Source organism: Spea bombifrons, chromosome 2 (assembly GCF_027358695.1).
Source record: "Spea bombifrons isolate aSpeBom1 chromosome 2, aSpeBom1.2.pri, whole genome shotgun sequence".
NCBI lineage: Eukaryota > Metazoa > Chordata > Amphibia > Anura > Pelobatidae > Spea > Spea bombifrons.
The window spans coordinates 9,659,435-9,782,715 of record NC_071088.1 but is presented as its reverse complement, the minus strand read 5'-3'; the positions used below and the strand labels follow the sequence as shown (position 1 = coordinate 9,782,715).

General features: G+C 42.6%; 1 protein-coding gene across 3 annotated transcripts; it reads right to left on the bottom strand.

Moving 5' to 3' along the window:
• Nucleotides 1–43,433: 43,433 nt before the first annotated feature.
• On the bottom strand, nt 43,434–116,062 carry TIAM1 (TIAM Rac1 associated GEF 1). 3 transcript variants are annotated; one of them, XM_053456732.1, is made up of 27 exons: nt 116,024–116,062; nt 83,368–83,460; nt 80,903–81,873; nt 77,090–77,537; nt 75,868–76,040; nt 72,176–72,400; nt 71,088–71,273; nt 69,461–69,607; nt 69,001–69,075; nt 68,213–68,383; nt 68,002–68,106; nt 67,373–67,454; nt 65,821–65,907; nt 64,580–64,792; nt 61,315–61,418; nt 52,277–52,456; nt 51,834–51,902; nt 51,112–51,237; nt 50,544–50,652; nt 48,606–48,785; nt 47,841–47,959; nt 46,844–46,952; nt 46,002–46,060; nt 45,267–45,369; nt 45,063–45,150; nt 44,047–44,219; nt 43,434–43,953 (listed from the first exon to the last, which is right to left on the bottom strand). In XM_053456732.1, exons 3-27 carry the CDS (start codon nt 81,860–81,862, stop codon nt 43,451–43,453), a joined length of 4,794 nt encoding a protein of 1,597 aa, XP_053312707.1. In that variant the 5' UTR covers nt 81,863–81,873; nt 83,368–83,460; nt 116,024–116,062; the 3' UTR covers nt 43,434–43,450. The 3 variants fall into 3 exon arrangements, with proteins under 3 accessions (XP_053312707.1, XP_053312708.1, XP_053312709.1); XM_053456733.1 differs by lacking the exon at nt 116,024–116,062 and adding an exon at nt 103,400–103,522; XM_053456734.1 differs by lacking the exons at nt 61,315–61,418; nt 64,580–64,792; nt 65,821–65,907; ... (10 more) ...; nt 83,368–83,460; nt 116,024–116,062 and adding an exon at nt 52,638–52,742.
• Between the last annotated feature and the right edge of the window lie 7,219 nt (nt 116,063–123,281).

Below are 123,281 nucleotides of genomic sequence, written 5' to 3'. Positions count from 1 at the left end.
TATAACTGATCAGTCTAATTAATTTGTCTGAAATATATCACACCTGGCACCTGCTTACCTTTCTAAATCAGGAACACTTTGTGCAGAACAAATAACGAGTTTCTCAAGAAGGCTGCTTTAAGAAAACATTCCTTTATCACACTGAAAATATTTTTATTTATTAAATGCCTCCAGATAAAGACATGCACTGACATAGGACAAGGGGCAAGAGGGTATGAAAAGTTGAGGAGGTAGGAAAACCCTGGAGAAGATGAGATTAAAACAGGTTCTAAGCCTGGCTGTTCCTTAAGAAGTCTCCAGACTCTCCATCCCAGTCATGGTCTACAATGAAACTTAGAATCTGATGGAAGAAAAAACTATTTCATCTAGTTTTCCAATTTATTTCACCTGCTGTTGGATCATACCACTTACTTGGTCCAATCCGATTGTCATAATAGTCGGGAACCAAATGCCTTAACTCTTAAGAATACCCTCTGACAATGCATTTCCCGCCAGTGCTTATCTATGGCCCACCCGGACGACTACAAAATATCTGCTCGGCCCTTGAGAACAATGAAAGGAACCCCAAAAGAAATCCTAATAAGCACCCATTGTACGGAATTACAAGAAGGATCCTATCTACACATCAGAACACATCGTTATTGAAAGTCTTTTTGCAAAGTTTGTTTAAACTTTCAGTTAAACTTTAATCTAACGTCAATCGAGCCACAGTGAATTCTTTACTCTTAAGTGAATTTATGTAACTATGTAGGTAATGGCGTTCACCCAAATATCCTCAGGGAATTGCAAGCGATACTAAACAGAAACTTGCAACGCCCATGGAGTCATAGAAAGTCAGGCACATTATAATTAGTTTAAGAATATATAAGATGTGTATCCTACTATTTTTTTATTACTATTAATAACACAAACAAGTAACATTGTGTAACAATGACAGCTCGCTAAGTTTTTTTTACTAAAAACCTGGCGTGATTCTATTTGTTGAGGACTGAAGCCCAATGCCCCTTGTTTATACTTTCACCCTTGGCATGAGACTTTAACGAAAGATGTTTCGATTTGCAACAACTTGGAATCACGCCCCAGAAAGGAATCCAGAAACGTTCACTCGCAATTCACAAGTCATCTTATATACAAGTCAATCTTGCACTTTCATTTCAGACAACTCGTTGACCAAGTTTGAAGAGAAAATGCTCAAAATGTTCTTAATAGTATGTCCTGCAAAGATCTAGAATGTATTGTCTATGGAGGTATCAACCCAAACTAGTGTGTAGCAGGACTGGAGATGACATGGCAGTCCTGGCTCTTTATGCCCAGCGCATGGGCATATGTAGCCAGTGGCAGCACACTGTAGTACTCAGTCTTCTGCTGGGGGGGACCAATCTGGTGAGTATGGAGAGCTGTTGGCCAGCAGCCCATTGGGCATTTGCTCGATGTACCAGATGGCCAGTCTGGGCCTGCGTACACACCAGATGATCTAGGGGTTATTCTGACTGCCCATTGAGTTCCTTCTCCAAGACATAACACATGAGCTTAAAAGAGAGGGGAAGGTTTGATTCGCCTTCATCAGGATCAACACAATTAGGGATGCCTTGGCAAAGGTCATATGTGACATCATCAACTTCAAAAAACGTCAAAATAATAGAATAAATGCCATCAACTTTATTGTTGTCTTCACATCAGGAAAAAAGAAAATATAGTGAGAATATCTATTTTATTAACCCAAGCAATTTCAGATTCACAAAAGCCATAAAGTGGACATATTCTTCATAATAATATAATATACTATTGTATTGCTTAACGGTAGACTGACTAGAAGGCATTTCTCAGTAGAAATAAATCAAGATCTCTTTTTCTTGTAGGCAATATTCCTCCCAAGACAAAGTAAATCATATTCTTTAAAAATAACTTGCCTTTATGACTCTTCTTCCCACCTTTTTTAATGTAATATGTCTATTTTGGACCTTACTCCAACCAACTGAGAATATTAAATATTGAATTATAGCATGTTTTTCTATGAGCCATCATAATACATTAAAATCAATATGGCGGCAGAGAACATCCTTATAAAATATTCATATTTTTATTGCTCTGGGGCTTGCCAATGAACATGTTATTGTGAGTTCATTTGCTTGGGCTGAAGATATATCTTCAGACGCCAATATACATAATTTGACAGACACTGTTCCTTACTGTGTTGTGATGTAAAACCACTGATAACATCTATTTAATACAAAACACATTGTGTTTCCAGATTTCCTGCGCTGATTCTATCACATTGGACTAAGACAGTATTTAAACATCTACTGTCCATCAGGAACAAGCTTTGAATCATATGTTTAAAGGTCAGATCTAGGAGATGAACTTTTGGCAGCATCTGTTGATTTGTCTTCTACCCATAGTGTGCCTTAGGAATTAATGAAGACATATTTAAAGACAGATTGAATCTATTCGGGATCTTGCGTTTACAGAATAACCAGTATTATTAGGTACATATTCCGGCTCAGCTACAGAAGGTCCGTTCTGGTTAGCCTGCAGCGCTGACCTTCAAAGGGGTCACATCAAGTTTGAGATCCGGTTCCTATGAGGCACTAATCTGCGGCACTGAGCATAATCAATGGACGAGGATAGCAGGAGGCAACTGCCCCATAAAGTGTTCTAATGAAAACACATTTTTACTCTTTTACACATATAGCCAAGTCGGTGCCTACAGAAATAAGGTAATAAGAAATGTTAAGCCACATTTACTCCCTGGCTGGATCCTTTCTGTGTTCATTCAGTAGACACTATAGGCAACCATTTCCAGTGAATATGTGTTGAGAAGGACTGGATAGTGCACAGTCGGGGTGTTGTTAGTGAAATATGTTTTGGACCGCTTGGAATGCTGCAGGATCCCAATGAGTAAAGGACATCAGTAAAGTCACACCTTGTTATATAACGCAGCAAAAGAAGAACAGAGGTGAGCACGATGCCAAGTGACAGCTCAAAAGATAAGTGGCCTCATACCTTTTCAATTTTTTTTACAAATTAACCATTGAGGCTCTGCCACCATTTGTTCCACCTTTGGCATTTCTGGTTGTCCTTCTTTTATCTATCTGTTCCTACATAGCTATTTTACAGATTTTACTCTTACTATGTATTAGTCATAATTTATACAGACATGTATTGCACGGATGATAATTGCTAACCGATCACTTCATCTGCCCTTATTTTCTAAGCCTGTTTTTTTTTTTAAATGAAAGCTACACTTTGTGTTGGCCGACCTTTGGTATTTCACCTGTTGTGTAATTTGGTTCCAAAGGTCCATACTTATAAGACTTTTTTCTTCAAATAAAGAAATATACTGGGATTTATTTTACAGCTGGACACAACTATTTCACATATACTTCACATAATGAAAATGTTCAGGTAAATAAATGAAATGTGGAATTTTGCTGTAAATATTGTGTTCCAGGTTAATCAGTCACTTGAAGTCAGAACACTGAGTTTGCCAAGATGCCATCTTATTAGTTAATATGTATCTCTTTATTGCTTTAAACTGTGATTATGCAAAATGTAAACTTTTGAACATGTTTACAAGTTAACAGAGATGTCCATCTTTAATGGAATTCTCTTTAGGCTGCATCTGGTCTACTTAGCCCCACTACATTACAGAAAAGGTTTTTTAGCGATCATATAGCGCTGCTATTTCTGAGCCCGTTTTACTATTTATAATTATGTTATTTAATGTGCCAGATCTTCCAGATCTGACTCGTCTCATGTACATCCATTAAATTAGTGGATAGACCCAATTGACTATTATTCTTCTAACAAAACTGAAAAGAAAGCTGTAAAAACTATAATCTGTTAACCCAACAGAGAAAGTTTAATACACCGAAACATCTAAAGGTCAGTTTCATGCAAAGGGTCAGTACGGCACAATTCTTAGTACCGGCAAACGTATAAAGCTATCAGTGGTAGAAAAGAAAGACTATATATATATTCTAAAGCTAAGGGCCCATTAGTGACACCAACTTCCCTCTTCTGCCATCTACAATGGACTTGTGGTCATGCAGAAGAGATTATAAACATATTATACTCTTCCAGGTCCAGTTGATAAATGCGCTTTATTCCCCAAAATGACTAATGCTGTAAAAGAGTGTATTTGAAATCTTCTTAATGAAAGATTTTCACAGCATACACCAGGATATATACCGTATATAAAAATATACTGGCTACAATATTGCATTTGCTCAAGGCAGTCTATCAAGTACAACATCAAAAGATATGCTCAGGCTGTAATAAAAGTACACTGGAGCAGGAGCCATGAAATGTATAACTATTTCATTGTTGGCAGCGGTAAAATCCATCAGAGTTTATCATTGTTCCACATGTGTCTGATAGTTCAAGCATCTTTAAACAAGAAATCCCACCATATTATTTTATTACCAGCATCAGATTATTTTCACAATATTGTGCTGCTTTCTTACAGCCATTTGTAGGAGTCCTCGCTCTGTAATCTTAGCCCAATCTACTAGACAACTACTTTGACCCCTTTGCTGCCTGCGAGGAAACAAAAGAATGGCTCGGCCTTAATCACCCAGCCAGACACTCTGACCTAGTGCTCTGATCTACATGGTCTTTATCGTGGCATTTGCACTTGAGCTGGTGCCACTACCAGTTGTAAGTTCATCCAATAAAGTGTGTATTATTGTGTAATACAGATTCACGCTATGTGCTCTTTTTCTGTTCCCCTATGTCCACCGGAGTCTCCATTTCTTGAGACAACAGTTTGCTTGATTTATATTGTTATCCATATTAGCAACAATCTTTTGCTACCATATTGAAACAACATTAACTAGTTTGATATAAACAGATTTATAGAGGTCACTCGTGTTAATGCTATAAGTTATAGTAAATCCTTACTTACTTACTAGGAACAAAATGAAGAAGATAAAGAAGAGGAAAAGAAAGTCTATAACTGATAAAGATCAAATATGCCTATAATAAGCTTGGATAATTTATTCAATAATTCTCTTAATTATTTTTTGGTTTTGACCATGAACTTAACGACAGTGTATAATTCTGTGTGCCTCTAAACCTTATCTGTTCATTAGAATCATATGAAACCTCCACCTTAGTGATCCGATGTTGTGTCCTCAAAGTAGAAACCACTGACTTGTTTTTCAATACTTTTGTACGTTTTGTGTCCTGCACATTAAAGCAGACGCTATGGATGAAGAATAATCTCATACCCATAATATCACATAGGAAGACATCACATCGTGTAACGGACAACGAGGGAGTCCAGCCACTTTGACGATCAATCTTGTATGAAATGGGTAATATCGGAAGCCACCACTGGGTCACGAACTCCAATACGCGGAGTATACGCTCTCTTGTGGTTATTTCGGTGACACTTTACTGTCCCATGTGGCCTCATAAACAAAGAATGCATATAAAAGTATTTTGGCAACGTCTCCAGGAACTGTGGTTAGGGTTCCAATAAATCTAACAGGTGCTGCTTATTAAATATTAGCAAAAGCAACCTCCACTTGAAACAATCAGGACCCGGATGCAAGAGTTTACAGCAAACAGAAAAAAAAAAGGTTGTAGTTAACCATTGCAATGCCAGAAATACCTAAACTGAAAAAACCCTACCTTAGATCACTCAAAAATGACATTTTAATAATATCTTTAAAATCTCAACCAAAAAAAAACAACTTACAATAAGTGCAAAGGTGAGGAAAACAACAATCTCAAATTTGCGGATCTGAAGCTTCTTCTGCTGGGAGGCTGTTCCACATATCCACCAATGTAAATCTATCTTACATTAAGTAAAACTTTCTCATATGAAAGTAAACATCTCAGGAGTTCTGTGGACCTCGGGCTACTAGAATCAAATATTAGTCCGCACAAGATTCCCCAAATTAATAAACAGTGGCCTGAATAGAAAACTAATGTGGCTTCATTCAGCCCTAAAACATGATATAAAAACATGATAAAATCCTAACTTAACCACAGGTGTTAAACAACTAACAGGGATCCCAAGTGTAATGTGTATGAAATCCATTAAGCCCGAAGCATGACCGCCATCACAGCTTTCTTCCGTCCTTTAACTGTCATCGTTCATTTCATACTTTAACCTCTGTGGTCAAGCGAGGATTCTATTATATTTTAGGGCAGATGAGTGTGGCAATGTTAGTTTTATATTTACTTTCCATAATACTGTTTACTGGAACTAAACATACACTTTATGGGCAGGGGGACAAATGTTATCAAACTAATACATCTTACAACAACTATGTAACAGAGCAGAATTAATATACAAATGACAATTAACCATTTCAGTGCTTTAAGGAAAGCTGTTAAGACAAGCAAGGATTATATTCTAATTTAGGACAGCTTCTATTGAAGGCAGTATGTAGACTACACACCTCCTCCCCTCCCTCCTATCAGTTTCTGCAGCGTTACACTCTCTCATACACTGACTCCCCCTTTCTGCTCCTCTCCCTTCTCTCCTGTCAGTATCTTCAATGCAGATGCATAGAGAGATCAGAGGAGACCAGATAACAGTGGCACAGGCAGGCTGTTTGGGGGCAGAGGAGGCACAGACATGTTTCTTGTGAAGCTGAGGTTTCTAGTTACTCCTCAACCACACAACAAAATATATAGGGCTGTATTTCATTCCCAGTCTGGGCCCTTGCAGGGAGCACAGACATGACTAGGGGAGATTACAGGGGGCACTGAGAGAAATAGAGACTTCTTTTTGGACAACACATTTAGTTTTTGTTTTTTGTTTTTTTTAAAAAAGCCCTTCAGGATTTTATCCGAGCCAAAAGAGAAGGAAATAAAATTTGATGTCCTAAAATGAATGAGCCGAAACAAACTATTTGTCCAAATTTTTCTCATTGTGCACATGTCTAGAATAAGCCGCACGTTGCCGAATAAAGGTACAAAAATGCATAGACTGAGCTAAAGCATCACACTCTTAATAAAATAGGTTGGAAATAAAATCTTAAAAAACTCCAAGGACCTTATTTGCTCCACTAATGACATATTTCTCTGTTCTGTCCAATTTCATGCGGGGTTATCCATTATAAAAATTTATCATCATCAATCAAAGTTATTTTAACCTGACAATGTCCTTGCATTTTTGACATCTCTGGCATTTAAATTGATACCGATAATGTTACTTTAGCTATAAATGCTGTCTTTTGTGCCTGAAATCAAACATAATTTAAAATAGACTATTTCACAATGGCTGATCTTACAGCTCCCTATGACTCAGAATCACTTTGTTCAGCTGCAAGTGGAACAGCCATCAAAATGACTTTTAGCATCATTTAATTCATTTTAAGAACTACCTATGACTTGTTCTTTTTTAATCAGTGTAATTGTTTTGGAGACATTTGGTTTAAAAGTCAGGGATTATTACTATATCTCAAGGGAAGCTGAGATCTGTGCCAAACGGTGCCAGAACTAGCGTCATTCATTTACTATCCTGAGATTATTTCCCTTTTACAAAGACAGCGCGAATCAACTAAGCTCTGACAAACAGGGATAGTAATTTAACAAAAGATAGAAATAAGTTAATGGCAAAAGATAATACACTTTAGTGACATTGTGACACACATGATGAAAATCACTGTTCCGTCCTCATTCCAATGAAGCATCCTGGTCCTGTCTTATAATTGCTCGGAACTGGAAGAGTTTCTTTATGTCGAAAACTAGAGCAAAGCCATTATACGAAAAGTCAGGCTTTTCCGAATTCAAATGAGTTTTCTGTGTGTGAGAGGCTACAAGGATTTATGACACACAGATTTACCATCGTAAAATTAGCAATGCTATCATCCGGCTTTACTTTCTGCCGAAAAAAAAAGGATTCGCAAAATAGAGAAGTATCGGTTAAGGTATACGATGGAAAATAACCCGTAAAAAAACAGAAGGTTGGCAGATACTGCCTTAAAATTTAAATTCTGAAGATGGCGTTATCTTAAACAGAAGTGCCTTTACAGCAAGTCAACCAATAAACTCAATATTTCCCAGTAGAATGGAAATCACCAGGGAATGATCTGTCTTTGCATCTGATTGTGTAAACCATATGCATGTAACATGCCGCAAGGTTCAGGGATGTGCCTTTTTTAGAGGAGCTTAAAAGAAGACCACGGGTGATTTCATTATAGCCGTTCAACAGCTTTTCATGCGCCTTTACCTATCTATGCCCATGCTTCGTCGTCAAAAGCTAATATTCCGGTTTTCTTTGTCTGCCCGAGCATATGGAAGTGCGATGGCTTTTGTATTATACGTTCATGGTAAACAAGGCTACTACATTAAATGTTCTGTAATTCATAATCATTACTATTGCAACATCTTCTTGCACCTCACGACAATTACAGAATTTAATTTGTGAGGTTGTGTTCAGTCTTATCAGGGCACCTTATGGTAGAAGAGTTTGTGTCGCATCGCTTCCAATCAATAGTATAAGAGATTGATTTTCACTAGGTAGGAACATCTTGTGTATTGTAATATTTCTTAAAATTCTAATATGACTTCAAAATATGGTAAGGATAATAAATACATGGGCGAGACGTATTCACTCTTTGGGCCTCAGCCACCTCCTTCATCCTACAAAGGACCACTGGGATTATTGAGATATGATGTCATATCCTGGCCCTCCATTTCATAAAGGTGTGTGGGGCCTTTAAACATAGTCTATGGTGCCCTGTGCTGATGGGCTGGTTGGGGAGATCGGTTGTCTTCTCTGTAACTGGTCCATTGAGCAGAAGTACTCTGTCTCACAGCTTTGCGGCAGGGGGAATGCCACCCCAGGCCTATTCGGTCTAATTACCTTGCTGGCCTGAGGATTCCTAGTAAGGTCCCCAAGTTCAGGCGCATGGAAGATGTCAAGATACCCTCACACATAGTATGATTTTATTTTTAATGATCATATGGGGTCTGTGAGAAGGTGACTTGCTCCTACCACCCATGACCTGACTATAAACAGTGATGGAGCAGTTAGAGGACAGGGCTTGTAGAACATGCACAGTGACTCTTCTGGGAATATCCAGCCTACCTATCAATTTGCTATTCTGATCACATCTTATAATATATATTTTTTTTAACAGTTACTTTCTGGTTTTGTAGGAATGAACATTATTGGCACGGGTATCCAGCGCTAGAATCCATCCATCATGAACAAACTGTAGATGCCAATTAAAGTACATTATTATATAGAAGTTCTAACCATCTAATTGGACTTGCAGTACAATCTGTGCGTATTTTCTCGTGGCAACAACAAAGAAGTTCTAGAACTAAGAGGAGATTCCATTTGATTTAAGATATACATTAAACCTCCCAAAGCCAAAATAATTACTTAATTCCCCCACTTTTGGCCCTATTTAATTTCACCATTCTCACTAGTATTCAATGTTTTCCTCATTCACATTTACTTTCATTTCTTAAACTTCTATCAATTCCTCCCAATTTTCCCTTCTTGGTTCCCCACACCTTCTGGAACAATGGCCCTGTTGGCAAAATTCCAGGGAGACCTAAGGGCTCCCTTTCTTCCATTCTCACATTAAATACGTTGAATCTGACTTTGAAGGTAACATAAGGCTGCTTTGTTCTGTTCAGGTTTTGAGAAACCAAAGCTGGTTAGAACATTTTAGGTTGTTTTTTTTAAGCTGTACACAAAGTTGCCTTTGTAATAAGAAGAAAAAATACTGGAAAACAGCACTTAATGGAAGCCCTTCATTTGCAAAGCCAAAAAAATCAAAATTGAGAACTGTTGACATCTACAGGCTGACATTGAACTCCTCCAAAAAGACCAAAATATGACTGCAGCTGGATATATCTTTTACCATTACGGCACTTACTAGCGTAACTTGTAGATTTAATTTAATTTCTTAGCACAGGGGAAGGCTGGCAACTTCTGACCCAGGGGCAGGTAAGGCCAAGTGGACCCCAGCCTTTTTGCCCACTCTTAACTATTATATACACTAGAACACACACTCAACATAAGAGACACTCACTAAAACATCCTCACTCTATCATCACTCCCATCACAAAAAACACCTCACTCCCTCACACCTACTTTACTCTCATCACAACTCACTCAGATCTATCACATATCACATCGCTCTCATCACACATCGTATAGTGTATAAGGTGAGATTAAGCCACTTTTATTGGTTCCATTTATTTTTATAGGGGTCCTGGTGCAGGTTCCAATATTTCTTGATGCAGGCGGTGTATGTCGTTGGGGGCATTTCCTTTTTTTTTTTTGCTCATCCATGTTCTGTCATTGTTTAATATAAAAATTCAATTAAAAAGATATGAAAAATATTAAAATAGTAAAACTTTAGCAACAATAGTCATCAATGGAACGGTCCAATCAGCAGAATGATTTTATAGATTGCAAAGGTGAAAAAAAAAATTTTTAAACCTTGCACCAGAATCACGTTTTTTTCTATAAATAAACCAAAATAATTTAAAAAGAAAACAGGTTTATTGGTGAATCAATGTGTTTGGTTGATGGTGTGTAATAAAACAATATTGCCTACATCAGGTGGTTTAAAACATGTGGAGTGCGATATATTTGTGGGTGTAAAGTTAACATGACGTAACAATAAATTTAAAAACTTCATTTTGTGCTAAAATATCACATTTTGTATCACAAGCAATCGAATCGGCCAATATAACAGGAAAAAATGCCGAAAAACCAAGAGTAAATTGCAGGGAATCTCGGTGAAGGCGAGGGAAATAAAACTGTAGGTTCTCAGCAAATAAATGTCAGCAGATTTGATAAATGGTAGAAGTGATAAGAAAACAAAGGGAAAATTGAGCTTTTTGGGGAGAAATTGGACTGAAAGGATAAAAAGTAATAAGGAGATAAGATGATGAATAGAATTTTTCATTATGATACGTCTATCATACTAAAAATATCTCAATGCGCTTTGTTTGTGTTTGTTCTCTGTAATAATTCAGTTTTATTGAGCTGTAAATTGAGGGAAAAGCCAGCTTGCCTGCAAGTAGCATCTTAACAATAGGTAATCAAACGTAATAATATGCATTCAAGCTATAATGTTGCAATCATCCTTAAAGAGGAAGTCTCATTATCTGTGGTTTGATGACATCACAGCAGCTGCCACAATGGAAGTTTGACCCAATTGGAAATTGGCTGGAAATACATTGGGGTTTATTTATTTAAAAAGTGGTCCTGTTGTCATAGCAACCGATAGAATGGTGTTCCTCATTCATCCATTTCCATCCCCATACCGGACACTGGAGCTGAGTACCTGACCTCCAGGTTGTTTAATCTTATTTGACCACACCCACTTCTCACTAAGATCCCACCCACATCCCCACTCAGATCCCACCCACTTAAAGTCTGCTGGGGCTGGCCCTACCTCCTTCTTTCATATTTGAAATTCGTGCTTGAATACGGATGAGTTAGATCAGAATAGCTTCCCGCCCCGACAAGTCTCTGGGGCAGATCCTTAACAAAGTTCCCAGGTACACAGATAGTGTGGTAAGTAGTGGAAGAAGCTGTGTCTAGAGTAGTGGTTCTCAGGTGATTTGGTTCTGGCAATTATCGTGTTTTCTTTTTATTTCAGTTGCTTTGTGCTCTACACGTCTACAGATGCCTGGTGGCAGGACTGGCGCCACCTATAGGCAAGGTAGGGGCCGGCCTAGAGCGCAGATTTGCGTGGGGGCGCCTCCAGGGGCACATCAGGTCCTGCATTGAATGAGTATAAAAATGCAGCCGTGTGCCTGGTCCTCCACAGTCTGGCACTTGCATTGATATATTTATGGGGGTCACTGCCCTGGGCTTTTTTATTATAACAAATTTTGTTAAATACATTCATTTGTATGAATGTCAGAAAATGAGGAGGGAGCCCCAACTAAACAAATGAAAGCTTTGAATTTTTCTTTGAAATTTGTTGGGTTTCTTTCCTCACTCTTTGTTTTTTTTTTCTTCACTCTCTGCTTACCTTCTCTGACAACCGCTTCCCTATCTCCGCTTCTCCATCTGCGTCCCTCTGCGCAGCCTCCGTGTACGCTTCCATTCCTCCAATTGAGTCAAGGTGGGTTAGTCTAGAAAGACTGTGGTGAACCGTAACGCCGCCCCCCCCCCCGGATAAACTGGCACATAAATTAAAGAAAAACACAGGTGATGATAAAAATGAAACAATGCATATGCTTTCCAAGATGCGCGGATATAGAGCTTCCAGGAGTGCAATTACTATGCAGATGTTTGAGATGGTTCATTATATTGTTTATTCCTTTGCAATCTCCTTACTTTAGAGGGTAATGCTTTCAATGGCAGAAACAGAAACTTTTCATGACTCCTTTTTTTTTTTCTTTTTTTTAACAGATTTGATAATTTTGCCACAGGCAGTATAGGGTGACCTGATGTCCGCACTGTCGAGGGAAGTCCCATAGCTACACATTGGTCACAGGTTGCAATACATACTTGCAGAGATGAATTTACTTTGTTTGCAACAACCCTACTCAATGGCCTCTGTTCTTGCTGATGAACACTGGGATATGACATCATATAATGATGCTCTAACTCTTAAAGACATGCAGCGGCAGGTCCTGTATATTATGAATGCAGTGCACAGCGCTCCATAGCGTAAATGGGCCAGTTGGGAAGACCAGGGATCTCTGTACCAGAGATGTAACTGTCCCATGAGCAGCGACACAAAGGGGGCTTGGGCACCTAAAAGGGTTATCTGACACCCCCTGGACCTGTAGGCGTATGACGTAATACACTGATTCATACCTAAAGCGCCCCCTGTGATACATGTATGTGTGTGAATGGCTTTAGACGTTGTCATACAAGATTTGTTTCAGAAAGAAGTGTAAATGTAGCAACTACACTCTACCTCGGCCGACTATCCAGCATATTAAAAGTCAACTTCAACAGTCTAAGAGCTCAGACATAAAACCGATGTTGTTCTTGCGGTTTGTAGAGACTGGATTATGAATTAGAGGTGACAGCAGGATCAGAGAGATTTTTCTGCTGCTATCCCGCCTAAGCTGATATCTCTCAGCCTTGATGAGCATATGGCCTGTTAATAACGCAGCACTAGATTCTAATGCTATTTTCTCAAAGTAAATCCCACACCATAATACAGGATAAGACTTAATATAGTGAAAGCGCACCCACGAGGAAAAGAAATATAGCGAGATAGAACCACGATATGAAAAGGGAAACCAAAAGCTAATGGTTATGGATAACCAGAGAGTGCCTATAGAGAGCCGCAGTGTATTTGTCTGAATTTTATATGCGTTGCAAATTATTTAACGGTCTCTGTTCCTCTCTTTTGGGGATTCTTTTAGTTCCCTCACCTTTACCTCATTTAGAATAACTAAAATTATGTTTTGGAGGGAGGAATGAAGCTGATTTCTGTGGTGTTAGATACTTTCCAGCACTAAATGTTAGCAACCAGTGACGTACCAGGTGCGTCATAACAAATGCTCCGTCAGTAAGGCCTACAGCCGGTCTCCTCCACATTATTTATTTATTTTATTTAATCATATTTTACTCGTCATTTGATATTTAATTGTTTTTAGTTAGTGGGCCCATTTGTGACCTTCCTATTTCACTTAAAAATATATATAAAAGTGGCGTTCAGTAATACTCCTCCGTGCAAGAAAACAAGATAAGCATGTGAGACGGGGCATTTCACATCCAAGAAATGGTAATACGAAATATGCCTATACATGCGCGTTACAACTAAACTGAACGCCATCATTTCTTCCATCGCTTGCTTCAATCGTATTTCTTTTACATTTGATTTTCAATGATTAGTTATCTACATAAGATGATTTAAAAAGAGTTTATTCAGTTTGTCTCGCTAATGCAAGGGAAATTGTATATTGGTTCTTAATGAAGGTCTTTGCAGGAATATGAAGTGTTGGGATTCATACAAAAGAGTTTGGTAAATCACAGAACTCATTGCGTTTTACCCTGCATATTGTTTTTATATAAAAAAAAATGGTTGCTGTAACTATCCAACCAGAAACTGGAACAACTGAGACCGAACTAGAATTAGAAATTAAATAAACAGATAAACTAAAGTTTTATTTCATCTATTTTATGAAATGACAGGAGATTATTTTAGGAAAGCTGTTAATGAGGCAGGTGCGGCGAGGGTCTCTGTAGGTACGTACTGACGAGCCCTGCATGGATGGACATCACGTCTGCGTGTGCTCCATGCGTGGTCCTTAGGTTTTAGCATAGAGAAGAAATACATATTCAATTAAAAGAAGCTGTGAAATGAGCTATCGGTAAGAGATTTGTGGTCACCGGCATGGGGTACGTTCTGTTCCGCGCAGAAGAGACAGGAATTTAAAGGCTACTTTGGAAGTATCTAGACACCTGCCGTGTGATGTGCTAAAGTGTTCTGATCCACGTCTGCTTTATTATTCAGGGCAATAGCGATTCCCGCTTCCCAGATAATTTATTTATGCTGTACCTATATCAGTCGTACGAGTACTAAAATCACTTTTAATTACCGAATGTAAGTGAAATTTTTTTTACACTACAGGATGCGCAGAAATCGAGGCATTGCATATAATCTATGCGTCTAAACCGCTTTACCCTACTGCACCCTTATCTAGCTTTACTGCTAGCTTTGTAACTTTGATTTCCTAAAGAAATGTCTTAATTTCTTAAGCAGCCAATCAGTGGCAGAGTTTTAATACACTCAAAATCGCTGAATCGAATGGTTAAAAAGCAGAGCTTTTTCTGTCTGTACCAGTGTGTACTTTGGTCATTCTGTTACTATTTATTATATAGTTAACTATGGTATTATTGTTCTATTATTATGTATTCTACCGAATCTGCAGGTGCTCTATAGCTATAACGTAATAACGATATTCAGAATAATATTAGCATTTCCGTGGTTTCTAATTCACATTCCCTACTTTACAGGATAAAAAAAATGATCAGTATGGCGGGGCGATAAATAGCGCTGTATTTCATTGACAGCTACAGCGGTTAGTAAGAGCCGGCAGACCCTCTGTGGACGGTAACAAATGAATGGAAGCACTTAGCTAGAAGACTACTCTCCCAGAGCATATTCAGCAATCTGTCATTAGAGCGAATCCCATGCGTTCTTTTTCTTGTCTCACACGGATACTTTTTAAACCTAAATTTGTGAGTGTCAAAAAAAAAGAACTAAAAGTTTCTGAAAGCAGACACATCCATTCTTCCGACGGTTATAACGCTTATTATTGTAACTCACTTAATCCACTCGACATCTACAGGGGGAAGTGAGTCACGTCTTAGATCAATGAACAGGACTCCAGGAGACAGACTCGCTTTGAAGAGTGTTAAGTTGGACGCTCGAATTACGGAATATGTTCCTACTTTTAATGCAGTCTTTGCATTTGTATCGGTGATACGGAGACTCTGTTTACTGCTTGTAAAAGCCTTAAAAAAAATGAGAGAAACGCCGGATCTCCAACTTCTTACTTAATACCCGTCGAAAATCGTTTCACGACCTTATTTTTTTTCTGACTGCAATACATGACAGAGACATGCAGAAGGGAATCTCAAAGTGCTTTTTCTAGACGCTGGGTAAAAATGGGTGCATGAAGATTAATTTTAGTGCAATTTTGAAAATTGTTATGGCTTTTCACATAGCGGCTAATCGGCTGGGCCAAAATGATTTAGAGAGAATTCACAGAAAGGCCACTTAAATGGCAAATCAAATAGAAAGACCTTGACATGGACACCTTACAGACTTGATAGCAATGTTTAAAACTGCTAGAAGAGTTGGTCCAGTTGGAGAGATCACTGATCTCCTACCAAAACTTAAAGGAGCACAAGGTCTGTCCATGAGTTTCAGTGCTCCCTCACGCTGAGTGCCGCGTATGATGTCTACTCCCAGCACTCAGCGCTGAACCTGCGCAGCATATATGTCTAGCCATTACTGTTTCTGTTTTGGGCCTATTCATCCCAACATGTTTTAATCTAGGGGAGTTAAATAGCATGGTTTTAAATGAGAAACAAGTGTTAACCTCAGTTGCAATATAGAATTCCTTTTGCTTCTTGTGCTTTTCGTTTATAACGTTTTGATACATTAGAATTCATAAAGTTAACAATGGATTTTCAGCAATGAACTTTTAGAATAGGTAGGTTTGTTCATCAAAACAACCAATAGGTTATGATTTTAGTGTTTTTCGGTGTAAAAGAGTTAGGTTTTGGCTTCTTAAATTACTTTCTGTGAGCTGAATATGGTTTTGTCTGTAATTCTGTAACTTTTTCTTGGGTCTATGGAGAATAGAACTTCCATTCTATTATTTCAAAAGCTTTACATAGCATTTCTGAAAGAAAAAGAAAAAACAAACATTCTCCCTTATATGTCCATGTGGTGAGCGAAATGACTAAACCTGAACAAGAGTTTATGAATCAATCCGAATCAGTGGCTGATTACGTTTTCTTTATGGTATATCCGTAACATAGCTAACAAGTACCTGATCCACCAAATACCAGCGGAGGAAAGATATTTCAACTTGATATTATTTATATAGTATATTTAGCTGTAATTCCTACCATGCTATGCTATACCACTGTGTGTCTTGGGAAAACTAGTTAAAGGCTGTGTTCCACCTACTCCTGTAACCAAATGCAACATTTGAGACATCATTCTCCTACCTCTCAAGTGTCATGTTTGCAGCCCCAACAGAACATATTAGTAACAAAATCCAAGCACCCAGCAGGTTTGCACCACGGCATTGGAGAGCTAGCGTGTAGCTGTGTTAGTTACCATGTTATTAGCTACAGTCTGCTGCCAGAGGGAAGGCTGCCTGTTCCATGTGTTTCCCTGAGCTGTTGTATCTGTCAGTGAGGAGCCAGCTATGCCGGAGGGGAAACAGGGCTGGCAGAATATAGCCTTCTCCCATCTATACAATCGTGGTCTCTAATCAGCAGCCCGTTCGACATTTTAAAGGAATTATTTTTAATTAAAAGTGCCAAAACCAGAGAGGCATGACTAAAGTAGTGGGTAATGTGAGTCAATTCTATTTGACAGGATGGTTAGTAAATAGATACTAGGAAAAGACTTTCAGTAGAAGTTTTAGCGACAAAAACTCTAAAGGAATTTGGAAAAGTTCAAATGTGAATAAAGCTATCCTAAAATATTAATAAGTAAAAAGTCCTGCAAAAGGTGCAATTATTCTGTGTTTTGAGCTTGGCTATAGTTAATAGTCTTGCTTCCTTTTCTCCTCCTTGGATTAATGCTTTAGATTTTGCTGTTCCTTTTGGCTACACCAATAGTGCTTCCACCCTGACCCTTCTATTTGTATATAGTCAACTACTAAAACTAGTCTTCCACCTAGAAGCTCCTCACATCTAGACTACACTGTCCAGCAAAGTCCTGATAGCATCTGAGCCCATGGAGGCTCTACTGGAATAAAAAGGTCTGACTCGAGGACCTTACCTGTGATTGTGGACATACCTCCTTTAGGTGTCCATCTATTCCTTACAATTTGAATTTACAAGTACTATTTCATAGTTTAATTTAGTGTATTGAACTGTAGCATGTAAGGTTTAGTTAAAGTGTGAAGATACTTGTTTTAGTAAACACCTTCCACCTCTGTGATGTTCAACAGATTTATTTTCCTTCGCTTAGAAGATCTGAACATTCTATTCTCTCCCAGCCTAAATATATTTGTCATGATAGCCCATTCATTTGGTGATAGTATTATGACGCTACGCAGGGTAACAGCTTATTGCCAATCTACCTAGGAGAAGACACTTGTGTTAAATTATTTCCCTTATCTCTTGCCTTATTGCGTCATTGACTTCAATCCCAACAAGACGATGCTGTGCTATCAAAGACGTCCTACAGCTATGAATCCATGATGTGTCTGCAACTTGGCCTATTCAGTAGGTATTTTCCATTGTGTGACAACGTAGCAACGGCATCATCAATTTTATAAAATACTTTATACGCCACGCCAAATATATTTTAGTGAAATAATAAAACCATTTGTCGTCTGTATTAATTCTGCAAGTCTACTTAGAAGACGCTGAATACATCAGCTGGGTCTCAGTATTAATATTATTGACGTTGTTCAGATTTTTCATCTTCATGGAATATTCAGCTCTCAAAGACTGATTTATGTAAAAATATATTTAGGTCATTCGCGCTGGCATAACATTTTTAAAGCAAATGCAAAATTCCCTTTAAATGAGATGACTATAGCGATAGATGTATTATGTTTTGCAAAACGGTAATGGAATTGAAAGTTATATTTAAGGCCTTGTGAAATGAGTTTCCAGTCCGCGTTGACCTGGGTTTGGAATCGAAATAAAACAAATGCATGCAGCAACATGGGGAGACAGCAAATGTATTCGTTTCAGGAACTTATCTCTCTCTCGGATGCAAAATTGATCTTCTGTTCTCTCTGTATCTACTTTCTTCTGCAATAAGGAGACAAGAATGAAATTCTCTGTTAATACAATTATTTGTACTGTTTGAAGGGGTTTCTTACTTTGCTTTGAAATCATAAGAGTTGGGAAAATTAACAGCTTTTTGTATAGATTTTGAGGAATAAAATACATCTTTTTTTTCTTTTATTTGTCTAATTTTGACACATATAAAAAAGTGTGTATATATATATATATAGATATATAGATAGATAGATAGATAGATAGATAGATAGATAGATAGATCGATAGATAAAATGCAGGAGTTGTGGGTGACACAATGTTGGAGCTTATTAACAGGAGACCACCCGACCACCCTTTGTTTTTGAAAATAAAGAAAAAAAAAATATATATATATATATACCGTATATATAATATTTAAATAAGAGAGGAATATTACCCTCCATTACAGGGGTAAACTGTTTTCATGGGGCTTATGGCTTAGGGGTTAATGTGATTGGTTTGGGCCAAGGAGTTTTGTATATATACTTAATGGTTGTTTTTGCTATATGTTGGGTATACTTATCTGCAAACATTTGTTTAAGCAAAATAAAAGACCACGGCCTGTTTATATCCAAAGCTTGTGTCAAGCACCTTCTTTGAAATGTTAATGAGTGTTATGTTGCTTTATATGCCTTACAACCACATGTGAGAATCTGATGCCGTTAATATACGTAGAATGATTGAGTAAACACTATAATAAAGCTAAATCACGTCTTTGCATTTGTTTTTTCCCAGTTTCCTTCCAGTGGTTAGTATTTTCGTCCATTGTGTTTAATTTATATTTTTTTATGCAAACGCTGTTCCATATGGTTGGAGCTTTGTTTTTTCTTTAATTAGAGGGTCGGCGGTGAAAACGAACGCTTTCTGCATTATAATGCTTGACGTTAAGGGGTTTAGCTATATGTGATGTACATTGTAACTTTAAAAGTGTGTTCTTAATGAAAAGTAGCCGGGTATTTAAATATAATATCCATTTTTGTTTCTCCTTTAATAAATCTGTAAATGAGGATGTTTTTCCCCGCAATGCCTGATGACTTTGACAGATGGGCCCTTAGGTTTGGCAGTGCGGATTAGCCAGTCTTGTGTTCTGCCTTACTGCAATTTGGCATCTGTCGTGTTATTAGTCTCTATGCACCTGGCAACTTACAGAATATTTTAACATTTGCTTCAAGATACATTTGGGTCTAGAATAGAGTAACATTGGTGATTTTTAACAGACGTCACTTAAGCCAGTTTTCAGATCTATAGGTGGAAGATTCCTCGCCTTGCTCTCCCTTGTACCCGTTCTTCAGAAAGTATCGCCAGTCATACAACACCTGCATGATGCCACGTTTCCATCCCAAATTCTTTTCTGTGATGAAGCGAACCTTTATGTTTCTGGCAATGCCAACCCCCAAGCCAGTCGATACTGGCCCCTAACAAAGCCTCAATGGCTGGATCCTGCCAAGGAACCTGCCCGCGTCATGGTCTGGTGCGGCACATGGAGTAACGGAATTGTTGGTCCCTTCTTCTTTGATGTGACAGTAACAGGTAAAAAGTACCCGATGTTGCAAACAAAGGCATCTCGCAGCTTGTTGAACCTGGAGGGCGAATATCAAGTATGCCTGCGCAACGTTATGTTGATGAGCGATTTCCCCCAACATTGGATTGGATGCCCACAAACTGTCAACTGACCCCCCAGTAGCCTCGATCTTACTCCCTTTTTTATTTGTGTGGCCACCTAAAATTCAAAGCGTTCCCCATCTGTAACAACACATGGTGGTGGATGTGATCACACGTGTTCCGGCGGAGAGGAGGATGTGTGCTACGCAGCAGGGCACTTCCAAAAGATTTTGTATGTGTTTTTCTACTAAAGCTCCAGAGATAAAGGACACGGTACTGCGGGAACACATGTCCACAGGAATAACGTAGCGTTATTATTACTTTTGTATCAAAGAGACCTAACAGACTAGGACATATAAAAAAAGCCAAGGCCAGATTTGAGGCTATTTAATGCCGTTTACTATAGCAAAGCAAATTGTTGCAAGAGCATTAATGTGGCGAGATAAAGCGGCCAAGTTGCCCAATTAAAGACAGCAGCTGGCAGGTTGTTTGAAGTTATGGTCGCTTTTACTGGCTGTTTTGTTTGTTTAAACGGGTTAAATAAATGTTGTGGCCGTTTGCCCTACCCAAGAGAGTCGTGTCTGTGTAGTTAATAGGACGGGCATCACACATAGTGATTGAGGTACCTGCAGCCACGTTCAAAACATTAACATAGTTATAAAGCTCTTATCTGTATTACACCAAAGGGTACGGAATAAAAGAGTGATTTAATTTGTGTCTTAAACATGTTGACATCAACATAAGTATTTGGCACTTTTACAACCCAACCAGGAGACTGAAGCCACGTAAGGGGTGGCCATTGTTTTTTCTCTATAATTTCTTGTAGTCCATGTGAGCAGGAAGGGGGTCTGTGGGTCCTGCTCATCACCCCCAGGAGCATGAAATCGCCAAGTACACCGACACAGTGGGGAAAAGGAGTTTGAAGACCACTTTGGCTCCCATACTTTCTGCATCAGGGTCGGGGCAGAAGGACTTCCCGAAGAGGTAACAAAGGCCTTTGTGTTCCTTGGCGCTCCGGGATTCTAATGATTAAACGCAGACAGGTGAGTTACCAACCTGGGAATCAAGGAACAATGCAATAAATGGAAAATACCTGCGGATAATGGGCCATCCCGGACAGGACCAAAAACGTCTGCTTCTTTCTTCTTTGAGAAGGACACAGAGGGATACAAACCAAACAGAGCCGCGGCAGAGCACTGTATAGTAAATAAACCTGGATTATAAGTAAATCATGCATTACAGACACACAGCGTACCCTTTATATCTATTACAAAATAAAAGCAATCACTATGCTTACTCCACATTTTTATTTTGTTTTATGAACATCAGCTGATGACTTGAGTTCTAAATTAACCATTTGGTTCCATAACAAAACAAGAAAAACATTGTGACCGGTATACCCAGGAACCCATAGTCTGCGTCATTAAAAAAAACTAATGCCCCATTTACTGTTCTTTCATTTTCCCTTAATGTTTTCAGTCGTTTTAGATGTAATGTAGGGAATAGTTACTTTACCGAGAGGGTAGTAGATAAGTGGAACAAACTCCCAGCAGCAGTTGTAGAGGCTAATACAATTAGGGAATTTAAACACGCATGGGATAGACATATGGCTCCTGAATCTAAGACGAGACTAGGGAACTGATTAAGTTTGAGTCTTACGTCAGGAAAAATGGGCAGATAAGATTGGCCAAATGGGTCTGATCTGCCATCAGATTCTAGGTTTCTATGAACGGGCAGATTTTCAGGGGCACACGGTCCAGGACTGACTTCTCATACCCGGCACTGACCTAAACATATCTGAGCATCCCAGTCGGTTTTCACGAGGACTGTTAACCACTTGGGTAGAAGGTCACTGCACAAAATCTTTGTGGTTGGCTAGCAAAGGGTTAATAGTTGGAGACGAAGAAGAAAAAAAATCAACATCAGCCCATTTAGAAAGTTACCCGTCCTTTTATTTGTGAAACGTTAGCGGTTCTACGTTAAATGTTTAGTTTAACTAAACGCTTGCGAAAAGACAAACAAAAACTGGCATTAGAATGTCAACAATTAACGGAAATAATAGCATCGCCAGAATTACAGTAATTGGGTTTGTAATTGTCTTTCAAGTCAGGGAGGCGGTTTCAGCAGGTGAGGCTCTGAAGTGAATATTAAACGCTCCGGCGCAACGATCCCCGCCGCGAATTCATCGCTTTAAAAATGTAAAATCATATCGCAAGCCTTTAGAGGAGTGTAAAAAATACACATTATTAAAACCTCACAAATCAGATCGCAAACTCAAATCGCGGTTCATTTCTGTGCGTGCGCGGCGGTATCATGCCTTATAACTGCTACGTTTTCTTCCGGTGGGTGAGTTTAAAGAGTCTGTAATTCCATAAAGTAGACGTTTGCATTTAAATAGTAAAAGTTTGTAAAAACTCCACAGACTTTATGAGACTCCAGTGTCATTTCTATATTATTATTATATTATTTAAATCAGAGAAGGTGTCTTTGACACCCGGGAACTCTCCATGTTTCCCCCCCGAGACTCTGGGTGAGGCGCTGCTTCTCCGGGGTCACTGCAGGGAAACTCCGCCCACTTCCCCTCCAAAAATGCTGTGTTTCCTGCGAAATATGCCACTTAATTACAGGTAGGTAATTTGTGTTAAATCACACGTATGTATTTCATATGTTACTGATCCGCACAGGTAAAATGCATCCCTGCATACGTGAAGAGCATCAAATCACAAGAGTTAATCAATCACTCAGTTTTACACCCCAGATACTAAAAGGGGCAACAACACACGGCATGTATCTGTGTCCTAAAAAGTGCCAACGCAGTCACCCCGCTGCTCGCTCCCCGACTCAGTGTGCTGCCAGCCGCTACGATCGCAGTTATTAAAAAAGGAAAGAAAAAAGTTTCCTTTTCTTAAATTTATTGCAGACGCCATCAATGTGTTCTGACCATAAAGTCATTTACTAACTTCTCTCCCTGAACTCATATTAGGCTGGCACCAGCATGAGATGAGGACCGGAGAACGGCGACGGATACATACATTTCCAAGACTTATTACAGCAAACAAAATTCTGCTTGGGAGCGACAGAGCAGCACCTAGTGGGGATAACGCGCAAGGAACACGGATGTACCGAACGTGAAAATTACCTTTAAGCTTGAAATTCCCCCGAAAACATGCTCTGTTTAACTAGTAGCCAAAAAGACCAGTGTTTGGGACACACAGCTGTCCTATTTTTTTATGGAATGTTAGTGAAAGTCTGAAAATTGTACCTGCTGTATTAGACAGCTGGGAGGCTGTTCCACTTATCTACTACCCTGTCAGTATAGTAAAAGTGCCTTACATCACTGACTGCAAACATTGAGAGGGGCTGAAAGAACAGTAAACGGGACACATTGGGTGAAAGAAGCATTAGTTATTTTAATGACACAGATCACAGCTTTTGTACTTGCATTTAATCCCAATAATAAAAAGCAGCATGGGTGCTTTTGAGGTACAGGAGCAGCTCTATGGCAATGTCATCTCCTGAACAGCAGAAAAGTAGGGCAGTTCTATGCAACATGGTAGTAGGAGCTGGTATGATTTTGTTGTAAATGGGCAGTATTGCGCAGATGTTTGGGGGGGGTTGTTTTTTTTTTATTTTAGGACTTGTGAGACGAATTGTTAGAAATTGTGAGAAATGTTAGGACAAGAGGTCTACAACTGGGGGATCGGAGAAGAGGACATCAATGGAAGTGCCACCATTTTGGCAGAAGTTCACTTTGGGGCAAAATTGAGGTGGTTTCGGTGACGTTCTCTCCTCCGATTGGAGGATCAGGGGAGAGGATGTCACATTATGCGCCGCCATTTTGGCAGAAGTTTTTTGCCAGGTTATGTCTGGGAGATGCAGAAAAAGATAGGAGAGAGAAGATGCAGAACAAGAAAATGTGGTCGGTGGAGGTGGTCGGCAAAGAAGGCAGGGAAACACTTAGAGAGCGTGAGAAAGATAGAATAAGAGTGTGAGTGAAAGGGCCAAAATACTGCTTCTTTTTCATCCACTTCATGGGTAGTCAGGCCTTGTTTTTGTGGCTAAGTAAGATTCACCAAATTTGCCAAAATTCAGTAAATTTGGAATTCCTACAAATCAGAAACTACAAGTCTATTCAATCTCTGTTGCTGTTTGATAGAGTCTATGATGCTGTGTATCCAAACAAAATGTTCAGGTCCAACAGCCCCAAAACATTAAAGAGCCCCCACCATATTTAATGGCGGGAATGAGGAACTTTTGGTTTCATCTGCCCATAGTACCCGATCCCATTTGAAGTCCCAGTAGTTTCTGCCAATCTGAAGACGGTTGAGTTTGTTTTTGGATGAGAGTAGAGGCCTTTTTCTTGAGACCCTTCCAAAACACTCGTGGTGATGTAGGTGATGTCGGATTGTAGTTTTGGAGACTTTCAGACCCCAAGACTCCCGTCGTTCTTCAGCTGTGATCCTTGGAGATATTTTGGCCACTTTAACATCACAGCTTTACTCCTTGGTCTCACCCATTGTGAGGAATAAGGCAATATGGCCTGTGTGTTACCTAATATTTATTATTTATACCCCTGTGAAGCAGGAAGTCACATTTGATCAATTTCCTGTTCCTAGTCACCCAGGTGTATTAAAAAATGTAAAATATCACTGGGAATATACCTCAAATATATTTTTCTCCTATGAATTCATAGGGGTGCCAATAATTGTGCCACACATATAATCAACTTTATTTATTTTGGAAAAGTAAAGTATTTTTGTGTATTTTTTGAAGAGAAAAATGGTTAAACAATAAAGACTATTTTTCACAGCCTTTTTTATTTTCCAAGGGTGCCAATATTAGTGGAGGGCGTTGTATACTGCACTTTTTCCTGGTTTCATTACTTTTCGCCTAATATGTATTCAGGAAGAGATTGCAATTAAGTGGTGGGAAAACAGTTGGAGGCTATAAAGTCCTCTGTGGTGATAAATATGTTTCTCGTTCATCTACGGTTGACCTTTAGAATGTTGTGTGTCACATCTGGAATGGCCGAGGTTAAAGTAACCCATAATACGCAGACAAACACTTTGATACATATTGCACCAGCATGTAACTCAGGAACAAACAGTCACGGGCAGCAGTGATATAAAGCAAACATTATATGGAAATCCAGGCAAAGCCAAGGTTACATTTTAGAAAGGTTTATAGAACCAAATCCTGTAACCCAGCGCAGAGCCGATACGTTTCGCATCCAGCTGGATTTAGTCTGCAATGCAATATACATTTATCAAATCTAGTTTAATGCCGTCGAAGGGCAGGGGGTTCAGCAGTGGACCGCGCTTCGTCTTGCAAAAGAGATAAAATTAATACGGTTTTCCAGCTACTAGGTGATGCAGAAATAAAGGCTAAGCAGCAATCCACAAGAAAAGCCAGAAGCATAGAACCCGGGCCATCACCTGGTTTAATAACCCCTATGGGTTCAACTATCCTAAAGCTCCAGATATCACTAGCACAATGACAGCGTATTATACCCAAACAATGTTTCATTCAGTCAAAAGCATGGTTCTTCAGCTTGACAAGGGTCTCTGTAAAGTTGTCCCTCATTTCAGAGACCTTTTAATGTTCTCCACAGCTCCAGTAAAAAAGAATGTATATTATATTAAAAAGAAAAGCCTTTTCTGAGGTAGATACTGCAGCCCTCCAGCTGCCCTCTGTGGTCTGATGATTCTTGCCACTGAGTGGCTGAATGAAGAAGCCAATCATGCTCCATTGAAATGAAAAATTAACAGATCTCCTTCAGCAGTATTTGCCGGGCGAGTGCCGGAGCTCTCAGGAGGTAAGTATACCGCGTGCAGGGAGATTTATTTGCCTAAACGCATCTCCTGCACAGTAAATCATACGTATTTAAGTGCGTATGATGACTGGAGTGTCTCTTTAATTAATATCTAAGGAGAAAATTCTTGATCTATCACACTTCAGGTTAGTTACCAGTAAATCAAGGGTTAGTAGCCGCACACTGCATCACATTGGTCTGCATGGCTGTCGTCCCAGAAGGAAGCCTCTTCTAAATATGATGCACAAGAAAGCCTGCAAACAGTTTGCTGAAGAAAAGCAGACATGGATTACTGGAACCCTGTCCTGCGGTCCGATGAGACCAAGATAAACTTATTTGGTTCAGATGGTGTCAAGCGTGTGCGGCGGCAACCAGGTGAGGAGTACAAAGACAAGTGTGTCTTTCCTACAGTCAAGCATGGTGGTGGAAGTGTCATGGTCTGGGCCTGCAGGAGTGCTGCCGGCACTGGGGAGCTACAGTTCATTGACGGAACCATGAATGCCAACATGTACTGTGACATACTGAAGCAGAGTATGATCCCCTGGCTCCGGAGACTGGGCCACAGGGCAGTATTCTAACATAACAACCCCAAACACAACTCAAAGACGACCACTGCCTTGCTAAAGAAGCTGAGGGTAAAGGTGATGGACTGGCCAAGCACGTCTCCAGACCTAAACCCTACTGAGCATCTGTGGGACATCCTCAAATGGAAGGTGGGGGAGCTCAAGGAACATCCACCAGGTCCGTGATGGCGTCATGGAGAAGTGGAAGAGGACTTCAGTGGCAACCTGTGAAGCTCTGGTGAACTCCATGTCCAAGAGGGTTAAGCAAGTGCTGGAAAATAATGGTGGCCACACAAAATATTGAGACTTTGGGCCCAATTTGGACATTTCCACTTAGGGGTGTACTCACTTTTGTGTTGAGTTATATTTGAGGGGACAGTAAAGTTGCACTGTTATACAGACTGTACACTCGCTACTTTACATTGTATCAGGGTGTCATTTCTTCAGTGTTGTCACATAAAAAGATATACCGTATTTGCTCGATTATAAGACGAGGTTTTTTTCAGAGCAAATGCTCTGAAAAATACCCCTCGTCTTCTAATCGGGGTCGTCTTCTAATCAGACCTCAAATAGAGGTCTGATTAGGAGACTAAGATCCAGATCCCCCGCACCGCTGCAGGGGACCTGGATCCTCCTGTCTCACCCCCCCCCCATACACACACTTACCGGTGCTTCGTGCTGTATTGCCGGGGCAGCGATCCGCGCAGCCGGAAGGAGGTGGAGTTGGCAGCGGGGGTTTGTCTCCGTCCGTCACGTATACCTTCCCCCGGCTGTCAGAGATCAGAGTTCCCCGCACCGGTGCGGGGAACTCTGATCTCTGACAGCCGGGGAAGGTATTCGAGACGGACGCAGACAAACCCCCGCTGCCGACTCCACCTCCTTCCGGCTGCAGCAGAAGGAGACGTTAACCCGCTGCCCCGGCAAAAGAGCATGAAATTGGAAGCACCGGTAAGTAAGTAAGTAAGTAAGTAAGTGTGTGTGTGTGTGTGCGCGTTAGTGTGTTAAATGGGGGCATAGGGCATTTCTGGAATGCCTTATACCCCTATTTGCCACAATGGCACTTAGGGGGTTAAAAAGCATATTATGGGGCAGAGTGGCATATAGGGCATTTCACCTCCCTATTTCACTCTGCCCCATAATATGCCTTTTAACCCCCTAAATGCCAGAGTGGCATATAGGGGTATAAGGCATTTCTAAGGGGGGTAAAAATGCCTTTTAACTCCCTTAATGCCACTCTGCCTCCTGGAATGCCTTATACCTCCCTATATGCCACTCTGCCCCATAATATGCATTTTAACCCCCTAAATGCCAGAATGGGATATAGGGGTATAAGGCATTTCTGGAGGCAGAGTGGCACATAGGGGGTCAAAAGGCATACCATGGGGCACAGTGGCATATAGAGGGTTAAAAGGCATATCATGGGCCACAGTGCCATATTGGTGTGGCAAGCCTGGGGGCAGATGTGCGTTACTGGGGGACAGGTTGGAAAATACAAGGAAATAAAAATAAAAAAAATATTTTTCTCAATCATAGCTTTTATTAAAAAAAAAATAGTTTACATGAATTAACATTTACTGGTAAAACTTTTTTCCTTTAGGGTCGTCTTATATTCAGGCTTTTTCTTTTTTTCCTAAGTTAATATTCAGATTTTGGGGGGTCGTCTTATAATAGAGCAAATACGGTAATAAAATATTTACAAAAATGTGAGGGGTTTACTCGCTTTTGTGAGATACTGTAAATCTTGGGGATTCCATCACATAATTTGCCCATACATCTAATCCTAACTTTGGGACAGGGACTGCACTGCCTTGTAACTCAATGAGCCTTTGGACACCATTAGTGAATTGGTGGGTGAGAGAGATGCTAACCCAGACGTCTGCTCAGGACCTCAGAATATGCACAAAAGAAAACATTCATCTAGGGGTCTGACTGAAATGACCTAAAACCTGCATTTATACGCGTGTCAGGAGTGTGCTTCCCTTTTTGTATTTTTTGTGGGCACTTGGTCAACCAATAAGTGAATGCTGACACTTTGGTAATCTTCTTAACTAGATCTAAAGTAAACATATCTTTTACTTTGCTTAGTTTGTAAAGATGTTAATGAAACCAACACATTTAACCTTATTTTTACTTTTAAACCTAAAATTCTTTTCTACAAGCTGAATCCTATCATTTGATACAGTTAAGCCAAACACACCATTATCCATTGTATCCTTTTATCTCAAACTGGATAAAATCCTTATAAATGACTTTAGCAAACACTGGTACAGATACATTATTGTGGAATTCCACTCTCTTTACCCCAGTAGAATCTACAGTCTAGCTGTATTATCAGTGTCAGTTAATGAAATACTGGTTTAATCCACTGGCATTAACGTTTCCAGAATTTAATATCCCGCTAAACCTTTCTCTATATCACAAGCTCAAGGATCCAGTTGTCTAAATCTCCAACCTTAAAATATGTTCAGCTGCACTTTCCCTTAAGGCCATAAAAGCCATAAGCAGCGAAAGGACTCGGTCTCCCCGTATATGGTATATTTAATAAAGCGGGAGCAATTATAACACTTTAATATGTCTTGGAGCATTGGAAACGCACCTTACAAACCATGTGGATTTATGAAAGAGGGCTACATTGGACTGTATTCCTGCAAGCTTACAATTCAGTTCTTGTGAGGGTGCAGAACTCATAAGATTAACTATTGAGACACATTGTGCATATTGGTTTTATACTTTGGTTGATAATTTTGGTTTTGGGGTGTTGGGGAAGGGTGGGGGAATAAAAGTTAATGGAGATGGTTACACTCAGGTGCCGTGGAGCTGGTCTGAAGATAAGGCTCAGGATATCTGGGACAAATCAACAGTGGAAAAACCAACCAACTATTCAGACATTTTCAACGATTTTGAGTTTTACTATAGTCCGTAAAGACGACCCAGAAGACACCCTCTAATATTCGTGGACTTATTGCGCACGGACCCCACTGTGTCACCTATTTGTTGGACGATCAAGTGGTTTATGCATTGTTAATATAAATGTGAGAAGGCGTACCAATTGTGTTTTGATGATGTGGCCACTGTTGATCATGTTCAAAAACTAATAAAAATAATAATAAACTAATGTTGAAACAGTAAAAATAAACAACTTAATGGGCATTTTTTTTAATAGACATTTAGAAAACCGAAGCTTCTTGCATGACTCTAATGCGTTATTCAGCTGTAAGGCATGCATTTTTGCATATTATTTATTATATAAACCAATTTATTATTTATTATTATCACAGGTATAATTATATTGATACTGATTTTCAATATAAAAAGATAAAAGGTAAAATCATTATAATCAGATAGCGAGAGAGAACATCTGTAAGCCCATGGAAAGGTAATACATTGTTAGGTAGCTCCCATTTTTGAAGGTGACCTCAAGTTCGTGATTTATCTAGGTTTTCCCTGAAATTGTGGAATTCATAGAATTGAGTAATAGCACCAAGGTGTAATGGCAGCAGATGATAGGTTTATCACAATACGTCGACTTTATAGTTAATTAATAAAATAAATGACATCCTTTGAAATGCTGGTCTCCTCGAGGTCATGTGTAAGCGACATTTAATGTTCTATCGATGGGCTAGGTGACTTCTTGGCAGAGAAGAATATGCATATAGTCATAAGGACAGCATTAGTTATTGGTTGTTGTTCCAGTGAGAAATCAGTTTACCATTTGGAGTCAAGGAGGAATTTCCCCTTTTTTAAGACACAATTGGAAAAGACTTCAATGCGGGGCTTTGCCTTCTTCTGGATCAACAGCAGGGTTGAACTTGATGGATTTGCGTCTATATTCCCCCCAAACGATTACGTTTCTATGTTAAAGGAGGACCATGGAATTTCCTCGAGTTATGCCTTTGATAGCAGAAAAAATTGAATCATTGAACTGACAGTGTTGTAAAATGGACACTCCTTGATAAATCAGTCTAAAATGTCCTAATAGCAAAAGCCCTAACAATGGATATATGGTAACACTTGTATCAATAGTTAAGTATTAATGTATGCCAACATGCTGGGGAGGACATTAAATCCACCACTGTATATACAAGTCGTCTTCTACTAAATGTGGAAAAACAGGTCGAACCTGATGGACGTATCTTTTCGCAGTCTTATATACAAAAAGAAAAATACAGCACTAAAACTACTCAATGCCGCAATATATATAAAAATATGTTTATTCAATACAAAATACAATAAATAAATTAAGTTAAAAAAACACAATGTAGGTATATACCAGAAATAAATACAATATATCAATGCTATTAGGATATTGTTAGTGCATAAACACCAATATACATATATGAAAGTGCTTCATACATTGGAAAAATCACCACAATATTCAACACAATATAAAATATAGTATACAAAACTACAATGAATATCAGGACAAAATAATAAATAATAATAATATTAATAATAAAAATAATAATAAATAAAATAAAGATTAAAAAGTCAAAGAGGGTTGTCCACCTGGCCAAGATAAACAGACATGAATAAAGGATTATATGAAGTATAGCATTTAATGTCATGTATGTACATCACGCATTCTCGCTAGGCGATGCACTGCTCCTGTTTTGTGTATATTTAGCAGTTAGGGCCATCACCAGCACTTTAATGCATGATATATCTGTGTGCTGCTTTAAATGCATGCGACGATTCTGCAGAATGCCCTATATATGCGATTCCCTCTTTCTCCACAATGTCTTATTTGCCATTCAGGAGATATAGCCGGGTGACAAGCGATGTACAGTTACAATCAAAATGATTCAACCCCCACGGAAATCAGCTTTATTGTCAAAATTTACAGACTTTCAGCTGTTTTCAATGATCAAATCAAGCAAAAGCAATTGAAATAGCTCAACACAACGAATGTTTGAAGTGGTTTCCCCAAATTCAACTGAAAAAAGCACCCTATAATGACTTCTCCAGACTCAAAATTATAGAACCCAGCACAACTATGCAAAGCAGTTGTTGTCTCCAGCACACCTGATGCAGCTGATCAAGGGCTTCGTTAGGTGCACCGGGCGAGCTTGAGCTGGAACCCATGAAATACCTGAACGGCCTAGGGAGTTGTTGCATGTCAGGCAGGGGTCTAACAAGACCACCTTTGTACATGTGTGAAAAGCTCCTTCACTCAGTGGCACCAGAAGAGACATTCCACTGCAGCCCTGGAGCTGCAACTTATATATGGTAAGTGATGTGTCTTTTTTAGAAGGCTGCTTAGGACACCGGCATGTTCCTTTAAGAGCCTGTGTTAGCTTTAAGACTGATCAAACCATATTGATGCATACAGATACTTTCTGCCGAAGTATAATTATCTGAGGACTGAGCTGTCATTTCAAGCTTCGCAAGGATGTTGCTCCCCATCAGATAAAACTCCCTCATACAAGCAGCACGGGATCTTAGAATGTGTTTTTCTGTAGGCAAAAAAAAATCTGAGTTTCTACACGTCAGCTGCAGTTTCTTTGTAAACAGAGAGAGGACGTTTTCTAAATAAATATCATCTTTATGGCGGCTGGATGTTTTATGTCGGCTCGGAAGAAACCATGCAGAAAAAGATTGCGCAATTCTTCAATGGAATTCAGTCTCCTCTCTGATATTATGTAGCGAGACAGAAGCCCATCTCACGGCCACTGAATTGCTTATTTAAGAAATATTTTATACTTTATAATCAATTTCAGAATGAAATCAGCGGTTATCCCTTGATGTTTATTTCCCATAGGAAGCTCACTGTAATGGAATTGGAACATTTTCATTTAGATCTTACTTTTTCAGATCAGCTAATTTTGGATTTATCATTCTGTTCTGTGTATCAAAGTGATTAGGCGGAACATGCTTTATCTAATAGTGCCCTGATTTTAAAAAAAAAAAACTAGTTTGTGGGTACTTTACATTCATTACATATGAAAAATAACTTACTTAGGGAGAAGCTGCAGCTCATCTCTTCCTCCTGTGCATTTCTGTGCATGCGCAGGGGGGGGATTTGAGCTACAGCTGACAGACAGTAAATATATTACATGGTAGGGGATATGTTTGGCCAAATGCATCTCAAGTATCTAGGGGCACCAATTTAATTCAGAGGGGCCTCTCAGCTATCATATACATTACAGCGGTGGCTCTTAAGAGGGATCCATCAAGTTGAAAATGACTTTTTATCAATACATCTGGTTTTAATTCCACTACTAAAATGTATGGCGCTGTAAGCTTTACATTAATATAACGACTGTTTTTATGAGAGTGTCAAAAAATACTTAAACTTTTGGTAATTAAAAAGAATCCAAAAAAAAGGTATAAACAAAGTTATAAACAAGCAGGGAGACTGCATCAGTCATGATTTCCAGGACACGTATATGTTTAAGGTATCGCACAGCACTGACCAGCACCATCCTACTTTCAATATACAGTAGAATGACAATATCATGTTTTATGTTATTTATTGATACCAGAAAATTGTAGTAAAAATAACTTTTAGATCAGGGTAGATATCAGATTTCCTAAAATTAGACAAATTTGATGCTTCCTCAAATTTCATCCCATCTGCAGGGAGCCATACTGCCCATCAGATAGTCCTCCCTATATAGAAGGGGGATCACTGAGTTAGTATAGACTGGGGGTTGCCTGGTATAGCAGTGGCTCCCAATACGTCTTATCCTGCATGGAATAAAACTCTCATCACACACAGCAGCACACATTAAACATGCCTCTGAACCTCTGAGGTTTGACCAGCAGATGGCGCTCTCTTCTGGTGGGAGTGGCTTTGTGTGGAGCAGGGGTAGCCATGCATATAAGCAGGGCTAGAAGTGGGTGGGAAGTGGGTGCGGCCAAACATTGCTCTCACGCCCAGAGGAATAGGAATGTGACCCAGAGGCTTGGGGAAGCAGCAGCCGTTTTCCTGGAGACTCCGGGTCAAACCTGTAGAGTTCCTCGGTGAGATTTTAAGTCAAGAAACCAGATACAAGTCTAATACCCGGGCCCTTGGTGAGAAGACAGATTGTAAACCAGGACGCAAGAAAAAGTGTTTAACACGAGCGTACATTCATCCATTCTCTTTAGCCGTGACAATTAGCCAATACGAAATGAATTATTTGAGCCCCCAGGGTGGCTTCAGTTGGTCAACAGCTCCTTTTTCATGTAAAATAAAGAAGACACTTCCGGTAATGATACCTCTTTAGGTGATTAGCTGTCGGTGTGTCTTCTTTAGAATATATGACGTGAAGCAGTAAGTGTAGTAACCGGTACTAACCAGCTGCTTTCAGCCATAAGCCGTATTTGTGCATTTATGGGGACATCCTGCCCTCTCCTGGTACAAACCTGGTGGCGACACATTTATAAAACGGCACACCAAATGAAAAAAGAAGCAAAAATAGATAAAGTAGGGAGCTATGCTAAATAAGCACTAAACAAAAGCATATCAAATTATAAGCGCGCACACCAAACAAGAACACAAGATATATGCTGGGATTACATATATACTGTAACAATAAATCAGATACAAGATATACACATGCAAAAGGTACAAGAGGTACCAGCACAGGACAGGCTGCCCACCTAAGTGAGACTCGCAAGTGAGCGGTTGCCACAATCTTTCGTTTTCTGTCGCTAACGGCCCATTTGATTCTTCATGAAACCTCTATGCAGGTCCCAGGCATTCTTAGATTTATTGTGATAAAGATGGCGCACGGATAAGTCCAGCTAGATATTTTATTAATTATTATTATTATTATTATTAATATTATTATTTAAATATATTTCCCATGTGTACGCTTACCAGTATACTATAACAAACACTATTTTAAAAGTCTATATTTACTTAAAACAAAAAAAACTGTTCCCAGGCAGGGCCGGACTGGCCCACCGGGATACCGGGAAATTTCCCGGTGGGCCGGAAGGTCCGGGGGCTGGGCGGCCATGAAGACAGCCGCTGAGCTGCCCCCCAGGCTGCCCGAAATCTAATCAAAGCGGCCGCTGGGTGCTGATGCGGCCGGCCGGCATCAGCACCCAGCAGCCGTGTGCAATGGCCGCCTAGTGATGGGAGCAGTGTGAGGGGTGAAAGCTCCGCCCCCTCGCACTGACCTTTCACCCCTCACGCTGCTCCCATCACTATGCGGCCATCAGATTGCTGGGAATGTAATCTGAACGGCCGGTGCGTGCTGATGCCGCCGGCCGCCTCTGCTTTAATACTTTTTTTTTACTTTATATGGCAAGCCGATCCAGCTTACCATATAAATAAAAAAAAAGTGTTAAAGTAGCTCCGGCCGGCGGCATCAGCACGCACCGGCCGTTTAGATTACATTCCCAGCAGCCTGATGGCTGCATAGTGATGGGAGCAGCGTGAGGTGGAAGCTCCGCCCCCTCGCGCTCAGACTGCTGCAGCACCGGATGTCAGGTCAGTGGCATCCTGGCTGTCAGCATAGAGGAGAACAGTGTGCAGCTACCAGGAAGTCAAGAGAAGTAGAAGGTGAGTAAAATAATGTATTTTTTGTACTGTATGTTTTTTGTATTTAAGAACAAAAATCGGCATGTGTGTGTATGTAAGTGTGTCCCCCTATATGCCACTCTGCCTCAGAAATGCCTTATACCCCCCTATATGCCACTCTGTCCCATGATATGCCTTTTAACCCCCTATATGCCAGAGTTGCATATAGGGGTATAAGGCATTTCTGGATGCAGAGTGACATATAGGAGGTCAAAAGGCATATCTGGAGGCAGAGTGGCATAAAGGGGGTTAAAAGGTATATCATGGGGCAGAGGAGCATATAGGAGGGTATAAAGCATATCAGGGAGGCAGAGTGGCATATAGGGGGGCATAAGGCTTTTCTGTAGGCAGAGTGCCCCATGATATGCCTTTTAACCCCCTTCATGCCACTCTGCCTCCAGAAATGCCTTATACCCCCTATATGCCACTCTGTCCCATGATATGCCTTTTAACCCCCTATATGGCAGAGTGGCATATAGGGGGTTAGAAGGCATATCATGGGACAGAGTGGCATATATTATTTTTTATTTAATATGGCAAGCTGGATCGGCTTGCCATATAAAGTAAACAAAAATGTCCCATGATATGCCTTTTAACCTCCTATATGGCAGAGTGGCATATAGGGGGTTAGAAGGCATATCATGGGACAGAGTGGCATATAGGAGGGTTGAGGCATATCAGGGAGGCAGAGTGGCATATAGGGGGGGGTATAAGGCTTTTCTGGAGGCAGAGTGCCCCATGATATGCCTTTTCACCCCCTTTATGCCACTCTGCCTCCAGAAATGCCTTATACCCCCCTATATGCCACTCTGTCCCATGATATGCCTTTTAACCCCCTATATGCCAGAGTTGCATATAGGGGTATAAGGCATTTCTGGATGCAGAGTGACATATAGGAGGTCAAAAGGCATATCTGGAGGCAGAGTGGCATAAAGGGGGTTAAAAGGTATATCATGGGGCAGAGGAGCATATAGGAGGGTATAAAGCATATCAGGGAGGCAGAGTGGCATATAGGGGGGCATAAGGCTTTTCTGTAGGCAGAGTGCCCCATGATATGCCTTTTAACCCCCTTCATGCCACTCTGCCTCCAGAAATGCCTTATACCCCCTATATGCCACTCTGTCCCATGATATGCCTTTTAACCCCCTATATGGCAGAGTGGCATATAGGGGGTTAGAAGGCATATCATGGGACAGAGTGGCATATATTATTTTTTATTTAATATGGCAAGCTGGATCGGCTTGCCATATAAAGTAAACAAAAATGTCCCATGATATGCCTTTTAACCTCCTATATGGCAGAGTGGCATATAGGGGGTTAGAAGGCATATCATGGGACAGAGTGGCATATAGGAGGGTTGAGGCATATCAGGGAGGCAGAGTGGCATATAGGGGGGTATAAGGCTTTTCTGGAGGCAGAGTGCCCCATGATATGCCTTTTCACCCCCTTTATGCCACTCTGCCTCCAGAAATGCCTTATACCCCCCTATATGCCACTCTGTCCCATGATATGCCTTTTAACCCCCTATATGCCAGAGTGGCATATAGGGGTATAAGGCATTTCTGGATGCAGAGTGACATATAGGGGGTCAACGGCATATCTGGAGGCAGAGTGGCATAAAGGGAGTTAAAAGGGATGTCATGGGGCAGAGGGGCATATAGGAGGGTATAAAGCATATTGGGGAGGCAGAGTGGCATATAGGGGGCATAAGGCTTTTCTGTAGGCAGAGTGCCCCATGATATGCCTTTTAACCCCCTTTATGCCACTCTGCCTCCAGAAATGCCTTATACCCCCCTATATGCCACTCTGTCCCATGATATGCCTTTTAAACCCCTATATGGCAGAGTGGCATATAGGGGGTTAGAAGGCATATCATGGGACAGAGTGGCATATAGGGTATAAGGCATTTCTGGATGCAGAGTGACATATAGGGGGTCAAAAGGCATATCTGGAGGTGGAGTGGCAAAAAGAGGGTTAAAAGGCATATCACGGGGCAGAGGGGCATATAGGAGGGTTGAGGCATATCAGGGAGGCAGAGTGGCATATGGGGGGTATAAGGCATTTCTGGAGGCAGAGTGACATAGGGAGTAAAAGGCATTTCTGGAGGCAGAGTGGCATATAGGGGATTAAAAGGCATATTATGGGGCAGAGTGGCATATAGGAGGGTATAAAGCATATCAGGGAGGCAGAGTGGCATATAGGGGGCATAAGGCTTTTCTGGAGGCAGAGTGCCCCATGATATGCCTTTTAACCCCCTTCATGCCACTCTGCCTCCATGAATGCCTTATACCCACTATATGCCACTCTGTCCCATGATATGCCTTTTAACCCCCTACATGTCTCAATCATAGCTTTTATTAAATATGGAAAAAAATAGTCTACATGAATTAATAAAGAAATAAAAGTTTCTTACCAGAATATGGTGAAGAATAATGTGATCAGTGTTTTGTTCCACTGAATAAAATGGAACTCTTTCATCTAAAAATGTTCGCAGTAGTAAATGTTTTGATCCCATTCTGTGTAATGTATTTCATTTATTAGGGCCTTTTAACACTTTTGCTTTCTGGCATTTTAATACAAATAATGAGATAAAAAGAATGGCACATAGTGTGACTCGGGTATGTATAAGGGGTGCGTGTGGGTATAAGAGCTTCACCGTGAGATAAACTATATGGGGCTGGTCTCCAAATTTTTCCAGGGCTGCTTTTCAGTCCCAGTCCGGCCCTGTTCCCAGGTAAAAAAGAAACAATACAGACATAAGTGTTTCACTATTTTAGAATATCATAAATAAAAACTATTTATAAAGATAGAATACATACCATAAGCTAACAATACAGGTATAGTATAATAAATCATCTTACTTTTTTAGTATGGGTTTATACAGATTTACTCTATATTTTAATAAAATATGCTGAAATGTGGCATTATTATGAGAAGACTATACTCTAGCACCACCAGCTGGATAAACAAAGACAGGGATGCATCCAACGGTGATTATTACTTTATATACCGTATAAAATGGAAATCAAGTTAAATGATATATTTTTACTGAATGAAATGTAGGACAAGAAGTATTATTGTGATTAAGAAAAAGAGAAAAAGGCTTGCATGTCATCTATTAAAAACATAATATGATGTCATCTTAAAAAACGTGAGAGCATGTTCTGAATTTTATATGGCTGAGACCCAGGGGCCGTGGCATGCACTATCCAGAGGGGACAAGCGGCCCATCTCTGATCATATATATCTAGATATATATAGTTATAGTCGCCATAGCAACCAACAAAGTTTCCCAGCTGATTGGGACATTCCATTGGTTGCTATGGTGATATAAGACTTTGTACCAGAATCACCATTATATAAAATCTCTGTTTTTGTATTTTTGATCTTAAGATTATATGGCAACAGCAAAATCAAAAAGATTTAATTTACCAAATAATACATTATTTAGTTAGATTACCATACGTATCGGGGCTTTTAAATAGAATAACAGCAGATAAGAACCATTTGGCTAATCTAGTAGACTTGTGTATTTGGATTCATAAAAATGTACATTTTGTAATGACATTTGCCAATTTTAATTAATTCATGGGAATATGTGAAAACAAAGAGGGACCCCCAACAAAACAAATAAAAATGAAGCAGTGAACTCCAAACTTTTGTTTGCATTTCTTCTTGTTCAACATTTTTTCTCTCTTGGTCCGCTTCTTCCCCCTATCCACTCACTAACCTGGACTCCTGAAGAACTTCCACAACAGGGCAGAGCCACAGCGGGCACCACTCCCCCATTCCTCCAATAGAGGGAGAGGGTGTGCACAGAAGCCCCACCCCCGCGGAAGCACTTCAGGAGTCCTGGATAGCGTAGCAGATGATGGGGAGAACTGGACCAAGACAGAAGAAAGAACCCAGAAAAAGCAAAGAACAAGAAGAGGGAAGACAAGAAGGGCAGCTTTGGAAAGCCACACAGAAGCAGTTGGCAGAGAAGGTAGGGAGACATCGAGAGAGAGAGAGTCTGAAAAAAGTCTAAATCATCTGAGCCGAGAAATGAATGGACCAAAACATCTAGTCTGCCCTTTTTCCTGATTTAAGACTAAGACCTTAATCAGTCGTTGATCTTGTAATAAGATTTTTAAAGTATTATGTTCTAAACAGGAAACCCGTCCAGCTCTTCCATATTTCAGGGCACCACGTCCGTATTATCGAGAGGGTAAATGTAATTAATTCAGCAGGATACACAGACGAGGCGAATGCGCAGAATGGTTTATGTAATAGATCTCATTTCACAGTCCTTTGTATACGTTGAGCTCATTACCCTCACAGAGAAGCTGGCTTTATTGTTTCAGTGATAGGTAAATTATACGGCACATCACATAAACTATAGGTGCTAGGCTGAACTCCCCGAGAGATATCCATTAAAAGTGAAAAGAGCTGCATTTAAACAGCTCCATGGTGTCTAGTCACTTCAGCTCACTTCAGCTCCCACAATTATATGTGTGAGAAGAGAAGCAACAATAAAAGAGGAGGAAAAAGAGGGGGAGAATCACACGTGCAACCTTTGCAAGTCACAGAAAGGGCCGTGTTCGCTAATTGACGTGGGTGACGCTCAGGGCAGATAGACTTCTCCAAACACACGGTTTATTGGGTATTCAGGTGAATCCGCAGCGATGAGGTCCAGCATGCAGATGCCAAGTGTGGCAGCCAACAAGAACCTTGGAACTCTTTAGTAAATAACCAAGCCGGTTGCTGAAAACGAGGTTCAATCAATTACACCCCTAGAGGAAACCTATAAAGGTACAGAACGTTTGTTCCAATACAATGTATCAATGAAGTATGCGACTGACAGGTCTTCACATAGATATTATAAATGCATTCTACGAGACCCCTATTTTCCATGGAAAAGATGATTCTGCTGCGATTGGCATTTATACAAACGGTTATCAAAACCACCATCAGGGGGGTTCCAAGCGCTCCCTCATTCCCACACTATGCCCCCTCCATCTCAAGGATCATTCCCACTATAGGGATGCTATTATTGTCTGTTTCTTTCAAAAGACCTTTTCATTCTGGGTTTTTATTTCATGCCCCCATATACCGGTCCATAAAGTAATAAAAAAACAGGACAGGGCACTTTTCAGGTTCTTTAAAAAAAACTTTTTTTTTTACTTTTATGAAAAAACTTTCTATGAAAACATTATTTCTTATTCACCTTTAATTTTTTAAAGTACCGAGGCTCTAATCCAAAAAGATTCACCCCTACGTTGCTTGTATGTGATGCTCCATAACACATTTATAGTGACACAGTCCAGAGGTTTGTTCCAAAAGGCCAAGATCATTAAGCGCTTGGGATGTGCGTTTCATCCCCAGGGGTATCCAACGTGAGAGAACGAAACACGTTCTGAACCGTTTTAATGAAACGTACCCCAGAATTGCTGCTTTGATGCGATTCATGATGTCTTATGATGAGAGTAGGTAGGAGGGTTGTGGTTTTAACTCTCACTCGACTACACATTATGAAATTACATACATTATTCCTGCAGCAGCAGCTCACTGGGATTGGCTCTTTATAATGTATAGCAAAGTCAAGGAGCTGAAAGACAACTGTCCCAAACTCTGCCAGTGAAGAAACCACTTTGTGGTCCCTTACATGGTAGGCAAGGCAGTCGTTAAGCTCCATGGTGCCGCGGTACGACAACCTACCCCAGCCCTCAGCGGAAAGGACGGCAGCTGCCGCGGTCAGATCCCCTCTTGCGAGGAGGTGAGGTTGCCCCTGGGAAGCCATGATTAATAGCATGTGGTTTTCCCATCTAATTTGTAACTTCAAAATCACCTGTGAATAAACTTATGGGTCTCAACACCATCCGGCGCGATGCTGTATGTGGATTCCATCCATGTATTTAGCTTAGATATTAGTATCTAGGCTTTTATTTAGATACTACTTCTAAATTCCACCTCTTGTTGCAGATGTTTAATAAATAATCACTCGCCTGCCCTGAGCGCTTCTGGCTTCTTCTGACGCTGGAATGACGCAATCTTCTAACAGATTTAAAATGAATCATAGCACGCCTATCAAACGATCCATTTGGTGAATACTAAAACAGACAACAAGCCAAGTACACAGCTTCCCCCACAATATCGGTGCAGTCAGTTGTACTCTGAAGGTCCTTGTGGGTTTTATTTTGGCAATCCCCCTTCATTTATTATGTATAAAACAAGTTACTTCATCGTGATGTGCTCTCTCTAAAAATAAACAGGCCTTGACAGTAAGAAAGAATTGTAATTGTACTTGGAGGAATTTATACTGTACCGTATACAGCCCTCTGTCTGTAGGTCATCTTGTTGTTATATACTAATTGTTATTTGCTGTCTACCCTTTGTACAGCGCTGCGGTATCTGATGGTGCTATATAAAACAATAGTAATAATACTATATAGAGCTATACTTGGTGATCTTCAGTATTCTACACAGGGCAATACAGGGGATGGGTGGGCTGATAGACAGGTCAAGCAAGCAAAAACTGTATACAGTAATGTAGGTCAGTATTGACAAAAACCTGGTTTTATCTCCCGTTATCTGCAGATCTGGAGGCATCCATCATTGTCAGCCATGTGATATTTATGGTGTACCATATACATATACATATATTTTTAGGGTTATTCCTGCAGCCTTCCTTCGCCCTTTAAGGCCCAGTTAGACGCACAAGTCCGGTAGTAATCACGTGCTTAACAAACGATTATTTTATTTCAGATTTTTATTGTTTGTTTGACAGGCATTTACAACTTTTCATTCATTGACCTAAAAACATAAAAATAGACCTTCTTTCAGCTTATAAAAGAAATATATAAGAACATTTGACATAGACATGTCATAACAATATGTACAGAGGATGGTGCCTTTAATTAACTCTTTGAGAGCCAGAGGGGGTGCACAAGACGTCGCAACAAGCGATGCGCGCCACCTCCGCCTCTCAAGCAGTTAAAAAGCACCAGCCGTTCCAGTTTTTCCACGATTGACCATACTCTGATTGATACAGTACACAAACTGACCATTAAGCCCGGGACGATTAATCCGGCCAAACACAAGTGAACTGCAGATGGCATAAAATAACAATAGAGTTACGAAGGAGAGGATCTGTTCGAAAAGCATTGCATATGGACCGCAAAAAACTCACCGTCACATCAACCAAAATAAGATGCAGCGTTATTAAAAGCTACCATGAAGAGCAAGGTTAACACTTGAGGTCTTCACTCTCACACATCACAATGGAACCATAGCTTATCAAATAAATGGCCTTTAAACCCGTCTGTTCCAGAGGGTCGGGCAAATTCACGACTTCACCGCCATATAAGAAGAGGTTTCCTTGGGGAAGAAAAGATTGAACAGCAATTTCCAGCTAGTGATCACAACAAGAAGATGTCAAGGCAAACATTTTGCACAATACTTTAAAATATAAATCCATGTACGATCTTAACCGATTCATTGTAGAAGAACAAGAAAAAAAACGCTCAATGTCATTTCATTGCTCTGGAGTTTCAAAGAAAAAAAAAAATGGTCAAATGGGGGAAAAAAATGGAAGATGGTAACGTAACCTGCGCTTGTATGTATCGAGTGCGAGGGACAACGAGCTGCGGCCGTCTGCAACGCGTTGGGAATCACAACCATGAGAAAGGAATGGCTTAAAAAAACAGGATATGTTACCTCTATACCTGCGTATATCCTCGTCGGAGACTCTCTTTATTAAATATATATATTTACATATAAAACTACTGTGGTCCTGTATCCTATGAAAGACAAGATATATCTGTATTTTGTAGGATAAATGTAAAATGCCCCATTTCCCCCCTCGGTGTCCCTGAATTTTAAAACGTATAAATACAAAAAAGATATATATTTCGTTTCAAGTGTTACGCGTGGGTCTATGGTAAGAGTTTGGCATCATTAGAATTCTCATGTAAAAACTAAATGATTTGCAAAACAAAACAAAAAAATATAAAATAACCGGCAAATAGAGTAAAAAGGGTAAAGAAGAAAAAAAATAGCTTTACAACATAACCCCGAAACCATCCCTCAAACACGCCTAAAAATACAAAAGTCACTGTAACATTGAGGAGAAGAAAGGGTTTCGCAACACGGCAATTTTATAACCGATAAAAAAAAGCAGCAAGAACTATAGTCTGACGACTCACGACAGAAATCCCTTTCGCTCCTTGTGCTATCGCATTCCACCCGTTCCGGATCCCACAAACTCACTCTCCAGCCGCGCGTTAACCCTTTCTTTCCAACCCTGATTGTTTCAGAATAAATAAAAGAATGTAGGAGCCTTTCCTCGTTACAGATAGAAGGGCTCTTGGCCTTGTGTACCAGGATTTGCATTTATTATATTGTAACCCGGATTTGGCCCGGGGGGGGCCAACGTAGCTGCCAACGTTTCGTGTGTGCAAGTGTGCAGTCTAAAGGATCACTTTCCACAGTGCATGATGTGGGGGGGGGGCTGTCACTCATTTTGACCTTTCAATATTTTCTAAGTGATCTCTTCAGATTTCTGTATTTAATTTTCTGGTGGGTACAAAGTCTTCACGTTTCACCCATATGACTTCCTCGGCGTTGCTTTCAATGCTACCGTTCATCCCAGAAAAGGCCGTTTGTTTCTTCAGCTGAGTCATTCGGGACGCGTGCGAACTCATCGCGTTGTGAGCTTTGCTTCCAGCCGGGTGGCCGGAGATAGAAGTGGCCTCAAGTTCCTCGCTCAGATCCTTCTCCATGGAGCCACCCTTAATCGACTCGCAATATTCGTCATCGCTGCTGAGGATGTCGGTTTCTTTAACGTCCTCCTGTTCTTCGTACTGCGCAAGATCGAACTGTTCCTCCACCCAGCGATCCGTGTCGCCGCTGCTCCCCGTCTGCTGCGGAGGTTTGGGTTCGGTCTCTGGCTCGAAGTCCTTGTCGGGACTGGTTGTGAAGACACTGTCTGCATCTATGGTGAACCTGTTTCTGACCAAGCGGCGTCTTCTTGCGAGAGATCGGCTGGGAGCAGAAACTGCAGAGAGAGAGACAAAGTTAGAACAGAGAAAGGGACTCATTCTGTAACGTCGGGACAAACAGCCCCTTGATGTCGCTCGCGTTGCGTTACCTGCTCTGTTCATCGCCGGCCGGGCTCCCTTCAACGCACACAGCCGCTTCCCTCCAAAAGGAACGTACTGCTGGGAGCTGGGTAAACTTTCCGTCTTAAGCAATTGTCTTCTGTGCTTGTCGCGTAGAACCGAGTGCACCGCCCGAAGGAACTCCTTCTTTCCCACCGGGGAACTAGCATATAACAGAAGACACGGCTTCATAAATAACGCAATAAACCATCTTCACACGGGCTTCACCCACCTAGCAACAGTACAACGCAACGGCATATATGTAATACTTCCCGGGTTCACGCTTAAAAATGAAGGGGGGAAGCCCTACGGACAAATATTTTTTGTGTCCAATAAATACTATTATTATTACTTTTATATATAGCACCATCATATTCTGTAGCGCTGTATTTGATTATAAATTATTAATTATTAAATGTGTGATTAATAAGGTGTCTGGGGGCCATCATTGTTGACAGTCATGTGATATTTAAACATCTACATACAATAAATACAGTGTTAGCCGCTTTATGGCAGAGATAATCTTTGTTAAGAGAATTGAGGGCATCACAATAATTTGCCTTTTTATTGTATTAAGACTATCATTTTTGGGGTTTTAGATAGTATTACTATTATGGAGATATGTGGTATAAAAGCAAGGGACTGTTCTACCAACAGAACATGAATCAGTGGCATTAGTGGCAAAATTAACATAACATTTCACCTTCAATTTCCTCACTAACCCTTACAAAGGTCCAGAACCTTAGAGGAGGAAGAACTTATCAAAAGGACAGAAATAACTAGAAAGCGAACCGGAAGACATGATGACTGCTCTAATGGGATTTAGAGGGATTTAGACTCTTTTGAATTTTGGATAGTTAGGTGTATTCCAAAAAAACATTTTTTTCCAGTAATTAATGTAGTTACGGACAAAGACCCCGCCGCCCTGCAGGGCCGCCATCATTTCATTTTCTATGCGTCCCCAAGCATTGTGGTCCAGGGTACTTGTTACAGAAAATACACTTACCTGCAGCACAAATGAAACACTCTCTCCGGTCTGCCCTCCGATTCAGATTTCACATGAACAATTTCACAGACCGAGTTGGTTTCAGCATCTAGCAGGGTAAAAGAGACAGTGGTAAGCTGACCAGTATAGCTGGTAATCTGGAAAAATAAATACAAATAAAAATAATACAAATAAAAAATAAAAGGGCAAAAGGGGCATTTTTACCCGATGTCGTCATGGCTCGAATCTGCAGAGCTTCAGTCGGAATCATGTGCCGGAAGCGAAAAGGGTCGCGATCCTCAAACATCGATGCTCGGTGAGATCCACCCTACAATAACGTTCACTACAGATCAGCGTCACATGGATACAAAGGGGGGCATTTACTAAAGTGAATATTTGCAGGAGAGATGGGGTTTCACTCGTTTGTGCATCATGGCAGTACACCACGGATGAGCCTTATCTCATCGGCTCCGCTGGACAGCACAATGTATAGTTTAATGGGTGGGGAATTCCTTTTCTTTGTCCTATTCCTATAAGAAATGATGCCACAAACCCTTTCTAACAGCGACAGCTCACGGGGGCCGGACCCTCCTGATGCATAGCCGAGTCGGTAAAGTTGAAATTTCAATTCGATTGATGCCTAAACGTAACAAGCTTTTAGCATCACCTGTACCTTTATTGTGACATTTACGGCTCGTGACACACAGCGCACACGTGCTTAGAATCAGATGTGAGATACTAACAGTCCAGTTAGGGTTCTTTCTGATTCAGATCCTCTGGGACCATAAACAGAATGAGAAGGATTTGTGTGTTTCTACAAACCACCGAGCGGAGCCCGTCTATATTATCCTCACCAATAATGTAACTTCATATTTACAAAAAGGAAGTGTAATGTAATAATAAAAAACAATTACTGTTACATTATATATATAAATAGGAGGAATAAAACCATGGGCTTACCAGCTTCTTCTTCTGCTTGGAGCTGTCCTTGTAAACCAAGACTACAGCCGTCTTAAAAACTGCAAAAATCAGACAGAAATGAATTTAGATATTTTGGTAGCTACCGGTTAAATCAATTTTAACATAAATGTAAATGTGGACCTCCATCTTTATAATTGATTCCAAAGAACAGCAGAATGCATACGTTTGGATCGGGATACGCATCGCATGCCGAGACCGGCAGGTGGAAGGAACAGGTACAATAAGCAATCCAGTCATCTGCCGGTAACGCTAAAAGGCCAAATCTCACGCCGTTGGCATTATCGTATCACCGGCACTCGCGCTATCCTGTTATTTTGTACTTAACAGCATGATCAAAAGACAAAAATTATAAGGCAGCGAGTAAGAACACCGCTAAACACGTCACGTAGCCCTACATATCACGCCTGAAACCACCAGAACATCACTATGGTTACCTATAGAGGGCCGCGCAGTCTCTCAACATTTAAAATCCACATATTTTAACTGCAAGAAGATCTTTGTGCCAGACGTTAAAGCCAAAATGTTGCAAAAATACAAAATGTACATTTCAGCAAAAGAAGAAAATAAATGCTATTTAACAACGTAAAGTCCATTGATAAAAGACAAGTCCATCAAGGCCAATGATTTACTATATAATAGCGATATCTATACACATATATTTGTTTAAATCTATTCAATGATACATCAGCAGGAGGTATCTGCGGCACAGAAACACATATATATATATATATATATATAGATATATATACACATATATATATATATACATATATATACACATACATATATATCTTAATTTTTATAGAGAATGAGTAAGTTACCAAACGTTGCCAGTTCAGGATCCTTCTTCCATTTCCCCAGTGATGCTGGAGGGTTAAGCCAGACCACTGTGTTGTGCAAAAGTAAATCTCCCATAGACAAGTCGGCCACCTGACGGAACACGAGAAAGTCAATAATTGCAATTTTTGGAATAATCAAATTAAAGTCAATGCCAATAGCAATGCAGTAAAACAGGTCCGCGGGATTGCAAAGATATTTTGGTTAACCCTTCGAGTAATGAAACAGCAAACTGGTCTAGACAAACCCTTGGTGACCGGCAGCCATGGGCGCTAAGATTACATTTTTATATATCTTATAATGACCTTTAAAGGATGGAAAGCTAGAACATTTAGTACTTCTCCCAAACTGTAAATTTGTCCACGATAAGATTGCCAGATAAAGATATATCAGCTAGCAGCATTTAAAAAAATATATATAAATAAAGTAGGGCATTGTCCAAGGGGTCAACTTTACACTGCAAGGCAGCTCTCTGGTCATCTTAAGGGTTAAACCCCACACAGACAGCCTAAGGGTTAATGTACGTGCTTGGATGCCTATGACAATAAGCACGCTGCCCTTATGTGAAAACGCACATGCTAAAAAATCCAATTTACTGCTCCAATTTTACCAGATCACAGAAAAAAAAAAACTGTTAAAAGCGAGAACGGGCCCCGGGGAATAGGGCGCAAAAAAAGCAATTTGCTTTTTAGTGGATCGTGTGGACTGTGCTGAAATAAAAATGGTCTTTTCTATAAAACACCTTAGGAAACAGCTGCGTTGTGTGTGTGTATATATATATATATATATATATATATATATATATATATATATATATATATATATATATATATGATATTGGAGCGTAACGGTAAAATGTTTGGGAGCCGATCTCTCGGCTTTGAGGTTTATTTTAATGATAAGCCCGACGCAGGTCACATTGTCATGCTTTATAACTCAGCGGATCAGCGAGTGAAAAAAGCTCAATATTTGGATTTATACCTCTTTTATCTCTCCGGTCTGCTCGGCTATAAGCTGATCAAACACGGCTCCATACTCCTCGTGAATCTTCTGCATCTCATTAATGTGACTCGCTACTTTGTTCATTGTCTTAATAGCCACTAGGGAAAAATAACAAATACTTTTATTACCATTCTTCTTTACTCCACCATACTTATCGCCGTCATCTACCGAGTTAACCCTTTCTGGAAGGGGTGCAGCTGAATGCATTTCTATGCGATGTGCTGCTCCTTGATGGTTAACGAGCGACACACTTAAATCTTTTTAATACCCGCTTGAATCTGGGAAAGATTCCCTCCAACTCACCGCCAGGCATAATAATCCGTGTCTGGCGGGTATGAAGATATTAAGTAGTCATTAATAAAACATGAACATTCTGAAGGCTGAATGATGGGCTGGCGGCATCTGTATCTTATTGCAAATGAAAAGCTAAGAGAGTACAAGAAACCATGACCTTGGCATGAGTCAATAAATAATTAAAAATAAATAAGGCGCCGTGTAAATACTGGATTGCTGAGCGCAAAGAGCAGACACAAGGCTATTTATATATTCTATATGTAAACCCTATAGATGGAGAGCTGCGAGGTTCGTGAAACGGGTACTGGAGGAGCACGCAGGCAGCTCGGGCGGATCGATGAGTTCTGTCTCCCATGCGCCAGAAGATTAGCAATGATCGGGGATCGCCAAGGAATCATGAAGACTGAAAAATGCTAGTCCGTAAGTTTTCAGCGGCCGCCGGGATCTTACCATCAAGGTGGTAGTGCTCCTCGCTCTCCGCGTCGGTCAGAGAGTAGAGCTCCTTCAGGAGCAGAGGGTATTTCAGGATGCGCTGGATGGGTTTAATCAGGTACGATTCCAGAGTCGCCGAATGTTGCTGCCTGGGGTTCTGAGCATCAAGGAACGCTTTGAAACTGAGATCTGTCTTGGCTGCAAGAGAAACATTTGAATCAGCCCTTGGGAGTCCTTCGCTGACAGAAGTAGGTCCCCCGCTGCAGACGTTACACCTCACAAGCTATTAGGCTTATTAGAATTGTGGGAAAACGGTTTCAGAAAATGACATTTAAAGTATTCCTTTGATCCGGGAATAAAAACGTCTCGCTAGTTGGTTCACATTTGGCACCACCTGCCCCAGGCTGCTCCAGCCGGGGAGAACAAAGATGTCAGACCTAAACTTGGCCTTAAAGAGGAACGGATGTTTCTCCATTCATTACTTTTTTTCCCATCATTCCAGTAACTTGTGGGTTTTGTTTTCAATCGCTTATTGCCTTAGAGATATTTAACTTAAAAGAGGCAATTTAACATGAAAGATTATTAAGATCCATGGCACATCAGTGTTGAGTCCCTTACCCTCCCTGAACCAATCAACAACAATCAGCGCCTTAACAATAAGGGATAATCCATAGGAGCCGATAGGAAATGTAAGATTTGGGAAGAGTGACAGAAGTGCTATAAACCTACATTTAGCAACAATTGTGTCTGTTTAGGGAACTAGAGATGACGTCTAAAATAATTTTATAAAAAAAGTTACGCTTTATTAAAAAAACCAAAACCATTGAATTTACATTTTAAAGTGTTTTTAAATTCTGTTTCTGTTAATCACAAATATGTACGCGTTGTTGGGGCTATAAAGGCATTTTGGTGAAATATTAGTAAACCCTGTTTTATGGGTATCCAAGTTTCCCAAAATATATGTATTTTCCACAGCTTATTTTTGCTCTGGATGAGCTGGCGTTTGGGTAGATTCTGCCAAACACAAGTTTTATTCCTAACATCAGTTGTGCCCCCAGTGATTTACCATTATCGTCTCTCGTATTGTAATTGGTGGCAAAAAAAAATAAAATAATAATAATAATAAAGTTAAGGGAAGGCAGATGCGCGTGTAACAAAATATCAAGAATTAGGGAATCCCATATAGCCCGTATAGCTAATTCTTAGTTTTTGTCTTATTCATCTAAAATACTGTTTTCTTAGTTTGTTTCTTATTTGGGCTGGGGGAGGGGGGGAGTAAATCCACTTTAAACTATAACATGAACAGCTTTCTTATACAGTATATAAGTATGAGCAAAAAAGCTTATTTTTGCTACTTCCAAAAGCCTGAATAAAGCGCAGATAATGAAGAAATGTTTTATTAATGTGCAAAGTTGTACCGAAGCACACCATGTCTCCATCTGAAAGGTAATTATGCAGGAATTGTTACTAATCGTTCTACTGGCATTTACAGCACAATAAAAAAGGAGCCTAAAATAAGAACGGCTTTAAAAATGTAATGCGACCGACTGCAGTCAATTCTCACGTTCCTGCCAACGGAGTAAAAATGACGGATAAACGGCATGTGAAATCTCCTACACCGAGGACACAATGCCCACAGCGAACGGGAGGTGTAAATGAAATGGCGGGAAATTGGTCAGTAAAACATTAATATCTCTACCCCATGGATAGCAGCCCAGTACAAACCGGTACAAAAAAGGAGCTGTACAGAATACAAGCCGTAAAACACTTATTATGTATTATAAATAAAACGCTGGGGGAGAGAGCGCGACGAGAGAGAGAGAGAGAGAGAGAGAGCGACGGGAGAGAGAGAGCGAGAGCGACGGGAGAGAGAGAGAGACGGGAGAGAGAGAGAGAGAGAGACAGAGAGAGAGAGAGAGAGAGAGAGAGACAGAGAGAGAGACGGCGCTACCGTACCTTTAACCAGCACTTTTGGGACTTTCGTGTGGCTGGCACAAAAAGCGCTGTAGAGTTTGAATCGGTCGGCGTAATACAGGAACGATCCTCCCAACGAAAACAAAACTTTCTGCAAGTCAATAAAAATGAGGCTATTAAATATTGCTTCTTAAAAACTACCGGTAATATTCACAAGCAGCTGGCTTACAGGTTACAGGAAATAGGAAAAAACCTTTCCCCCCCCATGATAAATGCACATAAACTTTTTCTTTCTTGAATGGACGTCGATAGGAACTTCATTGTTCTCTCCCAACTGGTTTAGGCACGGGCGCAGGGGAAGCGTACATCGGTGCACACTTCCTGCGAGTCTGGGAGCCGAGGGGCGGGGAAAGAGCGGAACGCATACGGGGGATTCCACAGACTTCCTGCATTCGTTTCCGAGGAGGACTAAGTGACCATTTAAAGGGGACACTCAGCCATTAAAGTGCATATGGCGGCTGGAGTGTCCGTTGAAGTGCGCATTGCTATATCTCCTATATCTAAAAACCTATAAGACCTCTAAAAACCTCCCATCATTTTTCCTCATTACCTTGAATTGCTCTACTTTTTCCAGTTTTTCCAGGTCCGGCACCAGCCTCACTCCATCTTCGAGGGTTTTCAGGAACTCCACCTGGAATTCCACCATCTCTGTTAAATTCCCAAACAGGACATCAAGCTGAAGAGAGAAGAACAAACAAGCTGGTTTCATCCTTAGCCTTGGACGTTAAATCCACAGAAATGCTAGATAAGCGGATAAAAGTGGTTGCTTTTTGTTTTTATGTTATTTCTGAGCACAGTAAGGGGTGAGAAATGCACCGGAGACCCCGCTTGGCACCTGAAGGGTTAACACTAAGATTACCAGGCCTGGAGAAACATCAATCGGGTTTACAAGCCACGTAACAAAAATATAATAGTCCAAATGTTGGATAAAGGGAACAATTTGCAATTTTTATTACATCTGCCGGATTTTCTTCCTCGCCTCACACCTCGGGCGCCCGGTGGAAACGACCAGCGCCGTCCCGTGCTTTACACGAGCTTTTATTTCTCTTATAAAATCAGATGTTAAGCCAAAGATTGTTTCATTAAACTAAACACAACCCTCCTTATTTGCTCTCAGTAACGTAAAAAAAAAAAAAAAGTGTTTTTCGCGTGTGCGAAAATAACAAAATCTCACACGACCTTTTATAGAAAGCGCTGTGCGAAATTCTCCTAAAATAGACATTTAACTAAAAACCAACGTGTTAAGAAAATGAAAATCACACAATACTATACCTCGTCCTCCGTGAGAAACGTCTCCTTCTGTAATGGTTTCAGGTACCGCTCCATGAGACAGTTGAGATCCTAATCAGATGCAAAGATTAGATACGATGTCAAAGAGACAGGACTAATTGGCTCCAATTTTAATGACTATTTAATATTAACCCTTCTGCACCACAGTAAAGCGTTATAGAATCAAATGAATCATTTCTACATTTTTAATCCTAAAAACAATAAATCCTTTTGTAAAAAGACGACAAAAATCCAGACGGTGATAGAAACATACAATCTGATAAAAAAAAAACATTCGCCCATCTAGTCTGCCTGCTGTAAAGACACAGACCATAATCCGTCCTCAGTATAAATTCCCTCGCTGCATTAGCCTTTACCAAAGCTGCTGGGAGGCTGTCACACTTATCTACCACCTTCTCAGTAAAATAATTTAAGACAAGCGTTACCTTGACATAGGTGCGTTCCGTCTCGAGCAGCTCGCAGATGACCTTGCGCAGTTTGTCGGCGTCGGTGAGCTGCCTCATGGTCGCCGGCTGGGGTCCCGAGGATTCCGGAGGAGTCGGGCAGGGATCGGACGGATTCATCTCATGCAGGCTGCGACAGAACGCGGCTACCTGCTCCGTGCTCTGCAACGAGAGGGGAGTTACACAACCGCCGGCTCCGACGTGCCCGTCGCTCATCAACATGCCAGCAGCAGACGGCTAAAGAAATCCCAAACACAGAAATCCGGGACGAGGCTCGCACGTTTCCCAAAGAGACCGGTAAACGTGCGGAGACGCGAGCCGGAGGACGGGGTTTTCACGTTACCTCGCCGCAACGTCTCAACTAGGAAAAGGATCGATGCAAGAAGGGAACGAGGGCTCGTAAGGAGCTCTCAACTTTGTCAGATGCGTGCCATTCCATCCTGCTGTCTTCGGAGGAAACGAAGCCTGTGTGTAGGCACCCGGTAACCTAGCAACCGCATCCAAGAACTCCTCTCCAGAACCTCGCAACAACACATCAACAGATTTCATCCAAAAAGAGCCACTCCACAGAAAAATAGGCTTTTAATAAATATATATATATTATAATTTATTTATTTTTTTTAGAACGAACAAAGAACCTTCCTTCACAAAAGGCTCTCCAATCTTCCCCTTTTCTTTCTCGATTCTGATATTATACAAACAGTAATCACGAGAGTAACAATTCGAGGTGCGTTGGCGAGTGTTGGCTTTTAAAGACTGAAAACATTGGATGTTAATGGCGTTCTCGGGAACAGAGCAGCCGGGGGATATAGATATGTATTCGGGAAAAAAACACCGGAGACGCTAATGAAGGAACGCGCTTTGAAGCCGTCAGTCATTTTGTAGATTGCAACCCACGTGAACGTAAATAACGGTCGGGGGGATTCCTAGAGAAAAGAAAGATTTCTTCCGGTGCTCACAGCTTAATGAATCGGTGGGAGAATCTTAAAATATGTACATCGCTCACAGCTTTAACAATCCCGAAGCTGAAGTGCCACGGTTTCTCCTATAATGTATATGTTGGTTATTTTCATCTGTAAATATCGTTAAGTGGGATTATTTAGTTTAAGGAACTGAAAAAAACTAAGGTTTGTGGAAAGTAAAAGGTCCACGTTAAGGAAATTAAGTGTTTATGGCAGCTACACCTTTACGTTGGTCTTTCAGCACTTTTCTAACTTCAATCAAATAGAGTTAAATTAGAATGCCTCAGTCTTGATCTACCATAGGGACCATCTGAATAATTATAGTCTATGGCGAGGGACTAACAAGGTCTGCCGTAAAGCGGCAGACATATTGCATCACGCAAGTTTGGGGCTGGACCAAGATATTAGACGATCCCCATTACAGTAAGTCTCGGGTCTGTGAATAAGGACGAGCGGGGAGGACCAAGCAGGACTCTGCTGTGAAAACCCCAGGACTCTCCCGCCTCGCAGTTAAACTCTGATGAACCTTGGACTCCGATCACCCACGTTTAAACCTAGATGTTACGAGTCCAGAAGAAGAAGTGCCCAGGTGTGAACCCCCGATCAGAAGCCCTTCCCAAGGACTGGCGTGCGTTCTTCATTGGGTGAAGGATTTACTTCCCTTCCCCCGAAGCGCATACCCATAGACTGGAGGCTACGGTTACCGGGAGGTTATTTTTATTCTCTCTCCATGTTTCAGATTTAAGAGAGAACAAGAAATGGTCCATGGAAATAATCTAGTAATCCAGAACTACTTGCAATCCTCTTTTCTCGTCACGGTGGTCAAAATCATTTAACAAAAAAACTTGACCTTTATGCCAATTTAACCCAGTGAACATAGGAGGGAAATTTTGGGGATTCAATTGGTTCCGAGGGCTACAGACATATTTTATCTGTCTGTCCTGTTTGTCGATAAATCCACTCTATTATTAAATGCACACATTTTATGAAAAATAACGTAACAAATAAAAAAATATATATATTTTTCTACAATAAAATTACACACACCGAGAAATTCCTGCCTAAATACATACATACTCTAACCTAAAGCGGTAAAAAAAATAAATCAGTCATCGTACAGATCAGCACCAACTGCATATTTACCAACGTCTGGGGGAAAAACTTCCAGGGACAGCTGTCAATTACTTATTTACCACACCCACTGTCCCAAAGCGCCACCCACATTAGCATAATCTAGCTCCGCCTAGTTATTACAAGGCAGATTATATCACCAAATTCACAGGAGGACTTGCCACTGGACCCAAAGGACCTGCCATTGCCATGAACCCTGTAGGCACCAGGCTCGGGGCATCACCAGAGCATTAAATCCCAGCATATCACTAGTTAAAATATTACATTCAATATTAACATAAGATCTCTACAAAAGAAGTTCAAAATAAGCAATTTAAGTAAAATAAGACAGTTATGCAGCAGCAAACTCCACAGGACACGCCAAGCTTACCCCATCTCAGTCTATTCCTCAACGTAGCCCCCCGACATCTGTGGGGTCACTCAATGTCACGCGACCCCGGTCAACCCCAAACACTCCTGCCTGGCAATATTATCTTACATTCTTTTACATAAATGGCAAGATTTTTAAAGCCCAGCAGGATGGAGCTGTGAAGAAGCTGTGGGGCGCAGAGCAATTATTTCTTATGCAGGGGCAGCTCAGCCCCGCATACAAAATAATTGCCCTGCCCTTCTGTGTACAGCTTCTTCACGGCTCTGCTCCCTGCATGCCACTCCGCGCACCTCCTCGAACATAGCACACCAACACACCACACTGCGCACCAACACACCACACTGCGCACCAACACACCACACTGCGCACTAACACACCAACACACCACACTGTGCACCAACACACCACACTGCGCACTACACACTAACACACACTCCCTCCATAGACTAACACGCCCGTGGACACTCCACTCAGTCTAACACTGTATATTGACAAAGCATCAGAGTCTTCCTGCGGAGAAAACGATTTGTCGGAATGATGGATACTTTATTTCCAGCATCAGACATTTTCAGCAGCAATACAAAATAAGAAATATTGCTGCAATTTGGAAAATAAAGACGTCGTGGGGGGAAAAAAACACAACAGTCACGCTCACCAGGACGACATTTTCATTCAAAGGTTACAAGGTCGCTCGAGTCAAACGTTTTAAATAGCAGCTCAGCAGGCGGCCCCTTAATGGATCCGGGTGATAAACCTATCGTACGATCCCCCCCCTTACATGACAACCGCCTTCTCTTTAAGGATGCTGGCTTAGAGTTATAGGAATTGTGTTTCCCAGAACGGAAGTGCTAACTTTTGATCAGCCCTGAAGGATTTTCCAAGCTTTTATCGTTAATAAACGTTGTGTGTCGAACTTATGAACAAGGAGCATGTTCAGGAATCATGCGTGTTGTTAACACAATGCATACACTACGGTGCAATATCCTGGAGCTCTGTACACCCCCCGGGGGCATCTCCACAAAGCATTAATAAAAAAGGTTCTAATCATTTTAATCACCACAACCCCAGCTGGATCGGCTTCTCGGGGTTAATGGGAGTAAAACCTGAATACATGAAATAATAAAACCTATCCTGACTGTCACCATGAAACTACCTTTACCAAAAACTACTTAAAGTGTCCCAAAAGGGTGGTCCTGGCTCTGCTCCTCTATGACTAGTGTATCATCACGTGTAAGGCGCCGGTATGGACCCCCGGATCATTATTTTCTCCCCAGGCATCATCGCGTCTAGCTGGGGGTGTCGGGACTTTGGTAACAGCTGCTGTGTATGCGTTGCATTTTGTGTGCGTGGGGTGCGCTTTCTTCAAAGTAAACAAGCTAGGCCTCCAAAAATATAGTAATCCTGCCATATTTATACATATATTACCCGCATCAAAATGAAAAAAATATATGTTTCCAGCATTTTACAGCAAAAGCAGAGGTCAGAGGGGCGGATTCTCAGGGTCACACAGCTGACCCCTTCCTTTGTTCCAATCTTATAGGACTCCTAATTGGTACTTTTGCTAGCAATATGTTACGGCTGATATCCCTGCTTGAATACAGGTGACTCACTTCAGTGTCTCTTAAAATAATGAAAGGTCAGTTTGGCGAGTCACTACATAGACGCTTCACAATCGGCTATTAAAGGGTTAATACAGTGTCGGGGGCCGCTCATTTAGAAAGTTCTCTCATTCATCCAGTAATGCATTTCAGGATTTCACTTGCGCTCGCACAGCGATTCCCCAGGCAAATATTTATTCTGCTTGCGAAGAGACATTTTCAGGCCGGTCGGGACACGCAGAACCTACGGCTCAGAGATAAAGCTGGATTGGGAACAGAAAGCCGAGGGGGCTATTAATACTGGACCCTACCCCATCCGACAGGGCAATTACTCCGCCATTAGGAGATTTTTATTACATACTTTAACATTATTTCAACTAGTTCCAAAAAATAATCCGTAAAACCAACCAGTGGAAAGTCCCAGGAACCACAAATACAAGAGAAACCCAATAATGCATGCTTTAGTTACACCTTAAAAATATAAATTTCACCTAAATATATCAAGTCTCTCCCCAGAATAGACCCAAGAAGCTGATCCTTACAAAACAACCGTTTCCGTCTCCCCTGGCACTCAAAGGGTAAATCCATGGAAGCGGATCTGCAAATAAAGGAACAAAAACAGCAAAAACCCTTCCAGCGTTCTGTATCTGCTAAACATCAGCCGTCGGGTTATTGATACGCACATCTTAAAAATCCACGTACTAAAGCAACGAAACCTAAACGACCCCAAGAAAGTAAAGCCGGCCGACCCAAGCTTCAGAGCGGTGTCTTCACGGAGATACATTTCACAAGACGGGAAAGAGAACGCGTTTAACAGCCGTCCGGGGTCTCTGCAGCCCGACGAATGCTTTACATTTCTAAAAGCACAGCATAGAGACCCCGACACACGCACATTCTAAATTAAATGTGTGTCACCAAGAGTTCTGCTATATATATATATATATATATATATATATATATATATATATAGAGATACATACATACATATATACACTGATCTATACAGCAATGCAAACAGTTATGAGAGTCCTACAAGACAGCATATGAGAACCCCGTCCCAACCCCGAGATCCATCCACAAGCTCTCTGATCCAGGAAAAGCTCTTTCTCCGTCAGACTGTTACTCCCGTCTCTCGCGTTCTACCTCTCCAAGAATGTATTCCTGGCGTCCTCACTCGTTTCAGATTTAATGCTACTCCGGTTTTGCGAGGAAGGAGAAGGTTATCCCCCCGGCGGAGATCTCCCCAGGAAGGTGCGGCGGGCGAGAACAGACCTGAACGTGCCTGCAGCAGCCATCCGCAGATTGGGGGTTAGATACGCAGGAACATTGTTTCCACTCCCCGGCTTTTAACAATTCCCAGCATCGGTGTTTTTTTCTTCTAAGATCGAGACCTGATAGAGCTTCCCTTGTTCTCTCTTGAAAGAAACATGAAAAAAAAAAGCCCAAATTTCTTGAATTCTAAACTCCGGCAGCGGGGAGATGCTTGTCAGCGATCATTATAGAAGGAGCGGCCCCCCTCGGAGACGGCGCACACGCCATTACATTTACTGCTGCGCTGGGACGGGCTAAAAACGCACAGAAGACTAAAAAGGCAACGTGTGATTAACTTAATTAAGCCAAGCACTGAATGCACAGAGCGGAGAGGATGAACAAACGCGAACCGAACATATTAAACGCCGAGCTTAATCATGTTCTGTATGTAAATACGCACGCTTTAGCCGTGTACTTAGTACATCATAAGTCCCGCTACTGCATCTGCCACGCTTGGCAAATTGGTAAGCGTTTTGGCCAGTAGAAAACAATGAAACGAGTCAGGGGTGCCAGTTGACAAATTGCAATCTGCGTTGGGGAGAACACTGGCGAGAAACCCAGCCGAAGGTTCTGCAGCCAAAGGCGCAGTAACCCTTAGAGCGCCAGCGGGGAGTACAACGAAATGCGGGGGAAACCTTTCTGGCGGTTCAGGGTACATCAGCGTGGGTGCAAGTGATGGTGGTCAGGTGCAGCTCTACACTTACACATTCATGAACACACCATACACACTAACACCGTCCACTTACACATACGTACACATATACACCAACACTATAGACACACTAATATACACTAACACCATACACACAAACACACTAACACCATACACAAACACACCCTAACCCCACTTACACACACACACACCCTAACACCATACACTTACACATACATACACACACTAGCACACTAACACCACACACACACACACACACAAACACAAACACACGCACACACTACCTCTGCCCTGCTTTTCAGAATTGTGCACTCTACCTCCCAAGCTCCGCCCCCAGTGTCCTGATTCGCTGAGGGTAGAAGTTGGGAGGTACGTTAATGGGTTATTATTGTCATTATTGTTCAAAAGAAAGTTTTGCAGACTTTTTTTAAGGTTTTTTTTTTAAGGAGCGCTAAAAGTTTGATTATTTTGTTTTCAGTAATTTACTTAGATTTGAAAACGGTTCATTTTATAAGATGTTTTTTCGCATGATACCACCGGCCGCAGTGATTTTAGGAACTGTCTTTTCATATGTATCTTATTTAAGAGGCACATAAAAATAAACGCGATTTTACCTAAAAATCTAAAAAAAAAAACAACGCCAAAATATTACAATTCACATTACACCGAATGCTCTCTATGTGATCACATACATAAAACCCACACATACATGCAGATGAAATGAACACGCAGCACCGCCATATGGCACCGCTAATTAAACACAATTTCCCCTGAATGTGGACGAACCGGAGACCTTCTTAAGTAGTCGTTCAGCACAACACCGCGGCAGCCAAGAAACCCCCATCGCCAGCCAACAGAGCGGCATTTAATGAGGGTAATCAGAGCGCGGCACAGAGGCTATACATTCAATGCATGCGCAAAGAGCCCTTCTATCAATCACCAGCTGCCCAATCCATCCGGAAAGAAACCCTACATACCTACTATACGAAGAAAGTCACGCTCTATAGAGTCTCTCCATAACGTATAGCTGAGCCGCCGCAGTAACAAGAAGATAAAGCCGCTCCCGTCTCCTCTACTGCTCCGAAACACCAGGAAACCAACGTAAGCCTTTCCTTCCTCCGGCCCTCGATAGCCTTCTATAGAGACGTCTCTCCTCCAGACTCACCGACTTATCTTATGGACGCGCATCACATACATAGGAAATCTGCCCCTATTGTTCTTTACCCCTTCAGACTCGTTTCCTGGCTTCGGTTCCACTAATATATCATGACACTGGATTCGTTCCCCTTTCCTCTCTCTGTTCTCTCTCTTAAATAAAGAAGGTTAGTTCCGCTGGATGCATAGAAAGCGCAGAATGAACCCCCACCCCCCCGTTCCATCGCATTTAATACGGTGTCATATTTTCACATCGCATTAGTAATTAAACCTGCTAAACGGCGCTCATCCCCAAGCCGGTAAGTATAAATCACGAGTAATTAGCCGCGCACGCGGTGCCCTCCGTATGATCGCAGGAGGTTACAGCGTCGCCGAACCGAGAGGAACTTAATTGGGGCGAACAGTCAGAGTTAATTAAACAGCGCTTTTATCCAGCGGTTACTCGCACATCGCACTCACTTTCACGGCTGTAAGCCGCACATGACGGGATCCAACACGTACCGCCTGCTTTTCATGTGCATTTGCTATAAAATCATCATACATACACAAAAAGTCGGTTTCGTTAACCCCTTACGACAATAAACTTCCAGTTAGAACTAAAGATGGGCCGCTAAACCCTGATCCAAAAGGGAAAAGCGCTGCATTCTGAACAGCACCCAAAGCGCTAAATAACGCGTGCAATCAGCCGCTTACACGGCCGTATTTAACTATATAACGTAATCGAACCTTGCGTGAAAATATCAGCGCCTGGGAACAAACTGGAGATGATATTTTATCTGGCCCGCTTCCAGCGAGGAGGAGACTTAAAGGGTGTCGTTTCACACCGTGCATCGTGTGAAGGTGTTAAAACCATCAAAGCAAAAAAAAAAGAAACGAAGCAGGAAACAAATATGCAAGCTTTAGATTTTACAAACGTTTATTTCTGATGGCAGACGAGCTTTTTAGCATTTTCTTCTAATTTTAGACAGTTTTGGTAGACGGTCTGCCGAGTGCTGGGCTCACGCACATTCTCAGACAGCCCTCGCTCCCTCAATCTGCGCCGTTCTTTACACGGAAACGAGAAGGCGTCTACCCAGCCGGTGGGAGAAAAACGCGCCCCATAAGCGTTACCCCGATATCCTTCTGCTTGCGCGTCAACATCTGATCTGCTCCCCAACCCCCAGGGCACTACAGACACAGCCGGATCCCGGACATTTTAAAGGCATCGCTAAACAATTAGCGGAAACGCATCTGAAAAAAACTTGGCCCGGAACCGGCTCTCACATGCACCGCGTCAATCTATCTTCAAACCCCGTCTACGTGCGTTGCCTCTAATTTAATGAGATCGTAACTCGTCCAATCCTTTCCTTCCATATTTTCGTTTCGCTTCCTTTATATCCGTATTAATCTATTCCACCTGCTGTTTATTAACAGGCAGACATGTAATGCGGGGACTCATCCTGGAGATCTGAGAGCAGCATGTGATGATGTCACAAGTGACGCAGCGTGTGTCATAACCACAACATCGCAAATGACATCAAACGTCTTATGCCTGCCACATGTCACGAAAATAGCGAAACGCGTCTGAGAACATTCTGGCTTTACGTACTCCAGCTCAGGCTACTCTGGGGCAGGGGGGCAGAAAGCAAAGGACAACTGTGCTAAAATTTACGTTTACCTGCTTTACTTACTTAGTGCACATCACTAGGTGCATTGCTAACAATATGGCACCCGCAGGGGAGGAAAACAAAGGGTTGAGCCCCGCCAACACTCTGACATGGACCATTGAAAGAGTTGTATGAAATGACTATATACAGATAAATAATTAACTATACACCTACTTTGTTTATTGCGTCGCTCTCGTCAGACGTTTCCAACTGAACTTCTATCTCCTCCGGAGCCGTCTCGTTGCAGCTGCTCGTCTCGCTGCAAACTGCGGCAAATCCTAAAATAAAACAAAGAAAAGAATAACACCTGCGCCAAAGCAACAAATTAACCCTATATCCTACAATAACGGTCTCGTATGTAATATATCATCATGCAAAGGGCTAAAGGGAGATGGGGGTCTTCCCGGTAAATGCTCCAGAATGGATACACAGTATGGATGCTGCATTGTCCATCACGGTAATCCACCAACATACAGATAAACGATGTACCCTGCGTGGCAATCATGATCACAAACGTAAACGCAAGTCATCAACTTCATAGGCATTGCTCATTTGTGGAAACGTTCGTAGACTGGAGGTTAAACTGGGTGACTGGGGGTTAAACTCTGACTGTATGGACCATAAGAGGTGCTGAGTAAACTGTTGGCGCCATATAAATAAAATGTGCTAATAATAATAAAGTTAGAGATGATTAATAATAATAATCCATAGAGTTGTTGATGGTAAGGGTGACATTGTCCAAAACTCTATTATTTACAGCCGCTTGAACTAAACGATTAGAGATTCTGAAAGCAGAGGCGTTACCATGACTAACAGATAATCTGACTTTCGATACGCATGTACCATTTATGTTAATTTTTACTCCTTATGGGTTTATTTGGGGTACTGAATAATGAATGTAATAAATAACAAAATTCCACCTTTCATCGCATGAAGCCGCCCTTTTACCTTTAACCCTTGAAAGCCATTATGCCCAGTATGCTACAAAACGGGGGGGGGGGGAGATAAGGCACTGGTGCAAGAAAAAAAAAATACAGAAATAATTTCTTTCATCTGGCCCATTACGGTTATCATTTCATTTTGGTTACATTCATGGTCCAATATTCTACTTTCTTTACACTCATTAACCTTTTGCGTGTTTCCAGTGTACTTTTACGGACAAATCTTCATCGGAAACATATTTTCTAGGAAAACATTCATTCTGGAGCTGTGTTTTAAAATGTTCCTGACGCCACCTACAGTCCGGTCCTGGTACTGCATCCTTTCCCAGGCATTTATATGGGGCAATTATTTACTTTCCCAAATACCGGTAGATGTAACCCTACGGAATGTTTATCCCTGAACCTGCCAAAATAGTTTTAAACATAAGGTGAAAATGGTGCTTATTTCGATAGCAGAAGGAGAACCCCTACTCCATCTTTTAAAAAACTACATTTCCCATGATTCTCAGCCAGTATTCTTTAACTACATATAGAAAATGAAATATAGCTGTATTAGCCTAAGGAGAAATGGAGCCACATTACTATGCACAGCACTGGGTTTTATGCTCAAGGAGAAAAATATTTGTTTTCCATGGAACTTCCCCGAAAATCTTTAATGCTCGAAAAGTCAATTATTCTGGCAGTTTACTCGACAAAAATAGAGAAATTCTGTCTTTTCTGTACGCCGATCGCCAACCTTCCTCGCAATTTCCGATTTTCCCCAGTACATTAAGTAGTTCAGTGCCACCTGGGTGCGCAACGGGATAATTTACAGGCCAAAGAACACGCCAACGGTGAATTTAACTGGCAAACAGGACGGGAACTGGGACTATATCCCGGAGGCTTGTTTATCCCGATATCAGTTATGATATGAATGTAACATTGTAATGACATCCAAGTACATATTTCTGTTCTATATGACCTTGTACGAGTCAGAATGATTCTGTTCAACAGATCCTGTAAAAAATTATCAGCGAATCATATGATTTAAATAAAATACTATAGGATAATGTGACATTCATATCGACAAGATGCACAGAAATGAACCGGACGCATGCTAGATGCTACGCATTAAACGCGATTCCGGTGCAGCCAATGGAACGGTGCGATCAGCAGGACCACTGAACCCCATAATAACTTTATACACATCCCCATGTCTCACCCCCCATGTTACAGTAACATGGCCAATAGCCTCCTCCTGGGACAACTTGCTTTAATCTGGAGTCCTAAAAGGTTGTCATCATAAATTAGGCATGCTAATGGAGTCCTACGTAAGTCTTTTCTTAGACATTTCGTAGACATTCCTTAGTCAGAGTAATTAAGACTGAGTCATTCGATTGTTTACTCTAGGCAGCATAAGGAGTCAGAGTTTTTGAACAAAGCACAATATTTCCAGAAACTCATTTTTCATCTGATATCAGTAATACGAATACAGTAATTCAAAGCTTTAACATGTTTGAAGGATGTGTAGATTGTGGTAGTAAGCAGACATACAGGCTTTGGGGGGGGGGGTGCACGTTTCTAAAGGAAAAACTGCCATAGTATAATCAACTAATTGAACATGCCTCCCAACTGTCCCGCATTGTGCGAGACAGTCCCGATTTTGCCACTCTATCCAGCTTTTAGGTCCAGCAGGATTCTGTGACCCTGCAGAATGCATACTGCACATGTGCAGAATTGTGAGCATGCACAGTAGCGCTGCCAGTTTGATTGACACTACCTCCTAAGCTCCGCCCCTGGCGTCCTGATTCACCGGAGGGTAGACGTTGGGAGGTATGCAAAAGCCATTACATGCAGTTTGAGCTGTAAGATTTACAGGGACAGGATCACAGAAACAACACCAAACGTGAATTCAGCGACCAGTAGCTCTGGATTAAACGCAGATATTGTCCTGGAATCACCAAAGACCTCCGCTAGCATCCAGCTTCAATAACGCAGACCCTTCTGTGCCATCTCTATGAGGATACGATGGACTGGGCACAAATGACTGGATAGGGGCCGAGCGTAACGGGGTTGGCTTGGCTCGGTGGAACGTACCGTATATCTTTTACCTTCAGTCACTACTCGTTCAGTTGCTTGATGAAATAGTATGGTCCAGGAGAATGTCATAAAAAGGACAACGAGGGCCCAATGTCCATCCACCAAAACCATTTTAACTTCGCTACATTCCAGCTGACATTAACCTAACAGCTACACTTTAGTGCCCACCATAAAAGATATGGGTAAAAAACAGCTTTGTACTTTCAAATTTTCTTTCAAATGCATAGATCGACACAACGTTGTACGTTACATAACGTATATAACACTAACGAGCCGTTTTAGTTACACAAATCTAACGTGAAGGAACCGAGCCATATTTGCTCAGCTCACAGTTAAGCCATTTGAACAGCGAAGGATCTTTAAATAAGTCCCGTATTTATCCTCCGTTACCGTCAGCGGCGACGCTATAGTCTTCTTACCTCGACCAGGGTTGAGAAGAAGGAGGTCATTGTAATCCGCATCCGAGCGTCGTGGCAGAGCCTCTAAAAGGCCATCGTCTTCTTGCCCCTCCGGGCTGGTGCGGAGCGTAAGGCACAGAAACGGCTTGGAGAGGACGTGTTTCAGCATCGCAGAGTTGATGTCCCGGGCAGTGGCTTTGTTAATCTCCATGATCTCGTCTCCCACCTTGAGACCTGAAGATGAACAGTTTGCTTCGTTAGTACAGAACACGTCACGGAGATAACAGTTTTCTCTAATGTCATTTTCATGAAAATAAGATCTCTGGACCTCACCGTGTTTATAGATATACAGCTTAGTATCTCAGAAATCTGCCCCAGACAATTGCCCCGTTTACATTAAACAGCGGGCATTATTCAGCCACTTCTGCCAACACTTAGACTAGCGATCAACCGCTCAGCCACGCAAACCCATTCATCGGCCCCCAACAGCCAGGCCTTCTGTCTCTCCTATAAGCAGCGAGTCCCAATCCTAACCAAAGGACAGCTTATTTTTACTAAAAATAGGAAATTATAGAATGTTAAAACAATGGTCTCATCTAAAACTAGAGGGTCCGGGAACATATGTCATTTAATGAGGGCTTTACTTCACTGAGAGGGTGGTATATAAGGGGAACAGCCTCCAAGCAGAAGTGGCAGATGTTCAGATAGTCTACGGATAGGTATAAGGGTATCGTATATAAGCCTGAAGACTGAGTAAGTATTCCAGCCCATTGTCTAAAAGTATTGCAAAAGCCACGCGAACCAGGATAAAAACCACAAGGGGTCCTCGTTTCTAAAGTATCCGATAAAGACCCCAAAACACTGACGCACAATATCAGCACAGCCAGAGGGTCTCATAATATAAACTACCCACAATGTGCTGTTTTGCTTGCTGTGTAATTGTTTTGGAGAAGATCCGTGGCACACGGTGGCAGAACGAGAATACTAATAGTTCTCTATCCTGAAAATCTCTCCAGCCTCATAAATAAACGGCCTGAACAGATCATCTGCCGCCAAAGAGGGACAGAGCAGTAACACAGATACGTAGAACAGCAAGTTAAGACGGCTGTTCTCATGATATAAATATAAATAATGTCAACGTATCTATTCCTTTACTTTATGTGCATAAACGTAACGTTGACGTGTCGGGACCACTGAAAGCAAAGCCATGGATTAATGAATGGGTCGGCCATAAACCACGAGGGGAGAAAAATCACACCTACCCTTCCTAAATGCCAAGCCGGATTTCTTCACGCTGCTCACATAAAGGTGAAGTCTACCTTCTTCTTCAACCAAAGAGACCGAGAAGCCTGAAACAGAAAAAAAGCAGTCAAACCAAGCTGATAAAACATGGGCAAGGAGCACAGCGTAGAACAAAACAGCAATAACCGCTTTACCGAATAACACACTGAACCTCAATAGTCCAGCGGTCAGAAGAACAATCCACTCATGGACCAAAGAAATAAAAGATGAGAGAATTCGGGATGATGGGACGTGTAGCCAGACTGCGGGATGGTCACCGACCCTCCCTACAGCCCCACTCTTGCTGGCGGTGGTGGCCTTTGGCCAAGCTACTCATGGACTCCACGCCGACAGAGGCAGCCGGGCACCGAATGGCAAGCGGTGTGAAGATCGTCGTGCCCTAAAGCGTGGGGTCGCACGCTGAATAATATGAAGCTTCCAGGTTGTGGGAACCTTATGGGTGTTCTCTCTGCCTTTCTGTGTTGGTGATTTGTAAACAATACTAAGACCCACCAAGCTTATAAACGCACCCAGAAAATAAGACCCAACAAGACTAAACTTGCCTGCTGTAATGAAAAGAAAACACGACGCCCCAGACTTACGTTTTACATCACACAAGAAAAGGCGTTATTACAGCCTGATCTAATCCAGAAAAAGCCTTTGTACAAACACAGAAGACACCTGAAGCAAAGTAACCGTCTGCCACACGCTAACCAGGTATCACACGGACCTTCATCTCGTGGCCACTAGGCCACAGCTTTGCTTCAGAGTCCATTCTATGGCCAGGAAATGTTCCCAGAGTGTTAACCCTTCAGACTACAGCAAGGATCTGCCCTAGCCGAGTCTCGGTATATTTTATCTACCCCGCTCCTGAACTCAGGAGGAAAGTAGAGTGAACGGAGAACCTGAGAAAGAAACCTCTAGATTGTAAGCTTGTACGAGCAGGGCCCTCCCCACCTGTTGTCTCTGTAAGTCTAATTGTTATGTTATATACTATTTATTATGTCCTTTCTACCCATTGTACAGCGCTACGGAGTTTGATGGCGCTATATAAAACCAATAATAATTGTGGTGATCACTGCAATGAATGCACTTTCCATGAGATGGCGCCGGAGTCACTCCATTTAATTGGGGAAATCGCACGCCGTGTTTGAAGCGGACGGATCGGATTCTCTGTATGGATTTCTCAATATTGATTTTTGTCATCGTGCCAATACCTGGCTGTCAGTTCTCTGTTGAGATTATATTGTCAGTGTTGGGGCCGGTAATACTTCTATTCATCGTATGAAAATGTTTGTATTTGTACTTAACTGAGCGGGTGGTAAATAGGCGTAACGGATGTGGTTGAGGTTAATGGAATAAAGGAACGTAAATGCATGGGATCGGCAAATGGCTCCGGAAGACGAGACCAACGACTGATTAATGACTAAAAGGGCCGAGTGGTTCTAATCTAACGTCAAATTTGATATCTCTATAACAGCCACACAGCATGGCGACGATCGCTTACAATACAATAACGTCGATTAACCTTACCAAAGTTTTCTAAGCAATGGTCGCTCTTCTCCAGTTTCATTTTCTTAATGTTTTTTGGACATATTTCAATTTCTTTATAAAGCTGAAAAGAAGCATACAAATAAACTGCTCAGAATGTTAAATAAAACAATACGCAAAAGGGTTACATAAAACGTAGGTGAAAAAAATAGAATATATAAATATATATACACACAAGGGTGTGTATATGGTATGCAGGCTGCCTGGATGAAGGGGCTGGGAAGATTTGAATTATCCATGTGTTTTGTAAGGTTGGATAGAATATTTATTGGGGTTTTGATGTTTTAAAGGGACTGGTTTTTCACTGCCTGGGTAGGTCTGGGGGTGGCTGGGCCTAGGGCCGTGACCTCCACAATACATCAATGAAGGGCACCATGTAGAGAACAGAGCGACGAAATTAAAAAACAAGCCCCCTTGAACTATATGTTTGCCTGCAATCTTGTGATCACAAAGTATAGTCAGAATTCCCTTCTAGATTGTCAGCACATGGCATATAAACGCTATAGAGGTTCCGTTGACCTTCTTGCCCTTGTGCGTGTCCATAAAACAGATTATAGGAACACAAGAAGAGGGCACATTATTTCACAATAAATAAAGCTCAGGGCAGGTACCAGCTCGTAGATCTCCTCTTCCGGTTTGGGAACGTAGTGTTGGATCTGGCTGTCAGTCAGGAATTTCAGTCGGAGATAATGGGCCGAATAATCCAGCTGATGAGTCTACAACGGGAAGAGATATCGTGCATCGGTATTAAACCCGCTGAATCGCGGCAATCGCTTAACAACGTAACCGACGCGGCGCTCAGCGAGAAGCGGATTGCTTTACCTTGCAAATAATTTCTAAGGCATCCTTTGCGGTGTCCTCGGGATGAATTACGATGAGAACGGGCTGGTCGTTTGGCAAGCAGACCCAGGAAGGAGTCAGGTAATCGTGCACCCACATGTCCGCGTCGGGGTTGTGCGGGTGGACGCTGGTCAGTACGACCTCTTTCTCCTTCTGTCCAGACAGAACAAAAATAAAAGATTATTATAATATATATACAAAGTGTTTCTATGCTTTGATAACAGCACCGACGGCGGGGGGGGGATGGGGGGGAATCCGACACCGACCCATCCATAGGGGCGCAGAGCTTTCCACCCGCATATTCCAATATATATATAGTGTATTAATCGCATCTTCCATATTTATTTATTAAGTCACTAGATTGCGGTGGAAACTTTTTAGTTAGCTTTCTGATTTATTATCACCCATGATTCTTTTTATTTGCTTTTGGTGGTCAGCCCCTTCATTCTGAGTTTTTTTTATTAAAACTATATATATTTACTTTCTTGATGGTATTGAGAATGCATACTACCTCAGCTATATGGGGTGCATTATGGAATTTATTAGTAAGAGTTATTTTTTTAGATTTGGTGAGCGCATCATCTCCGTGTGGTTTGATCATTTCCCTGGGTTGCCCCCATTGATGATTTTTCACCCGATTTGCCTTTCAGGGCTACCTTTTGGTGTTTGAATTTCAGTACTTTGTCCTGTTTTAGATTACTCTAACCACACACACCGATAATAGGTTAATCAGGTTATCAAAGCACAGGAAGGTTAAACGAGGTCTTTACCTTGTCTTCTGACATGGACTCATCAAATATCCCTTCCAGAGACTTTTTGACTGACTCAGGACCATCATTAAAGACCTACAAAGAAGAACATCGTGCGTGTTATTACTGTTAAACACATGAGTTAGTTTAACAAAATAAAAGCTTTAAATCGAGTGCGGATCAATTTAAACGTAATTTAGATTCCTAGAATGCCAAGGGAAAAATGTTATGAGCCTCCGCTTCCCTGGCGCTATAAACTGAACGTGTCAATAAGTCACAATAAATACGAGCAGCTTATAAAGAATTCTAGAAGAATGTACTGGATGTAAAGGGTTTTCTGCATTGACATTAGATATATATATATATAAATATTTAATATTTAATCGAGTACATGTAGACAGCAGGCATCTCCCAGTGTTGGCTCGTTGCACCTTCTCCAAGGACTCATAGAGAAAGGTCTCGGCCCCTCACATGCGAATACCTGGTTAATGCTGGGCCGCCCTTGTTTTTTCTTTGACGACGTGTCCAGGCCCCAGAGGGAAGAGAACCTGCTCCTCCTCTTGCTGGCGGATCTGGACATTGCCTGCGTTCGCCTCCTCACGCCAGACTCGCCGGTGCGGGCCGCCACCTAATCGGACAAGCAGGAGAATGGTTTGTTTGGGTGCGCACCGTCTCAGCCCCTACATCACAAACCCGAGAGGGCCGGTAACCGGACGAGCAAACACAGGACCCAGGTCTACTGCCCCCCCCACCCCCGTCCGACTCGGACCGTGTAGCCATCACCCTGTAACAATGTGAAATGGATATTTTTAATGTTTTCAGGGATACTTTTAATGAAATCATTCGAACTGATCAGAAACACATTAAACCCCATTCAGGACAGATTACATATTTGCCAGCAGCGAGTTACCCCACTTTCCTTTTTAGCTGCTTGAAAGGTCTGCGTGATATGGGGAGGAAAAAGTTAGACGCGGCCACTGTGAAGGCTTCTATGATAATGACTTTCATGTGTGTGTAACGGATGGCAGATTGCCTGTGGGAGTTAATCTGGCAATTTCACTGCCGTGAACCGAGACACCTGCCTCTCCTGGCAAACGCTGTGACTACTAGAAGAAATTAGACAATCTGACAAAATCCAGGCCACAAGAACACCGAACTTAACCCCTCGTTACCCACCTGGCTCTAACAGAGGGCCACATCCTGCTCAGACTATAGCGTGTGCTGTACTAACAGGGACCGGGTGCAACGAGGGCAAAATCCACAATTTACTAGGGGGTAAAAGTGCCTTAAACGTCCCAATGTGATGCCCTGAATGCTTAAATAAATACTAATATATTCGCTTAGCTGCAGAGCTAGACCGGTTTGTGTCAATTGATTTTGCTTGGTTCTCGCTTTTACACAACTTTCTAAGAGTGATCCGGAGTAACAACCCAGAACTAGCAAGATTCCCCAAAACTAAAGGGAAGACCATCGAGCTTCCGGCACGTCTTATACCTGCATCTCCAACGCAGCACAAAACATAACTAGTTATCTTACCCGTTAATTAAAACACCAATCTTAGAGTTCGTTCACTAGAGAGATCTATAAGTAATAAAAGGGTTTTATACTCATGTTGTATGTACTCATACATGTATGTACTCGTATGAACATGGGGCTGGCATTTGAAGCACATTGGGCCATGTCTCACAGACACACATTGTGGACACTTGTTTCCAGTAGGGGGCAGCGTGCTACAGTATTACATTACATGATGGCGGGAGGGAGACGTTATCGGGCTCTGGACCATTGGGCATTAACCCAGTCTGACCAGCAGCCAGCCGGGACCGGACTTGGACAGGAGCCTGTAGTATGAAAAACCAAACACATTTATGATCGGAAAGGTCCTAAAGCTGAATATACCAAGAACCGGGGCCCAATACATCAGCCCTAAAACCTATTCTATTGTGGGATGGAGACGCTTAGTCTCAATACGCTCGCATAATTAAGTTAGAAATAAGTCATTTACATTACTGATTGTTAAAGTGATGCTTTCAGTGTTCGTGTGGAGAAACAACCCTTCTTAGCATTACTAGATGTAAAGACAGACGCGGCAGAGCAGAAATCATTACCAGAGCATGAAAAGAAGAGACCGAGAAGATGCCCAAGCGGCCCATGGCAACTTTAGTTGGTCGACTTGCAAAGGCGAGAAGTCGTTTGGGGTTGGGTAGCTCCCCGCCTTGGAGACTGGCCAGGTAACAGCGATACCTGAACAGGTCCATCTGAAACTGCTCGAGGTTCTGCTCCCAGACAAAGATCTGCAAGGACACAAAAACGGGGTTAAATACAAGGTAAAAGAACGAGAGCTGAAGGAAGCAATAACACAGATAACGTAGTGATGGCTCCTGCTCGGTGTCTGCAGACAAACATCCATGTGAGTATTACTTCCGAATGATTAAAGAACCAACGCCATGTGAGTAAAGCCATAGACATTTCAAACATGCGCAGGATCTAAGACCGTGGCTACATTTACATTCCCCTATCCGAGCTTCGAAAGCATAGCAGGCCAAATATTGCATTAATTAACCTTTATTCCACGGGGACCACCTTCATGGACCCGGCTTGATAGGTAATTGCGTTTGCCGTCCTATTACACACGCTAACCATTTACATGCAGAGCAGTAAATACACAGCCAGACCGAACCCGGAAGACGCAACTTCTAAAGCAAATTCAGCACATTCTTAGGAGGCCATTCTGTTCATTTTAAGGGTGTAGTCACTCATGGCAGAAGAGCCAACCATTACACATTTAAGGGAGTTTGATCTTGATGATGGGTCATTTTGGTGAAAAACAAATTTAGCGTTTTAGCTTCTCCCTTATGAGTGATGACATCGTTTATAACTGGTTTGTGATGATGTGACATTTATTGTGTTATCTCTGACAGAGAAGAACATGAGTCGGTCTTGAAGTTAAATTAAACCGTCCTCGCCCAGTTCGAGAGAGGCTTCGCAGCACTCCTGTCTGGGAGGAGAGGGCTTCTTACATACAAAAAGACATTTAGTATTAACCTACCGCACGCTTCAAAGCCGTGACGGGGAGTACAAATTAAGCATCAGACACAACATCAAATTGTTTTGTAGGTTTTTACAGAACAGAGATACTTCTCTACCGTTCCAGGGGTTCCAGCTGCCACCCTCTACCCCAAGGATCCGCCATTACCTGATCCAAAATAGTTTTCTTTTTCTTCGCGTCGGTGACAGACGAAAGCTGCATTTCACCCATTTTCTTCATTTTCTCGTCCATATCGATCTTCTGTTCCAGTTTCTTGATCTCAGACTTTAAGAGTTTCACCGTGTCCTCTTTATGGTGCTGTCTCGCCACCGTGGTGGCGCAGGCGGAGTGAATGGCGGTGATCCAGTTCTCCAGCTCAGTCTGGCTGTTCGTCTGCATGTATAAGAACAATGGTGTAATTAGCTCATTTATGGCGTGAGGTACAAGGGTTAAATAATAACTCAAAACGAGGCCACCTCATGATTAACACGCATATACAACGTGCCCGACCTAATCAATCGTTGAGTTGTTGGAAGGTTTGGGAATTCATGTAATGCTGTCGGAGCGGCTCATACGCAGCATTCCAAGACTAAAGAGCCCTTAAACGTCAATTACTGGAACTCAAGTGTCATGCGCAAACACCGGCGATGGGATTGTGTTCCTTGGTGTAAGTCTCCAAGGAGTGTTTTTACAAACTGAATAAATATAAGGTGGGGTCGCCCATCATCCACGATGATGGTTCTCTGTTTCCAATCTTGACTCGATATGGTGCAACTCCAACACGCGCTTTTCATGCTATATTCGTGAAATAATGGAACTGTTCCTGCATAACTCAACATCTTCAAACCACTATGATTATCAGCTTGGAAAATAAGGCTTCTAAGACCTTCCAGGCTTTCATTGTTTTGAACGTTCACGCGATATTTATTTTTCCCTCATCTAGTCCTCGTTTTAGTACCATCAGTAACGTTCTGTATACAGCCGCAGAGTTTAGAGCAGCTCTCCTGAGCCAATTTATCCTAAACAATCTAGAGGATCTGTAATGCCCTGAAGGTGTCCGCAGGATTATCTGGATTACGTAACATGCTCCTGATATTGTTTGATTCTGCCCAGAGGCCTTAATCTCATCTGTAAACTAATTCCTCCTGTGTATAACAGGGTGATAGGGATGGTGTGTATTTAAAGTGGACTCAACAATCATGGCGCTGATCTGAAAAGATCATAAGAAGTCTATCTTGCGGAGCGTCCTTGCATACCAATGGGAACCGAGTGTTACTGAATGCTTAAATACTTCCCGATATTTCAAAACGGCCAATGAAAGGCAATCTGGGTTAGGGGGTGTGGTTAGGGGTGTGCCTGGGGCAGGGCTTTAATACAACTGATGTATGTAACGATATAGAATGTTAGAAGAATATTAGAATTCTATCCACCTATTTTAAGGTATAAATGTATTTTGCTGTAAAGCAGAACTACCCACTAATGAGCTCCTAGAAAAGAGGGGCAACAGGGGCAGAAGGAGGGGCATCTGAGGCTGTAAAGGGATAGAGAAGGCATGCCTTTAACACAGACAGGATGCATGTGTACAGTTCACAGTAATAAACATACGCCTGCGCATGTGTAACTGCAAGCTGGGTATTTACCAATCCCCTAAACCACGGCAGAAGAAGCGCACGTCGGGTCTATGACGCTCTATCCCACTTACACGCGATTTGCACGCGACTATATAACCCCTCATTACGAAACAGCAAATCATCACGCAAACAGTACGTTCATATATTCTGCAAAGCTCAGAAAGATTATTTGCCTGCGGAAGCTTGTCACGCAACAACTGTTTCGGTAAAGAGATTGGCTTTGACAGTTGCCATGGCAACACTAAATTGTTTTCTTACATCTGACTTTCAGAGCAATCTATTTATTCCCAGTTCAGCTCCAGCCATTCTTTCAAAACACACATTTTACCGGTCCGATTATTCAAAGCACGATCCCAAATCAGATACTCCGATACCCCGAGCTACGAGTACTTTACGTCTGCCGGCTGATACGTAGGACTCGTAGGGAACGTGCGCATGACTCAAGAACAAAGCATTTCTATTTATTTTAACATAAACCAACATTCTAACTGTTCACTGCAAAGTTCCACTTTATTGGAAAAAACAGCTCGGCAACATAAACTGACCCATAAGTGCCATAACTCAGCCGCCCCCCGCTTTATTATAATATAACGGGCCTTTCCTCTGGGATTACCGGTTCACTTATATTTGATGCACACATCTGTTTTCCAGGAGAAAGGGTTCCATCTGTCCTATTAAATGCCCTTCGAGAAGTTTAAATTAAACGCTCTGAAACGTTCTCTTCCTCCGCAGCACTCGCTTTTCCAGCAAAGTGCTACCCCGTCCGGGGCAAGAAGGATTATTGTGGGTCGGCCCCCCGACATCTGGATTTGCGAACTAGGAATTCTATTTAATATCTCGGTAATTTGGTACAACAATGTATTTTCAAGCATAAATGTGAAACAAAATCTATACTTTTGCACATAATCTGTGTTTCTAGATTTAAGCTGCTCTAATAGAAAGAGATTGATGATAATTAAGATAATTAAGAGTTAAAGTCCTGGTACCCCCGAAAACATTTTTCCTTCCAGAATTACAAAAGGATCTATGCACTGCGAAGGAAGGACAGGGGCATTTCTTTCCCCAACGTAATCACTGAGTTGAAAGATTAAAATATCGTTACGGTCACTTTAAAGGGAAACTTGAAGAAAAGCAAGTATTCCATCTGCAAGATATAAGTGAAAAAGTAAGAAAGGTTTTTATATCACTCCGGGGAGCAGATCAGACGCGCTCAAACCCAACAAGCATTTCGGCCCCAACGAAAAGCCAGTAGGCAGAGTCTTTCTTTATGTGGTCAGTTCGGGTTTAGATTGGTTTTGGACGGGTTGGGAACGGGGCCTTTGGGAGCTGAAATTGGAGCAAAGCGTCACATGGAAGTAACACAATGCTAATAGCTGTACAATATCTGCACACTGGGAACGGACGGGAGTTTTTGCTTCGGTTCCTGAGCCAGGAATGCTGCTCGGGGGACCTTTTGTTGACTTGGATCAGTGATTCTGCGAAGAGGGGAAACACCGGACTCATTCACCGGGTCCCACAAATTTAAAGGGAAACTGAGCTCCTTTTATCATTGATTTCATTATTCTTTCTTGCTAACTTTGTGTAGCTCAAGAAAAAAAAAGAAAGATTATACTCACCTTACTCCTCTGAGGATCCTTCATGCACACACACACACATACACACACCTTACTCCTCTGAGGATCCTTCATGCACACACACACACATACACACCTTACTCCTCTGAGGATCCTTCATGCACACACACACACATACACACACCTTACTCCTCTGAGGATCCTTCATGCACACACACACACATACACACCTTACTCCTCTGAGGATCCTTCATGCACACACACACATACATACACACACCTTACTCCTCTGAGGATCCTCCATACATATACACACACACACACACCTTACTCCTCTGAGTATCCTCCATACACACACACACACCTTACTCCTCTGAGTATCCTCCATATACACACACACACACACCTTACTCCTCTGAGTATCCTCCATACACACACACACACACACACACCTTACTCCTCTGAGGATCCTCTATATATACATACATACATACACACACACACACACACACACTCCCTGCTTGCACCAGTCTGGATCTGGAGCCTGTAGAGTTTTTGTGCTTTAATGTCTATATGTGTAGGGCTTTGTAGCTACATGTATCATTATATGTTATTATTAACACCCACTGTACATTTACACGCAGAGAGGACGAACCTGGAACAGGAAGGCGTCTCCGAGGGAATTGCTGAGGCAGAAGACAAAGTCTTTCTTGGGGTGTTCGGGCACGGCCTGGACGATGCTGTTTTCCACCCACACGGCGTGTTTTGGGATACTGTTGTTGTCGATTCCAGATCGGCTGTCGCTCTCGTAGAAGAACAGCGTGCAACCTGTAAACGGCAGAAGGACGGGCGTCACACGGAGAAGCGAGCGTCTGCCCCCTGGGCGCAGGCGATTAGGACCGCGTGCCTTTGGCCATAAGGATAAAATAAATTAGCCAAAGGGTCCCTCTAGCTGGTGGGGACCATAATGGCCACAGTGCTGGCCGGACTACATTAAATACTTTGATCTGTGCATCTAACAATCTACAGATCAAATCTGAACGGGGAGGAATAAGAATTGGCACGTTGTGTTACGGCCACAAAACACGCGCAAGGAGGATTTATACAGAAGTCTAAAAAGGGAAGTGTCGGTTAATGAGGCGCAGGAGCTGGTTACAAATCCCCCCCCCCCGGCCATCACCGGGGAATAACAGAGGAAATTTAAACCAACGCGTAATATTTTTAAACCCCAACGCTTCTTAGGAATATCTATGGTAGAAAGCGACAAAATCTCTAAAAAACCCACAATTTAACACCTTCTCTACCAACCTCATACAGCTACGCCTAATCCTATTTTAATTTAGGGTTCATGTAAATACATGGGATACCCATTCTTTGTTAATTTTACACAAAACAGGAGGTGTGGTCGGTTCTCTCTCTCTCTCAATCCCGAGCACCTGTCCTCTAGGGCCATAATCCTGCCAGGTTAGAAGAATTACGCGGGTACGACCTGTATTACCATAGCGGCACGCGGATAACGTCCAGCTAGCCTGTTCCCTTTGATTCCTTGTTCCTTTTTTATGGATTTGTTATTCAGGACAGCTTTACACACATTCCAGGCATCCTTGAATTTCCAATTTAGCCTTCTGCTGGAAGGCAACTTCATGTGTCTACTACCCTTTACTTACATGTGCACTGTATGTTAATGCATTAGCTGTTCCTTAGAAATCTGCGTATTGCACTTTTACCCAGTATTGTACAGGTCTGACTAGAACATTGTACAAATAATTATCTTATAGAATCCATAACATGGAGAGAATGTTATTTAACGATATGTTCCTGGAAAGGCTCGTCACCCGGCAGGCGGGCGCCGTTCTGTAATGTCGGGCACAACGCACCTTTTAAAGACACCCAGTAATGCTTCCACTTTCTGCGGGTGGCGGACTCCACTTTCTTGTTCTTCTTATGGACGAGGAAGTTTTTGACGGCCAGCGCCCCGGCTTTGCGCACGGTCCCCTGGGCGGCGGTGAGGAGGATGTCGGACTGCCCCGGGGAGCTTAAGGTGCCGCTGCTTTGCTCGTCGCTCAGGGCTGAATTGGCCTCCTCCAAGTGGTCTCGGCTGGCGCTGCTCATCTCCAGCTCCCGGCGGAAGTTCTCGTAGACCCCCTGGCGGAGGACATCCCCGGAGCTGCTGCCGCTGTCGCTCCCGATAAAGGCCCGGCTCGCGGCGGGAGAGTAGCTGGACGTCGTGGCGTTTGATCTCCTGGACATAATGTCCGTGTCCGTGGCCGTCGCCTCAATGCCGCTATCTGTAAACTCACTTCCTTCCCCACCAGTGTTGACATCCTAATAAAACAAAACAAAAAAGAACGAAGACTTTAAGCAACGCGCTTCTTCACGTTTTTAATCATCAGCAGGTTATAACCATAGCTGTGGTTACACATGAAGCGGTTTTTCTATTATATAAGTTATAAAGTTATTAGTTTCCATGGTGACGGCTCCACAATGTATCAGGGTGTAATACAGTTATTTATTGTTTTATATAGCGCCAAAACTAAAGTTTGTTATCCGGTAGTTAAAAATAAAATGCGGCAGAGAATCTCCAGTTTAAGACCCCCCCCCCCAAAAAAAGGATCTGTCATGCAAGCTCAAATTTCCACGAGCGATAATGACTTGGTTGGGCGCCAACATTCCCGTCCAGGTGCAGGGCCGCGGCCGTAAGCCCCTAGAAACCTCCATTAATGACTAGTCCCACGAGCCATGGCTAACTGCTCATTACATTAAAATGTTGCATTTTTTGTTACCAGAGTGCTCAAAATAAAATAAAAAATATATATATATATATATAAGTATTTATAATGAGATGTTGAAAGTACTCAAGGCACTGTAAAGTATGATGTCATATTCTGAGTTTATGATCGTATTCTGTAATCAAAAATGCAACAAGGTTGAAGAAAATGGAAGTATACTACAAGAACTTGGATGGAAAGAGTTAATAAAAGTTGTTTTGGGGTATTTTCTGCAAGCTTTAGAAACAAAGCTACATCTAAAAATCGCTACTTGGCCACAGGTGGACTGATTACTTGAAGGCAGGTCGGTGAGCCACTTTTACGACTTTGCACCACGACTGGTTAACCCCGATGAAGGTGTGAAGCATGCTGCGCGGGAGGCCCGGGTTCGCTTTTTAATGTCGGGACCCCCGTTATGGCGGCACATTCAGGCTTTTTTGGAAGCCCATCATGCTCAGTCAGCCGCAAGCCGCCGATCCCAGGACTAACAACAACGAGGCGTTCAGCTACTCTGGATTAATGCAAAAAACAAGGCCTATGCTAAAAAACACTACTTACTACAAAGAATATTCGGTAACCGCGTGCCGGTTCTACTCCGCTCCCCCGGGACAGACACGGCTCTCACCTACAAACCGTATCCCGGAGGAAGGATCTCGTACAGCGGCCGCCGGACGCACCTGGAGCGGCCTAATAGTCACTACGAGCAGCCTGCGAGGAACGGGACCGGCCTTACCGAGATTCGCAGAGCTGAAGGGGTTAATCAGAGGCGCCACAGATTCCACCCAAAAATGAACACTATCACTGGCTAATCTGTGACATCGGAGCCACCGGCGCAATACCTTAATCTAACCGGCCACTGGCATTCCACATGATGGCTGAGGATGATGAGAGTTGTAGTTCTACAATATGAGAACTACCTGGCTGCCTGAGTTCCAGAATGAGTTATTTCTGAGACATATATATATAGATAGATAGATATATATAGAGAGAGAGAGAGAGAGAGTGTGTAAGTAAAAGTGATAAGCCCACATTTGTAACTCTTTAGCGATGCGTCTCCGCAGCTTGACCGAATGCCGGGATTAAAGGCCGTGGTTTTACGCCATGCATGCCACATACCCCACCGCGTCATTAAAATGCCATAAACGCCCGGAGCGGGAAATGACTCCCGGCGTACATGCAGACACGCTGCTCCGAGTAACCACTAATCCAGAGAACCGCAGAGCATCGCGTCGGCGCCCGGGAAGGCTCTGCGCTGGCAGTCTGCCCCGCGATTTAATGTCATAATCTGCCTGATAAGAACTGTGGGAAAGCGATGGAAGCGCTAATGTGTCAGTCTACTCGGCGCTCTTCCTTCCTCCGTGAGACATCAGAGCTGTACCAAGGATTTCAAACATCACAAATGCCACCCGAACAAACAGCTATATTTAATCCACAACTCCCATCATGCTCAGATTCCTGTCTGGTACACAAAAAACTACAGAATTTGGATCAACCTCGAAGGGTTAACGGTGCAAGGCTCTATTTTACTTCATTAACCCATTCAGCTCCAGAGTCACTGGCAGTCCAAACGCCTCCCCCTCCCTGCAGTCAGGCAAACAGAAGAGGGTCATATATCTTACGGTCAGTAAATATTTACTCCTTCACACCTCCCAGCTGTTGTGGTGTCTGCAGGATGCCGGCCCGACAGATGTGCTGCGGGGGGGGGACAACTAACGGGTGACAACTAACGCAGAACAGCTTCCGTCTTCTGTTACAATCATCAGGGACCCAGGAACCAGGGGAACAAGTATAAAAACGAAGTATAACCAATTACAGTTTATCGCGCATGCCCTCACATTCTATGCTCCAGAGCTCAGGAGAACCATATATTGTTCTATTTATCTAGCCGGGGTGGGGGGGTAGGGGGGGTATGTCTGGGGAGAATCCACGTTACTATCAAGCAAGCGGCAACAAAAACATGAAACAGTAACAGCAAAAAGAAGCATTTATACAACACATCTCACAAACACAAAAGGCGCTTTGCGGGTTGCATTATATAAACTATAGAGTGTGGTGGGCTCCGGTGTGGGGTCCAGCGATGCCCTTTTTTCTTCTTGTACATTGTAACTGTGCCCAGGTTTATTAACGTTACACCAATATGTTTATGTGCGGCGGAAATTGTTGGCGCTATATAAATAAAATAAAAATAATGATAATAAATAATATTGAGATAAGACTATCCACCTGATATATCAGGATATGTTTCTATGTAAATTATTGCTGTGATTGGCTGCGTGTTATTTCCAGTAAAAACAAAGTAAAAAAATAAAGGGGGAAAAGAGGAGGAAAGGAGAAAAAAAAGGAGAAAGAAAAAATAAAAGGAGAGGAAAGGAGAAAAAAATAAAACTTTAATCAATTCGTTGAAGAAAAACTTCTATCCCAACCTGGCAGATGCAGCATTAGTGAAAATCTTGGAATAAAGCCAGGTTTCTCTTTAATACGGAGATCCCAACTACAGCCCATCCAATCTTATTATTTATACATTTCTCATGGAGACGAAGGCCAGGATCATAAACTCTTTAAATCATTGCATTCAACACAAAAATAAACTAAGGCAGACGTTTTATTACAGAACCCTTTTAACACTATGAGAGGAAACAGACCACCTGCGGGATGATTTTTTTTAAAAATATTCTATACTTTCTGTTAATAACTAAATAAAAAGCTAAGCCTGCCGTGAAATGACTATTGCATCTAAACCATCCCTTCTTCTTGTCTTGCATACCAGTCCTAATATAAGCTACAAAGATAAAAAAGATATAAAAGGTCGCTAAATGATTAACCAATCAGGAACGAGCTGAGAATTCAGCTCCAACCTTCACCGCAGACAGAGTTTGGCTCCTGGGGCAAATAACATAATATAATATAACGAGCAGGGCTTACCTGAGTCGTCTTTGCCCGTCTGCCATGCATGCTATTGCTGTGGCTCAGCTTTAGGTTTGTGGCCCCTTCGGAGAGGCAGTGGGACTTTCTGCACGGAAGGGTGTTATAACTGTTGTATGAGGGGCCTTCCTCGGTAGACGCGGGCACCATTTTGTATTTTGCAGATTCCGGGGAGTGAGACACTAGATTCCGACAATAGATCATGAACTTATTCCTGGGATTGCCATTGACGGACGCGTGCTGGCTCTTCGGGGGGTACAAGTCTGTTAAAGAATTGGCACGTTGGCTGGAGTCCAGTTTCTTGGGGCAATCGCCTGCCTCGGTCCTCCTGGTTTCCTCACAATCCTTCTCCTCGGTGGAGCATAAGATTTCTTCCGTGCTAGTCAAGTGTTCTTGGCTCAGGTCAGAGAGCGAGAACTCCAAGCTATCCTCTCGCCATATGTCGGCGGATTTAGATCTCTTTTTCTTGAAACTCACGGTGTCCAAGAGGTGTGGCCCGTTTAATGGATACAGCTGGGACCGGCCATTGCCCTCCGTGTAATAAGCAACGTCCTCTCCGTAGAGTCTACTCTCCTCTGAGTCCTGAATGCTCTGCACGGAGGCTGCCGTTAGGACGGTGCTGCTATTTAAACTGGGGGTTACTGAAGAATCTGTGTGATACGACACGGGCCTCAGGCCCATATCCATCCAACCGTGGCCATCCATGTCATCCAGGTTGGCATCTTGGGAGTAAGGCTCCATGCCATTTTCAGCTAAAGACTGCGGGATGCTCGGCGTGCTGCTCGATCTGTTGCTGACCTCGGAATTCCTGTGCACCGGCTTTCCAGAAGAGGCATGGCGGGTCCGGCGGGAAGCCTTATTCGAGATGCGGAGCGAGCGCGACGTGTGCTTGCGGCCCAAGCTGGGGTGGTCTTTGCCGTACAAAGCTTGCTCTACATTTTGACTTTCTGCGTTTCCCATGGTTCCACGTTCTAGAAGGTTAAAAACAATTATAGCAGAAGAAGTTAAATTCTATATCAGAAACTCTGTAAACTTTGTACGACATCTAAACGCGTTTCAGTTTTTATGTTTATGGACTCTGCATCTGCATCCTTAGAACGGGGGCATTAGGATAAAAAGCATATTTAGCTGCAAACTCGCTCTCTTCTATTTGGGGTAAGAAGTGGTTTCCCCAGCCCATAAAATCGGATCAACACATCAATATAAAAAGAGAACTATCTCCACCGCCTTGTTCCGCCCCATCATGTTCCAGCCTGCACCTAAAGGAACAATTATACAGAACTTGGCAAAGACGTTGAGGTGGAGGACAGGTGGATTCCCCCTCCGTCTGACTATCGCTTTCTAACTGCAGGGGTCAGGAAAATGATTCTCACTCCTGCAGACCCCCTTTATAACACAGAGGCATCCGCCGGTATTTACCACAACGTGGTCTTATTCACCCTACAGACTGGAAGATCCCTTTGGTTGCTATGGCGATAAAACCACTTTTCACACCGTGTAACAATCTCTTTTTACATTTAACTCCCGTTTTAAAGCAAATACCTTATGAAAGAATCAAAGCTAAAGGCAGAATAAATAAATGCGGGCCATCTCGCTATAAATGATTTATACAGATTAACGAGACTTCTGGGATCAAACATATCGGTCGGCTGGATACAAAGAGACGGGCAGCTGCTAAAGAACGCGTCCTACTGGATTGTGACCTCAATGAAAAAGTATACAATATATATCGATACGGGGTATATAATTATATGCCTATATATGTAATCAATTCATAAACACAAAAGAAAGCTACGCTACCGCTCAAAAGTTTGGGTTCACTGAGCCGTTTGAGGAAAACAAGGCTATTTCCAGCTGTAACAATTACAAAAGGGTTTCTAACAATCAATTATCCTTTTAAACTGAAACATGGATTGACGAACACAACGTGCCATTGGAACACAGGAGTGATGGGAGTGATAAAGGAGTAATGGGAGTGATAAAGGAGTAATGGGGGTGATAAAGGGTCTCTGTACGCCTATAAAGAGATTCCATTAAAAATAAAAAATGTTTCCAGCTACAAGTCATTTACAACATTAACCCCGTCTGCGCTGAATTTCTGATCCATTTCATGCTATTCTAATGGACAAAAACTGCTTTTCCTTCAAAAACTAGTAATTTCTAAGTGACCCCAAACCTTTGAAGGGTATCACACGTTTGAAAAGAACAGATCCGTTTACTTAAATATCCGACACAAACACAAAACGGTATAATCAAACTTAAAGAACTAGAAATGTATTTTCCATGTTTTTCCTCCTCGTCAATGATTTTGATAACTAAAAATACTACATTAATAATTATTACTCGTTCGCTTCTGTCTGACATTGACAGGCAGGTAAGGGATCTGGCTTAACCCTTCGCGTTCCAGAGATCGGGTAACATTAATACATAGAGGATTTGCTACAAACCGAAGCTTAAATTCTTACCTGTGGCAAAAGGAGAATGCGGTTGGCATCAGTCAGCATAAAACAGCTGTGTTCCCTGGTACTTCATCTCTCGGTTCCTCTGAGCGGGGTACACTGTAAACGAAACAAAAAAAAAACGCGTGAGTAACGACATATACAGATTACACGTCAATGAACACAATACAGCGAACGCAAAAGATTCAGTAACAACAATCATCTAGTGATAACGAGAGCAAATGAATGCCTGCCAACGCATGCACGTTATCAAATACCGAACCATAATACTGAAAGACTGAGCCGCACAGATTGGTGTTAACCCCCGAGAGAGCCTGAGCAATGCCTCCCTCACAAGCTGAAAGGGTTAATCGATATTAATTCAAAGCAGCGTACGGGGTTATTACTGCTCAGCAGTCGTCTCGGACATGAATTCACCCGGCAGTCTCATTGAGCAGCCCGCCACTCGCGCGTATCTCTCTCTAGAGCTTAAAATAGTTATCTGAAGGGCGTTATAAGATCCCACTCGACACACAGAGAAACCCCGGTACACGCTTACACTATACACAAGGTGAATTAACACATAAAGGCACGGGCTACATCCACAAGTCACCGCATGGAAGTCTCTTTTTTTTTTCTTTTAGATTTGACGGACAAAGGGCTCCCTACCTACTCAGGTTTCATGCAGCTGTGCATACACACACACATACAAACACGCAGACATACAAACACACAGACATACAAACACACAGACATACAAACACACACACACTGACCTGCAGGATGAGCTCTACAAAGGCGAGCATAACCACAAAGCGGGGGCAGCAAGCAGAGCAACTGTATGAGTTCAGCTCTCGCAGGGGATTTTTGTGGCCAAATTAAGAATTACAATAAAATAAACTATATTAGAGGCTGCCTCTGGATTTAGTAGATACACACACAAAAAAATCATTTCTCCACCATAACTTCGCACTTTCGTACAACGCAGACTTCATTCAGTTCATTTTACAAAAGCTTTTTGCAAGCCAGAAATTCTTATACCAAACATAACGCAGAACACAACTTATGTCTACAGAGAAAGGTATAACCTCCAGGTCTCTGCTGCTATGTACGGTAATTAAGGTTTAAAAGCCAACTGATACAGAATAAAGCAAAAAAAAATAAAAAAAAAAAATAAAAAAAAAAGCATTCTGATTATAATCATCGTTTTAGATATGTTTTACTGAAAGGGTCATAGATAAGTGGAACGGTCTCCCAGCAGAAAGGGTAGAAGATTGCTCTTGAATTTAAGACGAGACCAATGACTGATTAAGGTCTGAATCCTCACATCAGGATAAATGGGCAGACTAGATGGCTGAAAGGCTTCTGATCTGCCGTCAGCTTATTTGTTACTGAACTGGAGGATTTAGAAAGGGGACATCCATTCAGAGAGCGATTTATGGTCGCTACAAATTAACTACCATATAACATTGATAAGGCTGCATTATCGTTATAGGAGCTCCAGTAACTGCCCCAGCCCAGCACTGACAGGGTTACGGTGTCAGAGTAAAGCCAGGTCCTTAATGTCCCATCCAAGTAGGTGACTGCGGCCCCCTGACAGACCACAGTCTACGCGCATGTCTGAATGCCGCTCTGCGTCGCAACAGCAGATTGCGCGAGTAAAAATAGCCTGGTGGTGGGAAGACTGTTCTGACAGCTCTCCTATACCCCGCGAGCAGAGCGTCGCCGCAGCGAGAGGAGGAGAGGGGCAGACACGTCCTGCTATCAACCCAACTCTAACGCACCTCAGCAGAAACGCGGGTTGGGGGGGTGATGGGGTCTTTCAATATCATTACTTTAGGTTTTTCCAACGATCAATGGAAATCCCAAAGGAGAAGTCTACATTGAGGTAAATAGACGATGAGTTTAAAAGGGTGCGTGGGGAGATATAGCTGCTGACCTTGAAGAGATCGTATTGTGACCCTGGCCCTTTAATCACAGAATGCCAGAATTGAGCAATACTTCACCTTTGCCGTTACTCGTTGGGTCATGGCTGGTTGTGGACATAAATGGTTACAACGCAACATGATGGGTCCAACAGAACATGGCCGCATGGCGATTTCCCGCTAGAGCATTATACAGATGTATCTCAGCTTCATCCGAACCGGTGCCATTAAACTGGCCTTTGTCTTTGATGAGGTGCTCTGTTTTCCGTACGTCGGCGGCCAGCCTGACACCATTGGCTCCTCTGCATGACATCAATTTATTGAACGGTTTCCGATCCCCCCGTCTATAGCTTACGTTGCCGCTCATCGCTTGGCATATATAATGTTGGAAAACATGGAGTTAGACCACTCGCACTCAGCAAAGCCCAATAATCCTCTAAACCGGCCATTGTTAGACCGACTCGTTCCGCTGGCAGCAGAATCACTAAAGAAACTATTCAACCGTAACTACCAGGAGCCAGGTCTGATTGAAATGCTAAATATGGCTGCTCCCCCACGGCTTTCTTTTGGAGTTAATAGCTGACTTTGGCGGATTAATACAACTACACTTTAACGCACAAATCTGATGTATTGTATGCTTGATCAATGACGGCACACATACTGTCATACACCGAAATATTGTGTACACTGCAGACAACAAACCAGCACGCAGCCAGTTCCTCCATATAATCTGCGGGATTTACTCCAAGTACGCAGGAGCTATTCCAGCCCCCGAGGGCCCGACGCGCAATCTGTTTATTAACAATCGGAAATGCTTTAGCAAACCACAGAAAACTCTCGGACGTTTCAGTCTTTCCAGAGTAATGGATGAAGAAACAGCACCTGGGGGATCCTTTCAACAAAAAAGTGGGGGAAACGACGTAGATTAAATACGGCAGATTACATCACAATAGATAAATGTATCTATTTCAAGAGGAAATTAGGATAGCGGAGATTTACAAAAATAAAATCGATATAATTGGTCACTTCTATAATAAAAACGTCACCTCTAGATTGTAAGCCTGCGAGCCGGACCCTCTATACCTAACGTAAATAGTAACGATGTAAAGAAAATCTATTTGGATAAATTACCTTTTTGTGCCAAAATATACCAGACATCCCCAAAACCCTTTCCTGGAATATTATATTTTTTTTGCTTGGCGCATTATCCTTTTTTCTTTATGCTTAAAATTTAAAAACATGAATATTGTTTTTATGGCTCTGAATAAAAAGTGTGAAGATGATGTGAATTGAAATCAGGGAAAACACACTTGTCATCTCTCGAATCTGGTGGTATAAACTTGAATATTTTCTCCCGTTTGCCCCTTTTGGCGAAGCTGTGCGTTTTAAATGATTTGCTGTGATAATAAGCTTTGCTTTGTGTCCACAGTGACCCGGGTTGTGGTCGTGGAACTCCTGATGAAGTAGTTTAGGAGACAAAGAATGTGGTCTTCAGCAAGGAGATGCCAAGGAACAAACATGAATCACAGCTGGAAGAAAATGAGAAAAAGAAGAGACGAGAGACATGAGAGGCGAGCACCTCGGAACAAAGAGCTAATGCCGAGAGACAAAGACAGACAGGCAGACAGAGCAAACAGCGGCAGGAGATGAATGCTGGTATCCATGGCAGAAGAGACATCAGCTGTGGAGCCACCCCGACAGAGACATTTACCATGGCGCTTCTCCTCTATCTTGGTGTATGAGAGATCATTATTTCTCAATCCCAAGCCTGTCTTTTCTGCGAGAAAAAGAAACGTTGGTAAAAAAAAACAAAAACGTGGAAAAAACGCAAGCTTGCATCCAGTTTTAGATGCTCCATACAGATTCCAAGCTCCTCGGACAAGAATAAACTATGGACCCCAGACAAGTTTTCATAAGAGAAGAACTTGCTTAAGGTGACGGCTTGTCTTCTGACAAATGACGACGATTTGCAAAGCGACCTTAATTTAAAACCCAGCCAACGAAAATCAGATTGGATCATCTGGGCAAGTGAAGTCGGGGACATTTTGCACAACCCAAAGCCGTAAAATTAACATAACTTGTAATTTATGTACTGAGCGCCGGTGTGTTTACCTTTGGTGCTGTCCTAAGCCTGACCCAGGCCAACGCACCCTGCAGCTGACTCCACAGCCGCCATCCACACCACAGGGCGCCGGGATTGGACATCATACCCCAGCGCGCCACGACTTAAAAACTTTAGTGCAGTCTAGCGAGGATGTGCCGAGCCATACTATAAATTGGCAGCTTGCGGAGATCATGGACGAGCGGCCCACTGGGGGAGCCCTGATCACCCAAGATGGCAAACACCTGGACCTGCCAGCTTAGGCCTAGGTCTAGTCAGCCTGGGCTGAGATACGCCGTGGTAGACATTGTTTTAGAATTTCTTATTCTAAGAATCAAAGAGTAAGCCTTCAGCTCATAAACGTCCAAAGACCAAGAAGTAAACCACTGGCCGGCGCAGCGCAGGAGCGCGTTCATTAAAGGACCGCCACACCCGGCATAACGACGGCGTTCCCACATACCCAGATTAAGGGACAGCACACTGCCTCTCATTCTCACTTTCAAGTTGGTTTAATATGAGACCGGATCAGAGAGGGGATGCCGAGGAGCCGTGGTCAGTAGATCTCTACCCAAAACAGACTATTATTTTTGAACTCCTTCCTGTCCTAGCAAGGAGCACCGACAAGGGCCAACTCACTCGGCACGCTTTTTAAAACATGCGCAAACCTGGCAGATCGCAGCAAGACTTTCTAGAAATATTGGGAGATATTTGCTTATGGTTTTAGGAGATCATTTGTGGGGCCAAAGGCGGGATATGAACAGAAAATTGAGTTCAGTATCCAGGCAAATGGCTAAAAACGTTAACTTTGCTTTCTTTCTATAACTGTTTCAATGCCCAACCTAGATCTAGAAATATCGCTTTAATCAATCGGTTACATTTTGCCCAATCTCGTATTTTCTCAGGGACTCTGCAGTCGGGTGCCACGGGGCAGACGAGGCTTCTTAATTTGGTTTGATGGTTTAAAACCGCTGACTGATAAAAATTAAATATCCGCTTGGTATTTATTTGCTTGGTCAATACTCGTTGGCGGAATACAGAAAGTACAGTTATGCTAAACACGCTGATGGATGGGGAGACAATAAAAGAACAGCCTTGAGGGATGAAGGAGTTAAATTCCTCTTCTTTGCTGGAATACGGTAATTAGGTGAGCAATCAAATAACACGGGGTTAGCTTTTAATTCCCGACCAGCAGGACACCATTCAGCAACAAATCTTTGATCCCACAAAAGCTCCGCATATTGGCAAAAGCGCGAGACCCGGCGTGAATTAGTTACAGTTTTTGTTAACTTAAGACTGTTAAAGGAATTAAACCTCGGGAGTTTAGTTCAAAAGGTTCGCTTGGAAGGAAGGAGCTGCAACAATATCACATTAGAAGAATGGCTGTAATGAGGGGTCTTGGGGGGGGTATACAGTATGGTTCACTGAAAAGAAACAAATGAAACTAAATAAACTGGATGTTTTTAGAAAAATAGATATAATCTTAATCGTAAAATATTTATATCATATAAAAACCCCTTGTACAGCGAGGCAGAATATGACATCGCTTTATAAAATAATAAATAATAATAATAAGATCGCACCTTTAATTATTCCAGAAATTCATCAGCAGCCGCCAACAATAAGTTTGGGAACAGCCATAAAACTGGCCGAGATTCATGGGAGTTGCATGAAAACCGCCTGTTTGTTGGCTTCTTCTGACATTTAACTTTTCTGCCAATGCCCCCGGGTAAAGGCTTAGGCTCCGGAGAACAGCAGAGCCCCTGAAAGGTCTGTCCGCTCCCCGCCATCAACTTCACAAAGCTCTTGGGTGCTCGTATAGAAGTGGTTTCATTAAATTATATGTATGTTGTGTGTTGTATGCGAAGGGTTAATAAAACATGACACGCTGCACCATTTACCACACTGGTTCCCCATGCGATAGATAGATTACTTCTGGAACACGGAACCAGCACCAAATACACAATCCCGATCCAGAGAGCGCTTCCAACTCTGCGCCCACCGCCAGAAGAGGACGGGACAATACCACGGGGAGGAAAAAGGAAATACGCATATGCTGAATGACAATAGAGGGGGTTCCTTTTTACAGCTTCCAGGACTGTCTTGCGCATAACTCATCCCGTGTTTACATTGTGGGCTGTCAGGGTCCATATGCAAAACTCTGCAACTGCCGCAGCTCGGTCTGCCAACGGAGAGCCACAGATATGACGGAAGAGGGATGCGGAAAATCAAATCTGATCCCAGCTAAATGACCGATACAAACGCGTATCGATTAATGAAGACCCCACATCACATTGGCACCGGTACCTGATCCGTTAAGTGAACCAGCGTTACTCAGAAGCCAAAGCGCACTGGTATACTCTGATTATATACATTTAGGGAATTCCAACCATAGTAACTACATGAGAATAAAGTGAATAGCGGGCTCTAAAGTAAGTCTTTACATGGTAAGTACTAGGCGTGTTTTATTTTATCAAGACTTGGCATCCAGATATTACTCAAACTCTACGCTTTTGCCCTCCAGGGTGATCTGTATCAGAATCTGCTTCAGATCCCTCGTTTTTGATACAACAAATCATTACAGTTTACTAATTATTTCTCACCTTGAATAAAGAAGAAGATCAGCGGGTCCCAAATCAGTCCGCCGCCCCTCCACATCCAGTCCGCACGTCATGCGGCTTCCAAATTACTTTCCCACCCGGACGCCGTTTCCACTGAAATGTCCTCAATCTTGCTCCTAACAAACTTCTCGCCAGTAACTTTCATAGTAAATCATCTCTTGTAACCAAACTGCCCCTTAAACGATCACTGCCTCTCTAATTACCACCTCTAACACTCGCACACGGGGACTCGCACTCGCCTAATGGAATTCCCAGCCTCTGCCTTCGCCTCCAGCCTCCTGACCTGCCGGCATATCCCAAATACATGTCTCGGGGGAGGCGTATCTGATGACTTTACAACCCCCTCTCCTCCCTGTCACAAACTGCTCCTCCACCATTCCCAATAGCCCTTTGCCTATCTTCCTTACAATGCTTCACACCTCGGCTACCCCTCTTACCGACGGAACTTCCACCGTCCCAAGTAAAAAACTAAATAAAACCACTTTTTATGTACTTATTATTCGGACAGAATCCTAGCTGCCCCACTCTCCTCGGCCAAAAGAGAATTCCTATGGAAGAGAAGATGACCATCGACACTCCTTCATTATGAAGTCCTACGAGTGTTCCTCATCTTTCATCTCTTATAATGTGGTTTTTTACCCCAATATGCGAAGACTGTCAGCTTTTCTAATTTTCCACTGATCTGGATGATGGTATTTGCCAAACCAATCCGATGGCACCGAGCCTTTAAAGCCAGATTCCAAAACCCTACGAGGTCGTGAAGACTTTGGATGCACAACAATCACTGCGTGTGAGATCACCGATATCTACTCATGATTGGCAGATCAGGTGAAACGCGTTGGGTAACACGGAGGGAGAAAGGGTTAAACGATCAAAGCCAGGAACAGGTTTGGGCACACAGTGTAAGCAGTGCCCCAAAAAACAAGCATGAGCCTGAAAGGCGTGACGTGTTCACTAATGAATCATTTCACTTTTATTCTCGTTACAGTGAAGAGGTTAACGCGGGGTTTACGTAACTGTTGGGAAAAAAATCCTCCCAAAAAGCGAGGATTATGGCACAAAAAAAGCAACGTTAAACGCTGTAATTTATTATAATTACCAATGATAATGAGACGAGGGAACAGAAGCATCGCACCTGCTGTTTATCCTGTTAGAAAGTTCAGCGCCTCCTTCCTCTGTCCAGTAGCCCGGGGCTAGCTAATTTTTCTGTCAAACGAATCTTAATAACTGAAATCTTGCCCACCGCGTACACGACGGAAATAGAGGACCGAGATCCACGGAGCGTGCAGCTGGCGATCACAAGGACACGAGTGGGAGGCTGGCGGAGAACACACAATCTCTGCCGCGTGCAACGGGGAGGAATTACATTCAACGCAAAGGCCGATAGCAGTGATTAAGTCACGGGTTTGGGGGGGAATCGAGCGCGCGTTCCCATTAGCATGACAGGTGTGTGGGTGATGACAATGACAACAGGATCCTATTACACAACGAGGGGGTCCAACACAACAGCAACCGAGAGATTTTTATAGCTCTGTGTAATTCTGCATGACTTCGGGAAGTTACGCAACCAAAAGCAATCATTTTTCAAAGTGTGTATGAGACTGAGGAACACTCCGGCATCCTACCAGAGAACCACCGCTTCCCCATCCCCTCCATCACCTTCCCGCCATCATACCGGAGAACCACCGCTTCCCCATCCCCTCCATCACCTTCCCGCCATCATACCGGAGAACCACCGCTTCCCCATCCCCTCCATCACCTTCCCGCCATCATACCGGAGAACCACCGCTTCCCCATCCCCTCCATCACCTTCCCGCCATCATACCGGAGAACCACCGCTTCCCCATCCCCTCCATCACCTTCCCGCCATCATACCGGAGAACCACCGCTTCCCCATCCCCTCCATCACCTTCCCGCCATCATACCGGAGAACCACCGCTTCCCCATCCCCTCCATCACCTTCCCGCCATCATACCGGAGAACCACCGCTTCCCCATCCCCTCCATCACCTTCCCGCCATCATACCGGAGAACCACCGCTTCCCCATCCGCTCCATCACCTTCCCGCCATCATACCGGAGAACCACCGCTTCCCCATCCCCTCCATCACCTTCCCGCCATCATACCGGAGAACCACCGCTTCCCCATCCCCTCCATCACCTTCCCGCCATCATACCGGAGAACCACCGCTTCCCCATCCCCTCCATCACCTTCCCGCCATCATACCGGAGAACCACCGCTTCCCCATCCCCTCCATCACCTTCCCGCCATCATACCGGAGAACCACTGCTTCCCTATATCCCCTCCATCACCTTCCCGCCATCATACCGGAGAACCACCGCTTCCCCATCCCCTCCATCACCTTCCCGCCATCATACCGGAGAACCACCGCTTCCCTATATCCCCTCCATCACCTTCCCGCCATCATACCGGAGAACCACCGCTTCCCCATCCCCTCCATCACCTTCCCGCCATCATACCGGAGAACCACTGCTTCCCCATCCCCTCCATCACCTTCCCGCCATCATACCGGAGAACCACCGCTTCCCCATCCCCTCCATCACCTTCCCGCCATCATACCGGAGAACCACCGCTTCCCCATCCCCTTTCCATGCGTGTGAGATGAGAACTCATAAACCAGAACTAACTGAACCCCAGGCGTGGGATAGTTCTCCGCAGGTCATACATACATATTCATACATACATACGCAAGAATAGACCGATGGGAGGATCCTAATAGATAGTTTTGCCCGAGGGCCGTTGCATTGAAAGTGCCCTCATGTAGAGCAGAAGGAAACTTTACGGGCAGATCTTTCAATCCATAACACGCAACATGATAAGGGTCACACGTATGTGACAGCTGCACATATACAATGAGCGGGGTGTTTACTACAAAGCTGACCTAACAAGGCTTAAAAGCTTTCTCATTCCCCTCCTTCTCGTTCTCACGTCCTATCAGCACAAGGATTGCAGATACATTAACCAATCAGCTTGAAAACAAACTCACCTGAATTCAAGGAGAGACATCTTCAAGCAGTAGCAGCATGGGGTCACCGTGTACCGAGAGAGAGATAAAGAAGCCGCACGCGTCTCTAGATTATAAAACTGTATATACGAATGGAAATCGTAACCGGCTCCTTTTATTAGTGAGTAATGGAGGATTACGCTAGCAATCATTTGGCAATGGAGGGGGACGTTATAATTAAGCAATGATTCACCTTAAAATAAGGAAGCAGAAATACATACATTATATATTTCCCAATAACTAGTAACCCTTTGAGTGCTGTGGAGGAGTGCTGCAAATTGTCTTGCTAAACACTAGTCACCTCTCTGGCTTGTAATGAGTTAAACAAGTCACCGGGACATCCATATCATTTGGAGGTAATTTATATAGCGCTACGTGAATCACGCTGACGACAGATCCACCGTTTCACGTCAAACCTGAAGCAGGGATCAAAGCGTTCATTGGGATACACATACATGCCCAGCGTCCCAGCTCCAAAGAAGTCTCTGAGATGCCGTCTAGGATCGTTCTTTGGAAGAACATAGAATATACTTGAAAACGTAAACATCACCTCTTGTACGGGCAGAGAGGAGCGCGCATGCTTTGAGTCGTAATGTCTCAGGAAAAAGTTTAAGTTCTCTAAGAGAGAAGAGGACATGGACCTTAACAGGCATCTCGCTGGAGAGAGAAGAGATGGAGTCTCCTGCAAGTTACTGGAGGTTCTGTGAGCTCGTAGCCCGCGGCCGCCATGCCTTACTTGATTTTTACTGGGGAGGTCACCGGGAAAGATTACTTTTTTGGTAACATTTGATATCTGGATCAAGTATATCTTAAAATATTGTAGACAAACCCCTACAAAGACAGGGAAAGGGCCGACATTCTGCCCACGGACAGGGACAACGTTCTGGACAAAGTATCCGCTAACGTGAAAAATAACGGTTTTCCTTTCTTTTCGCACAAGAGTCTAATGTGGAAAATGGGTTTATTTTGTGCGAAGCGACAGGCCTGGCCTCGATCCAAGATCAACAGGTGCTTCAGTTCTGGAACTCCTACGTTTCAGGGAATTAATTTGCGTGCAACGCTCAAAATAGACATCCAATCGAACAAATTCTGTGCGCGTTCAACACCCTTGCTTTTAAAGACAGATACAGACCAGTACACTCAAAGTACACGGCGTCGCGCATGCTTATGGCCGGCTGATCCGGCAATGCTCTATGCAAGGCCAACCCGACCATGCATCACATGCACGTAGGGCTCAGCTCATCACTGCCTAGATCCCCATTACAGATCCTCCCTGCCGCTTCTCCCATTATATCCCAGTAAGGTCCGCATGCGCTGTCCCAGCACCTCTGAATAAACGCTGGCATAGAGGAAGACACGGGAGGACGCCGGTTACTTTATCCCGCCACACACCCCGATCTAGCTTAACGTGTGATCTGCCTGCCATTGTGATCCGTCTTATTGCGCAAACTTAGCTTTCATGTTTAACAACGAGGGCCGGTCGGTGCGTTGTACCTGTGTTGCCGAACACCCATGGAAAGGCTTGCAGGGACAAGCAGCCCCGCAACCTGTTACGCCAGTCTTCAGACTAAGACTGCAAGGGCTGCTCCAAATCTGCTGATGAAGACACAGCGGGCCGCGGATCTCCTTGATCATAGGAGGGCAGGAATAACGCCTCCCCGGGGGTGCCGAGCAACCGCTGCAGAGGGGGCTTCATCCGGGTGCAACGGAGCCGCGGGCACCGACCCGCAACATTACCGAGTCCTGCTCAATGCCACGCTTTAGCATATGATGTGCTATCAATAGATGTATGGACCTAGACCTGACCCAAGTGCCCCCCCCCCGCGACCACCTTCCTTCCATACAGAGCGCCGGGGGGGGGGGTGTTAACATATTGGCTGAGAATACGGGTTTGGGTTAACCAGTTAGCTGCTTCTCCTACCCATACACTTTGTTCTCCGAGATGTACAGAAATGTACCTGAACCCGCGTTATAATATATATTATATAAGCTTTATGTCGTATATTAAAATACTGCTTGCTTAATAGAGACCCCCCCCCTTATTAAACATGCTGAAGAAGCTTTATAAATGGGGAGGTTAAGGTGGTCTGCCCGCGGGAACAGAGCGGGACGGGAGAGGCGGATTTCAATCTATAAAGTCAAGTTCTATAAAGTCCTTACATTAAATGTTTGAATGCTGGGCCGTCACATGGTAACTCAGACCACGTGTGAGAAGACGTGTTCTACACACCCGCCGCCTGTCACTTCCCTGCGTTTTACATTCCCTGACCCTTTTTGTCTGTTGAAACATACGGGCCGTTTCCTCGGGACATGTCGGTCACTGAGTTCCAGAAAAGGCGACATGGCAGGGGCAGATTTGGTAAAACCTCAATCCTGAGCGTGACGCTGGAGTTAATCAGCGCGGTCCTTCTCTCCGGGGTGTTGGTGTTCTGTAAGGACTCTGTGATTGACACCCTGTGTGTTGCAATAAGGAGACGAGCGAAGTGACGGGTCATTGTTCTGTACAAAGCAAGGATCGGCGTCGCCCAATGTGCATTTAAAGGGCGACTGCTGGCTTCCTGCGCGTTTCTTAAAGGGGAAATAACACTTTTTTAAACTACTTTTCTAAATTATGTTGTTGCTGCCTATATTGCAGATTCTGCATTAAAACGCCTTTTACATCATATAGTCTGCGGTGCTCATCGTTTATTCCTGCATTAAAGCTGGATCACATTCCTAAAGATAAAACCTTATCTCGTATATCCTGCACTGCTGTAAACAGACGCGATGAGGTCCAACCGACTAATGAAGGAATATAATAGATTTACTAAAGTAAATACTACAGCAGGGACATTTCATTTATAATGGGAGGGAGAGGGAGGTAATGCAAGGAAGTTTACTTAACTGAAAGGGTGGTAGATAAATGGAACAGCCTTCCATCAGAAGTGGTAGAGGTTAATACAGTGAGAGGATTTAAACACGCATGGGATAGACATAAAGCTACCCAGAATCTAAGACGAGATCAACGAGCGATTAAGGTTTGGGTCTCTAAATCAGGAACAATTGGCAGACTAGATGGCGGAATGGGTCTGATCTGCCATCAAATTCTATGTTTCGATGCCTCCAGGGAAAGGACTTATTAACCACTAAAAGTGCTAAAAATCACAAACTGCATGAGCCCAAGAATGTCCCTGATTCCCACATCCATATCTACGTCACTGATCCCCGGCCCCAAGCGTGACACGTCGGACAGAGCTGCCTTACCGTGATCTGTTTATAAGAACAAGTATCGCATCCCTACCCGATGGAAGATATTAACAGAAGTATTTTAATCACAGAAGACAGGCAACGGTGTAATCGCATCGGAATTCTCCGAACCGTTCTTTATTCTGCGTGTTTCATGATTGTGAAATTCAGATAATCGGATCCCAGAGTTACAATAACTAAAATACTCATTTTTAGACAAGCTAGACAATGATCTTCAGAATTACGCAACGGTAACACACGAAAAGAACAAAAATACCAAAAGAATTAATATTTTTTCCTTTAAGCTTGGAATTTATCTATTATCGAAGGGTTATTTATAAAACCAAGCTACTTGTGCTTACAGAATCGCAAGCGCCATTATCTGTCAACCAGAAGAAATGTTCAAAAGCTAGGGGTCAATGAGCTGTTTTCATGGGGGGGGGGTTGGAATGCTTTTTTGGCTGTAATATAATTTGCAAAAGGGCTTCTTAACTTTCCATTAGCCCTTCAAACTTAAACCTGGATCAGTGAACACAACGTGCCATTGGGACACAGGAGTGATGGGAGTGATAAAGGGCCTCTGTACGCCTATGAAGAGATTCCCTTAAAAATCAGCAGTTTACAACATTAACCCCGTCTGCGCTGGATTTCATGGTATTTTAATCCACAAAATGTGTTTCTTTCAAAAACAAGGACAATTCTAAGTGACCCCAAACTTTTGAACATTAGTTTACATTAAACAAATAGCGTTAACATAACAGAAAAGGGTTTGAGGTAAGAAGTAAACTTTCCTCGTCTGTCACTCCTGGTTCTCGGGCATCCTACTCCTTTACATTCTGTTTCCTGTCTGAAAATTCACATCTCTTCTCCAACTATTCGGAGGACTTCACAGGGATCCATCCACCCGCCGACAGACAATTAGCGGCTTTACGGGGTCGTAAATAACTGCTGAGCGCGTTTCAATGGGCAACCGGTCTCCTCCTAGAGACACAATCATACCTTCCCCGTAAAAGCATGGAAATGTACTCTAACTATAAATAATAAAAACACTTTGATCATTAATGCCTCATAAGTATGCTAACCCAAATCCTTTATTCCTCCCCTGATGCCCCTCTTTTCTAGGATTTCAAAGAATGTTTGCCGGGTATGAGGGCATCACGGGGTTCCACAGCCCAAAAAGTCACAATAATGTATATGGAGAAAACGGGAATTGGGACCTTTTCTTCTCTTTTTGAAAACTATTTTATATGTATATTTGGCATATTAAATAGTTTTCAAGGTCCACGTGACACACGACCTGCATCCCTTACAGCCAAAATATGACCCCGATTTGCAGCGTGGCACTAACATCGTGGTGTGAATGGCGACCCCAGACATGACGATTGCACAAGCAACATATTTTTTTTTTTCTCTCTTTTTTTTTTACGTCAGAAGATGGGCGATTAAGCGATTGAGTTTAATAGCTGCTCTAATTAGCCGCCGTGGCTGCCGAGCAGCTGTCTGTCGCTGAGCTAAGTGATAACGCTGCTACAATGATTCTTTTTCACACTAACCCAAACTCCGTTCACGTACGACTCCCCATATAGTCCTGGTGTTGGGTATTAACCCGTCTGATAGGTACCCACACCGCTCGGTTCTCTCTTCATAAAGCTGAAGATAAACGTGTCTGCTCCAGGAAAAATACGACATATGGCATGATGTCATTACGTGGAAACTGTCTATTTTGAGAGTGGTAGATGATGCTCATAACATAAAGAACAAAATGCATGCAGGTTCCTATAAGCCCTATTTATGGGAGAGATCACATGGACCAAAGCCACCATGAATGAAGACCTATGAGGCTGATTCACCAGTCCCCTGCTGGAGGAGGACGCCCGTCTCGGGATTAGTTTCCACGATGTAAGAAAGGAAGGAAACAAACCGGAACAAATAAAATCATAAAAATACTAGATACGTATGGATTAAAAACATAAAATCCCCCAAAGTAGCATGAAATGAATGCAGCTACTTCTGCCCCAGACACAAGTTTTACACATTATAAAAGTTTTTTCTCAGGCCCCGAGACATCACGGCGTTTAATTCCGCAAACTAGGCGACGGATTCCAGAATCCCAAAATCCAGATTTCCCTTCAACTAAAATAGCGGTAACTGTGCCGATAACAAACCTACCGAGGAATATTAAGCAGAGCCCCGCGCATGAGAAGCCAACCCTCCAGCTCTTACCTTATCCACGCGGGACGCACAGAGGTGTTTAAAAAAACCTAATACAATAAAACGGAGGTTCTAGGAAACGTTTACCGGCGTTCTGCGAGGGAGAAGAGGCGGTTTTGCGTTTCGTTTCCGTCTCATAATAGCAACATTTCTTTCCACCCACGCCATGTCACCGACTGTATTAGCGCAGATAGGAGGTGGGCAGCTTCCACACACAAAACACAACACCGGCAATAGCTAAGAAATGTTCGGTGCTTCACTTACCTGTTCACGGAACCTTTAATGCATATGACAGCTGAGTGGCCCCCTTACATTTTCAGGGGGTCCCGCTTGCACATGGTGAGTGGCCCTTCTCCCCACCCAACAGCTATTTGGCTTGCATGAGATGTGTTCGGCCCGCCGATTGTATCTCCTGCCACTGACTGGCTTCTTTAAGGAGACCTTGGTGGAAGTGTTCTACTGCAGCTTCTCCTAAAGGTATTTCTCCCTGGTGAATGGATATGAAAGTACTTACACTTACGCTTCAACACGCATTCTTTATTCAGGACGCTGCCTGGGATACCGGAGTCTCAGGCCTAAGGCATAAACCATTATATGGTTAAACTGGAAGAATGAGGCATCTTAATGGGATGTATTCAAGGTCCCCTAACAATTTGGTTGCCAGAGGCCCGACACTCACATTTCTCAGCAAGGTGCGGCCCTTCCTCTGACTCTGAAAAGATTTAAGGCCATTAGGAAGATCTGGGTCGCCTAAAGGGTTGCGGTAACCACTTTGGGGAAAATAAATTCTGCAAACCCACAGAAGATAAACATAGAAGCCCAGAAAGGGATTACTTTACCTGAGGAAATCGGTAACGACATGTCTTAAACTATCGGGAAACGGGACGGGGTATATTCTCCTTTAATCACCGCGGTTACGTATAAATCCGTTGTGTATGGGAACCAGTTACAGGGAAAGTAACCCTCCAACGCCTTAAGAACATTAGAAGTCTAAACAATTCAACAACAATTGAAAGCCAATACTGTATACAATATTCTTCCAGCTGCTAATCCAGGAAAAAAATGGTTTAAGAACCTAAACGGGAGACTTTTGTTTATAACTAAGTGTATTATTTTCTTTTTCCTCGCCGCGCCGACGTATCCGGCTCAGTATTATGTCGGATAACCAAAGGGCTTTTGTATTTCTGAATGCAGAGCGGGAGTGTCGATCAATGGCTTTCGTGAGCACCGAGGGCTCAGACACCGGAGGTCACGCACCATGCGTGTGCCGGCATGTACGAGGCTGCCGATACCGCCTGCCTGCCTGCTCACAGGGTTTGTTAAGATGCTATAAGGCAGGGCTGTCTATACCTGCCCAAGAACCGGCACCAGGGCTTCCCTTCACCTGTCTTCAGTCAATCAAGAGGGAGAAATATGCTATAGGTTTGGTGCCCCGAAGCGGGATATTAACTTGGTAAAGATGATTAGTAAACGGGGTCTGATAAAGCAGAGGGTCACGAGCGTTTAGCTTAAATATTCCGCTGTCGTTTGGGAACATTTTCAGGTGAGATCTCACGTGAGTCACATCTAGTTTTTCCAGAATACCCAGAATCACTAAAGACTCTCTGACGTGTTGTGTTGGGGTTTCTACGGCTCCCGACGATTGACAAACACAAAAATGTGTCTCATTTGTTGTGGGGAGCTTCGGGGATAAGGAACATGTATTCAGAAAGCTCACATGGACATAGATGTGACTAATTAGCCCAGCAGGGGATGGCCCGGCCACAAATGGATTCATTGTAAGTGGGATCCAGAACTTTAAAGTAATATACAGAGACTACAGGATTCTGAAGAACAATCCGTCTTCGGCTTTAAGAAACGTTGGTTCCTTAAAGTAAAGTTCTCTCATCAGCAAACAATCTCCCTTATATTACATTAATTCACATCACCGATACCGGACTTAATAATTAACCCCTTGTGATCCCGCACTTGGACCATAGAATCCATCAAGAACACGTAGTCTGAAGGTCATACAATTATTTCCACTGCTTAACGAGGAAATAAACATGATCATTGTGTTCAATGTACCATTACTGCTCGCTAACGATAAAAGAAAGTCATGTACGGCCTCGTAATCTCGCATCGAGTAGCTATGTTTCCCACCAAGACTTCTCTGAAGAGCTCCTCGGGCACAGACACCGCTTGAAGGAACAAAGTGATCCTCTCAGGTGTTCTCTCATACGTGGGCCGGAAGCATATCCATAAATTCCATCGCTTACTCCACGCTGACACAGGTCAGAACCACTGATAACACCGACACAAGTGGAGACTAGAAAGCGATACTCCGAGAGACAGCTGGCTGCTCGGCTCATGGCCCCCGGAATGACTTCTCGCTTCCCGGCACTCAGATTTAACGCCACCTCGTTAAATGCACAGTTTGGGGGGTTTCTGCAAGTATCTAATTTCTTTCCAAGCGATTGCGGGCAGAAAACATATACACACTTTAAAACTCGTAAAAAAAAGTAGGAACTGTCTCCATGTCAGAATTAACGTCCTATTAATGCACCTAGTTAGCTACTCCTTGGCCTCCAGGTAAAAGGAGGTTATATCTGCATGTTAAATACATACAAACAACGCACAACAAAGCTTTCCGGGTACGTTCACATGCATGAAGAAGACCGAACTATTCAGCGACCACCCCCCCGCCTAAAAAAAAAAAAAAAAAAAAAAAAAGGTAAATCCTGTTTCATGACAGCAACAAAATCTTTATATTTTACGTGAACTTGTGAGCTCCTTAAACGCCAGCTGAGTGTTTCCTGCAACAATGACATCTAATGCCTACATATGTGACGTATTAGTCATGTTTGCTGCTCGCTTACAAGAATATTCTTGAAAACCTCACGGTCTGGTCTGTTTTTTTTTAACCCCTCGCTGGCCGATACAGTTGCACAATTCCTCTGGCAGCCAAAATAATTTTTGTAAAAAATTTTCAAAAACAATTTTTGGTACAGAACAGACATGCAGGAGTTAAACTTTCCACTGAACACTCCTTCTTGCCATAATATAAGGGGGTTTTTTTTTAACTCTTTGATTGCCAGAGGACAAAGGCATCCTGCTGCACATTCCACAGCACGGATTACGTTTCATATGTTGGGGCTTAACACGGCATCCGTCATACGTCCGTCTCTCGGAACGTTAACATGGTTGGCAGCCCAAAGCATTTAATAATGAAACGCTATCTGAAATGACTCTCCCCCGAGATATGACCGAGCAAATCGTTTCTCCTATGATCAAACGGCGTTGCCTGGCATTGTCCAAACATGTCATTCTCCCATAACCTCAGCCCGATCCCCTATCTGAGGCTCTTCACACATCCTTGAAGGTCAGGACATCATCAGAGGAGACAGCCGAGCGATCGTGAAGCGTGTATTGTTCGTCTGGTTTCCAGAGCAGCGGAAAGCAGCCTCGTTATGCGGAATGTCCCGTCCGGGGGGGAGAATCCTATTCTTTGCGTTTAAAGATAGCATTGATCCTGGTTGATACAGTCTGAGTATCGCCTTTTGATTGAGAGGCTTTGGTGATAAATTGCTGTGTTATCTCACAAGGGCAGACATGGCACGGCGAACAGTTGCTTTAACTCGTCTCACCTTTCCATGTTCACATTGGCATGACACGTTGTTTGCATGCACACGAAGCAGTTAAAGTCTGTGTGTACGCCTTCCATCACAGCCATTCAAACAGAGGAACCCCAACCAAAAGCATCCCCTACAGACTAAGGGGAGCACCGGCCCTGTCTGGAGACCCTAGGTCTGCTCATCAACAAATTCAGCCCTTTAAGTGCCGGGGTTAGGGTGAGACCCCGCATTCCCGTAAGGCACGTGATCGGTGCAATCGGCTCAGAGAAAAAAAAAATTGGACTATACAGAAAATACGGGTTACTCGGACCTGCGCAGCATGTTGCATCTTTTTCATATTAATGGAGTTACTAAACTTCAACACCAGGTTACGCCGTCAAACAGAAGGCCAACACACTTCCTCCAGCATCCAAACCAGATTTTTGGATGTCAGGAGGAAAACAGATGATGCTCGCCATGGACGGAGCGAAGGGTGGGGGAGGAAACACCAAAAGAACACTACAAGGGACACCGAATACCCTAAAGCAGCAGCAGCAGCGAGCGCATGGAGGTCCTCCCCGGAGATCTGCGTTCACCAATATCTCTAAAACGTGCCGAATGATTTCTACAGAGCAGGCGGACTCTAGAAGTCCCCTCGTCTTTTAGAGCGTTACAAAAAAACAGACAATACAAAGCAATTTATTCACAGATACCCAACGCTGCGTCCAATTTATTCACATAAAACGACGTGCTAACAGGTATCCTGCCCACGTCTAGCCTTTCATTAGGAAACTAGTTATATCCCCACAAAGTATTCTAAAACCTCAATAGAACTTTAGTGGTTTAAACAATAACCATCGCAAAGCCATTCAACAATTCGGCAGCACACACAGGGTTAATACATCACCACCTAAAGAATAACTGGCGGATCATGAAGACCTCCAATAACTGAAATAATAGAAGCTGGATCTGATTTACAGGGATATTTAACCCAACAGTAATAATTCAAACGTCTTTTAACACTTTAAGCGTCTGATCGGCACTAAGAAACTTTGTATCGATTCATCCCTTTAAACCCCAGCTATAAAGATATATGTGAATACAACGTACATTATATCACGCGAGGCAAAAATAAAAAGGGAGAAACAATATTTAAAATATTGAATCGGCTGAAAATAACGAGCGGAATGAAACTTTTTTTCTGTAGTTTATGGGGAAAAGGAAACAACAAATAAACAGCCTAACCGCAGACAGGTAACTAACTACAAAAAAACAAAAGGATCTGCCCCTACCGAGGAAAATAATGCCTTCTTACAAACCAGCACTTAAAAAAAGAAACCGTGACAACACAGGGAAGCTCACCCATTGTTTGGACCTGCGCGGCACGCTCTCCCGATCCTCACTTCCACGCACTCTTCACACAAATGAAGAACCTTTCACAACTCACAAGGCTTCTTGGCTGGCGGGGCTGTGGGTGGATCAGTAAGTTTCGTGTGAAGATGAGACCGAGCGACGCGCTTCCCCCAGTCCCCCCCCCTCTCTTTTTTTCCCTTTATCTGTTTAACTCTCCTTTTGGTTTTTAGCCCCGCACAGGACAGCCAGGCTTGCGTGAACCGGGGGCTTCCTATTTTCATAGCGTTGACCTCCCACCGACTTGATCTAATTGCCTGTGGATGCCTCAGCTACTTGTCACTAATTTGTATTTTAAAAAGCAGCCCAGGTACTAAAAAATAAACAAATAAAACAAAATACTACACATAATAATACTAATGCTAATACTACTAATACTAATATGTGGGTATAAAATATTTTGTTACTGTGGCTTTTAAATGATATTATATAGCATATTATATGCAGGTTTCAGAGTCGCAACAACAACAAAAATTAATGGGGTTAGGAATCTCCGTCCTTGGCTCTGGATCGGTCGCTGTTGTCTGTCTGGGGTCTGTTTGCCACTTTCAGTTTCTCGCATTAGCCTAAGAGTCCGCTCTTTAACGTGACTGCCCATGGAATGTGGCGGCGATCCGCTGAACGGGACGGCTACTCCATTATACATACAATCAAATAAACACTCGGAAAAGTGAAGTAATCACCTACAGGGGTTTTTATCATCGCCGCTGAGCTGCGTCTCATGGATTATCAGGGCTCAAGCCAGGACCTCAGCTCTCTTACATCCACAAGCACGGGATAATTGTGACAATAAGGGGTTTATGGAGACGCCGTTAACCTTAACATTGTAAAAAAACAAGTTCTGAAGTTTATGCTGTTTTACGAGATGAACCCAAGATAGATCAGTCACTCCCCCCACCCCAATTCTACAATAGCTTCTTACATGAAATAAGCCGTAGAGCCGGGCGAAAAGATCCACCCAAAAATTATATATGTACAGTGTGGGGTCACTTAGGAATTTGTGTGTGAAACAAAAGCAAATTGTGTGCATTAAAATAGCATGAAATGGATCAGAAATCCAGCGCAGACAGGGATGATTTTTTTATGGAATCTCTTCATAGCTGTACAGAGGCCCTTTATCACTCCCATCACTCCTGTGTTCCAACGGCCCTTTATCACTCCCATCACTCCTGTGTTCCAACGGCCCTTTATCACTCCCATCACTCCTGTGTTCCAACGGCCCTTTATCACTCCCATCACTCCTGTGTTCCATTGGCCCTTTATCACTCCCATCACTCCTGTGTTCCAATGGCTCTTTATCACTCCCATCACTCCTGTGTTCCATTGGCCCTTTATCACTCCCATCACTCCTGTGTTCCAACGGCCCTTTATCACTCCCATCACTCCTGTGTTCCATTGGCCCTTTATCACTCCCATCACTCCTGTGTTCCAATGGCGCTTTATCACTCCCATCACTCCTGTGTTCCAATGGCCCTTTATCACTCCCATCACTCCTGTGTTCCAATGGCCCTTTATCACTCCCATCACTCCTGTGTTCCAATGGCACGTCGTGGTCGCTGATCCAAGTTTAAGCTTAAAAGGATAATTGATGGTTAGAAAACCCTTTTGCAAATTATATCACAGCCAGAAATGTCCTGGTTTTCCATGAAAACAGTGAAGTGACCCCAAACGTTTGAACGGTATTGTATATACTGTGAGCATTATGACATGTACATCACATGAACAGCTGGGAAATAATGTTAATGAGGTGTTTGCAGAATTGTCGGCAGTTTAAATATACATTTATTAGAAACCCAATAAGGTTAGAAAGTAATTAATTGCTATGATGGAGGGAATAAGTAATGTTTCCAGTGATTGGAACATCGCTTTTAAACTACTCTGCACTGTTACTTTCCCTCCCCAGCCGGACTGGTTATGAAGGGGGGGGATATTAGAACAGGAAATTCATTGACAAGGGAGGGCTGTGGCTGGGGGGATGGGGCAATTGTGCTGCTCGGATTTAGAGATTTGGGGCTTTATTTGTGTGTTAATTGAAGTGTTGCATAATACCGTTAGGCTGATTACATTTAGCAGGATTGGCGCATACATCATAAGAGATCCTTTCTGTGCTCCTTGCTTGTGCTTTCTATGCATTCCCTTTTTAGTGAAAGTGTGTATGCCAGGCCTGGGACATTATATAACCCGGGTTAACCCGTAGCGCTGTTACAGCCTGTGGAATCATTTTAAATCACAACAACAACAAACTGGCGCAAAACAAGAAGAGGGCCCTGCCCTTGTGAGCTTACAATCTAATCTGTGGTTGAGGGAGGGGGAAGTGAAACCGTAGTAGAGAACAGCTTGGATGGGATGAGCTGATCGGGTCCGCATGATCAGTTGAGGTTGTTGGTCGTTCAGTTGGCTTGAAGTGGATGATGGCTGAGAGTGTTAGGAGGAAGGGTTGTACACTTTTGAAAGTCGTGTACGAGGTAGAAAGTCTGACGGGACGGGGAAGGGATTTCCACAGAAGGGGTGCAGCGCGGGGCAAAACCTGAATACGGGGTTACGGCAAAACCAACAATGAACCGAGAAAGGTAACTGCCCCTCCGCATTTCTAAACTCAGCGGGCAAATAAAGGCTTCCTGGATTCTTAACGATTTCCTCCGCACGGCGCGTTCTGTCAGGCGCTTTACAGGGGCCACGTTCTGAAGCAGGTAATTGCCCTGAGATAAGGACAACGCAGATTTATTTACCAAGTGTCTTATCTGCCATTTGCCAGTTTACTTTCCCCGAGATGTACGCTACAGCCATGTCCTGGGTCATTAACTGCAAGCAAACACGCAGCTGCCGGTGAACCGCGGGGTACAATCGCCTCATGTGGCTGCTACGCTCAATAACGTCTCACCAGATGGGATAACGGCGAACACGGCTCACCCCATTTCTGAGATAAATAAACCAGGACTGGCCTTTGGCATGTGAGACCTCAATGGCTGTTCCAACAACCATCCAGCAGGGGGCGCTTAATTCCACTACCACCTCCCAGCAGCACTAATATATTTATGACATCACTTCGGTGGTATGTAACCGGACTCTTGGTGGGAGCTTTATCTGCTGGGTGATGTATGAAACACCCAAGGATGGGGCTTCTAAAGGGTTAAAGTCACATCAAGAACTTCAGAGCCAATATAGGGATCTATCTACTAAACCATGGGTTGCAGTGAGTTGAAGCATTAAATTAACTGCATAAGCCGTACAAGGACCAACCCCAGACCTCCTCTCCTGTAAGAATGGTCCTAGTAAGCACTGCATGAGGCCATGAGACTAATGCTACAATTTAACCCCACATTACGCAGGCCCTTCTTGCAGAAGTCATCCCAGTGGGTTGCACCTTCATCATAGCAGCAAGTTTACTGTGCTGGGAGGGTGGTAGCTAAGTGGAACAGCCTTCCTGCTGAAGTGGTAGAGGCTAATACAGTGAGGGAATGTAAACATGCATGGGATTGGCATATGGCTCCTGAATTTACTGATAAACATCCACAGGGATGATAAAAGTAAAATTAATGCAGCCGACGATCATGAATTTTGGATCATTGCAAAAAATGTACAAAAGCAACGACCTTGAACCCTCCAGCCGAGTCCACATGGGGAAAAAAAACCACATTACACAATTAAAGTTCCCGTCAGGTGAATAATTTCCACCCATCACCGCGGCGATCGATACGCTAATAAGCTCACTTTCTGTAGCGTTCCTCTTTGAGGTGTGACATTTCCACGCGGCCAGTAAGCGGGATCATGTCCTGCTCCGTATAACAGCGTGCAGAACACGTGTGCCTCCTGGGGGGTCCGTTTGTTCCAATTCTCACCTCCCCGGCCTTCCTCAATCCAGTTCTATGCTGTGTTATTAAAATGTTATTAAAACTAAAACTCCGAAGGCATTCGCTGGAAATTCTCATTTTGGAGCAATAACCACAATGAATCTCGGAAGAATAATATATTATAGATTATATACAAAACAAAACTAAAAAAACTTTTTAAAAAATCACTCCGATTGTAAGCTTGCAAGCCGGGCCCCCACTTTACCTTTCAAATAAAGTCAGAGGATCCGCGTAAATCGTTGGTGCTCTATAAATAAAATCATATATTTAACCCCTTAATGACAAAGCCCGTACATGTACGGGCTCAAAATGCATTGTTTTCAATGGGTTTAGGGACCGCCCATTGTCCTTAAGGGGTTAATAATAAAAAGCACCATCAGAGTCTATTCTACTTCTATCACTTTGTTGCTCCTGATTTTTTGATCCGTGTATCTAAGAGAAACGATCTTTGCACCCAACGGGGTTCAGTGTTCCTGCAGACGCCGTGTCTCACAATCCCCAGCAGAGGGCGCAGTTTCACCCCCCCCAATTGAAATCAATACTAAGATGCCCTGATGAGTGGCTCTTCGAATTGGCTCGTTAGCCCCAGAACTCCTCCACGACATCAGCGACAGACACAGCAGAGACAGCAAGCAGCAAACGCCGCGGCTCCGGGAATTAACCGGGCGAGCAGGGCGAGAATTAATCACGGAGCGCATTCCACGAGCGTCATTGTCTTTCTCAGAAAGGAAGAAGTACAGGGACAGGCGTGGACATGCTGCGTGTCACATCCCTGCCAGCGTGTACATCAACACGCCACTGTCTCTGCAGCAACTCATAACCAGACCTAACACGGTCATGATAACCCCCCCCCAAAAAAAAAAAATATATATATATATATATTACACACTGAATATTGCGGGGATCGCATTGTGTGGCAGATCAGACCCATTCGGTCCATCTAGTCGCCCGTTTTCCCTGATGTGAGACCAGGCCCTGTTCATTGGTCTCGTCTTAGATTCAGGAGCCATACGCCGATCCCGTGCAGATCCACATGAGAATCTAAAAGGACCACTTAGCTATCATATGCTTTAAGGTCCATATAAAGTCCAGAGTCCCTTTAAGGTTTAACCACAAACACAAAACCTTTCCATGTATCTCTGAAAAAGAGGCCGATGTGGCCACCCTATGCATTAATCTGATTTAATTATATATTAGTTCATAATTTAAGGCTTTTATAATCTATTAAAAGTAATGAATCTCGTACACAGCATGATGGTTTCAAACCCCTTTTAGAGTCAGAGTCTTCTTGTAATAGCACATGCCACCGATTTGCTTTCACACTGTATGGAAAATATATTTGATTTATATAATAACGCATTAAATTGGTTCACGTCGCTATGACACATGGCGGACCCCCGGAGTCCGCTGCAGCAATTGTGACCTTTCACAAAAGAACATACAATGTAACCTTCTGGCTAAAAATATGTTCTGGAACACGGTCCGGTCACATGCCACAGCCCGTGTCAGAAAAGAACAAAAACCACACAGCAGAAGCCGCTTTCTCCAAAATATTGCAGTTTCTCTAGGTTTACACTAAACAGATCTCGATATTCACAACACAAAAAACAGCCGCACAATGCGAATGACAATCATCGCAGGTTTCATCTTATTGTTTGATTACACAGACTATTAGACTAAAACACTACCTACTGACTTTAAAATCACAGAGGAACAAAAAAGTGCATTACTAGAATCATTTATATAGCAGATTGCCACCTAAACAGAGAGGCGACCCAGACCTCAACCCATCCCCCCCCCCCATCACCGTCCACTTTACCTGGGATGGGATTGCTATTAAATCAGTTAGTACAGTAAAGTATATAGAAGCAATAATAAGACCGCTGGTTTTTTGCTCTACTTAAAAGGCAACTCTATAAAAGTTGTCATAGCCTCTCGTGTGCTTTTACTTCCAAATAGCTGTACCCCGTGGGTTGGGATAAGTACCCCATCGGATATATACTGCACGGGTCCTCTGGGGAGGGACATTAGTTGGGAATCAGTCGAGCGCACGGGGTACCTAATAGCTTCCCGCTGGTGCCAGAAGTAGAAGCAATGAAGAGCGTTTACCTGCCAAACTACAGCAGCCAGGACCAGAAGATATACGCACGTGAACAAGGAAATGATACCCTCTAAGGGGCAAATAACGGATGTGTATAAGAAACCACCAGGTGCCGTTTCTGCGTTTCTAATGTATTAATTGCACCAATAAAGGAGAAATAACGTACTAACGCACGCTTTTGACGCCTGTTGATATACTGGGTGGCGATATCCCACCAGCTTCGCTACCTCTGAAACTGGATCATCTAATCCCGCCGGTTACCTAGCAACCACAAGATTGTTCTTGTTTTTGTGTAAAATAGCAGAACAAAGTGTGCTCTTTTTTGTATCGGAGCAGTGTGGCTATTTCGGGATATCACCACTTAGATTTTCCACTTCTCTAACAGTTTAACCTATTACGTACTTCAGGTTGTAGCGTCGCGCCATCCGATCCGCGACACGCGGCTTGAGCCAAAAGCCAACTTTGTCATTAGGTAGAGGGCAGCCTTGATCACGCGTGCGGCCCGAACGTTCACTCCTCGCTCAGCATTTGAGCTTTCTATCTATTCACCATTAGCCTATCCGACTCGTACCGTATAATTACATTACCTTTATTTACACCAACGATCAAAAAGTTAGAAATGTCCTTGTTTTTGGAGGAAAAGCAAATTATATCCATTAAAATGGCATGAAATGGATCAGAAACATGGATTCAAATACTTTAAATCTCCTCATAGGCGTACAGAGCCCCTATAATCACTGCCATCACTCCTTTGTTCCAATGGCCCTTTATCACTCCCATCACTCCTTTGTTCCAATGGCCCTTTATCACTCCCATCACTCCTGTGTTCCAATGGCCTTTGTCACTCCCATCACTCCTGTGTTCCAGTGGCAACTGGTTACTATAGCTGCTTAGCTCATCACTTTTCAGACTTTTAGGACTACCTACACCCTGTACCTCATTAAAAATGGACTCTTACCTTGAATCCGAGACGTTTGGCCAAAGGTGGCAAAATTAGCTTCAGGTAACTTCCCAATATTACCTCTAATGCCCCTTACAAAGGCAGGAAGAACCGACCCCTATCACAAGCCAGCAGCAACTTAATCGGAGAAAGTAACGGGGAAGAATCATCATCCAAGTATGGAGAACAAGAAAGTAAGATGGTTGCGTCCACGGAACAAATATATAGGTTGGGTTTGTATTACATATATATTGCTTCTCTTCACCCCCACCCATTCCAAAGGCTGCCTGAACCAATTAACAACGATCAGGAACTTAACGAGACAGGAGGGATACTGTAACAGGTATTTATAATCACGCAGATCCTGAGAAGCTGCTGCCCGTGGTATAAACATTTGGTGGGTTTTAAATACTTATATATTTTATATTTACTGTAAATCTGTAAACATCGACATTGTTTATTATTGCCTAGAACCGTATATTTAAAAAAAAAAAATCTCCATAGAATTTAAATACGTACTAAACATCTTTATAAATAAATCACCACACTATAAGATATATGGATATTGGAAAGTGTCGGCGGCCCTCTTTAGAAAAATATATATTTAGCAAAATATATTAAAGAAAAAAAAATATGAAATGCACATACATTCCAAACAATAAAACGCAAGTTCCAGTATTTCAGATAAACAAAAAAAAAGTTTCCCGAAATCTACACAAGTGAACGGGGTATTACTATTTGCTAACAGGGATAACAGAGCTTTGTGATGAAATATCCCAGGACTGAATCAGACTTACTCATCCGTCTGCAACGGCATTGTGCTTTTGGACAATAATTAAGTTAAATTCGAAGGCACATTTTCTCACACCCAACCCACAGCATTTTTTTCCACATCGGCTTTAATCAAATTCACATAGTTTGTTTTTGTGCACAACTTGCAGACAAATAAGATTAAGATTCTGGGTGTTGTTCTTGTGGCTCTATCAGGATGGTGATGATGCAACCCGTCTCCGCTTCCTACAGCCTTTTCGACTACATGCTCCCTGACCATACCTGGGAACTCTACGGGTTTGACCCAGATATTTGTGGGTGAAGCATCCCTTCTCCGGTTCAAGACAGGAATGCTCCGGGTTACAGAAGGGGGACTAGACACGCCCCGCTCCCCGCCCATTTCCCTTTTAAATAGGGGTGTTACCCGCTGCCGTCAGCAGGAACACCGCCATTTAAGGGGAAACGGGACCACCCACTCAGGACAGTGAGCAGTCCTGGCCACGTCCCGCAAGTAGCCGGAGCCCAGAAGTTCCCAGGTATTTCCATGACCACTAACAAAACATTCCTGTCTGCGTTACTGCCCAAAGAGAACAGCGCGTCACACCAGGGATTTTAACTTCAAATATCCTGAAAATAATACCGCCAGCCATATTCCTTACAGGAGATGCGTCCAGCCGAACATCTCCCGGATGTGACACTCTTACTTCAAGCAGCCAATCAGTGGAGAATTGGCAGGTCACAGAGGAGAGGGACACCCATTGCTGCAGCTTCCATAGTTGCTTGTTTTCTTTAGAACACTGAAACCCGCTCTCCTGCGTTCTCTGCTAATGTCTCCCTACTTTCTCCGCCAAGCGTTTCTGTGCCCCGTCTCCTTTCCCGCAGCTCTACTTCTGCTCTTGCATCTTCTGGTTCTTCTGTCTTTATCTGGTTTTCAGTGTCTTCTTTCTTGGTCCTTGTTTCCGTGATTTAGGCCTCACGGCGCACCTCCGCAAAGGGGGAGGCGATGGTCCAGGAAGGTTCACCTTTTTGAAAAGAGGACAATGGCGATGAAAGAAGACATCAGAACGAGAAGATGCAAGATCAGAAGAGGAGCTGCGGAAAAGGAGTCTTTTCCAAGAACCGATCCGCAATGATACGTATAAACACGTAGCCGGGAGCCGACCCGGAATTCAGTAACAATTATTCTAAGGGGGATGTCGACCATAACATTCTCAAGAGTTGACGAGAATTCTTAGATGGCATCAGATCAGTGTAGCGTATGAATGAATCAGACCCTGAGATTTTGCCCCTTGGGATTGGCGTAAAAACCCTGAGGGTTCCCAGGTACGACCGCGAGGAACTTGATGAAACTACCGGTTTTGTTGTATCCCGTTTGTGTTCAGAGTTTTTTTTTCCAATTCCTCAAACTATTCCAGGACTTTCCAGCTGCTGAAAAGTACCGTATTTGCTCGATTATAAGACGACCCTGATTATAAGACGACCCCCCAAATCTTAATATTAATTTAGGAAAAAAAGAAAAAGCCTGAATATAAGACGACCCTATAGGAAAAAAGTTTTACCGGTAAATGTTAATTCATTTAAACACTTTTTTTAATAAAAGCTATGCTTGAGAAAAATATTTTGGTTTTATTTCCTTCTATTTTCCAACCTGCCCCCCAGTTATGCACATCTGCCCCAGAAGTGCCTTATACCCCCTATATGCCACTGTGCCCCATGATATGCCTTTTAACCCTCTAAATGCCACAGTGCCCCATAATATGCCTTTTAACCCTATATGCCACTGTGCCCCATGATATGCCTTTTAACCCTATATGCCACTCTGGCACTTAGAGGGTTAAAAGGCATATTATGGGGAAGAGTGGCATATAGGGAGGTTTAAGGCATTTCAGGAGGCAGAGTGGCATTAAAGGGGTTAAAAGGCATTTCACAGAGCACTCTGCCTCCAGAAATGCCTTACACCCCCCATTTAACACTCCCCCTCCCTCCTCCAAACTTACCGGTGCTTCTGAGTTGGGGGGGGTGCATAACACAGGAGGGTCCAGGTCCCCTGCATCTTTGCCCCAGGTGCTTAGTCCGGGCAGCATGTAGAGCTCCACGCGAATCGCGTAGAGCTCTACACGCTGCCCGGACTAAGCACCGGGGACTCAGAAGCACCGGTAAGTTGGAGGGGGCATAACACAGGAGGATGCAGGTCCCCTGCATCCTCCAGTGTTATGCCCCCCTCCAATTTACCGGTGCTTCTGAGTCCCCAGTGCTTAGTCCGGGCAGCGTGTAGAGCTCTACGCGATTGTATCGTGTAGAGCTCTACGCGATTGTATCGTGTAGAGCTCTACGCGATTGTATCGCGTAGAGCTCTACACGCAGCCCGGACTAAGCACCGGGGACTCAGATGCACCGGTAAGTTGGGTCGGGGGTTAACACAGGAGGATCCAGGTCCCCTGCATCTGGGTCCCCAGTGCTTAGTCCGGGAAGCGTGTAGAGCTCTACGCGATTGTATCGTGTAGCGCTCTACAAGCAGCCCGGACTAAGCACCGGGGACTCAGAAGCACCGGTAAGTTGGGGGGGCGGGGGGGTTAACACAGGAGGATCCAGGTCCTCTGCATCGCTGCGGGGGATCTGGATCTTAGTCTCATAATCAGACCTATTTGAGGTCTGATTATAAGACGACCCTGATTATAAGACGAGCATTTGCTCTGGAAAAAACCTCGTCTTATAATCGAGCAAATACGGTAACTACAGAAGAAGATATTGCATTTGTTTTAAACTTCATACACAACTCTGTAAACTGAAGCAAAATGCGGGATTAGGGCTGAAGGAAAGGCAGGCGGGTACAAAGCGGTAACAGTCATGGCTTCTGTCTGAAGTCCCAAAACTTATCTGATTTTACTTTTTTTTTTTTTTACAACATTGGTCCAAAAAAAAAAAAAAAAAAGGTAGAAAGACTTTATATGTAACGCAACAATTCAAATCTAATTTTATATCACAAAAACAACACTATCGCCAACATCTTTACATTCCATGTTCGGAAAGACAGGTCTTAAGAAAAAAACAGATACTCAAATGCAGCCCTAAAGTGTTTTTTTTAAGGAGTTTCCTTCTCCTTTTCCTGATTTCCTCTTCTCTGCTCCAGCGGCACTGAAAATTAAAGCGGGGACCGCGACCACCTGATAAATGGTGGAAAGATCCCGTAAACCGTTCATTTAATGCCTTACTGAACAACTTTAAGTCAGACCTGCTGTGCAGGAAATTCACAGGGGGCATTTGTTATAAATTACCCTAAAATCTGTATAAACGAGGAAAAAAAAAAAAAAGAAAGAAACGAGCTGTTCCTTTATCTTATAAAGGAAAAAGAACGAGGAAATTCTGAATACATTTATTCTTCACCTATTTCTTTTAGCAACAAAAACATAACAGGAATGCAAAACTGCACGCCGTGAAACGCCAGGCGTGTTTACATTGTTTGCACGTAAATAAAGAACATAATTGTACATGCGCAAGGAACATTAACTGCTGTATTCTCTGCACGACCCCGCATTGAGTTATTGTGTGCCGTTGGAGTACCCCATTCTCACTCCTTTTAACTAAAGAGGGGCTTTTTCCCGCAACATAACATTTCCGGGTCATATCGCCTACCTCTGCCTGCAGCAGGCAAACCAGCGTGACTTCATATCTTAGATTAAACGCCAACAGCTATAAAGGCAAAAGTTACTTATTGGAAGCGAAAAGAAGTCTTCAAGGAACCGTGCAGGACGGCTAAACTTTACGGCGCCTTCTCTGCTGTATCAGACTTTCCTATTATTACTTTAACAAGAGTTATTTAAACGGATTGTAGTTGGATGTGAATTTTAGGTAAAAGCAAGACGCCGGTTAATACGGTCTATTAAATCCGTAAGGTCTTTAAATCTGCGAAGCAAATGTAATTAGATTTTTCAATTATTTCTAAAAGCAGAAGGAGGTGGGTGACAAAAAAAAACCCCAAAAAAACTGAACATTAAAATTTTTTTTTTAATAAAAGTAGCGGGGAAGATCAGATTTACTCCACGCCTAATGTTTCTGTATCGTATTCAGATTGGCATTTAAAATACATTTGTTAGAATTCTATTACACTAAAACTTCATCGAAAGATGTTGGGGAAATGTCGCTTGTCACGTAAATCGGGAGCACTCGAGAAAGTACAACAGCCCCACCGGACCCAACGCCCAGCGTAACGTTCATCCACCTACGAGCATCGCTCAACGTAATTGGGGAAAGTCTAAAAATATTCCAAGGTGCCGAGTATGATGTCATAATTAAAGACACTACTACGTCATTTTAATGATCAAATCCTGACCGGGAAGAAGAAATTAGCTTCGGGGGCCGAGTAAGCTTGAACCCGAGCCACACGACACAAACACAATGGACAGCTTCAATCACTTTGCTGCAATGTACGCAAAACGTACTATTTTTAGAATATTTCACAAAACAAGAAGGTTCCTAGTATTTTTCTCTTCTCGTAAATTCAAAATAAACTGCGATAAACAGAATCTACTTAAATGCGCTGCTTCGCTTTATTGGGCTCTTTAGCATGTCAAAGCAACAAAAAAGTGTTTTATTCTTTTTCTATAAAACATTTAATAAGACCATAGAAACTCTTCGGCATTTCCTTTTTCAGTTTTGCGCTTTGTTTTTGCATCACAGGACAAATAAGCACTACAACAAACAATAACGAGGCAACATCGTTCATGATGAAATAATCAATTTTGGAAAGGGTTTTGCACATTCAACAGAACTAGAAATTGTGTTTCCAACGCTGATAAAAGCGATACATTCCGCAGAGCAGGTGGAACAGCGCTGTTTATAGTAATTTCTGGACACAAATGAGCTTCTGCAGTGGTAAAAAAAAAAAAAAAAAAAAAAAAGGAATTTGTACTTACAAGTCAGGTGAAGCCACACAGAGCACACAAAACAGGATCTGTAATCAAGAAAATAGACATTTTTTATTACTTTTATATCATATTTTTTTAAAGTTGTAAAGTCAAATACAGTTAAAATAACATCAGCATCTTCAGTGTTTCCATTCATTCCACCATTGTAAAGAACATTGAGCATACTGGAGACCGTCAGCTTGTAGAGGTCTGGTTGGCCTCTCTGCCTCCATTCGGATAAAATAGGAGGTCGTATAAATCATACAATAATAGGTAGGAAGCTGTGGATTATCTTTCCCCTCCACCATCCTAATCCTTCCTCCTCCTCTGTCCCGGGTATGAATTTGTGAATTTTATAAGCTTCATATAGGAGAGCAACTGGTGGTTTGCGCTAAAAATACGTGAGCAATATAAGGTCTCTGTACCCTCAAAACAACGTGATTACAACACGGATGTCTATTCACTAAAGGGAGAGTTGTGTTTCAGCTCCTATATATTGTAAGGGTCCAACCCCAATAAGCTTCTGCTCCAGGAAGAGCTTGGTTGGCCCTGTATAATGTATAATTAAATCGGCGAGATTTCTCCAGTCTCCTTACCCATTAAATTAAGTGAATTTAAGAGAGTTAAAACCACAACTCATCTTATACACGAGGCCACTTTCAACCACATAGTTTACAAAACTTAATGTTTTGGTGGGGAAAAATGTCTCACGAAAGCGGCTAGGATGAGGTTGAAAAGTTGAGACATTAAAAATAAACGGTACCATAAAACAAATAAAAAAAAGCCAAGCAAATCTTAACACGCCGAGGCATGTTCCTTAATAACCAGAGGCAAGGCTCCCGAGAGAACGGCCGACAAAAAGCCTACCGGAAAAGGACACATTCTATGAAGTTATTTATCAACCTTTTACATCCCGTTCATTTACTTAAGAGTTTTACTATTTTCATATATTTTTTTTAAGCCCATTTCTTTGTTAAACTTCCTATTGTTTTTTTTTAAATCACTTTCAGTGCACGGTTTCAAATCATTATTTTAATTGTAATGTAATGATGTGGTAGAAACATTCATTAGAATTTGTTTTTGTTTTTTGTTTTTTTAATCATCGCATGTTCCATGAGACATGAGTGCGAACCCAAACTTCCATTAGAGCTAAAAAGAAAAAAAAAAAATCTTAAAATCCCACCGCACTGACGATAAAGAGATCATTCATTGTAAAGCAATTTTCGCACAAAATCATCTTTTCGAATGTACATTGCTGCATACAGACGCCTTGAGAATAAGTCACTATTCACACCTCTGAAGCAGCATTTAATCGTCTGTAACGTAGGCATCTTTGAGAGCTCGCGGGAAGCAGGCAAATTAAATAATAACGTCAACATACTAAAGTCAATAAGAACACGTCTAAAAACTAAAAGCTACTTTTCCCATGCGCTCTAGGAATTACAGGCAAAGACACGCACATAAAGGACACTTTTATTCCCGACGGTTACATGAGATGGAAGAATAGGGACTGCTTGGGTGAGGATAGTTTGATTGTAGTTAGGGTGATGTGGTGAGAGGGTAGGGGCCACATGGACCAAGAGGGCCCACAAGTAGTCACTACAGACAACACCCACTTGTAGAAGTTGGTCCGGTACCTGAAAGGGGTGCAACAGAAACCTCCACAATAAGCGCACACAACACGTATGCCTACATTATCATTCTAAATGTATACAAACGGGATGGTGTGTTTATGTTGGGACGACAAAGTGTCTTCTAGCCTCGGGTGCTATTTGGCCGAAGGCTGGCCCCTGTGTGGAGAAGTCAGTGGCGTGGAGACCTCAAAGGTGGGGAGAATGGAAGATTTCTTCAGGAGCGGGGTTGAGGGTATTAAAGGGGCAGGTCGTGGGCTTCTCTTAATTCCAGGTACAGCACGGGTAAAATCCTCAATAAGCGAGTGGGAGAAGGCGATGATCTTGAGGAAAAGATAAAACGTGCAGTTAGGCAAGTATTTGCGGATGAGAGCAGAGGTATAATGTACCGACGTGCTGTTAAGGGCTCTGTAGATAAGGATGAGAAGTTAATATTTACTTCTGGAGAGTATGGAGAGGCAAAAAAGGGACTGGCGCTGGGTGGCAACGGGTGACGAAAGATAAGCACCTCAATTCATGACAGAAAGGCAATTAACTTGGAATTCTCAGCGCTGGAGATGGGGGAATACTGAACTTCAAGCAGTGGGATGCCATCTACAACGCAATTTCAGAAGGACAGCTAAGTGAGGAGAGCAAAATGAGAGGGTGGGAGGTCAGCAGAAGAACGTTAAATGAGTGTGTCGTATGCATAGAAGGGGTCGTGGAATCCGAAATAGCGAAGCGCAGAAACCCCTGAACAGAACCCTAAAGCAGAGAGAGAGTGGTAGGGAAGAGGAACAAGCGCCACAAAGAGATGGCTACACACATCTGAACGTGACAATGGGCTGGAATTCTATAGTGCAGAGAGCTCCATCTACATGCAGCCGATTGTTAGATCTCATCTGTTCAGGATAGGAACACCAATGGCCAATGTAAATATGAGAAGTGGAGATGAAAATGTGACTAATAGTCATTATCTTATTGCGTAGAGCACTAAAATATTATATATATATATATATATATATATATATATATATATATATATATATATATATATATATATATAAATGCATGCATTACCCGTCTGAAAGTGTCTGCTCAAAGACCTACTGTTCTATAAGCCCTGTGCTTCTGAAGAACTGCAGGTCTGTTAAACATTGTGACTTTTTCAGAGGTCAACAGTGCCTGGCTGTGTTTCTGAGACCGGTACGAGGCTTTCATTCATGCCACTCAAGACCTCATCAGACTTATGCACGTCGCTTACATTTACGGAGAACTCACGTGGGTCATTAAAGAGGTATTGAGAGTCTGAAGACAAATTTATAGCTCATGGAAGAAAAAGCAATGGTCTGTAATGAGCCTTCTAAAAGTTTAAGACTGAGCTAGTTCAGGAAAAGGGACTAAGGGTCTACAAAGCCAACATTTTTAGCAGTGAAAAATGCTCGTTCTTAAATAATGTTAGTGGTTATGACTTCCTTATATTAAAAATAACAGGTTTAGTCAGTACTTTACACTACTGCTTGGCTACAGGAATAGTTAGAATCTTGGATAAGATTGAAAAATAAATCACTCGTGCCTGGGTTCCTAGGTATATATATAATCCCTGCGCAAGAATTATAATTCTTAAATTAGTATAATTGCAAGACATGCTCAAGGTTGCCATAGAGACAAGAAATGGTTTCGGGCTATAAATCTATAATTGAGTCGTCTAAAAAACAGAGAATGGCTGCTAGAGAAACTTTCACGGAAATCTTAAGTTAGTCGATGGAAGACGGCTAGCTACATTTTATCATTTCTGCGGTTTTTTTTTTGCCTTCAACTGATGATCTCAAGCATTTTGTTTTTAAAATTACTAAAACATAGGTTTTTCAAATGTAAAGGATGAAAAGTAAATATAATTGGTTGATTGAATTGGTAAATAAGGGGGCAATTATTTATTCGCATAAGGCCAGGTTGGGTTGGATAAGATGTATATATTTTTTTCCTTCTATACATGAAATCATCTTTTAATAACTGCATTTTTGGGGTTATTCTTGTCCAATATTAAAATTAGTTTGATGGTCTGAAACATTTAAGTGTCATAAATATGCAACGAGAGAAAAAAAAAAAACGGAAGGGGGAAAATACTTTTTCGCTTCACTAATATATTACATCACACACACACACACTGGGGTGAATACATTTGGTTAGGTTCTATGAATTAGGCAAATTCAGCCCCCAAACAATACTAAGACACAAACTAACACACACACCCACATCAACATACTAACACACTGTGAGATACTAACACACACTAAACATACTAAAACTTGGCATACACATTAAATACTAACATGCCACGTACTGACACACACACTAACAGTGTTTTAACCTCTACCTTTGCTGAGGACCGAGCCCTGCGGTCAGTCAGAGTATGCTGGTATACGGCCCGGCGGGGGAAGGGTTTGGTGGCAACAACATTCACCCCCATTAGCAACAATGGGGTCTCCGTTACACCAGTAGTTTCAACGAAGCTGCTAAGGCGGTGACAACGCTTCCTCCAAAACCCCAACACATGTAGATATACTGTATATATCCTAACAAACACACGGCGGCATTCTATGACATCATGTAGAAGGTGAGAAAACAAGAAAAGACTAATAAAAGCCACAACGTTTCAGCATCAAAAAAAGCAGCAATTATAATGTTCGGAACATCAAACCGGTATAATTACAGCTGGATGCACCAAAAGCTGGACTCGGTAGATGTTTTTCCAGTTTCCCCTGCATACATTTTCTATAATCACATAATTAAAGGTATCGGTGAGCGAGAATATAAAGCGCTGGGGACGGTATCATACACTCTCCCGGGGGGGTTTCTAATAAGAATCAGCTCAGCCTCACATTCACATAAAATATCAAACGCCCCAGTAAGTTTAATTAAACTTTATTTAGTGTTATGCTTAAAAAGTCTTCTCACCGTAGCAGCTAATTGAATCTTAACGTTAAACAAATAATTTCATTTGTTGCTATGGCGATAAGACCACTTTACAAACTTTGCACCAGAAAATAATTTTGATTTTGGCCACAAGACCTACATACGAATGCGCTGACAGAGGTGACAAGAGCATAAAAACCCATCGATGGACCTTCTTAAAACTAAGAATGCGCCCCCCCCCATTCTCCTCTCATTTACAGCCAAGTACCTTCTGTGCCAAATGGTTGTAAGCAATGGGAGGTCCCAAGTGTCCCGTCTCTCAGGTGGCAGTCACATTTTCATTATGGGGGGGGGGGGTTGTTATTTTAGTTGTTGCTGAGAGGCCACATTTTCCCAGGCCAGCTATGTCATAAACTACAAAAGGTTACATGGCATCTGTATCAGACAATACCACGGAACTACATCTAATACAGAGGATAAAGTATCAGAGCCTCTTCCAAAGAGTAATAACGGTGCTTCTCCTACCTGGGGACCCACTATTAGACATTAGACATTTCACTATATCTACATAATATTTTATAATATATATTAACATTATATATATAATTCATTAAAAGGGCATTATATATATATATATTATATATATTAAAAATATATCTTTATAAATCAGCTTCCTGCCCTGATGATCTCTCCTTTCTCCTCATACACCCTTTAAAAAAGCTGCCTGAACCATTCAACACCAATCAGCAGCTTAGGGAAGAGATAACTTAATGGGGAGGAATAATTATGCAGATCCTGAGAATTGGACGGTACCTTTCAACTACAATTCCTGAGCGCTGGAATACATCATCACATCTAAGCTCGGTTGCCTTTAGATCGGGAAAAGCCATGAGCGCGAGGGAAAGCAATAAAAAGCAGCACTGCCTCAGTGTGGGGCCTGGGGCAGGAGCACAGCCACAACACAGGGCCACGTGTTGGACTGCCCTGCTATACGGCATCCACGTATTTAGACAGAGCAATGACAGCTTTGCTGCTGGCACGGGAAGAGTTAACTATCCCGGTCAGTTTAGAGTTAATGGCTTTGCAGAAAAACGCGTTATTCCCTGCAGGCAGCGACGAGCAGCCGTGTGGCAGGAGAATTACTTTTCATTCTTTCACAAAGAAAAACAAAAACCTACAGCATTTAATTGCCCGAAATTAGAAGTATTTAAAGTAATGACCAGGACCAGCTGCTCTTCTTCATCCTTCTTGGACAACTACTCCAATCACAAGCAGCCAGTACTTGGCATAACTTTATATTTACTCACCAAATTCCAGCAAAAACGAGTCAAACAAACTTAAAAAAACAAAACACACTTTAGCATTAAAGACACAGCACCCATCACACGCACCGTAATGCATATCACAGCGGGGTGGCTCCTTCTCCTGGGGTTCCCCAGCTATGTTCTGCGCAGCTCCCAGCACCTCATCCGCAGCACTATCGCTGAGACGGTGAACCCCACAAGCGTGTTCATATCCGTGTGCATGCGTGGAACGCACTTCCAGACGCAATTGTGAGGTCCCTGTACAAAACGCTCCCAGTCTAGATACAATCTGGTAAAACCAGAGGGAGTCCATAGGTGTTGGGCATATTATTGAGGAGACCAACAATGTATTTCTCCACCATGACCAGCGAGCCATTATCAGGGGCAGCATCGCCCGTGTCCTATAGCCGCTGGTATGGAGGAATTTCAGCTCCTGTGCAGGATTATTATTACTACTCATTATTGTTTTATATAGCGCCATCATATTCCGCAGTGCTGTACAATGGGTAAACAGGACATCACAAGTACACATCTAGAGATTCTGCCCGCTGTCCTGCCGTTGTGTCTGCATTTAACCATGGAGTATAATTACGGAATTTAAGGGTGAGTTCTTAGTCTTATTGGGGAGACATTAGTGGTCGTTTAAAAGACTTACACGGTAGCCGCACGTCAGGGATCAGAGAGGAGCCGTAACTAGAGGCAGCATCCAAAAAAAACAAAAACCTACAGCCAATAACTGACCTGAATTTTTACCCTAAAACCCACAATGTTTTTCCAACATTTAACCCGACAAGTACGAGAGACGTCATAACTTACATATTATGCTAAGGGTTATCTGGCACCTTTTCCACACGTCTAATCTCATTAAACCACGTCTTCTAAGAGGTTTTATCGAACAGCACTAGGAACGGTTTCTATCGCCGGATTTGTTACAGAAGTAAAGTAGGTGGGACAGCACCTTTAAGCCCAGCAGTCCCATTGCCTTCACCACACCGCATATTAACACCGCAAGGACCAGCAGCGATATCTCAGAGGTATTGCATACAACGTCAACATGTGTATCCTAATTAAGAAAGCTATTTGGTTAAACTGGTTTGTGCGTCCTTAACCCCCCAGCTGCCAGACCGAATAAAGTACAATCTCACTGCAAAGGGACTGCAAAAACAGAAACCCGGAAGGTAACTTTTTATATTCTTATACAAATGAAATGTAAGTCACCCTAACTATAAAGCATGTCCAAACTCATACATATATATATATATATATCAGTATTGTGCAAGTGTTTTATGCCGGTGCGGAAAATGCTGTAAAGTATGAATACCTGCAAACACTCATTTTTGTACAGCTCTCCATCCCGTCGGCGAAAAAACGGTGTTCCGCTACACCTTTTCGCTAATAAGTCCGGAGCACCTGTTACCATTTTCCTGCACTCGGGTT

Bases quoted from the DNA above. Each gene is read 5' to 3' on its own strand.
- TIAM1 (XM_053456732.1), bottom strand. From the start codon at position 81,862: ATGGGAAACGCAGAAAGTCAAAATGTAGAGCAAGCTTTGTACGGCAAA. The intron at 68,107-68,212 runs GTAAAGCAATCC...TTCCCGTTGTAG, and splicing joins CCTTAGAAATTATTTGCAAG to ACTCATCAGCTGGATTATTC. The intron at 45,151-45,266 runs GTAAAAATGCCC...TTACCCTGCTAG, and splicing joins TCGAGCCATGACGACATCGG to ATGCTGAAACCAACTCGGTC.